A 143,514-nucleotide genomic window follows, 5' to 3' on the forward strand; every position below is an offset into this window, starting at 1 on the left:
CTGAAGCCTGCAGCGCTGATCACACTGGAGTCACTCCCTGCCGTCTTTATTTTGCTGGAGGCTTTTTTACCACCACAATAAACATGTTGACGGCGTAGCTGCTGCTGGAGGGAAGTTCCAAGTGTAATTATGTTAAAAGCCCAGTGACTCAGCGGGGTTACAGTGAGCTGGAGGCAGCTGCTTTTAGCCTAATGAGAAATTATATTCCTACAATGCTAATGGACTACACTGCTGAGGTCAGGCAAGCTCAGATAACATTGTTGTAAAGTCAGGGTGTGGGCAGGAAAGCAATAACACATAACTGATAAAACAAAAATTAACCAACATTAAAAAAATCATCTAACCACAGCTCTGAAAGTCTAAAACAGTTTAAGAGACAAGCTCTTTTGATAAACACATTAATTTATTCAGCACCAATATGTACACATTCATAGCACATTATTACATAACAGTAGTATGTTACAGCACAGTGCAGCTCTGCACATTTTTATTCAATTAGATATATGCAAATCACATATATAATATATATAATATAATAATCAACCCTCCCCTTACCCCCATAGGGAGCGCAAGCACTCTAAGCCCCGCCCACGCAATGAGATCTCACCAATACAGCAGAAGCGTTTCCGCACACTGAGCCTGTGAGCGCGAGTCTGTGCGGGAAAGATTCCGCGAGACTGGTGAGCAGAGGGCGCGCGGGCGAGAGAGAGAGAGAGATGGAGGGAGTGAAGGATGGAGGGACGGAGGGATGGACAGGGTCGCAGGATGGAGGTGATGTGTTTACTTGGTGAGACCCTTCACAATCTGGAGCTCCTCCACAGGCTTCCACTCCTGCTTTATGGTGATGAGCTGAAGAGAGACAGAGATAGAGAGAGAGTGGATTAGAGTGCGGGGTGGGGGGGTCTCTGACAGTGCTGAGTGGTCACCATGGCTACACACTTTTTTTAGGATGTCGACATTTTCCGAGTTTTTCATCGCAACGCAGAACATTTTCCCGGTATGAAGCACAAAGAGGATTATAAAGATCATCTCTGCCTCATCTCTAAAAAATTGAGGCCTTATTCCTACCTCATCACTGCCTTATCTCTGGAAATTTGCTGCCTCGTTACTACCTCACCACTGCCTCATCTCTGGATAATTGCTGCCTCATTACTACCTCATCACTGCCTCACTTCTGGAAAATTGCTGCCTTATTACTACCTCATCACTGCCTCATCTCTGGATAATCGCTGCCTCGTTACTACCTCATCACTGCCTCACTTCTGGAAAATCGCTGCCTCATTATTACCTCATCACTGCCTCACTTCCGGAAAATCGCTGCCTCATTATTACCTCATCACTGCCTCACTTCTGAAAAATCACTGCCTCATTACTGCCTGACTTGTGGAAAATTGCTGCCTCATTAATACCTCATCACTGCCTTATCTCTGGAAAATCCCTGCTACACTGCTACCTCATATCTGTCTCATCTACCACATCGCTGCCTCATTGCTGCCTCATTACTATATCGCTGCTGCCTCATCGCTACCTTATCTGCCTCATTACTAGCTCAATGTTACCTAATTACTGCCTCCTTAATATCTCATTGCTGCCTCATTACTACCTCATTAACACTTCATTGCTCATTCCTCATTGCTACTTGATTGCTACTTCATCGCTACCTCAGTGCTGCCTCATTACTGCTACTTTACTACCTCTTAACTGCCAAATTTCGATTTCATTGCTGCCTCATTACTATTTTATTACTGTCTTCGCATTAGTACCTCATCTTTACCTTAACAAAGCCTCAACACTACCTCATTTTCAACACTACCTCATTGCTGCCTCATTACTACCTCATCACTGCCTCACCTGTGCTTCATTACTACCTCTGCCTCATTCTTACCTAATTACTGTCTCATCACTACCTCATTAACACTTTGCTGCTGCCTCATCAATACCTCAACACTACGTCATTGTTGTTAAGACCTCATTGCCACCTGATCGCTACTTCATTGCTACCTCAGCGCTGCCTCATCACTACCTTGTTGCTGTGCCACTGCTGCCTCAGTACTGCTGACTGAATAAACTCAAGTAAGTCACACCAGCACAAACTCAGATAGTGATCTGAAGTACACTGGAATCTAAACAAGTAGAGCAGGAAAAGATATATAAAAAAGTTGAAGTTATGTTACTGTGCTGTATTTATTCTCGCCCCCACACTCTACACCTCAGCTATATCCGTCACTGCTCTACCTCCTCTGGTCTTAGCGCTAAAGTGGGACCTTCCTGCGCTCACTTCCGTCTTACAGTGTCTGCTGCGTGCTGCACGTTCTCTATGGCTCCTCACAGCTGATGTAAATTGACCTTGAGAATGACAGAGGCACTGCACATACACAATACATTATTATTGTTATGATATTTTTGAACTCCAAATTTTTACCTTCTGTGGCTTTGATGGGTCCAGTGTTTCCCACGGCTCAGGATTATTGGTTTTGTTTAGACTACAAAAAAAATAAAGCCACATTTGAAATATGAACCGACTGCATTAATAAATTATTAATAAACAAGCTCACAGCTGCTGCTGAAATGCGAGCGTCAGTCAGGTAGAGGAGGAAAGCATGTTGGACATGTGGAACCTGTTGATAATGTGCTTACATGACATCAGGCTTGGTGAGTAAGAAGTAAATGCTGGCAGATGTGGCTCCGGTGGCAGCAAAAGCCATGAAGCCAATCAGAGGAATGAGCTGGAGGGGAAACAAACACACAATTTAAGCTTAAAATACTGCAAATAGCTGAATAATTTAGAACAGGCAGTGGAGACTAACCTCTTTCCTTTTCCTCAGCATTTGCAGAAAGCCTCCCGTCACCATTTTCACGGCTTATTTTAGTCTAATAATGAGATGAAAATAATAATAACAAGGTAATTAAGGATGTAATACAGTGTACTTTTGCTTTTTTAATAATATTCTTAATATACAGTTGTATACTCACTCATAATTAAAGAAGAAAGTCATACAGATTGAGCTAATTAAGAGAATTTAAATATAATAATCTTAATTATAATAATTCATAATTATACAGAATACTCTTTTATAATTACGTATAATTAAGAAAGTAATACAGTGTGAGTTAATCAGCAATCTTAATGGTAATACTTCCTAATCATAATTATCTATAATTAAGAATGTATTGCAGTCTAAATATACACTGCAATTAGTTATAAATAATAAGGAATTTTAATTACACAATTACTCATAATTAAGAATGTAATACAGTGTAAGCAAAAATCAGTGCTCTGCACTGCAATACGCATTGCTATTCATTATAATTAGCTATAATTATGCCAGTAATAGTGTAATCATTCTGTTAGAATGCTGATTAATGATTGGTCTTACCTCACTGTGAAGTTGTCTGATGGCTTGCCGGCTCACTTTGCTCAGCATCCCGCCACCACCAGCTTTATAGCACAGGTGGGACGAGCACCAAGGCACGTACACACTGTGTATCAACATCTATCAGGAAGAACTGCTTTACCATGGCAACCACAATCCTCAGCAGTTTGTGGCACCCCCTGGTGGCTGATTTACCACAAGGTCGCTCCTGTAAGGACAGACTGTGGAGGCAGAGTGAAGAACATGACCCCAGAATAACGTCCCGCGTGCAGCAGACAGCAGAAACAAAGCCGGTATTTATAGCTCTCAGATAAAGCTTTTCTGGAGAGACCTGGGGGGGGCTGGGGAGGGGGGTTAGTGGGCATGCCACACACGACCAGTCTGAGGCAGGACACAGAGCATAACAACATACGTGACCTAAAACACACATAACTTTTGGGCACACGTTTAAGGAGCCTATATAAACACATTTTACATGCTGTACTGATTAATAAACTCTGTTCATCTTTATGTATTTATATAATATGACCACAAGCTGGCCCCATTAGCATCAACAACAAAAATACTAATAATTAAGCACAATTCTAACCACCTGAATTCTTTTCAGTATATAATATTAACTATTTAGTATGTACTATGAAGTGTTCAGTATGAATTGTTCAGCATCTACTACCAATTATTCAGTGTCTACTGAATTATTTACTGTTTACTATAAATTATTTACTGTATACTATAAATTTGTCAGTATCTACTATGAATTATTCCACATCTACTATAAATTTTCAGTATCTACTATGAATTATTCAGCATCTACTATGAATTTTTCAGTATCTACTATAAATTATTTAGTATCTACTATGAATTATTCAACATCTACTATGAATTATTCCACATCTACTATGAATTATTCAGCATCTACTACAAATTAATAAGTGTGTACTATGAATTATTCAGCATCTGTTTTATATGATTCACTATTCTCTATTAAACTAACAAAATGAATTCCTTCTAAATGTTGTATTGTATTGTGTATGACTCATACAGAGAGGTGTTGGTGGTATGTATGTTCCCTAAACTACGGAACTGTCACACATACCTTAGCAGGCAGGCACCGGCACGCACTGACCAGCACGTCAGCATGTTTACAGGCATTCAGAGTTTGTGGTAAGGATTGTTTTGAAGTAGATGTAGATGGGGGGCAGACGAAGGCAGTTTGTGGTGCATAACAGACATTCTCTTCCTAAAGTTTCACTTTCATTCACTGTACATCACAGCAAAAACAAAAATTATACAAGAACATTTGGAAAAGGGTTTTAATGAACAGCTTCAATGGGTGACGTTAAATATTATACAGGCGTAGCACATGTTGGCATATTACAAAATTATAATGTTCATTTAGAATGCAGCGATGCTATTGCACTCAGCTAACTGCATGGCACTAACTGCAGTTGAGTGTTGAGCTGAAGAGCTGCTGGTACTGTAGGAGCTGGTGGGCAGTGAGAGAGGGGCTAACACGCTGCAGGGCTTTCAGGAAGTGCTTGTGCTGAACTGTGGAAACACTCATCCCCTCCTCATGAAGAGCCAACAGAGCCGCCTGCAGATGACAAGAACACAAACTCTGTTACAGTACAACTCCAATCCTGCACTTAAAACATCAGATGTGAATGTGATTTATTTTCACTGAACTATCGCTTCAAGATGGAATTCTGCCACTTTTTCTGAATTTCTGATTCAGTGTGTGAGATGTAAACAGAGTGATTGAGAGAGGTTTGGTGTGAAATGGTTCAAATTTCTTTACAGTGGTGTTGATAGGAACCAGGGGTCACCATGATTACAGCACAAATATATACATTTTATTATTTCCTATCCAAAACCACCAGTGAACCTACACGTGTCTTCTGAGCTTTATATGGAATGTTGATGATGGAAAAATAGTGGAAAATCTAAGTAAGTTATCTTTGGGGACTATTTTGCCTCACAACGCCCTGCATGAATCCCTCCACCATGAATGGATTTTAAGTTCTCAAAACTATCATAAAACTGTCTCATCAGGCAGTGAATTCATAACCATTTCATGTAATAACTTTCTGTGAGGGCGCTTTTAGAGGTGGACGTCTGGTTCCTATCACCGCCACTAATATGAATAAATCTGACTTGGTAAGTTTCTCTAGAGCGGGGCATTTCACACCAAACCACTCTGAATGACTGTTCACATCTTAACCGTTTAATTACACAGAAATTTTGAAAAATTGGTGGAGCTTCCCAAAGAAGAAACTCATAACAGTAAACCAATGAATTGTAAAAATGCTCTGACCTCTTTGCAGAGGCTTTCCAGGTCAGCTCCAGAGAATAGGTGTGTTTGGGTTGCCAGATCCTTCAGATTGACATCAGAGTCCAGAGGCATTTTTTCTGTGTGGAGGTGCAGGATGGCCAGCCGAGCCTGAAAACAAGAGAGGGTAGAAGGTTAAGACGGGCTAAAAAATGGAGGTGGGAGGCGCTAAAGTTTACCAGTAAGTCAGGTGGGATTGAGAGGAGCTAGTTTACCTGTGAGTCAGGTGGAAGTGGGAGGAGCTAAAAGTTTTTCTGTGAGTCAGGGGGGATGAAGGTGAGCTGAAAGTTTACCTATGTTTCAGGTGGAAGTGAGAGGAGCTAGACGTTTTCCTTTGTATCAGGTGGAATTAGGAGGAACTAGACGTTCACCTGCGTGTCAGGTGGAAGTAAGAGAAGCTGAAAGTTTACCTGTGTGTCAGGTGGAAGTGGGAGGAGCTAAAAGTTTTCCTGAGTCAGGTGGGATGGAGGTGAGCTAAAAGTTTACCTGTGTTTCTGGTGGAAGTAGGAGGTGCTACATGTTCACCTGTGTTTCAGGTGCTAATAGAAGCAGCTAGATATTTACCTGTGGGTCAGGTGGGGGTACGTATATGATGTGGTCCAGTCGGCCTGGGCGGAGCAAAGCACTGTCCAGTGCATCCGGTCTGTTAGTGGCAGCTACTATCATCACATCTTTATTACACACTTCCTGCAGCTCCATCTGCAAATGCACACACAATATTAAAATATTAAAACAAATATTATACAACATCAAGCAAACAGTCTTTAATTCTTAAGGATAAAGAGAGGTTGGTAAATGGCCATGTAAAAGTTAATTACGACACAGCCACAAGAATTTCATAAGGAGACTTGCGTAAAAAATAGAGCACAAGAAAAATGCAGGATATGAGCTCTTTAATTTTTATGTACCTGTTTTTGACACTTAACTCTCTCTTTGGGTTTACATAACATATAACCTGTGTGTATTAACACGGAAAATCTGATCACTGAGATTAAATATTTACAAATTAGATTTAATAAGCTTGTCAACTTGCAACACAAAATAGAATTACTCTGGCGCCATCTACTGTCTGAATACAGAATAGACGTTCCACAGGATAGGAGTGTGATTTTCCTTTTTCTTTTAAAGCTTTAAATGCATGACCTGAGCAACAAGAATCAAAATCACTCAAATTAAATGACTCAAAATCATTCAAATAAAAAGGTTTTATTCTGTGATCCCTGACTAATTGAAATGGCTACTATTCTGTGTTGCCACGGCTGAGATCCCCGGCACCCCTTCTGTTCTGACTATTATGGGATATATTCCCTATTCTACTTCTAGGTCTGGCTTGATTTGATGATTTTATCCTTTTATATTTCTATCTTGGCACTGTTTTAGATACTGTTTATTGTCTTATTGTAATTTATTTATGTTATCGACTTTGTTTGGACTTGTCTGGGTTGCTGTGCAGCACTATGGCCATCGCTTGTTGCTTTTTAATGTGCTTTATAAATAAACTTGTGTATTATAGTCTGTTATTATGACTGTGTGGATCATATGAACATTATAGAGCACTTTTTAAATGAAACAGTAGAAGCCATATCGCCCCCTACACTTCCTGTAGTGTATTACAGTCTGTCAGAATGACTGGATCATATGAATATTATAAAGCACTTTTGATTTTGATAAATCTGACCTGTTTCTCCCGGAGTGTTTCCTGTTCCTCTCCTTCAGTCTGCATGGTCTTTGCAGAACCACGTCTCTCAGTGGTCCTGAAGCCCACCCCGTCCAGCTCATTCAGCAGCACCGACAGAACCTGTGCCTGCACTCCACTGCGGCAAGCACCGTCACCACGACTACCAACCATACTGTCAATCTCATCCAGGAACACAATGGAGGGAGAGCAAGCACGAGCCTGACGGAAGAGCTGAGAGAGAGAGAGAGAGAAAGAGAGAGAGAGAGAGAGAGAAAGAGAGAGAGAGAGAGAGAGAGAGTTACAATAAAGGGGAGGAACTGAAGTGTGGACACCCAAACAGACCCTTAGCATTTGAAGGTTAAAGTGTGTCTGTGTGTGAGTGTGCTACCTGTGCTAGAGTTCTCTCTGAGTCTCCTACGTATGGAGAGTAAAGCTGAGCTCCGCTGAGTGTGAGGAAGCTGCAGTGTGATGCTGAAGCAGCTGCTTTAACCAGGGTGGTCTTAGCACAGCCGGGGGGGCCGTACAATAACACACCCCGTGGCCCACGCACACCCATCCGCACCAGCGCCTCGGGGAACTTCATCGGCCACTCGATACTCTACAAACAGAAACATTAGCTTCAGGTTTTGTTTACAGTTAAGGAACAAAATGGCAAAGTTCCAGCAGACCACAAGCTCTGACTGATTTAACCTGGTTTAGAGAGAGAGAGAAATTAAAGAGACAGATCAGTAAACAAACTGCAGCAGCAGAGTGCTGGTGGTAATAAAAATAAAAAATAAAAATAATAACATTTTTTGCAGAACTCGCACTCTAAACAGAACCAAACTCTCAGCCTGAGAGCAGGTGTGTCTCTCTGTACCTGTTTCAGTTTGAGTTTGACATCTTCAAGCCCTCCAATTCGCTCCCAGCTCACAGGCTGAAAGTCGGACACACCCACACTGCTGCGCAGGCAGGAGGGCGGGACTAATCGCAACGCCCTGAGAAAATGCTCTGTCCCCACTGTCCCGCCCTCGCTGTCCATCTCCTCGGCTCCGCCCTGTGAAAGCAAAGAGGAAATAATCATTAAATTTGGCTACAAATGCATTCATTGGAAATTTGGAAGTCGGTCGCATGAACTGGCCACTAGGAGGCTCCAAATCCTCACTTTTACAAAAAGATAAAACACCCGGCAACACTTTCCGTATCCTCCATTCTTGCATTACAAACTTGCAGACTTGCGCCATCTGCTGGTTTTAATTCGCCATTCATTTCACTTTATGGAAATTTTTGATAACGGATTAAAAATCACTGAAATTTTGTGATTGTAGCTACAAACACAACATAACGAAACTACTGAGTAATATAACTGCAAAGACTAAATATAATTAAACTATAAAACCAATGGCTCGTTGACATTATGGCCCATTACGAATCATTTTGATCATTGATTTAGCATCAATTATGTATATTTATATACAAAGCATGTTATGCTGCACAATCTATAACGTGCATAACCTCCAGTTCAGGGCAGCAGGGGCGACCTGACCACTTTCCTTTACTATTTGCTGATGTAGACTGGTTAACCAATGAAGGCATCTGAGACAATCTGTGAACTTTAATCATGTAATTTAAATTGTGGACGTGAATAATAAATGTAAATGGTTGTGTGTGTTACCTGTGCAGTGTGCAGTATGGCCTGCAGTGCTGCCTCCCTACAGAGCGCGCTCAGATCGGCTCCAACGTACCCGGTGGTCATCTCAGCGAGGGTCCGCAGATCCACTGAGGAGGACAGCGGCACGCTGCGGCTCACAGACTGCAGAATCCGGAACCTCTGCTGCAGCGTGGGAACACCCACCACCACCTTCACACACAAACATACATGCAGGCTTAAAGGGGAACTCCAACAGTTTTTCTAAATTTCTGCATAATTAAATAGTTGAGATGTAAACAGAGTCGTTCAGAGTCGTTCAGAGTGGTTTGGTGTGAAACGCTCCTAAAGAAATTTACTGAGTCAGAACTGTTCACAGTGGTGGTGATACGAACCAGACGTCCACCTCTAAAAGCTCCCTCCCTGAAAGTTATTACATGAAATGGTTATGAATACACTGCCTGATGTCTGAGACACTGTTTTATGATAGTTTTGAGAACTTAAAATCCATTCATGGTGGAGGGATACATGCAGGGCACTGTGAGGTGAAAATAGTTCCCAAAGAAAATTTCAGATTTTCCACTCATTATTTTTTCCGTTTTTCCCATCATCAACATTCCATATCAAACCCAGAAGACACGTGTAGGTTCACTGGTGGTTTTCGATAGTAAATAAAATGTCTATATTTGTGTTGTAGCCATGGCGACCCCTGGTTCCGATCACCTCCACTGTATCTGAACCATTTCACACCAAACCACTCTGAATCACTCTGATTACTTCTCAGACACTGAATAGTGGAGAATCCTAATTCCTGTTTTACAACAGTGGTGTTTCTTGAGATCAACTTTCCTGTAGTGTTTAGTTCCTCCCCTGCTTACCCAACACTAATGTATATGATCCAGCCAATCACTGACTTCTGATGAAGTTAATGAGCTGGAGCAGGCGCGTCAGACTGTGGTTGGGACTAGACTCTGCATCTTAACGATGGAATTATGTAAAAGATTTTGAAAGATGGGTGGAATTCCCCTTTCAACTAAGCTAGAAGCAGAACTGTTCCTATTAAATCATTTTATGATTTTCCTATTTATGTTTATTCCTAGTTTAAAGGATAAAATGATATTATAGCTGAGAAATCTATAATATTATGAAATGTGCTGCTAAAAAAAAGTACTGAACAAATTTCAAGGCAGATATCTTGATCATAAACTATTTGTAGTGTTTGGTTCAAATAAATAGTCTTTTTTTTTCTGGGCTGAACAAGTTAATTTGAGCACAGTACTATATTATAGCCATGCAAAAGTTTAAACACCCTCTGGTCAGATTTCATGCTATTGTTGATTTTAATGCACAATTTCTATTTATTTGTGAGTTTAACATATTGGGAAAAAAAACAAAACAACAACAAAAAAAAAAAACATAAAATGTTCCATGACTTTTGCACAGGCCACATTTTATTGGTTCCAGTGTGTTAAATTTAGCAAATAAACAGTAATTGTGTATTTAAATATGCAGAGTGTGTTAACTTATTCACACTTAGAAAATCAACAACATGGAATCTGACCAGAAGTGCCCCAACTTTTTCATACACCTGCATGCATGCACAGGTGTATGAAAAAGGTAAGTTAGTTTGTGTAATTTCTGACTCCACCTCTCTGTCGAAGCGTCCGGGTCTCCGGAGCGCCGGGTCCAGCATGTCTGGCTGATTCGTCGCTGCGATGATGATGAAACTTTCATCGCTGTCGATTCCGTCCATGAGCGTGAGGAGCTGGGCGACGATCCGGTTTTCTGGAGCACTGCCAGATGCGCTCCGCCTGGGACAGAGGGCATCAATCTCATCAATAAACAAAACACAAGGACCCTCCAGTGCTGCTTCTCGCGCCTGGGCGAATGCCCTACGGAGGTTCTCCTCGCTCTCTCCAGGTCGAGATCCCACGACCACTGGGCCGTTTATGGTCACCAACGCTGCCCCAACTGCCTGCACCACATTTCGGACCAGCTGGGTCTTCCCCACCCCTGGTGGCCCCACCAACAGCGCCCCCCGTGGGCAGGGCAGACCCAGCCTCTTCAGACTGCCTGGATAGCGCAGAGGAACCATGAGCATCTCCTTGAGTGAGGCAAACACCTCCTCAACTCCTCCCAAGGGCACAGCTGGAGACCTTGTAGCAGCCTGTTGGTACTTCTGGACCGTCTGAACCGAGCCTAAGTCCAGTCGTGTCTCGGCCATGACCAAACCAGCTTTGTGTGATCCTGAGTTCACGTTCTCCACCTCTAAAAACTGAACCAGAGTCCCAGCTCCTGCTACATTCACCAAGTGCTTCTCATGCACATACAGGCCTGTTAGCAGCTCCTTCGCTAGCTCCTGTATAAACTGGATGGCCGTTGTCATCTTCTGTTGAGAACTTTGCACCAGAACCTTCACGCGCAGGCGCTTCAGACGTGGACAGGTTAGTGGCTTTAGCTGGGCGCGCTGAAGGTGGAGCTTGACTGGATTCATATTCAATTCAACATGGGTGTTTTTACCTTCATTAGGCTGAGGAAACATCTGGAGGCAGAGGTTTGGTGTAGCACAGGTGGTTTGAAACTGCAGGTAGTCGTCAGCGAGGTCACTCCGAGGCCAGGCAGTGCAAAGGCAGGCCCCCTGCGGCAGCAGGATGAGGAGCGGAGAGCCGAGCTTCAGCCCGAGTTCCTCCATCACTGCAAGACCCATACGACACCTTTGAATGCCGGCATCCACCGGGTCCGGAGGCAGCACGGTCAGATCCGTGTCCTCCGCAGGCACCATCTCCACAAACCTAGCAGGTCACAACAGCATCCAAGGAACCTGGATCATCACATGAACACAGATCAGTTTGTATTATTTATCACATCACTTACATTCTGGATTGGTCAAAGGTCAACAGCGTGGTGATTTTTCGTGCTAGACGGGCCTTCCAGAACCAAAGGCGGGCTCCCCTGTCCTACACCTACTGTTATTTGCCATCATCAGCATTAATAAATAGTATTTTTCTGTTATTAGAAATAGTGTATTCAGTTTAGAACGCTACACATTAGTGCTGCAGAGTGCAATATACTTAAAGGGGAAATCCACCATTCGCAAAAATTTCTGCATAGTTATTATTTCAGATTTTCCACTATTTTGCCATCATCAACATTCCATATAAAACTCAGAAGACACGTGTAGGTTCACTGCTGGTTTTGGATAGTAAATAAAATTTCTATATTTGTCTTTGTCTTGTGGTACTCCACGCATGCGCGTCATTTTGTATTGGATTACTTGTAGTGCGCATGTAAACGAAGATTTTCCATCAAATTTTTGAATAGAGTGTTCATATAAACACCTCAGTGGCTATGTTTACATGCAAAGATTTTTGCCAATCCGATTGAATACAATCGGATTACAGATTCAGACTGAGGTGTTTATATGCTCACTCTATTCAACAATTTGATGGAAAATCTTCGTTTACATGCTCACTAAAAGTAATCCGACGCAAAATGACGCGCATGCGTGGAGTAGCGCTTAGAGTAAACGTTACCATGACAGCGAACATCACGTGAGGTCCAGTCCGCGTGAGATGAGTTTCCAGTTGGCACGCTTGTGTTATTAACTGCTTTAACATGTCAGACTCAGAAAAACGTGCTTCACGTGTACTTATAAAGGAAGCGGCGAGAGGAAGACGTCGTGTTCTGAGACTCATAAGTTGGACGTCCGTCCCACCGCCGTCTTTTAAAGATCAGAGCATAAACTTCGTCTCCTCTGCAGACCCGTTTCTGCTCCGCCATGCTGAACGTTATAAACTTTCGCCATGACGCGACGCACATGCGCAGAACATACTTACACATTCCGATTGGAATGTAATCGGATTCAGGTGTTTACATGGCTATTATTCTTCTATTTAACGGATTATTTGGAGGTTTACCCACCTCGTTCAATCGGATAGAAATTGTATTCTGAATGGCCTCAATCGGACTAGACTATTCCGATTGAGGTGTTTACATGGACGTAATATATTCCGATTGAGCTATTAGTCGGATTATTAACGGATTATCAGGCTGCATGTAAACGTGGCTAGTCTGAATCTGTAATCAGATTGTATTCAGTCAGATTAGCAAAAATCTTTGCATGTAAACATAGCCATTGTTTAAGACAATAGCCACGTTTACATGCAACCTGATAATCCGTTAATAATCCGACTAATAGCTCAATCAGAATAGAACACGTCCATGTAAACACCTCAATCGGAATAGTCTAGTCCGATTGAGGCCATTCGGAAAACAATTTCTATCCGATTGAACGAGGTGGGTAAACCTCTAAATAATCCGTTAAATAGACGAATAATAGCCATGTAAACGCCTGAATCCGATTACATTCCAATCGGAGCGTGTAAGTATGTTCTGCGCATGTGCGTCGCGTCATGGCGAAAGTTTATACCGTTCAGCATGGCAGGAGCAGAAACTGGTCTGCAGAGGAGACGAAGTTTATGCTCTGATCTTTAACGGACTTCCAGCTTATGAGTCTCAGAACACGACATGTTCCTCTCGCCGCTTGCTTTATAAGGACATGTGAAGGACGTTTTCCTGAGTCTGACATCATTTTAAAGCAGTTAATAACACAAGCGTGCCAACTGGAAACTCATCTCACGCGGACTGGACCTCACGTGATGTTCGCTGTCATGGTAACGTTTACTCTAAGCGCTACTCCACGCATGCGCGTCATTTTGCATCGGATTACTTGTAGTGAGCATGTGAACGAAGATTTTCCATCAAATTGTTGACTAGAGAGTGCATATAAACACCTCAGTCTGAATCTGTAATGGGATTGTATTCAATCGGATTGGCAAAAATCTTTGCATGTAAACAGCCAATGTTAGACAGAATTCTGCATACTTGAATTAATGCTACACTCTTTAAAAAGGTGTTTCTTCAAGGTTTCTTTAGTAAAGGGAATGGTTCTATATAGGACCATGAACATGCAAATAAACCTCTGCTTGCTTAAATGTTTTTTACAGATCGATACAGCACCAAAAAGGGTTCTGCACCAGCTCATCCAGCTTTTCATCTGTTCATATTCATATCTCTCTCACCATCAGCTCATCCAGCTGTTCATCTCTTCATATTCATATATATATATATATCTCACCATCAGCTCATCCAGCTGTTCATCCCTTCATATTCATATATCTCTCTCTCACCATCAGCTCATCCAGCTTTTCATCTCTTCATCTTCATATTCATCTCTCTCTCGGCGCAGTGTTTATCCTGCTGTGGAGGAAAGCATGTGGCCACGCTTTCTTATTTTGCGTTTCCTACAGCGAGGAAAACACACTACTGCCCTCCAGTGGACTGGAGCGCAGAGGGGAATAACACTAACGGGGAATTCCGCCGATTTTTCATAATTTCCCCATAATTCAGTGTCTGAGAAGTAATCAGAGTGATTCAGAGTGGTTTGGTGCGAAATGTCTTTACAGCGGTGGTGATAGGAACCAGGGGTCGCCATGACTACAACATAAATACAGACATTTTATTTACTATCCAAACCACCAGTGAACCTACACGTGTCTTCTGAGTTTTATATGGAATGTTGATGATGGGAAAATAGTGGAAAATCTGAAAAGTTTTCTTTGGGGACTATTTTGCCTCACAGCGCCCTGCATGTTATGTATCTCTCCACCATGAATGGATTTTAAGTTCTTAAAACTATCATAGAACAGTGTCTCAGGCATCATGCAGTGAATTCATAACCATTTCATGTAAAAACTTTCTGTGAGGGAGCCTTTAGAGGTGGACGTCTGGTTCCTATCACCACCACTGTGAACAACTGTGACTCGGTAAGTTTCTCTAGAACGGAGCGTTTCACACCAAACCACTCTGAACGACTCTGTTTACATCTTAACCATTTAATTATTCAGGAATTTAGAAAAAATTGTGGAGTTCCCTTTTAACATGAATTAGTGATATTATTTTTTGCTATGTTTAATTGTATTTTAATTTAATTACTCATTAAATAACACACTTTCTAATATTTTTAATGAGAAGAAAATCAGAAAAAAGTACATTTGGCATGTCCTATATGTATAAAAACAGCACTACAGAAAACAGTAAAAACTAACGTGTAATGTGTAGACTTCTAGACTCCGTACTGCAGATTTAATAACTGTCTTCCTGCTTTCCTCTGAGCTGTCAGGTCACTCTGCCCTAAAAGCTGTAAAAGTCTGAGCTGAAAGGGCAGCTGATAAAGATGTTTGTTTAAAACTTTCTCAGTTTTTACGTAATCACATGATCTACTATTTATAGCAGAGATAAGGCGCCGTATCGAGCTGTGGAGAAGGAGAACGGCAAGGACGGCGTTTTCATTTCACACCCGTATTCTGTCAAACAAATCCCACCCATTTCTGTAATCCTATTGGGCGAACTGAGTATGAACTACGATCCAATCGGGGCTCTGTAGGAATAGAGGTGTGTTTTTGCCAGAATACGGGTGGGAAATATCAAGGAGCCCATTTATGGAGGGCTTGAGCAGAGAGAGAGAGAGACCCTAAAGAGAGAATACCAAAAGAGAAAGTGGTGGAGTTAAACTGCTGTAGGTTGAATGGGCGGGGCTAAACTGCTGTAGGTTGAATGGGTGGAGCTAAACTGCTGTATGCTGAATGGGTGGGGCTAAACCACTGTAGGCTAAATGAGTGGGGCTAAACTGCGGTAGGCTGAATGGGCGGGGCTAAACTGCTGTAGGCTGAATGGGCGGGCTAAACTGCTGTAGGCTGAATGGGCGGGCTAAACTGCTGTAGGCTAAATTGAGTGGGGCTAAACTGCTGTAGGCTGAATGGGCGGGGCTAAACTGCTGTAGGCTGAATGGGCGGGCTAAACTGCTGTAGGCTGAATGGGCTAAGAGGCTAAGCGGGAGTGTATATAACTGCAGGATTTAGTGACATCATAAAAACAAATTCAAAATAAGCTGTTTTTTTTCTATTCAGTGTCTATATATGGACTGTATGGACTGGGAAGTGAATAGTATATTCAAAAAATGTAAACATACCACATCACACTATTATTTAAAGGAAACTTGGGTTTCCATGATATTGGCCTGTTAAAGCACAGAGACATGTGTGCAAACAAGCCTGTGAGTGTGTATATAGACTGAAAGTGTGTGTGAGAGGGAGAGAGAGAGAGACGGAGAGTTTCTTGGCACTGTGCTCCACTTCTTCGTCACGCTGTGAGTTCTCGCGTTGCAGTGTGTGTATATCTGTGTGCCAGCTGTGTCCTGTTCTCCCTCTAATGTCACGGGGGCCTTTGCCGGGCCTGCAGGCTGAGACGGGTTCTGAGAAAGAGAAGGAGATATAGGCAGGAAGGATAAGAGAAGGGGAGACAGAGAGAAAGAGAGACATATAAAGAGAGCTGTAGAAAGAGAGTTTCTCAGTCTGAGGAAGATGACCACAGGTGTCTGAGTGACAGACGCTCCGTTTGTTTTCTGCCTACTGGACGCAGGCCGGCGTGGACTGGACAGCGAGCGCGTGAGGCATGTCCGTGCTGCTTCGCCGTGTGCCCTTGCTGCAGCAGGAGGCCCTGTGGAAAATCAAACACTTCCACACCGTTCCTGCACTGTGGAACCAGCAGGCCCCCAAAGGTACGACTACGCTAGTGCACTCATGTCACGCTTGTGAGTCTGACTCAGTTCAGGTCACTCTGAAGCTGCTGAAGGTTCTGCTCTCCACAGTCACACGTTGTCCTCACTTCTTTAGCGATTATCTTCTAGATAAAAGTTCTACCTTCTGCTCTCAGGCTCTGTAAAGCTATCAGTGGCTGTAAAAGAGAGGTCAGATAAAGGTGAAATCCACCCTGACTGCTGTAGCCATGAATTCCCCCTTCAGACCCTCCACTCTGAGTTGTCTGTGGCTGTGATTGAGTGTCTGTGCTGCAGTGTCTCTTTCCGAATCCCTGTGGTTTTAGAGTATTATTATTTCGGATTGTTCTGGCTGTGGGTCGGAGCAGGCCAGGCCTCGCTGGATTTCTGCCAGCCAGCTGCTAATAATGTCTCGCTGTCAGTGGAGGACGCCATGCCAGTTATGGGGAGACACGTGAAAGCTGAGCCACGAGGCAGAGCAGTGCCAGTGAGGGCACTGAATACTCCTTACTGTCTCAGTACACCTTACTGCCTCTATTATTGACTCAATACTTCTTACTGCCTTTATTACTGACTCAATACTCCTTATTGCCTCTATTACTGACTCTGTACTCTTCACTGCCTCTATTACTGACTCTGTACTCCTTACTGCCATTTGTACTATCTGAGTACTCCTTATTGCTTCTATTACTGACCCAGTACTTCTCACTGCCTCTATTACTGACTCAGTACTCCTTACTGCCTCTATTACTGACTCAGTACTCCTAACTGTCTCTCTTACTGAGTCAATACACCTTACTGCCTCTATTACTGACTCACTACTCCTGACTGCCTCTATTACTGACTCAGTACTCCTCACAGCCTCTATTACTGACCCAGTACTCCTTAATACCTCAATTAAATGACTGAGTACTCCTTACAGTCTCTATTATTGACTCAGTACTCCTCACTGCCTCTATTACTCACTTGGTACTCCTGACTGCCTCTATTATCTATTCAATGCCCCTTACAGCCTCTATTACTCACTCAGTACTCTTCACTGCCTCTATTACTGACTCAATACTCCTTACTGCCATTCATACTAACTGAGTACTCCTTACTGCCTCTATTAATGACTCAGTACTCCTTACTGTCTCTATTACTGAGTCAATATGCCTTACTGCCTCTATTACTCACTTGGTACTCCTGACTGCCTCTATTACTGTCATACTGGCTCTATTACAAACTCATTACTCTTTACTGCCATTGACAATAACTGAATACTCTTTATTGCCTCTATTACTTAGGCAATGTGCCTTGCTGCCTCTATTACTCACTTGGTACTCCTGACTGCCTTTATTACTGACTCAAAACCCTTTGCTGCCTCTTTTACTGACTTAATACTCCTTACTGTCTCTATTACTGAGTCAATATGCCTTACTGCCTCTATTACCAAATTGGTACTCCTTACTGTCTCTATTACTGAGTCAATATACCTTACTGCCTCTATTACTGACTCAGTACTCCTTACTGTCTCTATTACTGAGTCAGAATGTCTTACTCCCTCTATTATTGACTCAATACTGCCTCTGTTACTTAGTCAGTACCCCTTACTGGCTTTATTATTGACTCAATATTTCTTACTGTCTCCATTACTGGGTCAGTACACATCACTGCCTCTATTATTGATTAATACTTCCTACTGCCTCTATTACTGATGCAGTGCTCCTTACTGTTTTCATTACTGAGTCAGTAACCCTTACTGCCTCTTTTGAGTAAACTCTCCTTACTGCCTCTATTACTGAGTCTGTGCCCCTTACTGCCTCTATTATTGACTCAATATTCCTTACTGCTTCTATAACTGACTCAATACTCATTACTGTCTCTATTATTGACTCAGTACTGCTTACTGTTTCTATTACTGAGTCAGTACTCCTTACTGCCTCTTTTATTGACTCAACTCCTAACTGCCTCTATTACTGACTCAAAACTCCTTACTGTCTCTATTACTAAGTCAGTACCCCTTACTGCCTTTATTACTGATTGAAAATTCCTTACCGCATCATTTACTGACTCAGTACTCCTTACTGCCATTCGTACTGACTGAGTACTCCCTACTGCTTCTATTACTGACTCATTACTCCTTACTGCCTCTATTATTTACTCAATATTTCTTACTGCCTCTATAACTGACTCAATACTCCTTACTGCCTCTATTATTGACTCAATGCTCCTTACTGTCTCTATTCCTGAGTCAGTATCCCTCATTGCCTTTATTACTGACTCGGTACTCCCGACTGCCTCTATTACAAACTTCAGCACACTGAATAATGGAGGTACAGAGCAGCATACTGAAAGCTAGGAGAGAGAGTAGCACAATGAACCATAGAAGAAGAGAGCAGCATACTGAAAGATAGAGGGAGAGAGAGCAGCACAATGAACCATAGAAGAGAGCAGCATACTGATAGATAGAGGGAGAGAGAGCAGCACAATGAACCATAGAAGAAGAGAGCAGCATACTGAAAGATAGAGGGAGAGAGAGCAGCACAATGAACCATAGAAGAAGAGAGCAGCATACTGATAGATAGAGGGAGAGAGAGCAGCACAATGAACCATAGAAGAGAGCAGCATACTGAAAGATAGAGGGAGAGAGCAGCACAATGAACCATAGAAACAGCAGCACAATGAACCACAGAGGGGGAGGAAACACCCAGAAAGCATAACACTGAATAATAGAGGGAAAGCAAGAGCATTACACTGAATAATAGAGGGAGAACGAAAGTATCACACCTAACAATAGAGGAAGAGGAAACACCCAGAGAGTATCACACTGAACAACAGAGGGACAGAGGGAGAAGGAGAGCATGATATGAATCATAAAATGATAAAGGGAAAGCAAACAACCAGAGAGCATCACACTGAATGATAGAGGCATAACGAGAGAAGGAGAGTGTAACACTGAGCAATAGAGGAAGTGGAAACACCCACAGAGCATCATACTGAATGACAGAGGGAGAAGGAGAGCATCATACTGAGCGATAGAGGGATAGAGAAGGAGAGCATCAGACTACACAAGAGAGGGAGAGCAAACATCCAGAGATCATCATATTGAACGACAATGCTTTGTGAGTAATATTAGAGCAAAAATCTGAACCACATGGGGGTCCCTGAGGGCCAGTTTGAGAACCAGTGCCATAAATAACTTGGTATAAATGTGTTTGTCAGTAATGTTTGTGTTTTGTAGGAGTGCGCTATAAGGATGTCCTGGTGGGCGTTCCTAGGGAGATTGTGCAGAATGAGCGGCGCGTGGCGGTCTCCCCGGCAGGTGTGGAGGCTCTGGTGAAGCAGGGTTTTTGCGTGCAGGTGGAAGCTGGAGCTGGAGGAGAAGCAAAGTTCTCAGATGATCAGTACAAAGCTGCTGGAGCCGCCATTACTGACACTAAGGGGGCTTTTGGGTCAGACCTGGTGCTCAAGGTGAGAAATGTGCACCTGTATATCCAGGTGCAGCTCACACAGACGTCACATAACTACAGAATTTACACATTAGTAATAGATGCTGAATAATTCATGTTGCGTATAATAATTGATGGGGTTAGTGTGCATTGATTAAGTGATGACTAATCTGTGCAGGTGCGCGGGCCTGTGTTTAATGAAGCGTTAGGTATCCATGAGGCAGAGCTGCTGAAGGATCGCTCCACGCTGGTCAGCTTTATTTACCCAGCGCAGAACCCAGAGCTGATGAAGAAACTTTCTCAGAGACAGAGCACTGTGCTGGCCATGGACCAGGTGCCCCGGGTTACCATCGCTCAGGGATACGACGCCCTCAGCTCCATGGCCAACATTGCCGGGTACGACGCACCAACTTTTTACAAACATTTTTTAAAAGCACTAGTGGAGCTGGTCTGTTCTGGGGTGGGGCTGAGATGTTAGAGGCTGAATGGGAGGGGCTAAACTGCTGTAGGCAGAATGGGTGGGGCTAAACTGCTGTAGGCTGAATGGGTCTGGCTAAACTGCTGTAGGCTGAATGGGTGGGGCTAAACTGCTGTAGGCTGAATGGGTGGGGCTAAACTGCGGTAGGCTGAATGGGTCTGGCTAAACTGCTGTAGGCTGAATGGGTGGGGCTGAGATGCTACTGGCAGAATGGGCAGGGCTAAATGGGTGGATATATGTAAATACACTTGGCATCAAAAAATAATGAATTTTTTTAAGAATGATTTTTTTGCAGCTTTGTTTCTTTGTTTCAGACGAGATGTGTGATTTTAATGCAGTATGAATCAGCTGTATGTAGACTTTTTACAGTCCAAGAGTAATAGGTTTTATCCTAATGCTGATTAAGGTGAGTTAATGTGGGTGAATCGCCACTTAAAAGGGAATTCCACTGATTTTTCATTATTTCAAACTTTAAATTTTGCAGAAACAGAGTGATTCACAGTGGTTTGGAGTGAAATGGTTCAGATTTCTTTACAGTGGTGGTGATAGGAAGCAGGGGTCACCATGACTACAACACAAATATAGACGTTTTTTTACTATTCAAAACCATCAGTGAACCTACACGAGTCTTCTGAGTTTTATACGGAATGTTGATGATGGGAAAATAGTAAAACATCTGAAATATTAAGTTTTCTTTGGGGACTATTTTGCCTCATAGCACCCTGCATGTATCCCTCCACCATGGATGGAGTTTAAGTTCAACAGTGTCTCAGTCATCAGGCAGTGAATTCATAACCATTTCATGTAATAACTTTCTGAGAGAGCTTTTAGAGGTGGACATCTGGTTCCCATCACCACCACTATGAACAATTCTGACTTGGTAAGTTTCTCTAGAACTGAGAGTTTCACACCAAACCACTCTGAATTACTCTGTTTACATTTTCACCATTTAATCATGCCAACATTTTGAAAAATCAGTGAAATTACTCTTTAATCAGTATCTGTATCTACTGCACTGCTGCAGCCCATGAGTATTTCAGATTTAAGATTTAATACAAACTCAGTGAGTCTAATGGTCATTTAAACTGCTGCAGCTGAGGAGAAACAGGCCTGATATTCATGTAGGTTTTAGAAATACTATCGTGATTCACATATTTATAATGATGTGTTCAAATGAACAAATTCGTTTGTGAACAAATTTGTTTGTATTGAGAAGTGATGGGTTAAATCAGCCACAACTTCCTTATTACTCAACCGATTTTCACCAAATTTCTTTTGTTATAATCCTCAGATATAGATTAATCTAGGTTGCTCGGACTACTCTTGGTAGCTTTTATTTCTTTAATAACTGTGCAAATTATCCGTCTGGACCAGCAGGAAAGTATTCAGTCTGCACCTGACGTTAAAAACCAAGTTTAGCGCGAGAAACATAATCTCACACACATCGGCAAATTCATCGTGGGAATCACTTCTAATCTTAATACACATACAAAATAAAATAAACCCCCCAAAATAGAGTAAGAAGGATAAAGCTAAAATTGGCTTCCTATTCGCCAGCTTCTTTCTGTTGCCTGTAGCTGCACCATTTAAGGTGGAACAGGAAAATTCGAACAAGATGCTGCCTGATGCATCATTTAAGGTGGAAATTCAAACAAGAAGCTGGCAAATCAGAAGCTAACTCTAGCTTTAGCTTCGTGTAAGGTGCTAACTTAATGTTAATCTATTATGAATATCTACAGGGATTAAGGAATGCTATAATTTACCTATAGCTACAAAACATTAACCATCAATGTAAATAAATAACTACAACACAAAGTTAAGATCCCCTGAATAGACTACTAAATGAAATAAGCTTAATATAAAACCAGAGAAAAAATAATCACATCAACAGGTTCTGTGTGCCTCATTAACCACACGGCCATATCTACACATAAACATTACACAATACGCATCACACAAACGTGAGCGTGGATCGCTGCGTTCCCTCTATTATATAATCCTATCCCCCTTTCTGAGTGCAATATTCTTGAAATAGATTCTGGCAAAAATTATACTTTCTTAAACTGTCACTCTAATGGTACTGAATGCAGTTCAGGAGCGATGTTGACCGCCCTAAAATGGCGGCGTCGTTGACGTGCCTGACTGGACCCAACGCGGCATCTAGGCATGCATATCTATGATTGTGACCATCAGCTAGCCAGGCTAACAAGCTAATGAGTTGACCTAGCTTAGTTTCATACTAAGGTAACAATAGGTTAACATTAGTGGTAATAAATATTGAAGGACAATATGTTGAAGGAAATAAGCACCAGAAAGTCAGTGTAATAAGTCATGTAGCTCTGAGTTATCTGACGTAACCCAAAGTTAGCAGGTTAGCTTGGTTTAGTTAGCCAACCTAAACATGCTGATAAACTCTTGTAAAAGTAGAAGAGAATAAATAACATAGCTACTCCTAATTTCAGCCATCTCTGCATTGTGTATTTTACTCTCTCTCTTTGTCAGCTAACTGCTGTGAGGAAATTCAAAAATAGTAAGCTCCAGCCTTAGTAGGCCATTTAAACTTTATTACCGCAAAAAATCACATATGAAAACCACATTTAATCATTAACAATGTTGTTATTCTGTGTGTAAAAAAACTACAGGAACACAACTAGATTTCTATTTCACAACGCATATTTGTCTCGGTGTGAAGTCTTAGCGGTTAGCTTTCTTCGATCTGAGGTGAAAAGTTAGCTGCAAAAGTTAGCCAAGGTCACTAGAGTTAGGCAAACAGAGTAAGTGTGCCCCCCAGAGGACAAACTTAATTTTACTGTAAACACAATCAGCTATTTTAAGCAGATAGATGAATTACGGAAAACTTGAAGTGACCGACGGTGGCCGATATTGAGGAAGCCCTAGCGGTATTAGCAACAAAGTAAACAAAAATGTCATTATTGAATCAGAAATATTTTCAAACAAACAAAGTCTTGGTCATTGATCTACGCACATATCTCTCCTGGAAAACATTAATTTGGGTGACCAAAGTGCTTTCATGCCTTCATTTATTTACTGTTAGCCTAGATTACTAATTTTACTGACCTGAGTTTCTCCATCTCTGGAGTGAATAAAAACCCAGCGATCAAAATGGATGGCAACAAATGTTCACTGCTCCTAAAAAGGTAAAAGTTCCTAGCTCCTGAAAGAATGGTGATTGATTATACTGTATGTAACATGACTGCCACTGTGAATGTGCACTTTTTAAAAAATGACACCCATAAAGATGGGGGTTATTTCTCGAGGTGCAGATATTAGAAAGAATGAACCACACAGACTCACAGACAGAGCTGTAATAGACTGTGTTCTTGTGTGTGTGTGCAGGTATAAGGCTGTGGTTCTCGCTGCAAACCACTTTGGACGGTTTTTCACTGGCCAGATTACAGCTGCAGGGAAAGTGCCTCCAGCAAAGGTACAACACATAAAACACACGTGTGTACTTACCCAAACACATACCGTACACAGACCTGTGAGGAGCGTATGGCCGTATTAGGTACTCTGGGTCTAAGCTCTGTTTCTCTATTACATAAATGAACAGTGTTTTTTAAAACCCCTGCTATGACGTACTAATGAATACAAAGATGCACCAATACCTATATGTTTTGTATTATGTATATTTTCCCCTGCAATCACTGCGTTCTCTGAATTACAAGGTCATTTTGCAGTGAAAATATGAATAACACTGTATACATGCTACAAGCAAGCTCTTGAACGCTGAAATGGCGTTGCATGAAAGTAAGTCTATTTAACTTCAACATTATTAAAGTTAGGAAAGTTGTTAATCTTCTATAAAGTTACCATACAAGTGTTGCATGTTTAAGTCACAACACGATTATACTCATAGTACTCACCAACAGAGATGAGTTACGCAATAAATAAAGCAGGTAATGTGCATTCCATATACATGCACTTCTCTGAATGCTCAGTAACACACTTATGATGTCAGTACATCAGCATTTGTCTCTTTGTTGGGTCCCAAATTCCTACAGGCTGATGAAAATGTTAAAACTGTGTGGTTGTGGGCAAGGTGCGAAGGTCCAGGACCCCCTAATTAACCTGTTGAACTCCCTGAATGTCTCAAAATCAAAATTCTGGAGGGTCCCTGAAAATATTATGACATTCTGCGGTCATTGTTTATCTCTTAACTAACTAGAGCTGTAGCACTGCTTTGCAGGGTGGCGCTGTAGCAAACTGGTTCACCCAGTTGGTCCTTCATAGTCTAGAATCTGTAACTCTGGCCGGATTCCTCTGAAAAACGTTACAATGTGCTGCAGCATATCTGTAAATCTGAAAACTCGCCCAGTTTTCCTAGAGTTTGGTGTAAAGAGTGACTGTTTCTCATTTTTCACACGGAAAACTGAAGAGGAGATGAGTAAGATCTCAGTTAATGTGAGGATGAGCGCATCACCAAACTCAAATAGAGACTTTACAGAAGAACAACTGTTAAACCAAACATTTTGTTGCCATTACAGCATCAGTACCGCTATGGTGAGTGAGTTAGCAGCCAGACAATATTGAACCCCCAAATACCAGGGGTGGATTTCACACACTGCTTGTGGGGGCTTAGCGCTCCACGAGAGAAAATGCTTTTCCACTAAAAATGCAGCTTTAATGAAAGAAAAAAAATGCTAAAGCTAACCTTTTGGTTTTTGGGATTAAAGTTACACACAGACACACACACTGCACACGCAGGTTACCACTTTTCCATCCTTGAAATCTTGGACAGCCTGGAATTTGACTAGTTAAAACCTAGAAAATAAGAAAATTGCTCAAATGTTCTACCAGACCAATCCCAGGCCTTGTGTCCTCACCACAAGTGGCTTTATCTTTGGCGCGTTTATGCATTAATCTCTTTGTATGATGTGTTTATTGTGTGTGGGTCTGTGTAGGTGCTGGTGATTGGCGGTGGTGTAGCTGGTCTGGCAGCGGCAGGAGCGGCTAAGTCTATGGGAGCCATCGTGAGGGGCTTCGACACCAGGTAAGACTGACAAGAGTTTAGAACCCCATCTACACAATCCTTCTGGTCCAGATTCTCTAAATACTTTGGGCTTGTTGCTCACAGTGTATTTACATGCTGACTAGAACAAAGATGGACTGAGTGCTGAGTTCTGCCTCTCATAAGCGTCTGCTGTTAGACCTGCAGCTCTGGAGCAGTTTAAGTCTTTTGGAGCGGAGCCGCTGGAGGTGGACGTGAAGGAGTCCGGAGAGGGAGTCGGCGGCTACGCTAAAGAGATGTCTAAAGAGTTCATAGAGGCAGAAATGGAGCTTTTTGCCAAGCAGTGCAAAGATGTGGACATCCTCATCAGCACAGCGCTCATTCCTGGTTAACACACACACACACACATAGTCACAGATACATACAAATATAAGCAATCTTCGGGAAAGAAACAGTTTAGCGAGGAATCTTATAATTTTTAAATCTATTTTACATTTTTATTATTATTATTATTATTATTATTATTTATTTATAGATTTCGTAAAGATGGACATTGTGGTTGAGCAGTATCTACACCGACCAGCCCCTTCATTAAGCCCAACTCCTTGTTTCTAAACTCACTGTCCATTTTATCAGCTCCACTGACCATATAGTTTCACTTTGTAGTTCTACGGTTACAGACTGTAGTCCATCTGTTTCTTTGCATACTTTGTTATCCTGTTCTTCAATGGTCAGAACCCCCACAGAGCAGGTATTATTTCTGTGGGAGGTCATTCTCAGCACTGCAGTCTCACTGACTTGGTGGTGGCGTGTTAGTGTGTGTTGTACTGGTGAGAGAGGATCAGACACAGCAATGCCGCTGTCCACTCACTGTCCACTCTATTAGACACTCCTTACTCGTTGGTCCACCTTGTAGATGTAAAGTCAGAGATGAGAGCTCATCTGCTGCTGCACAGTTTGTGTTGGTCATCCTCTAGTCCTTCATCAGTGGTCACAGGACGCTGCGCACAGGACGCTGTTGGCTGGATATTTTTGGTTCTCAGTCCAGCAGCGACACTGATGTGTTTAAAAGCTCCACTCGCACGTCCACCTCCACGTCAATGTCACTGCAGTGGTGAGAATGACCCACCACTCAAATAATATCTGCTCCGTGGGGGTCCCGTGGGAGTCCTGACCATTGAAGAACAGGTTGACAAATCTCCAAATATTTCCGCAGTATGAGGGTTTATGTATATAAAATGCATCAACTCCCCACCTGTACGCCAAAGGGCTAGGTAAGAGTGCTGATGTGTGTGTGTTTGTGTATGTGTTTGTGTGTGTGTGTGTGTGTGTGTTTTAGGTAAGAAAGCGCCGGTGCTGATCAGCAGGCAGATGGTGGAGAGTATGAAGGATGGATCAGTGGTGGTGGATTTAGCAGCTGAAGCTGGAGGAAACATTGAGACCACAAAACCTGGAGAACTGTATGTTCACAAGGTCAGAAAACACACACACCTACAAACAAACATCTGTTTCTACACAAGTGTCAAACATGGCAGCTATTCAAATGACTTTACCACTTTTGAGCATTTTATTTATTGAGTTTGTTGAATTTTATTGAATATTTGTTGCCTAGATAGTGAGTGTGCAACATGTACACGCATATGCACATACAACTCCTCCAGGTTAAAGAGGAGAGGGACAGTCCGGCTTGCTATCAGCACACAATTCAAAAGCCAGCATCTGTGATGGTAAGGGGTGGGGCATTAGCACACATGGCATGGGTGACCTGCACATCTGTGAAGGCACCATTAATGCTGAACAATATATATACAGATTTTGGAGTAACATATGCTGCCATCCAGATGACGTCTTTTTCAGGGAAGGCCTTGATTATTTCAGCAAGACAATGCCAAACCACATTCTGCACATATTACAGCAGCATGGCTCTGTAGTAATAGAGTCCAGGTGATAAACTGGCCTGCCTGCAGTCCAGACCTGTCACCCACTGAAAACATTTGGCACATTATGAAGCGAAAAATACAACAAAATAGACCTTGAAATGTTGAGCAGCTGAAATTCTGTATCAGGTAAGAAAAGGAAAACATTTCACTTTCAAAACTACAGCGCTCAGTCACCTCAGTTCCCAAATACTGACTGTGGTCTTAAATGGGTAAACATGACCCCGTCTCAACTTTTTTGGAACATGTTGCTGAAATGAAATTCAAAATAGGCATATATTCTTCAAAAAACAATAAAATTTCACAATTTCAACATTTCATATATTGTCTTTGTACTATTTTCAATTAAAAATAGGGTTTAAATGATTTGATCATCATTGCATTCTGTTTTATTTACAACCCCTTTTCCAAGAAAGTTGGGACACTGTGCAAAATGTAAATAAATTACACAATTTGACCGCTTTAGGTAAGAGTTGCATGCAGTTAACTGCAATATGATAAAAAAAGACTGATTAATTTCTTAGGTACAATTATTTATGTGGCAGTTACAGACCTGAGTCTGACCCAAGCCTGATGTTTTATGTGAAAAAGATGCCTGGACCGGCATGAAACCCGATTATTTATTTTTATTCTGTGTTTATAAATGTGTTGTGTATCTCTCTCTCTCTCTCTCTTTCTCTTTCTCTCCCCCCCCCCTCCAGGGAGTGACCCATATTGGTTACACTGACCTGCCGAGCCGGATGGCCACTCAGGCCAGCTCTCTGTACTCCAACAACGTTCTGAAGCTGCTGAAGGCCATCAGCCCTGATAAAGAGTACTTCCACTTCCAGCCCACAGACCAGTTCGACTATGGCACGCTGGAGCACGTGATCCGAGGAACTGTGGTCATGCAGGTCAGTACAGACTCGTACACACTTCTCTCTCTGACCTGCTCACTCTCACTGTTTCTAACCCGGAGTGACTGTATTTAACCCTATGGAATCGAGCGTCTTAACAGCGACCTGCAAATGGCTCCTTTAACTCATTTAAATCTGCCATCAGAGGAGATATAGCGCATACACGCTCACAGTGGTCATGATGATGCAGAATCAGGGTTTTCTGTATTCTACCATGTTTCCTATCATTGTATAAAAGATGCACGGGACTTATTTATTGTTGGATGCACTGGGATTTATCGGTCAGAGCACAGTTCAGATCAGTAAGAGCTCCTGTTTTGTTTAAGCGAAGTAACAATAAAACATGACTGACGTGTGACTTATATTCCTGTTTGTGCATCAAAGTAAAATTCTACCTATTTTCTGCTTTGTTAGATTATGTTAAAGATCTAACAAAGAAGAACAGATTAGTCAACAGAAATATAACAGAAAAAACACATATATTTTTGCAATGTATGAAAATGATCAAAAATGTATTTGTTAAATATATGGATGGAGCTCCATCCACATCCACTCCTCCACAGCCCAATGCTGGGGGGCTTTATGCCCGTCTAGCCCACGCTTGGCATTGGACATGGAGTCCTTAGGCTCATGTGTGGCTGATCCAGAGTGTCCCATTCTATTGGCCAGTATTTTTCTAGGGCGGTAGTACAAGCTTTATGTGTGCAATTGAATACTTCTATGGTTTTAATTTAATTTTGATGGCAACTTTAGTAAAAACCTGACTTGGCTGTTTTGATACGGTAATGTTCTGTTTGATTTGATCTCACGCAGACACGCACAGTAAAGTGATATTTCATTACCTGTCTGCAGGACGGCAAGAATCTGTTCCCCTCCCCCCTGCCGAAGACCACCCCTCCCGCAGCACCGGCCAAACAGAAAACAGTAGCAGAGCTAGAGGCGGAGAAAAAGGCGGAGATTTCACCCTTCAGGAGAACCATGACCTCAGCTGGGGTTTACACAGCAGGTATCACACCTGCACACACACCAGCACAGAACAGGTGATGCTGGGCTGAATATCTACATCAGTATGTTGGTTGTGGCATTACATAGTTACACCAATTTTTAGTTTTAGTGATACTGATAGATAACAAAACCTTAGTTACTGCAGTGTATGTCCTTTGCTTGGTACTTCAGATGCTTTCCCTTTCTGTAAATGAACTTTCTGTCTGGTTAACATCTACCATTACTGTGTAAAGTTCTCTTTTTAGTGTTTTAGTTTAAAGTTTAAGGTGTAAACAGTCATTCACAGTGGTTTGGTGTGAAATGCTGCTTTCTAGAGAAACTTACCTAGTCAGAATTGTTCACAACATCCACCATGCTTTGTTAATCTTTGTTAACTATTTTAATCCATTTGTGGTGGAGGGGTACATGCAGGACATTGTGAGGCAAAAGAAAACTTATTATTTCAGATTTTCACATCTTCAACATTCCATATAAACCTCAGACACGTGTAGGTTCACAGGTGGTTTTGGACAGTAAATAAAATATTTGTGTTGTAGTCATGGCGACCCCTGGTTCCTATCACCACCACTGTAAAGACATCTGAACCGTTTCACACCAAACCACTCTGAATCACTCTGTTTACATCTCACACACTCAATTTTGCAGAAATAATGAAAAATCGGTGGAGTTCCGAAAAAACAGAACAGGCCAACCTACATAAACACTGTCATATTTGTAAGACATTCTTTTAGTATAGAGCAGCAGCCATTAGGACGCATGGGCTCATTAATATTATTAATGCCAACTTAGATATTATGCAATATTTATTTGGAAAAGGTCATGATATTAAGTTTGGTCAGTATCTCCCAGCACTGAGGAATAAGTCTGTGTTTAGACTGCCAGCCCAATCTGATTTTTGTCATATCCAGATTGTATCCAGATTGATTTTTGATAGTCTGGACAGCAAAAAAAAGCACATCTAATTTTTGTTAATCAGATCCAAATCACATTTGGAAGTGGTTTGAAATGCGACTCCAAACATTTTTACAGATGCGTCTCATTCTGGACACTTAAATCTGATTTCAAAGGCTGTGTTTAGACTGCAGACAAATTTAATTTGTTTCTCAAATCGGATCTTTTGAGACGACTTTCTGCTATGTTATGTTATCTGCAGATAATCAGATCAGATTTGTGTGTCCAGACATCACTAGTCTATATGCATGGGTTGCCGTGGTAACGACGTAGTCATCAGTAACTACGTAGCTATGCTGGTGATGTGGATTTCAAACACAGATGCTGGAGAGATGGAGGAGCATCATCTTATCCCCAAACTCTTCAGAGTTCTCTTCATAATCATGAATCTTTGGAGCTCTTCTTGAGTCCCAGCCCTTCATCATGTGAGTGACGCAAAAGACACTTTGAAATCCGAACTGAGCGTCCAAAGGGTCCAGACTGAGACACATCTGTAAAAATCTGATTGGAGTCACATTTCAAACCACCTCCAAATGTGGTTTGAATCCAATGTGGAAAAGTCAGATTACAAGTTTTTTGAGTTTTTTTTTTTTGCTGTCCAGACTATCAAAAATCAATCTGCATACAATCTGGATATGACAGAAATCAGATTGGGGCTGGCAGTCTGAACAAGACCAAAGTGTCTTCTGCGTCACTCACGACTCGACAAACAGAGATGATGTCACATCCAAAGTAATGATGTGCTTGGATTCAAGAAGAGCAATTCAAGAATCAAAGATTCATGATTATGAAGAGAATTCTATAGAATTTGGAGGGCGACATGATGCTCTTCCATCTCTCCTGCATTGCGTTTGAAATCCGTTACGTAGTTACTGACACCTACATCGTTACCACAGATATAGACTGATGATGTCTGGACGCACAAATCAGATCTGGCCACTTGCAAATAACAGAGCGGACAGTCAACTCAAAAGATCTGATGTGAGAAACAAATCCAATTTGTCTGCAGTCTGAACAGCCAAACAGACTATGAATTAAAGGTGTGTGTTTGAACATTCAAAGTTCAGCAAGTGGCCTTTCTCACAGAGTAAATGAATCAGTGAAGCAGTGTGAGGAACTGTGAGTGTGTTTATACCTGTGTGTGTGTGTGTGTGTGTGTGTGTGTGCAGGTGTGTCTACAGTGTTGGGTTTGGGGATCGCCTCCCCCAACGCTGCCTTTACACAGATGGTGACGACCTTTGGCCTGGCCGGCATTGTGGGATATCACACTGTGTGGGGGGTCACTCCCGCCCTGCACTCTCCACTAATGTCCGTCACCAACGCCATCTCAGGTCAGCCTCTCTCTCTTTCTCGTACGATTAATGTGAACAGATTCCCCCAACAGCCAAATTCTCCCAAACTGAGAGCATGTAAAAAATACAGCAAATATAGAAAGAAAAATGATGAACAGAAATTTATGAGTGTAGCAAAGATTTTTGTTAACTGAGTTCAAGGCGTGAGTAAAAATTAGTGCATTTACATCAACAAAAACTACTACACTGATCTGCATTGCGAGAATCTTGGCTCTTTATCTTCGTATCCCAAACGTGCAGTAGAAACCTGGGTGTGATCTTAGACTCTGAGCTCTGTTTAATCTGCATGTAAAGACAGTCACCAAAGCAGCTTTTTATCATGTGAGAAACAAGTTCAGCCTTTTCTCTCTCAGAGCGACGCAGAGAAACTTGCTGCTGCGCTTGTTCAGCCGAGTTGATCACTGTAATGATCTTCTGAGTGGAGAAAGCAATCCATCCTCTACAACTCATACAGAACGCAGCAGTGTGGATCCTCACAAAACCAACACAGACAGCTCATATTACCCCGTTTACACACTGCACTGACTGCCTGGATCTTTTAGAGAGATTTTAAATGCCTTCCGTAAAATACAGAAAATGTGAAGAGACTCTTTCTGTTATTCTGCTTCTAAACTGTGGAGCTCAGTTCACCTTTTATTAGACAGTCAAGCTGAGAGCTCACTTTTAATAAACATCTGAAAACACAGCTCTTTAACTCAGCGCTTCATTAAACTCTACAGCTCTTTGGTGTTTATCTCTTTAATCTGATCATAAGATTTTAAATGAATACTCAGTTTCTGTCTGTCTGTAAAGCACTTCGACCTGCCACCAATATTGAAAGAGTGCTCTATTATTATTATTATTATTATTATTAATATGTGATTTTGGTAATGAAGATGTTCTGATGGTGGTGATGGTGATGATGATGACGTGATGATCATGATGGTTTGTGTGTTTGTGTATGTAGGTCTAACAGCAGTAGGTGGGTTGGTGTTGATGGGTGGGGGTCTCACTCCCTCCACTCTTCCGGAGTCTCTCGCTCTTTTGGCTGCATTCGTTTCTTCCATCAACATTGCAGGTGTGTATAAAACACATGCACCGTAGGGAGGCACACACACTGTAAGGCCCAATAGCTTTTCTTATTTTTACCCCTACCCCTTGTTTTCCGGTGTCACCTTGCTCCTTGGAACTGAGTTACAAAGGGAAGAGGTTGAAATCTTCCCCTATGTAATGGGACAACCCTTCCAGATCCCGACGCGTCATCAGTAGTCATTGATGGCTTTTATGTAAAAATGGGTTTTGCTGTAGTCTTGTTGTTAGCTTAGCTACATGACATGCTAACTAGCATGTAAAACATTAGCGACTTTGGATTCTGTTAACGTTTGATGAACCCGTTTGTGATGCACACGTAACGTGTTTACTTTATTGATTTGTGTGTTGATTTCTCATAACACTCTGTTTGGAGTGTGTCTTTGAAAAACCTCTGTTTGGAGGGCAATGTACACAACACTTCACTCTACCCCTCTATCACAACTTGAATTGGGACACCATAGCCCTAGAACTAAACGCGCAAAACGGAGGCGGTAGGGCTGAGTAGTAGGGGCGAGGGGTGAAATGCGATTAGACCCAAGTGCTCCATATTCTGCAGCAAAATCAGTCTTAGTGTGTTCCGCCAGGTGATTACTGATCAGTGTGTGCTACAGGTGGATGATGATGTTATGTGTGTGTTTCAGGTGGTTTCCTCATAACCCAGCGGATGTTGGACATGTTTAAGAGGGCAACGGACCCTCCAGAGTACAACTACCTCTATGCCATTCCTGGGGTTGTGTTCGTGGGGGGATACGGGGCATCCCTGACCAGCGGCTACAGCATTGAACAGGTGTGTTTGTGGGTTTTCAAGTTTGTTATGGTATTACTGCTTTTGTCAAATGCATTTTTAGTAGGGAATTTTGGAGTTACTAAAACCTTCTGGTAAGAAAAAGATAAAAAAAATTTCAGTTTCAGAGAAAAAGGGCAAAGATTTTGACCGAAAAAATAAAGATTAAATTGGCCTACAGTTAGGCATCAAAATTTAGGACTTTTCAGATTTGTTTTGATTTTGAAATTGATTTGATAAAATAAGATAAAATGAGAAATGCTGGTGGATCAACAGTCAAAATATTGAGTGTGTGGAACTATTTCATGGCTTCTACAAAGAATATTGGACAAAAGATTTAAAGTCTCTGTTCAAGTGGAGCATGAAAATGCTCAAGAACTCAAGAAGTGCAGCACTAGAGATTTGATACGAACTAGAAAACACAATCTCCCGTTCAATAATGCACAACATGGCAAAACAACAGAAGCAGAAAGGACAGTCCCTGCAGGCAGCGCAATTCGTACATTCAGTTTATGAAATGATATAAACGACAGCCAGAGGGAAAAGAACACCTACATAAGCTTGTCGTGACAACTGACCTAACCCTACATAAATATTAATAAAAACTTATGTCGTTATGGTTAGGTTACATTTGCCGATTTTGATCAGTTTGATTAGTTAGCTAAAGTAGCCTTTAAGACAGATGTGGCTTTTTGGAATAATCATTTGTTAAAGATTAATAAACATTTATGTAGGGTTATGTCAATTTTTTCATGACAAGCTGTAAGTGTCATGTATCCTTTAGATCAGTGAAGTGTTTCTCTGCTTTTTTTTATTGTTAGCCTGTTTTAGTTTTTGGCACAGTGTGAATTTTGGTTTCTGTTTTGGCCAAGAGTTTTCATTTTTCTGTGTCACAAATTTTTAGTGTCTGGAGTGTTTGTGAACCTCCCTGGGGCAGTAACTCATGTGTGTGTGTGTGTGTGTGTAGATGATGTATCTGGGCTCCGGGCTCTGCTGTGTGGGTGCTTTGGCTGGTCTCTCTGCGCAGGGCACCAGTCGCCTTGGAAATGCTCTTGGCATGATCGGTGTGGCCGGTGGCATCGCTGCCACGCTGGGTGCCCTTAAACCTTCCACTGAGCTCTTGACACAGATGTCCCTCGCTATGGGAACAGGAGGAGTTCTGGGTAATACTTAGCATTCTGGATAATCTGCAGTTCTGGGGTCGTATTACAGAAATTTCTTATCTGAAATCTGATGTGATTTTAGTCTCCATGACGACTTCAGTATGAACTGAATTTAGGACAGTAGCTATTACAGAATAACAGTTCCTACCTTCATAATCTCATCATTAACTCCAGATAAGAAAACAGTATTACACAAACATCCTAACTAGACTAAATCTCCTAAATACTGTCCTAACTTTAGGATGAACCCCAACAGTGTCCTAACTTCAGTTCAAGCATCCGTTTCTATCGTTTTTAGGCAGCTTTGTCAGGCAGCATAGTTCACTACCAACATAATGATGCTACATTTATTCATACTGTAAAACGCTGATTTCACTGTGAGATTTTTCTTTTCTAACTCTGCGTTTTTAAAATCTCAGACGCTGCAGACTCGATCTCCTCCATCCCCTCTCATTACCTTTGTGTGTTAATGTTGATAATGAAATATTACAGTGATGGTGGTGAATAATGAGGAGACAGAACTGAACGGGTGTCTGTTTATTAGGAGGAATAACGTTTGCGTGCTCGGCTAAAGTGTTTGGGAAATGGAGACTGAAACTGGGGAGTGACGACGCTCTGATAAACAGCAGGGGGCGCTCTCACAGTATTCACAATTTACACTTTATCACACTTTAGTTTGGCCTTTCTTACGTCAGTAACAGTAGCTTTCTGGCTAACTAACATGATTATTTATTACATGTTTACATTTCAGCTGTGTGTGGATCGTCGGTTGCTGGGTAACAGACATGACAGCTGACTGTCAGCTTTGATTGAATAGTTTAAGATTTCCATACTGGATGCTGTATAATAAGATAAAATTACAACAAATAGATAGGACGTCTGTGTAATACAGCTGCTGGAGCTCAGCACAATTCTGTGGTTCCCTAATTGAACACACCTGAATCAATTCATCAGCTCATTATTATCAGTTCTAAAGCATAAAGCATCCTAAATGCTAAATCCTGCTGTTAGCAGGAAAACTATCTCGAAATGTATTAGTATTATGCACTAAAATAATACTATTTCAGACAAAAATGGATACATAAAACTAAAACAAATACAGTATTTTATATTTATAACTTGGAAATAGGTCTATAAACAATTTCTTTAGCACTTATAACCCTGGGTCTGAATGATTTTTATATGTACAGTCACAAAGGTTTGAACACCCCAAATTAAATTGCATGTTTTATGGAGTATATATATCTCCTATAACCTTTATCCCCTTAATGTACTGGGGCTATGATATCTGTTTGGTATTCTCATATGATATCTGTATCAGTGTGACTCCAGGTTGTCTGTCTGTGTTATTGCATGAGCACTGAATAAAGATAAACTTTAACATGAGGCATGAATTTATTAAAAATCTACTTAGTTGTAGCATTTGTATTCAGTGAATAGAGTGACCTCTGTTTGGTGCTTTCAGCTCAGATTTAGGTGTACATGAGAATTCAAAACTATCAGGAGGTTCAGGTGTCTCTAGGTGTCTCCTTATAGAGACAGGATAGCTCCCAGTTTGGGAGGACGCTGACCGGTCAGTTTGACCCAGTGAAGAAAATTGGATTGACGAAAGCACTCAAACAGGCATAACCCAAAGTAATGATGTCATCTGATAGCACTAATGGTGTACTGTTACCAGTGTGTTATGTAAGCCGGTGAACCTTATAAAGATTGACATTGGAAAGACCTCCACAGAGAACATGCCTAAATATAAATGTTTCTGCCAATTTCAACAAATAGTTTCTGTTTGTTGGCTGAGTTTAACATATTGAAAAAAAAACAAGCATGAAATACAAAATGTGCTATAACTATGCCTTTTTAAATTAATTTATTTCCCAAATATGTTAAATTCAGCAAATAAGCAGTAATTACAATGTGCATTAAAATGTGCAGAAGTGGACTTTGACCGGGGTGCCAAAACTTTTGCACACAACTGTACATAAAAAAAAAAACTATATATGAAAGTGACAGCACTTCAGTAACAACAAAAGTACTACTTAAGCTTCGTTGTTAATGTCAGAGCTAGGCTTTGCACACAAAAAAGAAAAGATCATTAAGGTTTATGAAGCAGAGACAAAGGCCTGGGCATTCCAGATTAGAAAAGGAAGTAGTTTATATGACCTAGCAATACATAACGTATTGTCAGCTGCAGAGCTGCTGTTTATCGTGGCGTGCCTGTAAAGGCTGAAGATGCATGGCATGTTTTGGATTTTGTAACCACTATAGAATCAAAGTCTGCTGTCGTTTACAGGGTAAATGTCTCTGATGACTTGTTAATTCCCCCTTTGAGTTTCCAGCCTTACTGTGTAATAACACACAGCGGAGCTAGCCTGGAATCTCGCCTATTCCACTAATTCAAAACACACACGTTCCTCTGGAATCAGACTCAGAAATGATTTGTTTGTCATCCATTACAGCCTTGTGTTCTTGCTCAATAACACACACATCATGCATTTTACAGTTTCCCCCTCTTACCCCAAATTAAAGCAATCAGCAGAGACATGTTTGTCTGAAGTTTACTTCTTTAGTTTAAGCACTCCAGCTACAACGCTAACGAAGCTAACATGTATGTAATAGAAGCTTAAACCCCACCAATTAGCATGGTGCTAACTGCATGCCCAAAAAATCAACACACTTGGTTCAGACCATGTTGTTCAGTATCTCTAATAGACTTGATTAAGTGGTTTCTGGCATTGTATTACTTACAGTTATCTATAAACATGGACTAAAGTACATTATATGGACAAAATTATTGGGACACCTCTTAATCATTGAATTCAGGGGTTTGTCTCATTGCTACAGGTGTATAAAATCAAGCACGTAGCCATGCAGTCTGCCTTTACACACTTTGTGAAAGAATGGGTCGTTCTAAAGAGCTCACTGAATTCCAGCGTGCTGCTGTAATAGATGCTACCGCTGCAACAAGTCAGTTCACAAAATTTTTTCTTTTCTAGATATTCCACGATCAACTGTGAGTGGTGTTATTGAAAAGTGGAAATGTTTAGGAAGCACAGTAACTCAGCCACAAAGTGTCAGACCACGTAAAGTTACAGAGTGGAGTCCCCGAGTGCTGAAACACATAGTGCATAAAAGACATCAACACTCTTCTGACTCAATAACTGTAGAGTTCAAACCTCCTCTGGCTTTAAAATCAGCACAAAAACTGTGCTGGGAGCTTCCATGGCTGAGAAGCTGCAAGCAAACCTTACATCACCAAGCACAATGCCAAGCGTGGGATGGAGTGGTGTAAAGTGGCCGCCACTGGACTCTGAAGTAGTAGAAACGTGTTCTCTGGAGTGACAAACCACACTTCTCTGTCTGTCAGTCTGTTGGACAAGTCTGGGTTTGGTGAATGCCAGAAGAACGTCACCTGCCTGACTGCAATGTACAGTTTGGTGGAGGAGGGATAATGCTATGGGGTTGTTTTTCAGTGGTTGGATTAGGCCCTTAGTTCCAGTGAAGGGAAATCTTGGACAATTGTACGCTTACAGCTTTGTGGAAACAGTTTGGAGAAGAACTTTTCTGTTCCAGCATAACTGAGCCCCAGTACACAAAGCAAGGTCCATGACTGGGTGAGTTTGGTGTGGAAGAACTTGACTGGCCCTCACAGAGCCCTGACCTCAACCCCATCGAACATCTTTGGGATGAACTAAAACGGAGATTGTGAGCCAGCCCCTCTCGTCCCCTAGTGTCCCACAGAAACAAGAATTCCCACCGAAACACTCCAAAATCTTGTAGAAGCCTCCCAGATGCGTGGAAGCAGTTATAGCTGCAAAGGGGGACCAACTCCATATTAATACCTATGGATTTAGAATGGGACGCGACAAAAGCTCCTGTAGGTGTAATGTGTAATACATTAGCATAGGTAAACACAGTAGCAGCACGTGGTGAGTGTGTGATAATTTAGGCATACAGCTTTCACTATGCTAACTGTCCATGCTAATAAGTGTCCATTGCTTGATAGCTACATTAGCCATGTAGCTCCAGTGCTAAAACTAAAGCAGCGAACTTCAGACACCAAACATACCTTAGCTGGTTTAGGGGAAAAGTGTGAAAATTTAGATTTTTTGCTTTAAATACATCCTTCAAATGATGCGGCTAACAGAACTCCTACCCCTCAGGTCTGACCATCGCTAAGCGGATTGAAATCTCAGACCTGCCTCAGCTCGTGGCTGCGTTCCACAGCCTGGTGGGTCTGGCTGCTGTGCTCACCTGCATTGCAGAGTTTATGATCGAACACCCTCACCTGGACGTTCACCCGGCTGCTAACGTGGTGAAGACCGTGGCCTACCTGGGCACCTACATCGGCGGAGTCACCTTCACCGGCTCGCTTGTCGCCTACGGGAAGTTGCAAGGTGAGATTCCCAAATGCTAGCATACTAATTTATTTCTGCTCTGTTTTCTTTGATATTGCTTAAAAAAGATGGTCCTTTGAAGGTTCTTTAGTAAAGAGAATGGTTCTATTAGAGTTCTATATACATCCATTTGCATGCTTAGATGTTTCTTTACATGGTGAAATGGTTCTTCAGATTGAAGATGAATGTATTGTATATGGTTCTATATAGCACCAAAAAGGGTTCTGCTTTTGTAACAAGCTTGACGTAACTATGGCAAAACCCTTTTTAGTGCTATATAGAACCAACACATTCTCCATCAATCTGAACCATTTCACCATTTAAACATGTACTGGTGCAATATAGAACTCATAGGTCTAAGCAGAACTATTCTGTTTCTTAAAGAACCCTTAAAGAACCATTGTTTTACATGCAAGGCAAGAAATGTATTTGGGGCTGCAACAACTAATCAGCATCATCGATAATGTCGATAATAAAAAATAGTTAGCTACAAATCTTGTTGTTTATTAGTTTGCTTCATGATGTTTGAGCTCCCCATTTACATAACTCAAATTAAAGAGGGACAATAGGCTACAGGTGGCAACAACATCAACCCAAGAAGTCAGAAATATGTCAACACTTCCACAAACTGTTTTGCGCAATGATTTTAGATTACAACACACTGGACAGAAGCTTATAGTGTATCTGCTTTACTAAACACGGTCTGCTTTTCAGCTGCTTCTGTTTTAATTTGGCTAATAAAACAATAAATGTTAATGGCTGAGGAGATGAGTTACATTTTGAAAAAGTTTGTTTAAAACACATGGCTGAAATACGCATTTCCTCTAATATGGTTACATTTTTTTACTCTGGTCCACCCAAAAACTTTTTTTTACATGCACTTTTTTTGAGGTTCAGGACTCTTGTGTGTAATATAATGCTATCACATTGATTAAAATAGAAAGTTCTGTTGCTATACTTAGTAAAAGTGCTTTTATTGTTGTTTTTTATTTTATAAATTAAAAAAAGAGAAAGGAGGTGTTTTAAAGAGCTCTGTGCTAAAGGAGAAATGCTGGTATTTTTTAAATAAAAGGTTTATATCATGTTAAATCTTAAGTATCTGATTGATCAAAATGATCGTAATTGTAATTTACTGATTTAATCAATTATGGAAATGATCAGTAGTTGCAATAATAAAAAGCAATTAAAAAAGCAATATCTACATATAAAACAACAGTTTTGTCAACTAGTCATTGCAGCCCTGGAACGTAGTTAAAAACAATACATACGAGGGGACGAGAGCTTCAGGAGAATCAAATGTCAGTAAAACGAACCTTTCTGTGTATCGTCGTAACATGCAGCCCTTCAGTATTAAAGTTAAGACCACAGCCTCCTGTAGAGTAATGCGTTTTCTCAGATGTCAGGTCATGCAAGAGATCTCTGCTGTCTGTTTTTATAAAAAGCAGAGTGTCTGTGTGTCCTCATTCTGTCTCTGCTGCTTTTAATCACCACGGTTTACTGATATACTCCAGCCTCTCTCTCTCTCTACTCCAAACCACCCCTCTCTCTCTCTCTGAGAGGGGTTCTAAACAAAGTTATTGACGATGTTGGCCTACAGATGGAGCCATTGTGAGATTAAAGTCCTGGCCTCTCAGAATTTTCAGTAATTCCAGGGTCTCTGGAGTGGACGATAGGAGGCCAGCGTCCACAGAGAGCCTCAGTTTTATACATCCAGAAAGAGAAGAAAGAGCCAAAAGTGATCTTATCTGTTTCTGATTGTTTATGGGAGGAGAACGACTGTCCTACAGTACTGCAGCCAGCAGTCTGATGAAGAAGAGAGACTGGAGCCGGCATTCGGCTCCTCACACGCTGATAATTAACTGCAGATTTCCGAATTCTTTACAGTTGTCTCCTCTTATGAAGAGTTTCCTAATGAAACCCCTCTGGGCTTCACAGATAGAACAGCAATGGGCAGATCCCTGATAAACAACTGCACTCGTATCTGATTGTGCTGTAGCAGAGAAAGCACTAAACCAGGTTCAGCTACACTGTTTGGTTTAGCTCCAGGTAGAGGTCTGTGTTGGACTCTATTTTCAGTCCCACCCCCGCCCATTCCCGCAAGATTGTCTCGCTCCCGCCTGTGCGGTTCCGTCAAGGTGAACTGACATCCAATATCTGACACAGTCTATTCATAAACACATTATTCCCTGCTGAAATAACATGGCAGTCATGGTCATCAGGTTCACTGTGAGTAACTTCACCAAATGCCATTTATGCCCAGTAAATACAAAGCAGGAATTAAATCAGAGAGCAGTTATTTTTGGTGTTTTGCTGGGCAGCTGTGGCCGTCGGACTGAAGACTCTGCCCTCTCTGTAAGCTACAAGAATCTGCGTGTTGCTCAGGTGATCAGCTATATAGCCCTTAGAATGACTTCATTCATTTTAACTGTTTTACTGTCATCATTTTAGATTGTTTATGTATGATTTACTGATCATTGTATTTTTTTCAGGCTGTTCATTAATTTGCAGAATTTGTCCCGCTCCCACCTACAGTGGGCCGGTTACCCACCCGCTTTCGCATGGAACACTGAAACTTAGTTCTGTGCTGCAAGATGTTGTGCACATGTTAAGATCAAAATGGATCCGGTCAATCTGAAGAGTAGAGGGTCCTAATTTTAGAGTAATTGCCGGTGTTCATGTCTGCAGCCGTCACTTTGCCAAGAGCGCTGTTTATAAGACTCGTCAGGTTGATTCAGGCTCAGAGATGGTGCTCTTTTCTTTGGAATAATTTTCAAAAGCTCAAGATTCAAGAATCTGTTTATTTAGGAGGGTCCACACAGCTAAGAGCAGATGTTTTGAGGAGGAGAAAGAAGTCGGCATCTCATTCAAATTTCCTTTCCACCTTGAACAATCCAGCTGTCACCTTAAATGATGACTGAATATTTAACTGAAATACACTTAAAGGTGCAGTGTGTAAGATTTTGGGGGCTCTATTAGCAGAAATGGAAGATGGCATACAAAAACATGTGTTCGTTAGTGTATAATCATCTGTAACCATTGTGTTTTCATTATCTTAGAATGAGCCCTTCATATCTACATAGGGAGCGGCTCCACTTCCAGCAGAGGACACCATGTTGCACCACCATGTTTCTACAGTAGCCCAGAATGGACAAACCAAACACTGGCTCTAGAGGGAGCTTTTTGCAGTTTTACACTGAACCAGCAGCTTGAATATGGTGGTGCTGTAGCTCCAGTTGGAAGACACAGAAAGAAGAAGAATCAGTGGTTGCTGTCGGTGCTGTTGACCAATTTGTGCTGTGCGAAGTTTGAAAACCCAAATTCTGACAAATGGAGGATCAGATTTATCGGTTAACACAAGAAAAAATGAGAGAGGGTGAATCCTCACCGTCACAGAAGAAAAAACATGAAATAAAATGAAAAAATTGAGTCAAATCGGGACAGGTGACCACGGAAAACCTGACGGCCAGCGTAGGTTCTACTACATGCTTGGAAAGGGAGGGGTGAGGGAGGGGGATTCAGCTGGTTGCAATCTGCAACGTCACCACTAGATGGCACTAAATCTTACACACTGCACATTTAAGTATGTAACAAGCATTTTAAAGGTTTAAATTTACCCAGTATTGCTGTAGTCTTACACTAAAGAATTTGCTGCAGCAACAGCCGTATTAGGGACATGAATGATAATTAGGACTACTGTGTATGTATGTGTGTACGGCATAGGTTGTCGTCTTTGGAAGAAGTGATGATAGTTGCTTCAGAATAACAGGACTTTGTCTTATCTCATTTTTTTGCACCTTTCCTAGAGTGAAATACACTAGGATGCTTATCAGTTTCCCAGTTAAATCCCCAGCTGCTCTTCTGTGTGGTGTTAATATGTGCTGATTCATGTCTGTGTGCAGGTATTCTGAACTCCGCTCCTCTGCTGCTTCCTGGACGCCACATGTTGAACGCGTCTCTGTTAGCTGCCTCTGTTGGGGGGATGGTTCCCTTCATGCTGAGTGACGGCTACGGCACCGGCCTGGGCTGCCTGCTTGCTGTCTCGGGCCTGTCGGGGGTCATGGTGAGTAGGACTGCAATCAATCTATGGATGCACCAATATGGTAACTAGAAGCCAATGCCAATATCTGATATTCCTCATGCATCTTCCAAAGCCAATATATACATTTATAAAATAGAAAGTAGAAACTCATATTTGAGATAATATTTACAATATATAAATTACATACATAGTTAGGTATAAGCCCATAATTAACACCTGCTATTTTATGATTATCCTATTTATGATACATTACATAAAAATATATATACTTAATTTTTTTAATATATATATATATATATATATATATATATATATATATATATATATATATATATATATAGGCCCATAATTTGCAGCCGATATGGGAATTATGGGCCTATGCCATTATTCAGTATTCTTATGCCTACATATCTTCCAATGCCAAAATATACATTTATAAAATAGAAAGTAGAAACTGAGCTATAATCTGCCTGGATTTGCGTTACAGACAATAATATAATATAATATATAATTTATTTATATTTGATTACAAATACTGTAAAATGATGATAATGCTAATATTTTAGCAACTTTTTAGTGACTCACCTTCACCTAAACATTCTGTACCTCTACCTGGCCTTGCATTACAGAAAAATATAACATTTATTTCTGTAGGATTATAAAAGCAGTAAAATTTATAAAATGCAGATAATTTACTGTTTCTAACACCTCTCACTTTGGAGCTTTAGCATTTTATTTCAGACTAAAAGAATCCAAAGAGAGAAGAACAGAGCCCAACAAACTTTGATTCTTATTCGCCAGCTTCTCATCCAGATTTTCTGTTCCACCATAAATGGTACAGCTGTTACATTCTGGTGGAGCTGAACATGAACTGAACATTTGAATGAGAAGACAATTTTAGCATCTTATTTCCTATGCTGATTGACACTTAGCCCTCTGGATTTGTGCATATCTTCTTAAACTCTCCTTTAAAGGCTCATCATATAACATGATCCTCATATGTTTCATATCAAAATACTTCGTTATCTTCATCACTACTTTCCAAAACCGCTGCAGCAACTTCAGCAGCTGTCTCTCTTCACGCCATTTCACATGTGTCTCCCATGTGGACTGAATGAAGAATGAAGGGTTTCCGACGTGATGGTCAGTCCTTAGTGATTTCCTGAATGTGCATTGGTCAGTTTCACACAGAATGTAGACGGACACACGAATCCACCAGTTCCACACGGTGAAAGGCAGATGACGTGTATCACAGCCCCTCTTCATAGCCTCATAACTCTGGATGTGAGTCACGTATGATCTCGTGATAAGATGGAATGGAAGGGACGACTCTACAGATTCAGTAAATGTTTGAACTGGATTTCTGTGCTGGATCAGCACAGAGACACAGAAACAGATACAAAAGATTTGACGCGTGGGTGAATTCATGGACTCCAGAGGGTTAATGGAATAAGAAGTTCTTCTACAGTCACTCACTAATGAATTAATTAACACACCTTCTTGCACTGATGATATATAATGCATATGGAACATTCATGTGACTTCACTTCCTGAGAAGGTATAAAAAAAGCATACAAATGTGCATGTGTGTGCAGGGTGTAACTCTGACTGCAGCTATAGGGGGCGCTGATATGCCGGTGGTCATCACAGTGCTGAACAGTTACTCTGGCTGGGCACTGTGCGCTGAGGGCTTCCTGCTGGACAACAACCTGATGACCATAGTGGGCGCTCTGATCGGCTCATCTGGTGCCATCCTCTCCTACATCATGTGTGTGGTGCGTAAGCCGGCAGTAGAGAGTAGAGGTGGGCAATATGGCAAAAATCTAATCACGAAAAAAGAACCCACATTTAAAAAAAATACTATCAAACATTGATTTTTATTCAGTATTTGACACAAAATCCAGTTAAATGTGACTAATTTTGCTCTCTTTATAATGAAACATGCAGTTGGTCAGTGTCTACAAGCACTGACGATATACATGATGTGTTCAGAAAGGCATATTGTATTGGACATATTGTGGGCTAATTTATCATGATAATTGTCATATTGCCTAGCCCTAGTTGTGATGTCACAGCAGTTGGGTGTTTTGGTTATTTCTGATCGTTCTAACTCATCTACAGGCAATTCATGAGCTCTGTGTAATCAGCTTAAATTTTCCCACTTAAAATTTGCTATTACAATGTTATTAATAATGCAGGCTATAATTAAAATGGCAGCTCTTTCAAATTGATATTTCCATATAAAAACAATTTATCTCAGTCCTGTTTCCGTGGCAGGCTATGAACCGCTCTCTGCCTAACGTCATTCTGGGTGGATACGGAACTACATCCACACTGGGCGGAAAACCCATGGAGATCGTGGGCACACACACCGAGGTCAATGTGGAGCAGACCATCGAGTTGATCAAGGAGGCCAATAGCATCATCATCACGCCTGGTACCACACACACACAAACACACACACACACACATAAATACATATATGCGGTAAGGGTTGCACAGACTCGTCGACTTTACTGCTTGGCAATGATGTGATTATGACACTAACAACATGGATGCCTCAGAGAAGACAGCAGGCGAAGAGTCTGGGTATTTCAGGGTCTCTGGTTACCTGAAGGCTAGCAATGTGATTCAGGGCTCGTTGGAAAGATCGCATAATAATAATAATAATAATAATAATAATAATAATAATAATAATAATTATTATTATTATTATTATTATATCTGTAAATAATGTAAATTGTTATAATTACTGTAGTAGTAGTAGTAGTGTTATAATTATTATTGTTTTTATTATTATTAAACAGTGATCGCGCTTCATGCTTTGTATTTTTGAGCAGCGTCTTCTACAGCACAGTCCTTTTTGTGGATAAACGTTTATTGTGAAGCAGGTCTGTGGATCAAATGATGGACAGTCCAGTAGCAGAACACAGGGCTATGACGTGATCTAAAACGGCTCAGGTGTGGCTTTATTTTTGGACTAAAATCAGCCCAAAATGAACGAAAGTGAACAGAAAGCTTCTCTCAAACGGTCCTCTTGTGCCCGAGCAGCTCAACGTCTGGTGACGCACTGTGTAAGGTAAAATCTGGGGGATATAATCTGACAGCTGTTAGAGACGAGTGTCTGCTCTGCAGCTCATAACCAGCAGAGGGCACTGTTTCCTCACATTTGATGCACATATACTACATTATTTGAGAAGAATCAGATGCAGATGAAGAGAGAGGGTCAGAAAGAGAGAGAGAGAGTTCCTCTTTACACTTCAGTATCAGTATCATATATTTTCCTGTGCTGAGCTGGTGTGCCTGGCGTCATAGAAGCTGTTCCACTGGATAAAGTTTGCTAACATCACTCTATGAAATAAGGTCTTTAACACAACAGTGTGTTAAATAAGCTGGTGAGAGTTAAACAGAACCTAATAAAATAACCTGGACCTGATGACACTGCACTCTTAAAAAAGAAGGTTTTTCAAGGGTTCCTTAGTAAAGACACTCATTATCAATTGCTTCATCAGTTGAAAGAGAATTCAAATAGAACTCAGTCTAAACTTGGTGAAGGACGTGTCTTCTGAGGATGTGAGTGAACTATCTACTACTCTCATCATATCTTCATCAGTATAATGTTGATTTTGAGATCATTTGAGGCCTAAATATGAAGACGGACCTTCTTTTTGAGGCTGTGTGTGTGACGTTGACCCCTTAACAGGCCCAAAGTTTTATTACACACTAATATAGCCTAAGAATAGCTCAGTTTGCATTGAAGTCCTTGTAGTTACTGAATAATAAGCCTCAGTATGTAATAAGCCTGAGATTTTAAGGGGTTAATATGTAAAGATGTATGACATGGTCTGAAAGGCTCCCACCAAATCTGTCCCACAACTCCGACTTTTAAATGATGGCTTTATAGGGCGACTCGCAGCAGCGCACGCTCACCATATTTTAGTGTGTTGTTTTTTTCTCATATTTTAGTGTGTTGTTTTTGACTCAGTAACACTACTTCTTTTAGTTTTAACAAAAATTTACGGTGCTGCTTTAAGGTGGAAATTCAAATATGAAATTTCAGCCTCGTGGTGAATATTGCACTTGTTTTAACTGCAAAACAGACATTTGATGACGGTGCTGTAAAAATTTACAACAGGACACGAATCCGTTCACATGAAAAGTGACCAGCAGTGTAGAGTCCAGTCTGCATTTAGACTCTCCACGTCTGGTCTCGAGTCAAAGTCCGAGTCATTGGTGTTGGAGTCTGTTGGTGTTGGTGTTTGTCGAGTCTCAAGTCATTAAATTTGTGACTCGAGTCGGACTTGAGTCAGTCATAAGACTTGAGTCCACACCTCTGAAGACTCATTAGCTTAGTGGCCTGAGTGGCCAGAGTACATGTTGATGTCTGTCCGCTCTTGAGGACATTTTTTTGGAAAAAAAAAATCAAGAGAAAGCAAACATTTGAAGGCCAGCGTACAGACGGACAGAGAAAGGGAGAACAAGCGAGAACAGAAAGGGACTGAGAAACAAAGAGAGAGACAGAGAGAGAGAGAGAGAGAGAGAGAGAGAGAGAGAGAGATTGATTCATTTCCCTATAGGTCAGTCTGTGAGGCGTGACAGTCTCTGAGGGATTCACTTCATGTCTGTATTCCCTCACACACATACCACAGGTCAGGGGTGTGTGTGTGTGCGTGTGTGTGTGTGTGTGTGTTGCTCTCACTCTCACGCACCCCCTCCAAACCTCTCCCTCGCCCTCCCCGCCTGCTGCGCTGGATTGCACAAGCAGTTCGGGAAACACCGCAATCTGACTCCAATCAAACGGAGTTCCCCTCAGCTCCACACAGACCTGTTTCCAGGCTCGAGCTGGAACTTTAAATCCAAACAGACGTGACCTCCATGCATCCTGTGATAGGACACACACTCCACGATTTCTCAGCTTTAACTCATTATCACACACACACACACAGCTGCATGTGTGATCATACATGCAAACTGGTTGCCTTTTGGACAACATCGCCGTGTTTTGAATGATAAACATGCACATGAATGGAGCAGATTTGATGTGTTTTTAGGATATTTTGGGGGGGGAGTGGGGTAGGGAGGGCTGAGAATCCCCCCTCTGCCTCAAAAACAGCACAGCAGCTCAGCTCACTCAACCAAGCCACAGTTACAGTATTTCATTTTATTGGCCAGGCAGAACTGAGATATCATGACTAGGGACTAATTTTGTTAGTTGAGTACCTGTAAAAGTTCACGAACTGATGTCTGATTAACCGCAAGGAGAGAACAACAATGCAAAGAAGAGAACCAAACAAAATAACGCAGGGCTGTAGGCTTGCCTTTTTAGGTGAAAACACACAGACGAACATGTTTTATTATCAAACAGTGAGAAACAGGTATGTTTTTCCTTTGCTGCTGCACACCATTTAAAGCAACACTATGTAGGATTTGGGGATTTTGCCCTCTCTGGTGGAAATGTGTAATTGCACAGGTTTACGTTTTTAGGTGAAAACACACAGACAGGCATGTTTTATTATCAAAAACAGTGGAGAGAAAACGGTAGGTTTTCAGGTTGGCTGAGTATGGCAGGCTGCCCCTTCAGATGAGCTAATGAGCTAACAGGTCTAACTTGTATGGCGTTGGATGCTGATAAGGAATCATTGTTTTCTGCTCAGTGGACAATGTGACAACATGTTAGCATGTCACAGAATATATTTTCACTGGTAACATCAGCTAGAATAGTTAGCCTAGGTTTTTTAGTAAAGACAATAGTTGTATATTTCTATTGAATGCTCATATTGAACGGTTCTCATGAACACTCACAGAACCATATGCATGATTAAATGATTCTTTGCATAGTGAAACGGTTCTTCAGATTGACGTAGAATGTGTTGTACATTGTTGTATAGAACCTTTTTTTTTTAAAGGGTTCTAAATGGCAGCAAAAAGGGTTCTGCTATAAGCTTGACATCATAACAATACCAGAACCCTTTTTGCTGCTATATAGAACCATATACCACACATTCTCCATCAATCTGAAAAACTATTTCACCATGCAAAGAACCATGTAAGTATGGTACTTTGAGTGTTCTTTGTTCTACATAGAACTATTGTCTTTACTAAAGAACCATTTATATATCCCCACACACCTATTCTCTAATCTAGGCATGTCAAACTGGGGACCCTTTGGGCTACAGTGTTGCAGAGATCAGTGTTTACACCAATAAACGTTTGTTTATATAATTATAAATGCAGGAAAACACGAAATGTAAATAAAGGTTTACATCAAAGTGCTTACTTTTTTTCATAATATATATAACACAAGTTTCCTCCAAGTCCTGTGAAGCTCCACCTCATCTTTTCAAACTACTGCTAATGCAGCGTCACAAAGCATTAGTATAAAATATTGATGTTGGTCCATTTTCAGCTTCAGTGTCATCAAGTGCATTGACTGATCATGGCAGCCCTACAGATTAGATGGATGGAAGGATGGATGGATGGATAGATGGATAGAAAGAAAGAAAGGAATGAAGAACTTTATTGATCCCAAAAGGCAATTGCAGTATTTCAGTAGCAAGATGTACAATTTCACATAACCTTACATATACTATGCAGAAAATAAAAAATAGAAATAAAAATGGACATAAGTTAAGTATAAGAGTAGAAATAAAGTATATCTATTTGCATATTTACATAGCATATAAGACAGAATTGTTGTATTTACATGATAGCAGGCACTGAGTGGTATGAAGTAAACTAAAAGCACGATGAGTATAGACATAACTAGGAGTTGCAGCAATATTACAATGTAAAGTGCATTATAATGCACCAGAATGCACCAGAACTCCATGTTAAAATCACTGAAATGTTCTCCTAGCTTTCCTTTTTCGCTGCTCATGAGCTTTTGTGTGTGTTGTGTTTCTCTCAGGTTGGGGTCTGTGTGCAGCCAAAGCTCAGTATCCAATCGCTGACATGGTGAAGATGCTGAGAGAGCAGGGCAAGACGGTCAGGTAAACAAACCCAGTCCTGCTTTGAGAATATCATATTGTTCTAGAAATATATATATATACACACACACACACACACACACACACACACACACACACACACACACACACGTATCTGTCTGTCTGTCTCTTTTTCTCTCCCTGAGAGGGCGGGAGGTCCAGTGGAGAGTGTCCAAAAGTCCGTCTCTGCTGCTGACCTTTTAATGCTGGTTCTGTGTAAAGAGAACTTCCAGGAATAATCTCTGTGTACATTTGCTCCGTTATTTTAGCTAAAAGACATGAGCACTGCTGAGCTCCAGACTAATTATATTAGAAAATGGACAAAACACATCTGGGGCTGATATGCACAGTGAAAAACAGAGCCGAGTCTGAAGGACAATGAGAACCAGGCACTACGGGGGCTCGGCTGAGAGAGACAGAGAGAAAGATAGAGAGGAGGAAGCAGCAGAGGACGCAGGTCAGCAGCAGCCTTACTCAGACACACAGCAGAACAGCCTGACCTGTTCACTGGTTCACTGTATTACAGCACAGGTCAGGACGGGGGGGTCAGGAGGTCAGGATATAAATAGGCTATCTATTTACCTATGTATCTATTTGTCTTTCTGTCTATCTAGCTCTATATCTGTCTTATTGTCTAACTGTCTGTACATCAATCAATCAATCAATCAATCAATCAATTAGTCATCTGTCTATCTATCTATCTATCTATCTATCTATCTATGTATCTATCCATCTATCCATCTATCTATCTCTGTCTCTTTAGCTATCCAGCTCTATATCTGCCTTCTATCTATCTGTCTGTCTATCTAGCTCTATATCTGTCTGTCTGTCTAGCTAGCTCTATATCTGTCTCTCTATGTCCATCTGTCTGTCCGTCAATCAATCAATCTGTCTCTATCTATCTATCTATCTATCTATCTATCTATCTGTCTGTCTGTCTGTCTGTCTGTCTAGCTATCTATCTCTGTATCCGTCTCTCTGTCTGTCTATGTCCATCTGTCTGTCCGTCAATCTATCAATCAATCCGTCGGTCTCTATCTATCTATCTATCTATCTATCTGTCTAGCTCAATATCTGTCTGACCGTCTGTCTATGTCCATCTGTCTGTCCGTCAGTCAATCAATCTGTTGGTCGGTGCCTATCTATCTATCTATGTATCTACCTGTCTATCTGTCTGCCTATCTTTCTATCTCTTTATCTGTCTGTCTGTCTGTCTATTCCTGACACAAAAAATAATAACCAGCTGAATTGATTTCTAACTCCGGTGTTCAGGTTCGGTATCCACCCTGTGGCTGGACGTATGCCCGGTCAGCTGAACGTGCTGCTGGCTGAAGCTGGAGTTCCGTATGATGTGGTTCTGGAGATGGACGAGATTAACGAGGATTTCCCTGGTGAGCTTCACCCACAACCAAACAGCGCTGAGTCTTGCACTGCACATGACCTTGAGAACACCTCGCTTTTTAAAATGTTCGGAATGTTTAAAGTCGTCAATAACTAACCATATCAAAGCCTTAAAGGAGGCGTACGCTATACATTTTTTCCCTCACTGTGATGTCAGCACTCAAACCTTTCAGGTGTTTCAACCACCTTTAGGCCGAAAGAGCTTTTAACAATCTGTCTATCCATCTGTCTGTCTATCTATCTGTCTGTCTGTCTGTTTGTCTGTTTGTCTGTCTGTCAGTCAGTCACTCTATCACTTTTTTGACACTTTACATTTTAAAATGTTTTGAGTCTTTAAATAAGCCTGCTAAGGCTTTGACACGGTTATTGATTGATAATTTTAAAGGACACGTATGCTATACAGTTTCTTCCTTGTTGTGATGTCAGCATTTCAGCAGGACACTCTGATGATCATGAAGCTGAATGTTGTGGCTGCTTTATGATAAACTGAACCTGCACCGGGATTTTTTTTCTTACTTCACTGAAAAGTAACAGCGAGAAACAAACATTCTGAAATATTTTTGTGGTGTAAGATGCAAATATCAGAATCACTGACTCACTTTCTGCCACCAACCGCAGCAGAGGAACAAATTATTTAAACAAGAGAACCGGCTGATTCATTTAGTCCCTGCAGACGGGAGTCAGACGCTGATACTGTGAAAAACACAACAGTTACATCCAAACACTATGGAGTGTGTGTGTGTGTAGTGTGTGTTGGGAGCGTGCGGGTAAACCCAGCGCTCTGATCTCAGCTCTGCAAGAATTCAGTCTCATTATGTAACTGAATACAGATGTGCCGTGTTTGAATGTGCTGGAGTGTGAATCAGTCCTGTGTTCGCTCAATCAGCCGGCACGTGTCTGCAGTGTGAGGTTTATTTGTTTGGTCTCAGCTTTTCTTATATTTCCCCCATAAAGAAATCTGAGATATGACATATTAGCATTATTGAGCTTCACTTATGTCCAACTATGTCCATATGACATATATGCCAACTTATGGGATACATATTTCAGCCATATATCAATTTGTATAATCATATATGTGTAATACATATATTATGCATATATGTCCAATATTTGATACTTACATATATGTACACTATGTATTATACTATACTATATATATATATATATATATATATATATATGACCATATATTTTGAAATATATTTTTAACCCTTTACAATTTATGTGCATATATGGCCATATATCAGATTTCCATATGGGACTACTTTACTTTAATCTCTTTTTGCAGCACCACCTAGTGGCTGTTCTACCAGAATGGAAATCAACTCAAATCTATTTAATAATATAATCAAATAAAATACTGGTCCCCGTAACTCTGTTATCAGATGAACTAGGACTCTGTCGTCTCTCTGTGTGTGAAACGTTGTTGAGCTGCTAGAAAGCGATGAGGAGTGAAAGGGGAGGGGTGTGAAAAACTATTCACACCCCTCCACACAGACGGCCGTGCTGGGACAGACAACTGTAGTTCATTCATTTAGAACAGAGCTTATTTACATTGTTGGTACACAAATTCAAACAAACATTATAAGTGGATGTTAAAAGGGGAAAATTTGAAACAGAAATTAGTGTGATATGGACTCTTAATGTAATAAGAATAGGAAATAACATTATCCCTGATACAAGGTTTTGTTATTCATCACCATTACTGTAATATTATATCATCAACAGTAACACACGAAGGTAATCAGAGGGACGGTGGAGATCGAGTCTGCAGTGTCTGAGATTTTAAAAACGCAGAGTTAGAAAAGAAAAATATCTCACAGTGAAAGCAGTGTTTTACAGTATGAATAAATGTAGAGTCATTATGTTAGTAGTGAACAATACTGCCTGACAAAGCTGCCTAAAAACGATAGAAACGGACCTTAAACAGAAGTTAGGACACTATTGGGGTTTATCCTAAAGTTAGGACAGTATTTAGGAGATTTAGTCTAGTTAGGATGTTTGTGTAATACTGTTTTCTTACCTGGAGTTAATGATAAGTTTATGAAGTTACTATGATAGCTACTGTCCTAAATTCAGTCCGTATTGAAGTAGTCATGGAGACTAACCACATCAGATTTCAGAGATAAGAAGTTTCTGTAATATGACTTCTGAAGAATAAGATCTGAGTTTGTGTTTGTCTCATACAGAGACTGACCTGACCCTCGTGATTGGAGCCAATGACACAGTAAACTCAGCAGCACAGGAGGATCCAAACTCCATCATCGCGGGCATGCCTGTGCTGGAGGTGTGGAAGTCCAAACAGGTTAGAGATCTCTGCACTACACTCTCACAGAAACCGGGACCACACAAACACTGTCGCTGGATCACACAAAGGGTCCGGCTTCATTACCTTTAGTTAGGAAACATAAGACTACCAGATTCTGTTGCCGTTATTGTAAGTTGCATGTCCTCTAAGTTTATTTATTTATTTTTAATGTCATAAAATAAACGCAGGAAAAGGTACATGTATGTTTCTTTCCCTCAGAAGGTGAATGTAGTCTATTTTTATACTCTTTTAACTACATGAACCTGCCGAGCCCAGTACCAGGCCCAAAAAAAAGGAAATAAGACAAAGTACAGGCCACAAGGCCAAAGAGAAATGCATGAATGTCAGTAGATTACTGTGGAAAGACAATAAGCTGCAGCCTGTCCAGTACAGCAACAGCAAACCGATATGTAATATCAGTGTCTAAACTTAATATTTGCCACTAATAATCGTTTAGGATATACTGTTAATTATTCAGCAGCAACCATTGTCATTAAGTAGTATCACCAATGAATTATTCTGTATCTACTATAATTTATTCCATATCCACTGCGAATTATTTAGTAACTACTATGAAATATTCAGTATCTACTATTAATTATTCAGTAACTATGAATGATTCAGTATCTACTATGAATTATTCAGTAACTACTATGAATTATTCAACAGCTACTATGAATTGAGTATCTATTATGAATTATTTAGTATCTGTTCTGAAACTAGTGTGTAAGTTCAGTATTTATAAGACTGGGGAAGTTAAAACGCTCCGCTCTTTTTCTCTCATTGGTGCAGGTGATCGTGATGAAGCGAACTCTGGGTGTCGGCTATGCAGCGGTGGATAACCCTATTTTCTACAAACCGAACACCTCCATGCTGCTGGGAGACGCCAAGAAGACCTGTGACAGCTTACAGGCCAAAATCAGAGAGGCCTACTACTGAGCCCCGGCACAACCGCTTCAATTTCAGAATTAAGAGCTACAGAATTAAGAGGAAATGTATTTATTTGGAAAATAATCATGTTGTTTTATTCACAATAAAAGTGCCTTAAAAATGAAACGAATCACTTCCCGATCAATCAGTCTCAACAATGATCTGACAGCAGCATTGATACTGTTTTAATTGCATGCAATGCTTTGTAAATAAAAAAAATCTTTAAATATTACTGCTGTGTTTGTATTTGAGTCTGGAAAGTACAGCATGCTGGATGCAGGTTGTGTCTCCTGTTAAAGAAGTTCTCTGTTGCACAGCAACAAATGCACAGCATTCAGAGAGCAGGTGTAGCAGTCGCAGCCACAGAGAGAGAAACTCCTGCTCAATCTTAATAATTCCAGTGCAGGTCCTGTGCTCTGAAGGCGGGTAATAGATTCAGTGATCACTCTGTCCTCTTCATGACTTGCCAGCGTCCCGCTTGGCCTTGCTGATCAGCTTGTGCAGGAAAGAATAGAAGAAGAGAAGATTATCATACTCCCCTCTATACTCTCTCAGCAAACAGTGGATGTGGAAGTCCTTCAGGAAGTAATAGATGGCCTCGATGGTGGCCAGATACGTGTCCGGAGAGCCTCTCTGGTGGCGCCAAAAACACGTTTTCCTCGATTTTAACTCCACCTGTGGTAAAGCTGCAGAGAGAGGAGGAGCAAATAAGAGTGTGAAGAGAGTGATCCCACAAATCATGTTTGTTAGTAAATTTTAAAGTGATAGTTCCTCCAATTCTAAGTCTAAATCACAAGTTATGTCCCAATTCAGGGGTTGCATGCTTCGGAGGCGGCATCTGAAGGCTGACTGCATCACAGTGCCGTGACTAGGTTGTCTCGTTTTGAAGTTTCCTTCATACGCGACCAAGAAATGTGTCCTCCTTTTTCATGGCAACGAAGGATCCAACAGGTGGATCCTTCGCCAGCCAACATATCTCGAGGTTCATTGCGTGCCAGATTTGAGAACATGGTGGCGTCAGCAGAGGAGGGAATGGCGGCTGAGGAGACACTTTAAATGTAAGAACTGGGTTTAAACTGAGTCGAATAGTTAACGATACAAATGTTAAAAAAAAACATTGTGGTCTGAAGCACGAGGTACACTAACGTTTCGTTTTGTTTTAGGGAGCAAGGAGCAGACAGAGAAGCATCTCCAGCTCTAATAAATAAAAAAATAAAAAATTAAAAGTTTTTGGCTCCATCTTTGAAGAGCTTTAAAAGACCTTGACAGGAGCAACGTTTCCTGATGCACTGGTAAGGGCAGGAACAGAGGTGCTGTGACTCAAACAAGAAATCCGCCATAGAGCAGACCGTCTCATTTCGGTTCAGCCTTTACGGGTCTACGCTGCCTTTGAATGACGCTTTAAATGGACACTTCAAAGGACATCTTTAAATGTCCCCAGTATGTAGGTCTTTTAAACCAACCTATGTGCTTGATCCAGACACCAGACATCTTTTCTTTGCTAAAAGTTTATTCATTATTTAGGATCAGACTCTGAGCTTCTGATTTAAGTGTTTTTATTGGTTATACTGCAGCTGAAACACAGCTCATGTGTTGGGTGACAGTGGACCAATCACAGTCAGGGGGAGGTTTCAGAACAAATGACAAGATGATTAGGAGTTATGTTTTGTAAGGTCTACACACCGCACCGTACAAAAAGCCAAAAATACAATATTTTGCTATGAAACGTTGTTTTCATTTCAAGTATACTGCAGCTTTACTAAAATACAGACCAAATCCAGGCCTTGAGCTAGGCTACTGTAGACATGTTTACATGGTTAAGATGCAAACAGAGTCGCTCAGAGTGGTTTGGTGTGAAACGTACCGTTCTAGAGAAACTTGCCGAGTCAGAATTGTTCATAGTGGTGGTGATATGAACCAGATGTCCACCTCTAAAAGCTCCCTCACAGAAAGCTATTACGTGAAATGGTTATGAATATACTGCCTGAGACACTGTTTTATGATAGTTTAGAACTTAAAATCCATCATAGTGGAGGGATACATGCAGGGTGCTGGGAGGCAAAATAGTCCCCAAAGAAAACTGATTATTTCAGATTTTCCGCTATTTTCCCATCATCAACATTCCATATAAAACTCAGAAGGCATTTGTAGGTTCACTGGTGGTTTTGGATAGTAAATAAAATGTCTATATTTGTGTTGTAGTCATGGTGACCCCTGGTTCCTATCACCACCACTGTAGAGAAATCTGAACCATTTCACACCAAACCACTCTGAATCACTCTGTTTACATCTCACACACTCAATTATGGGGGAATTCTGAAAGGTAATTGAAATTCCCCTTAACAGCAGAGGAGTATGTGAAGGTGAGTGTGGTCGAGTGCAGTGATACCCTGTAAACGTTCATCCGTGATGATCCTGGTGGTCTGGTTCCAGGTGCTGTCGATAAAGATGACCCTCTGGACTGGACAGGTGTGTTTCTGTGAGTCGTCTGTGTGCTCTGGAGTGCAGGTGTGTGAGCTCTCTCTCTGTTCCTCCACTTTGAGTTTCTTTACACGTCTCTCCTCCGCTGGACTCTCTGCTCCTCTTTTCCCTTCAGTTTTGCAGAAATAGGTCTGCAGTTCCTCCACCGTCATCGCATCCGGGCCTGGAAACACCAGCACCACCTGCAGGCATGGCACACATTCAACCTACAACCTGTAACCTAGCTGGTTAAGCGTCCCTTGCTTTAAAGGGCTCTTTAAATAAAAGAGTTTTATGTAGTTTATAAACACTTTTTGTATAGCAGTTTAGCCCCGCCCATTCAGCCTACAGCAGTTTAGCCCCACCCCTTCAGTATACAGCATCTTAGCCGCCACCCCTTCAGCCTACAGCAGTTTAGCTCCGCCCCTTCGCCCTACAGCAGTTTAGCCCCGCTCATTCAGCCTACAGCAGCTTAGCCCCGCCCATTCAGCCTACAGCAGTTTAGCCTTGCCCATTCATGCTGAAGTTCAGCCTAACTTGCTTTTTGAAGGCACAGTGCAGGGCAGCCATTCAGAATAAAGTTCATTCACTGCATGGTAGGACTCAACTCGGCTTGCTTTTGGTACCAGCTACCAGCAGTTTTTCTCCGTCACCTTCTGGCATTGGCTCAGCTCGCCTGGAACCTCGACCAAAGTGATACCAAAAATAACACCAGGTACCAGATTTGCCTGGAGATTCAAAAAAGGCAAGTAGAGTCGAGTCGAGCCGGTACCATGCAGTGGAAAAGTGGCTTTACATATATAAATCTTAAAGGCACAGTAACAAAAACAGCCTGTTTAATTCTAAGGGATAAATAGAGGTTGGAACATGACAGCTTAAAATTAATTGTGACTCTTTGTGCTTCATAAAACCACACAAAGGTTATACACAATGTAATTGCATTTAAATAATTATGAAATGTAAATGGAACATGCAGCAAACAGAGACTCTTAAGAGTTAAAAAAAAAAACTGTCATACGTTCTGCGTCTGTCCGTCGAGCTCTGGGATGCAGGGGTAGGTGTATATGGAGACGTCGTCCGGCGCGATGAGTTTGGCGTGAACCGCAGTGCTCTTTCCGTCCGTCTCGTTCGGGTGCTTAATGATGTCAATCTTCACAGGCAGCTGAAAGCACAACAGAAATAAAACTCCATATTTAAATAACATGAACATCATTTTATAGTTAAATTGCTGCATGTTGAACCCCCTGCCTTACAGAGTCCACATTTTCCTCCCTTTTTTTTTTTTTAAATAAAAGAGTTTAGTGTAGCAAGTAAACACTGTTAAAAGTTTCAAAACATTTGCTAACCAGTACATAAATTCCACGTATGAAAAACAAGCTTCAAAAACAGCCCATTTTGAAATCAGGCCATTTACATATTTGTGCCTATTCACCCTACAGCAGTTTAGCCCCACTCATTGTGTGCAAATTGTTTAATAACCAAACTCGAATTATCTGATGTTTAGTGTGTAAAGAAAATGTCTTTAATAAACAACCTGAACACACTGACTACTGACCTCTAAAGAATCACTGTAGGCTTTCAGATACATTCAGTTTAGCCTGTGTTAAAGGGGCATTTGGGCCTAAGACTTGCATTCCATATGTTATTTCTTCTGTTGTGTAATATTCTGTGGTGCTGCACTGCCTCATCAGTTCATCAGAATTCGTGATTTTGTATCTCTTCTTGTGTTTTCATCCATCCATGTTCTCTTGCTACCATACCCAGCATGCTCTGCGCAAATATGCAGCCCCTAATGTAGAGGCTAAGGGGCGACTTTGGTTATTAAATAAAAGGTCTATATTTGTGTTGAAATCATGGTTTCTGATTCCTATCACTACCACTGTAAAGAATTCTGAACCATTTCACACCAAACCACTCTGTTAACAAATTTTGAAAAATCAGTGGAATTCCCCTTTAAATTAAAGCCATACTGAGACCACAGAATGGCAGGTTAGATAATATGTGGCTTAAAATGTGAACGGAGAAAGGCAGCCAGTCTTCTGGATAAACCTCAGCTAACGCTACAGCCTCGTCTTCTTCATCTCTTACCTTTCAGCTCAAACACAGAGAGTTTGTAAAGAGGTAGTGAACTGATACTTAACCTGATAAATTGTGCTTTACTTTTTAAAACTTTACAGGAGTTGAGAATAAAAATGAACTTCACGGTCATCTGCGCTCTGCTATGTGACGCATTTTCAAACATTTCATTTCAAACAGACGGTCCACAAAAATCCACCCCAAAGCAGTTTTCAAATGTTCCTCCCACCTTCAAGATACATCATCAGAAGGGGACCCTAGTCTTTAAACCAGAAAATCACACTCTAGATTTACTGCATGAGTAGACTAGACAGGTTTACAGCAGATGCAGAAATAGTTCACTTCTTAAATTTTGGCCAGAGTGCCCCTTTACACCGTTATTTAATAGATAACTCTGTTAACGGCTGACCTTCACGGTGGGGATGTGTTCTGGATTCACTCCCACCAGACAGCAGCAGGTATAGCAGTAGAACATCCTGGAGCCGCTGCAGCTGGGGCATTTCATCCTGCCGGCTAACTGAGCACTCTCCAGCGGCACGTGAGGAGCCAGAATGAGATCCTGCAGTGGTGGCTCGGGAGGTCCGGAGTCCGACGTCTGCCCATCCTGCTGTGAGGAGGGGGTGTGGGCCATGGGTCCGAGCAGGAGGCCTTAAAACCCTTCAAAAGAAAAGGATCAGAGTGGATTAAAAGGCTGGTACTTTCATTCAGCAATATCTGATAACACGCTCACATAAAACCATTTAGATCTATTCAAGCTTGAAAGGGGAGTTCCACCGATTTTTTAAAATTTCCACATAATTCAGTCATTCAAATGTACGTTATCCAGTGTGAACAGATGTGAAGGTGGCTTTTAGAGGTGGACGTCTGGTTCCTGGCACCACCACTGTGAACAATTCTGACTCGGTAAGTTTCTCTAGAACGGAGCGTTTCACACCAAACCACTCTGAATGAGTCTGTTTACATCTTAAACATTTAATCATGCAGGAATTTTGAAAAGCCGGTGGAATCCCCCCTTTAAATATCTGTATTACCGTATATTGATATAAAATTATTTAAAGCCATATGAGTGCTAGTTACACTTCTTAACAGTACTATCGTTATTACAGCATAAATCATATCTAAACACAGTCTACAGTACAGCGCTAACAGAATGCGCTTATGGAAACAGATCTGTGAACAGTTTGTTGCACTCAACATATTTATTATTTACTGTTTACTGTTTATCCGTCAGACTGATAAAGAAGCACGAGGCTGAAATCAGCTTCTTATTCGCCAGCTTTTTGTTCGAATTTTCCCGTTCCACCTTAAATGGTTCGCAATGACAATCTGGCACACCAGGCGTTAATAATAACAACTGCTACACCATTTAAGGTGGAACGGGAAAATTGATTCGAAAAAGAAGCTAACGCTTTATTACTAACAACTAAACACAGGCAGACTCTCTTACCTTCCTTTACTCACACAAACCACACTAATGCAACATTAGCAAGGCTATTTTAGAACCTAGAGTGATTCTTTTTATTTTTATGAATATTCTTTAATAATTTAAACTCAGCGGAAAGCGAGGGCACGCTGCTGGAGTACACACGCCGGAAAGACTTCTATTTTGGCCGGAAACGGTCACGGGCTTGTGTGCTGTTGCTAAGCAATCGAGAAACGGCCAGTAAACATGGAAACAGAGAAAGAGAAAAAATCTGAAAAAGACATTTTTAAACCTGTAAACTCACTGGAGGAGTTTATGCAGCATCAGGGGCTGGTGAGAAAAAAATTAACTTTTTGTCTACATAACCTCTTTCATAAGTTACAGTTCATACGTTTTACAGCAGCTAACAACTGTTAAAAACTGAAAGAAATTTAGGCTCACAACTAAAACACCAAGAAATACCTTTATTTGGACCTGTATAACACTCTTTACAGTCTGAGAGCAAATTAAAGCAAGATGAAAATATATTAAATAAATAAACAAATAAATAAAGGAATAAAAATAAATAAATAAAGCAAAATAAATAAATAAAGCTAAATATATAATAAAAGCTAAATATATAATAAAAACGTAAAGAACGAAGTAAAAAGAATTATAAATTTAAGTAAACTAAATATATTAAAAGGTTGAAATAAAACAGCTAAAATAGTTTAATTCATTAAGTTAAACATAACAGCACAATAAATTTAGAAATGTAGAAATGTGGCTATGACCGCATATCTAAAGCATCTTAAGCATTTACTTAAAGATACTGAAAATTAACCTTGGAGTCTAAAACTCAGTTTATAAATATGATTTTTTTTCACTTTCCACCAGTATTTAAGGCCAAAATTCACTTAAGTGGCCACTGCACTGCAAAAAAGTGGTAGTGAATTTATCTTAAATCTGCTCGACATCTGTATTATTTCTCATGCTGACTGGAAGCTTATAATAAGATTATTTAACTGAATTCGAACTTGTTTTAAGTAATTTTTCAAGTAAAATTATCCCACTATATTGGCAGATAAACTTGTTTCAAACTTCTTAAGCTGCCTAAGGTAACAGTGTGTTTTTATAAAGAAATCTGTTTTGTGTGTGTGTTGCAGGCAGACTGGCCTTTGACATCAGAGGAACATATGGAGAGTTCTGCTGAGTTTTTCTCTTTCACCGACTCTGAGCAGGTTTATGAGTATTTGAAGGAGCAGGTTCCTTTTCCCAAACACATCCCTGAGTCACTGCTAGAGGACTCTGAGAAGTTGTGGGCCAAGGTGAAAGGTCATGAAGCCACACTGTCCCATGCACAGAGCAGAACTCCAGCAAAGGAGCAGTGCACATCTGAAAGCTGACTGATTTCTGGCTGAAGCTTATCAGACTATGAATTTTACAGTCACATATGATTACTGCTGTCGTGTCGAATATTTTCGTGTCGAAGTGTTGAATATTTTGCTCATTAGCCACGCTCACACAGTTCTCAGATCGGTCCGATCAGCGGTTTTTAATCCGTGTTTTATCATATTTATATCTTAGATTTTTCAGTCAAGCTTTGTTGGAGGTTAAACGTAACACTCAAGTTTAGTGTCATACAAACATTTTTAATATTTCACTGTGTTCTCTGTGACTTTATTGTCTTAATTAGTTGGATCAGACCCCCAACCAGCCCCACATCACCTCCGTAATTTTACTGCATGTCACTTTGATAGCATACTGAACAAATCCGTTCTCAACTGTAGCTCAATCCAGCACCTCTCGGCCAGTGCACTGGCAGGGGACTTCACGCTGGAGCTCCAATTCAGCTGGATCTGGCAGGACAGTGCAGCGCTAAGGCCCAGATTAGCGAAGCGCTGCCATGTTTTGACAGCTCTGGAGATGGAGGTTTGGTCTGGGGATTTGGTTACTATGCATACTAGAATAATAAGATGATCTAAGTGATGATGAATTGATGATATGCAGTGACATAAAGGTTACAGCTGAGTGTGATCTGGGCAGAGACCAACAGCAGTGTTAGCAAAGCCAGAACACTCGAGATAGAGCCTGAGTCACATTAACTAATAGTTCAGTACAGTTTAAACTTAATTAGGGCTATTATGGTTAATTAACTTAGCTTTATTCTGTTTAAAGCAATACATTAATTAAAATGTACCTTCTTGATGAATCAGCATTAATGAGCATGTACATACACTCAGAAAGATGGTTCCAGGGTTCTTTTGTAAAGGAAATGGTTCAGTTTGCATGCTTAAAGGATTCTTAGCATGGCAAAATCGTTCTTCAGATTGACAGAGAATGTGTAGGACATGGTTCTATAAAGAAACATACACTTTTGGTGCTTAACAGAACCATATACATCATATTCTCTATCAATCTGAAGAACCATTTTACCATGCAAAGAAATATTTAAGCATGAAATGGATCTATATAAAACTTGTGGTTAATTTTTTACTAAAGAACCCTTGAGGAAATGTCTAATTGTTTTCTTAAATTATCTTAAGTACCCTCTTTAAAAAGATGGTTCTTCAAGGGTTTTTAGCAATGGCAATGGTTCTATGTAGAACCATAAACACCCAAAGAACCATTTGCATGCTTAAATGGTTCTCTGCATGGTGAAATCGTTCTACAGATTGATGGCGAATGTGTTGTATGTGGTTCTTATTAGAACCTTTTTGAAAATCGTTCTATGTTGAACCAAAAAGTGTTCTTCTATCGATACCCTATTGTAAACTTGAATCTTAATCACAGCAGAACACTTTTTGGTGTTACATAGAACCATTTTCAAAGCATACAACACAAGCTTCATGAATGTGAAGAACCATTTCCCCATGCAAAGAACAATTTAGGCATGTATAATAGTTCTATATGGAACTCATGGTTCTAAACAGAACCATTCCATTTACTAAAGAACCCTAAAAGAAGTGTCTTTTATAAGTGTGTTCTGCTCTCTATGTTAGTAAGGCAGAGATAGATGGACACAAATTTATATGCATTTGTAACGCGTTGTATTATATATATTTTAGAATGTTTGAAAGGTTCTACATGGTTCTGCATGGTTTATTTTTCATCAGTCTGTTTTTATTGTTAGTTCTTTATGAATGCATCATAAAGCCTAGTGATCATTCAGTTATTAAAGGTCTCTCCAAAATATTTCCTTTAGCAGATACTTACACAACAAGTCAAGAGGTTTTAATTGTCATTCCATCTATGTACAAGTACGCAGTGGAGTGAAACACAGTTCAATCTGAGTTCAGTTACAAAACCAGCTTCACACAGACTCAGTCTGAACCTCCCATAAACATTTGCTCATAAATCATCCATCTGACATTTTATTTATGAATGTATTTTTAATGGTCACTGGCGTATTGTTGCAGTGGTGCTATTATTGCTCCATTTTTCCCCCTCTAGACACTCCATGTGCAGAAAAAGCACAAAGAATAATAAAAGAGCAACGTTATTGTTACTGTGATGTAGTAATATTTGATATCCTGATACTTAAAGGGCTCATATCCAACATTTTTCTTGTATTTTATTTTTTCCTATTTGTGTGGTTTTAAATATCATAAGCAGTCATTTTTAAAACCTTTCTTCAGCCTCACTTTATCCATTAGAATTAAACAGCCTGTTATTGTTACTGTGCCTTTAAGACTTATATATGTAAATAAGCTGTGTTCTGATTGGCTGCCCTGAATTGCATCGCATTAAAAAAGCTAGTTATTGTGAGTTAATAAAGGTGAAGCAGTGTTTAATCAATATCAGTGTTTTTTACACCACTGCAGCTTAATGTGCTGCACCACAGTAATATGTGGCCTCAATATATTAACTTATGGTCTCAGTATATGAATTTGTGCTTTCAGTATATTGATTTGTGCTTTCAGTATATTAATTTGTGGCCTCAGTATAACAATTTGTTGTCTTAATATATTAACGTATGGTCTCAACATATTAATCTGTGGTCTGAATATGTTAATTTATGGCCTTAACATAGTAACGTGTGGTTTCAATATAGTAATTTGTGGCCTCAATATTATAAATTTCTCGGCTTGATAATTTGTGGTCTCAGTATAATAAATTGTGGCCTCAAGATATTAATTTGCGGCCTCAATATATTAATTTGTGGTCTCAATATAGTACATTGTGGCCTCAATGTAGAAATTTGTGACCTTAACATATTAATTTATGGCCTTGATCCATTAAATTGGGGTCAAAATATAGTAATTTGTAGCCTCAATATAGTAATTTCTGGTCTCAATGTATTCATTTATGGCCTTAATATATTAATCTGTGGTCTCAATATATTAATTTGTGGTCTGCATGAAGTAAGTACATTGTGGCCTTACTGTGGTAATTTGTGGCCTTAGTGTAGTAATGTGTTTCCGCACCTTATTAAAAATTATCCTCACGTCACCTCAGGGGCTCTGTACTAACACGCAGGTCAAAAGATGTGAGTGTCCAAACTGAGCGTGTCAGACTGCTCTGCGAGCTGTGAGCTCAGTTTACAGTGGTGCAGTAAATCAGCGCTGTCAGTGCAGTTGAGCCGCTTTTGTGTGCAGGTCTGTGCTCAGTAACACATGGAGGACGCTGCATCTCCGGCTGGAAGCTTTACGCATGTCAGAAACGGGAGATGATTTGATGCTATTCTGCGTTCAGGTCAGAGTTCTGTGTTAGAGCAGCAGTAAAAGTGCCTCACGCAACACTGCTGTCCGCCTCACACTTCCTCATCATGGCAATTTTTCATCTGCTGCAGAAACATGGGAAATTGGGCTGTTTCCCATCCCTCCCAGTGCCATGCTGTAAAGGGACAGCTCAGCAAAAAATTAAAAGTACACATCGGTTCCCTTCCTTAATATAAATGTAGTCACTCAGCCAAGATATTTTTAGTGTCTGAAGTTTGCTTGTATAGTTTTGGCACTTATGCTACGAGGCTAATGTGGCTGACAACCCTGCAAGAAAACCCAGCACAGACCAGCACAGCTGCTCACAAGTAAACCCAGCATACAAAGTGTTTTGGATGCTGATACACTCTCAGAGGATTCTTCATAGGTTCTTTAGTGAAGAACTATTTGCATGCTTAAAGGTTCCTTGCATGGTGAAATGGTTTTTCAGATTGATGGAAGATGTGTTGTATATATTTTGATACCTTCTTAAACTCTCCTTTAAAGGCTCTTCATATAACATGATCCTCATATGTTTCATATCAAAATGCTCCGTTATCTTCATCACTACTTTCCAAAACCGCTACAGCAACTTCAGCAGCTGTAAACTCTCTGCACACCATTTCAAATGTGTCTCCGATGTGGAATGAATGAACACTGAAGGGTTTCCGGTGTGATGGGTCAGTCCTTAGTGATTTCCTGAGTCTCCATTGGTCAGTTTCACACAGAATGTAGACGGACACACGAATCCCCCAGTTCCCCACATTGAGGCAGATGACGTGTATCTCGGCCCCTCTTCATAGGCTCATAACTCCGGATGTGAGTCATGTACAATGGAATGGAAAGCTGGATTGCAGTTCATGCTGAAACACATTACAAACACTAAAATATATTGCCAAAGTAACCAAATCTATTGTAAAATACGTTTGTCTTAAAATGTATAGGGAAATATTACACATAGAAATGTACCATACAAAATTAATGTGTTTATCAAATCCATTTGAAAATGTATGAAATCAGCCAAAATCTTGTCTAATGCACTTTACTGTTTGATAGCTTTAGAAATAAATTTGTATTCCAGCATCTTAATTTTAAATATCAGCAAACATGACAAAAGCAAATGTTGTAGGTATTGACGCTCTTTAAAAATGTGGTTATGATCACAGAGGTCAGAATTGTTTAGTTACATCTGTAACCTTTATTACAACTACACACAACTGAACACATATAATAACAAATACTAATCAATGCATTTTAAAATATATATTTAACAAATATATTTTTGGTCATTTTCATACATTGCAAAAATATATTTGATAAATACATTTTGAATTTATACATGCTAGGGGTTAAACCTAGCATAACACGAGAAATCACATTTAAGCAGTACTGAGGTACATCGTTGAAGGGATGTGAGGGGAAGTGTGTCCTAATTCTGCTCACAACCCTCCAACTCTTCAACAACGTCATAAAAGTTTACACCTCACGGAGGACCTTAGGGCTTAGGGCAAGAATAGGAAGAGGTCACAAGATTGAGAGCCCTGAAGACTCAGACCACCTGCATTAGCTTCTTTCCTCAGACCACCATCCTACTAAACAAGCAGCCTCCTCACATCCCTCTGCTTTAAACTGCTGCACACACACTTTATTACACTCACTATAATGTACATAACCACTGTATACACTGTAATCATTCTAAATAAGAGCCTCTCACACTCTCCTCTACTGTAGTCAGTACACATGTGCACTTTAACTTGTTGCAATATACATATTTATGCATATGTTTACATTTAAATTTGCTGCTCAGTTCTTTTAACTGTGCATACTATATGTGGGTCATTGACATGCCATGCATTTTTCTGTCCATTATTTTCCCAAAAATGCTTTAAAAATACACAATATATATCAAATTATTCAACAATACCTCTTTTATATGAAATCATTTTAGTGTATTCATATAAAATTCATCTGAAAATCTAAAAATGTCAGGTGGTGCAAGTGTCCAATCATATATGTTGATTAAGTTAACTTTAAAATAAAAACCATGTTGCAAATAAGGCAACTTTAAACGTGCTCAACTCACTGAAAAACGTTTATCTGCAACTTCTTACTTCCTCAAATGTCACAACCAAAAACAAAGGACTTTTATTTTGATGTGCTCAATGGGGCCAGAGTATTGCATCATAAAGAAGACCCTAAGTGATGCTCATAGTGCAATGCCAAGGTCACAGATTTAGTAAAAGTGTGATGTTTGAGTTGGTTAGAACGGTTCAGTTTACCATGTGAGGTGGTCTGACCTCAGGAGAACTATGAACATGTGGAATTATTATAATAATGTTTATTTATTTGAAAAAATTAAGTATAAACTCACAAAGGTTTTTACGGGTGTCTAAACAGATGCTTGTTTAAATTGAAATTAGTCCAAAAATCAGGCGGCTCAACCAGTCAGTCAGATGGAGCAACCAGACCAGCACAGTTTAACAACTAAACAGACAATTAAAAGATTTGATGACACTCACTATATTTAGATAGAGATACATGCAAATACATATGCATGTATAAAAATGCACATCATGTCCTTTTTGATAAGACCTAAAACTTTTTTGTCATTGACCCAAATATGTACCTCAGTACTTCAGTACTGGACTGCATCTGTATCTCCCATTACACATCTTTTAACTTGCAGATTGTTTGTGTACTGTCTATTTTCTATATAGTTTTTACATAGTTTCTATATAGAACATTTCTCTATTCAATATGTTTTTTTCTACATTTACAAATGAAAAAAGTTTGCACAGCACTTCGACAGTTTAATAATTGCATCAAATTCAAAATGGGCATTTATTAAAATTTCAAAACACTAAAGTTTCAATATTTTGTATGTTTTCTTTGTACACTCTTAAAATGATGGTCCTTCAAGGGTTCTTCAGTAAAGAAAATAGTTATATAGCACAACTGTTACGATGTCAAGCCTGTAACAATAGTAGAACACTTTACTGGTGTTATACAAAACCATTTTCAAAAAGATTGTATATAGAACCATATAAAACACATTTTCCATCCATCTAAAGAACCATTTCATGATGCAGTGAACCCTCTAGTCATGCAAAGGGTTCGTTGAGTGTTCATGGTTCTATATACAACAATTTTCTTTACTAAAGAACCCCTGAAGAACCATCTTTTTTAAGTGTGTACCAATTGTAGGGTTTAAATGATTAGCATTCCGTTTATAATTTACATTTTGCACAGTGTGCCAACTTTTTTGGAAGCCTGGTTGTATTTCCTAGACTCACAGATGCACAGATTTTTTTTTTTAAATTTAATTTTATGTTGACAGTTGCAGCAAGAGAAACTCCTTGTACACATGGAACCTGGCGAATAAAGATTCTGATTCTGGTTCTGATTCAGTGTTAGAAATCACATAATCAGTTTTATTAGAGATTACAGCTCAGCATGGTTTGTGAATATTTAGTCATGCTGTTAGCACCATACTAATAGGTGGGGTGTAAGCTTCCATTGCGTTAGCCTCCCAGTTCCAGTGTAAAACTATAGAAGCACCAAATGTGTTTTGGCTGATCCACATTTAAGATAAGAAGGAAAACTTGTTGATTTCTGTCACTTTAATCTGTGTATTTGTGATATTATTTCTGCAGGGAGGCAGTTTTTCACACACAGCATCGTGTTTAGGGACCCTTCTGGTGCACAAATGTAAGGTAACATGGAGTGGACAGAGTTTGATCTGATGTAGAGAACAGAAACGGCCATGTTTCAGACTGTAGGACAGCTGTTTCGAGTTAAAGTATTAGAGGTATCCTAATATAATCTGCAGCTTCACTTTCAGGCTGCACTTTTTAATTTTCTTTATTGCCAGAATTTTTGGCCTGTTCATCTCCATTACAGGCCAAAATTATAAAAGCAACAAATATCAGTTTCAGAAAATATTTTACAGTTAAGTCAGTCTGCCAACAGCCAACACAACAACACACCATATTTACTGACGTTCAGTTTCAGCACAGCAGTTTGTTCCAGAATTTTCCGCTGGTTTGCAGGGATGCTTCTGCTCTTCACACGCAGATTAGGGGTCGGATAATTGGGCACGGTTGCTGACGAAGTTTAGTCAAACCATTTTGCTCTGTGTTAATAAACATATTACTGTGTTATATTTTCGTGTTTATGTTTTGTGTTCATGTTTCTGTGTCTGTGAGCCTCTTGGGAGTTGCAGACTGTATTGTTTTGTTGTGCAGCTGCGAGAAGAGGATGAGAAAGTCCTGTTGAGTAAGACTGCCGATAATGTCTGTCCACAGCAATGGCCGTCCAAGGACAAATGGCTTGAGGTATGTGACCTTCACTTACCGTGTAGTGGGGGATCCGTCTTTTCTGAATCTTTTGTGTCTCCTGTAACTGATCAACCTTTTTAAGATCACTGAACTAGTATCGCCACACTCCCGTCAAAGAATTCACTTTTGTTTTTTAATCCGTCATTTTTATGCATCAAATTGTCCAGCAAAGCGGTGATGCAGTACCTCGTATCTCCAAAATTTTAACTTTACAGGAGAAGGAAAAAACCTATTTTACTTTTAATGTAAGTCAATGGAACCAGATTTTTTTCCAAGTAATTTTGGGCCATTCATTGTGAAATTTACACACAGTGTAAAGGGAGACAGGCATTTTCAATTTATGACAAAAACTGAAAAACAGTGGAGATACAAGGTTTTGCTTGATACACTATGTGATATACATGCTTATATATATGGGTAAGATAGTCTGCTATTTGATATTATAGCAATTGACTCCATTTAGTATGATGTGAAAAATGCGCCATTCTCTAGGTTAGGTAAACTTTTTTAAATTATCATTTTATAGTGTTTAATATTGGCTTGTAATCAAATTTGATTGATCTCGCTAATGATTTGGGTTCTAGTTACTTTAATCCTCATATTATGTACAATGGTGAACACTCTGAACTGATATCTTTTGTTTATGGAGTGCTTATGTGAATAACTCACTTAACCTGTTCATTGTCGCCCCTACTTTAGGCTGAAGCAGCATACCCAAGCTAAAGGGGGCACTGTTCCCACAGACTTTGGTCTACAGTCATGAACTTAGTCTCATTTGAAAGGAAACACTCTCAGGTAGTCAGAATGACTCCATGATGTACTGATACAGAGTAACAAAGTCTAGAATGGAGGAATTTGTTTCCTCCTGACTCAAAGACTCATGCAGTATGTGGTTTAGCATTGTCTTGCTGAAGTATGCAAGGCTTTCCCTGAAAGAGATGTTGTCTGGATGGGAGCATATGTTGTTCTAAAACCTCTATCTACAGTTCAGCATTGATAGTGCCTATCCAGATGTGTTTTCATGCCATAGGCACTAATGCAACCCCATGCCATCAGAGATGCAGGCATTAGAACTGTGCAATGATAACAAGCTGGATGGTCCCTCTCCTCTTGAGTCCGCAGAACACGGTGTCCGTGGTTTCCAAGAAGAATTTCAAATTTTGATTTATCTGACCAGAGAACAGTTTTCCATTTTGGCTTAGTCCATTTAAAATGAGCTTTGGCCCAGAGAAGATGGCGGCGTTTCTGGATCGTGTTGACATATGGCTTCATTTTTGCATGATACAGCTTTAACTTGCATTGGTGGATTGCATGGCAAACTGTGTTCACAGACAATGATTTCTGGAAGTGTTCCTGAGCCTATACAGCATCAGAATGGGTTCTGTATAGAACCCTTAATAAAAAATTCTCTACAGAACCATATACAACACAGTCTCCATCAATCTGAAGAACAATTTCACCATGCTGAGAACCATTTAAGCATGCAAATGGTTCTTTGAGGGTTATAGAACCATTCCCTTTAATAAAGAACCTTTGAAGAACCTTCTTTTTCAAGAGTGTAGGTGCAACATACACTGTGCACAAACTGAGAATGTGTTTTAGCACTAAAAAAGGTTCTACTAATGAGCCCATGTCAAGCTTGTGACAGTTGCAGAACCCTTTTTGGTGCTCTATAGAACCCTTTATAAAAAATTCTATACAGAACCATATACAACACATTTTCCATCAACTTTAAGAACAATTTCACCATGCAAAGAACCCTTTAATCATGCACATGGTTCTTTGAGTGTTCATGGTTGTATATAGAACCCTTATCTTCAATAAAGAACCCTAGAAGAACCTTCTTTTTTAAGAGTGTTGGTATAACATACACTGTGAATATCTTCTATATGGCACTTAAAAAGGTTCTGCTGTTGAGATGATCTCAAGCTTGTGCCAGTAGCAGAACCTATTTTGGTGCTGAACCCTTTATAAAAATTCAGTACAGAAACAGAAACAACACATTCATTATCAATCTGAAGAACTGTTTTACCATGCAGAGAATGATTTAAGCATTCAATTAGTTCTTTAAGTATTCATGGTTCTATATAGAACAATTGCCTTTAATAAAGAACCCTCAATCTTTTTTAGAAGTGTAGGTACAACATGCACTATGCACAAACATGCATGTAAGCATGTATTTATATTTAGGTGTCATGAAATCATGCAGTCATGAAATCAGGCTTTTTTCAGCTACAATGACACTTTGTAGTTTATGCTTCCATACCATAATGCTGTTATTCCATAATATTCATTTGCTTTCATAATAAATGGATGTTTTTCCTACTTTCCGATAAGTTTACTGAGTAAAAAGTAGTGAACTTATTGGAACGTAGGCTGAGGTTTTGCATTCCAGGAGAGAACAAACACAACACAAATCAGTCTTTTGGCTACATATTCTCATGCCGGAATGTCCTTTGTTTAACTCAGCGTTCTTGGAGCATTTTTCAGTTTGATGTTTGTCTTAAATATTTGTTTGAGTTTTGTTTTTTGTTTTTTTACCCGGATTCATTCAAATCAAACCCAAACTGTGGTTCCCTGAAACACGATGCTCATTGGCACCAGGTAACTCTGTCAGCGCACCCCATGACTCCGTTTGTGTTTTGGGCTCAAATGTACTGGCCGCATGCTATGTGGTGGAGCCTCGCAACTGCAGGCCACACAAACAAATAAACAACACACGCTCTGAGGAAGCGAGAATGGAGGGAGAAGGTAAGAGAGAGAGTGAGAGAGATGGAGTGAGGTCCTTTTAAACCACACTCATGATGATGAGGGCTGATGTAAATGGCAAATTGCAGGCAGACTGAGAGCAACTTCTTTTTATTCTGCATTTTACTTGTATTTTATATTTTTTCCCTTTCCCCCATGTGGTTTTATGCAGTTTGTTTTAAATGTTCATTTTCCAGTCTCTCGTTGTCCCTTAAAACAGCCTGTTTCTGTTACAATGCCTTTAAAACTGATATATGTAAATGACCCCTGTATTGTGCCTTGTTCAAAAATCAGTTCAGGCTGAAATGTGGAACAAACTGTTAAGCCGGGGCTGAGAGCCTCAGGGCCGTGGGAAAAAATAAACTTCAGCCGCTCCTTTTGGATGCGGGGATCCTTTGGAAGCTGCAATGATCCATTTGCTTCCCGACAGCCAGGAACAGCACAGCATTTAATCGTTTTCCCACAACTTCTATTTCAGTAACTTTGTCAGCCTGCAGGAACTACTGTCGGCTGAATGGGTGGGGCTAAACAGCTGTAGGCTGAATGGGTGGGGCTTGACTGCTGTGGGCTGAATGGGAGGAGCTAAAGTGCAGTAGGCTGAATGGGTGAGACTCAACTGCTGTAGGCTGATTGGCAGGACTTCATTCTGTAGGCTGAATGGGTGGAACTAAACTGCTGTAGGCTGAATGGAAGGAGCTAAACTGCTGTAGGCTGAATGGAAGGAGCTAAACTGCTGCAGGCTGAATGGAAGGTGCTAAACTGCTGTAGGCTGAATAGGTGGGGCTAAACTGCTGTAGGCTGAATAGAAGGTGCTAAACTGCTGTAGGCTGAATAGGTGGGGCTAAACTGCTGTAGGCTGAATAGGTGGGGCTAAACTGCTGTAGCTGAATGGGAGGAGCTAATCTGCTGTAGGCTGAATAGAAGGTGCTAAACTGCTGTAGGCTGAATAGAAGGTGCTAAACTGCTGTAGGCTGAATAGGTGGGGCTAAACTGCTGTAGCTGAATGGGAGGAGCTAATCTGCTGTAGGCTGAATAGAAGGAGCTAAACTGCTGTAGGCTGAATAGAAGGAGCTAAACTGCTGTAGGCTGAATGGGAGGAGCTAAACTGCTGTAGCTGAATAGAAGGAGCTAAACTGCTGTAGGCTGAATAGAAGGAGCTAAACTGCTGTAGGCTGAATAGGTGAGGCTAAACTGCTGTAGGCTGAATGGGTGGTGCTTCATTCTGTAGGCTGAAATGGAGGGGCTAAATTGCTGTAGGCAGAATGGGTGGAGTTAAACTGCTGTAGGATGAATAGGTGGGGCTAAACTGCTGTAAGCTGAATGGATGCGTATATATGAATGTATTCATGGTTGTGATGTCACAATCACAATGAATTCTAAACAAACAGTTTTGCAGCTTATTTGCAGCTTATGCTGTCAAAAGGGCCTTTGGTGGAGTGAATGATAGGCTACACTCTGAAACTTCATTTGAAACATTTGATTTTCCATGAAACAGGGCCTTTAAAATGGTGGCTTCACTGATGATTAGGTGTGGTGCTGAACACAATAAGCAGCCCTGAAGCAGCGCTGATGTTTGTGAAGCTGTATTCTGTTTTATTTCGGTCGATTCTCTCAGCTCGGATCCCCCACCCTGGCCACGCAGCCTTGAGTGAAAATGTGTTTACATTGGAAACATGTTACAAATTATCTGCTAAGACCAACTTTGCGTGACTTGGCAGGAGGCTTCACCTTGCTAAGGCTTTGTTTGGGTCCGAGTTATTCTGAGCTCCCTCTGCCCCCCCCTCACCCCCCTCTCTTTTTCTTCCCTTTTCACTGTCTCTGCACCTCTCAGGGCCAGATGTGAACCCAAACAGAAGGTAAAGATCATCTTTCAACATGTGTGTGGCAAACTGCCTGCACGCACACACAGCAACTTTTCAGCTCCATTCCATTATATTTATATCAACTCCAAAATAGAAACTTTACAGGAGAATGTAATGTAAGTTAATAAAAAGAGAGTTTATTCAAGGTGATTTTGGAATATTTCTATTGGTCCATTCACACAATACAATGTAAAGGAAAGCTGTTGTGTTCAAATTATGTGTAAAAATTAAAATGGACCAAAATATATATATATATATATATATATATATATATATATATATATATATATTGCTGCTGCATTTTTCAGTTTTTGACATAATTTGAAAATACCTGTTACCCTTTACAACAGCCCAAAATGACTTGGAAAAAATATATACCTGTGTCTTTCAGGTGGTTGTTAGGAGGCCCATTTTCTCTGTAGCTTCTAAACAATTTTCACATCTTCATCTATCTATATGTGTGTCTATCTATCTATCTATCTATCTATCTATCTATCTATCTATCTATAAGTGTGTGTATGTGTGTCTAATCTGCTCAGAAATATCTTTTGAAAAATTAATAACTTGAACCTAATGGCAAGTTTCACTGTAAATTAAATAAATGAAGGTTGGCCTCTGACTTTTGCACAATAATTTATATGCATGGACACAAAATGCACATTTAAATTTAATTTAGCTTAATTTTTGTATTTAATTTTATTTTTACTTAATGTTATTTATACAGTAGATTTTGCAGTGTATATTGTCACGCACACCCTGCTTTGTTCCTACATCACATTACAAACAGAGTCAGGCCTAGGACTGAATTAATAGATAAAAATTGTGTGCAGGATTAGTGCAGATGATTAAAATCTCCTCAGGGCTAGAGTTACCCTGCCTGCATGTTAGGAGCTAAATGAAACCCAGCGCAAGGCATCCCATACAGTTCCAGTTATCAGTAAAGGAAATGAGATTATTGTAGTTTGTGTCTGAGCCTCTGGCTACACGTGTGTGATTGTGCAGTAACACGGCTGATCTTATCTGTTTTAATAGGATGATGTCAGATTAAATCCTGGGGTTCTCCTGGCTGAGGTCTCGAGAGAAGGGCGGTGGGTCCATTACAGTTTCACAGTCAAAGGGGCTAAAAGAGGATAATCTTAACTTAAATAATAAAGAATGTGTCATGTAGAGCTGTAGTTTCTTTTAACCTAATAATGTCCATATCTTAAACGTTAGATTTCCTTTTGTCTGTATGTTCTCTGAGCACAAATTATAGTTTATAATGAGTGACTTTTTAAAGTTTATTATGTGAAATTTACTTTTTTGGTCACCTGGGACTAATTATGATAGAGACTTCAAATTTGGTTGTAAAAATGTATGGAACTTAATTGTAATAAGAATTCACCTGGGTTCTGTTACATGTTCTAATACTTAGCTACTATCTTAAAAAAGATGGGTCTTCAAAGGCTCTTTAGTAAAGATAATGGTGTCTATGTAGAACCATGAACACTCAAAGAACCACAGAGATCACGATGATCTCCATGGACAGTCCACACCGCATCCACACTTCAGACAGACTCACTCTGATCTTACTGTAACTTCAATCTAACAAATGTATACCTGCACATATAGATTGACATCTTGTACATCTTCTATCCATATGTTGTATAACCTGAAATATACATACCAATATCCCCCGTGTACACTGCATCTCATTTATCGACCTCAGACTCACATATTGCATATATGGAAATGTGTACATCTGTACATATCATAGCTTTTATTTCATAACTTATATTACTGTACACAACCGGAATGGTGCAACACATATATAATATGATATAATATATATATAATATGGTGAAATTGTTCTTGGTGAAATAGTTCTTCAGATTGATGGAGAATTTGTTCTATATGGTTCTATATAGTGCCAAGCTTGCTATATAGAACCATACACAATACAAGCTTGACATTGTCACAATAGCAGAACTCTTTTTGGTGTTATATAGAACCATATACAGCACGTTATCCATTAATCTGAAGAACCATTTCACCATGCAGAGAACCATTTAATCATGCAAAGCATTCTCGAAATGTTCATGGTTCTATCTAGAACCTCTGTCTTTACTAAAGAAACCTTGAAGAACCATGTTTTTTAAGAATGTTTCAATGTGCATATCTGAATTGTTAGATGTTCTTTGAGCACGATCTGAACTTTCCTTCCTCCAAACCGATCAAACAGTTTGACAAATAAGTAACTTTTCAAAGTTTATCTTATGATGTTTATTATTTTTGCGTGCATGGAACTATTAGTAACTTCAAATTTGACTGTAAAAAGAATGTGCACTTAAAAGAAATGGTAACTTGGCAAATGAAATTATTTGAAATCTAGTCAATATATGTAATATTTCACATTTTGACATTATTGTAAGCTTATTATGAGGTTGTTTAACTTATTTCTAGACATTTTTACTTGTTTTAAGTGATTATAGTAAGTAAAATGATCTCATTATAGTGGCAGATTATGTTACATGTTTGCTTGGAACATTTATCTGCCAATATAGTGAGATCATTTTAATAATAAAAATAACAATAATAATAAATATAATAATACATTTATTTATATAGCACTTTTCATGCTGGTGACAACTTAAAGTGCTTTACAAGAAGAAACTGTGAGTATTGAATTAAAATCATATGATCAGGTTAAAGAGATAAACACCAAAGAGCCATAGAGTTTAATGAAGCGCTGAGTTAAAGAGCTGTGTTTTCAGATGTTTATTACAAGTGAGCTCTCAGCTTGACTGTCTAATAAAAGGTGAACTGAGCTCCACAGTTTAGAAGCAGAATAACAGAAAGAATCTCTCCACATTTTCTGTATGTTACAGAAGATGTTTGCAGAAGGCCAGTATCTGCAGATCTAAGATCATAAACAGACATTCAGGAGATTTAAGGTCATTTAGAGCTTTAAAAAACAGCTCTCTCTGTTGGTGTTGTGATGATCCACGCTGCTGCGTTCTGTATGAGTTGTGCAGGATGCACTGTTTTCTCCAGTAAGAAGATCATTACAGTGATCAACTCTGCTGAACAAATGCAGCAGCACGTTTCTCTGTGTTACTCTGAAAGAGAAAAGACTGTACTTTAGTGATGTTTCTCACATGATAAAAAAGCTGCTTTAGTGACTGTGTTTACATGCAGATTAAACAGAACTCAGAGTCTAAGATCACACCCAGGTTTCTACTGCAGGTTTGGGATATGAAGATAAAAAGCCGAGATTCTCATAAAGCTGATTTCTCTTTTAGTTTTAGTACCAACGATCAGTATTTTACTTACTATAATCACTAAAGCAACTCGAAATATGTTAAAAAATCTTATAATAAGCTACCAATAATGTCAAAATGAGAATTATTAGATATATTGACTAGATTCCAAATAATTTTACTTTCATGATACCATTTTATGCAGTGTGGAAATTAAATATAATCAAAAAATCAATTTGATACTGTTAGCTATAATTGTGCAGAAGTTCATATTAGACTATTTAGGGCATGTTCTGAGGCACTGCATATGAATAGGTTACAGTATAATTTGAATAATGGAGATTGCATCGCTAGTTTGAACAGCGGGGACCATAACACATCAACTTTCATGCATATATGCATATTAAACAGATAATAAAAATAGACACTACAGCATTACCATCACACAGTGATTTAGGATTAGAGACGGTGTGATGCAGAGTGATTCTCAAAACACTTGGTGTAAAATATTTGTGTATTTATTTGTGTTTTTGACTTTTAATACATAAAATATAAACACTTCATCTCTTATATTCTGTTAATGTCGTCGCAGATAGCAGCAGAAGAAACACACTCCTCTCGCATCTCCTCTCACCGTGTTTGCAGTCTAGTGGTTAAAGCTTCTGATTGATCAGATGGTGGGTGAGTGCTTGGCCTCACTGAGCCGGCGGTCTTAAAGAGATAGTTTGATGAAAAAATCAACTTTGTTCAATCTCCCCGCTTAGTCCGAATAATCAGCCAAGACATGCTTCTTTATCTTTAGTACACTCGTAAAAAAGATGGTTCTTCAAGGGTTCTTTAGTAAATGGTAAATGGGCAATGGTTCTATTTAGAACCATATGTTCTATATAGAACCAGGTTCTCTGCATGGTGAAAACGTTCTTCAGATCGAAGGGGAACGTGTTGTATATGGTTCTATATAGAACCTTTATAAAAAGGGTTCTATATAGCACCAGAAAGTGCACTGAGGCAATAGCAGAACCCTTTTTTTTGGGAAAATAGTGGACTTGCATGTCATGGCTCAAGTAAGAAGCATAGCTAAAAACAGTATTTTGTGTGTGCTGTCATTTCTTTTTCACCAAACTATCACCTTTAACCTGCAATACTACACCCACCTGTCCGGATTTTACACACAGATCATAAATAACATTTAATAATAAAGAGGAACAGCTGTTTACAGACAGGAGAGCTTTAAGGCACACAGTGAAATGGAAATGTAGTGAAATGGGATCATGAAAATGTTGTTATGACCGTGGCCTGGTGCACATTACTGATTTGTTTTGTAGTGAAATGCCAGTAAGTGGGTGAATGGAATGTGTCATGCTAACAGAAACACAAGGTTAGCTGTAGGAAACACTAATGAACCCATGTATTCAGGAAATCATATCATAAATCATAAAGAATCAAATCATAAAGAAATTTGAGAAAGCATGCATTATTTTAAAGTGTCCATCCTGCCTGTCTGCTTTAGTGTGTGGGGCGTCACAATTAAAGCACTTGTGTTCCACACTTTTTTGTGTTTTTTTCCCAGAAGTCTAAGTGTGCTGTTTCTCTTCTTTTCTGTTCCAAAACAGTTGTATTTCATTTTTACATGAACAATTTCCAGCCTCTCTTTATCCCTTAGAATTAAACAGGCTGCTTTTGATACTGTGTCTTTAAGACTGATATATGTAAATGAGCTCTGTTCTGGTTTGCTGTCCTGGGTGGAGCTAAACTGCTATAGGCTGCATGGGAGGAGCTAAACTGCTGTAGGCTGAATGGGTGGGGCTAAACAGCTGTAGGCTGAATGGGTGGGGCTAAACTGCTGTAGGCTGAATGGGCAGAGCTAAACTGTTGTAGCCTGAATGGGCAGAGCTAAACTGTTGTAGGCTGAATGGGTGGGGCTAAACTGCTGTAAGCTGAATGAGAGGAGCTAAACTGCTGTAGGCAGAATGGGCAGAGCTAAACTGCTGTAGGCAGAATGGGTGGGGCTAAACTGCTGTAAGCTGAATGAGAGGAGCTAAACTGCTGTAGGCAGAATGGGCAGAGCTAAACTGCTGTAGGCTGAATGAAAGGAGCTAAACTGCTGTAGCCTGAATGGTTGGGCCTAAACTGCTGTAGACTGAATGGGAGGAGCTAAACTGCTGTAGCCTGAATGGGTGGGGCTAAACTTCTGTAGGCTGAATGGGTGGGGCTAAACTGCTGTAGCCTAAATGGATGGGGCTAAACTGCTGTTGTGTGAATGGGTGGAGCTAAACTGCTGTAGGCTGAAAGGGCGGGTCTATAGTGCTGTATGCTGAATGGGAGGAGCTAAACTGGGTGGGTGGGGCTAAACTGCTAACATTGTTTTGACCATTGTTTTGAATTCTTTGATGTCACAACCACGATGAATGCAAAACGAGCTGTTTTTGCACCTTAGTGTCCATATATGGACATATATATATATATATATATATATATATAAGTATAACAGGACATTTTAAAATGTTAAAAGTGTTTCCAAACTATGTCAACAGAGCCAGACAAAGTCGTTTTTCATGATATGGGCCCTTTAAATGAGAGGACTGTGCTCAAGAATACACTGTGGGCCATATTAGTGGTTTTCCAATTATGAAATTGTGAAATTATGGTTTGCATCATGAAATGAGACACTGGTTACAGTTCAAAGCAGTCTTTGCTTTTATGATTCGGAATGGAGTTTTAATGCGCTGTGGGTTACTGTGATTCCTTTGTTTATTCTGCTGACCTTATAATAACATTTGTGGCTAAAGCTCTGCTTAAGAATGACATAAAACCATCTCCTGCTTTGGAAGATCTCAGGCACTGACGTTGCTGCTGTCCTAATGGCTGCTTTACTGCTGATAGTAAAGTCACGATTGTGTTCCCTTGATGCCCTGACGTAAGTTTGTCCTCTGTTTAATGAGATACAGTAGAATCTTGCTTACGCAAACATTTCACCCTCTTGTTACGAGTCCTCAAACTCCCATTCGGCTTTTTACATCCATAGTCTTTTTCTCAGAGTCATTGCTGTTGACCAGTAGAGATCTTTAGTAGAGTAATTGTTAGTGATGGAAGTGCTTTCGCATTTCAGTCCAGCTCCCTGCAGGTAAGAGCATCAGTAAAAGTCCACAAAAGGAGCAAAACATCGCAAAAAACACAAAAATCAAGCAATAGTGCAGCACATTCAGAACATACTGCACTCAATCCAGGTGAGCAGAGTCGGTGCTGCAAAGGAGGAGCAGCGGCCCCTGTTGAAACTGTGTTTAAAGTTTTTGGACGGATTGTGGAGTAAGTTTGAGGTGTGTCTGTGTGTCAGGCTGACGTCTTGTCGTCCTCTTTGCACTTGCGTGGGATGAAGTGCGAAGCGATGATCTCTTTGCGTGTTTTTTTGCCCTTCAGTGGCCGGCCCTTCTGCGACAGAGAGATAAACATCTCCTTCCCGGTTTTAGTCCATTTATCAGACAAGTAGGCCGTGTAGAAGTTTTCTAAAAACACCTCCTTAAAGTTGCAGCTGTCGCTGTAGTCTTTCTGCAGATGAGAAGAGAGATTAAAACTCTGCTTAAGTCTCTGCTTCTACATCAGCTTAATTAGTTAATTGTTCAGATGATTCAGCTAACTTGTAAGGCTCGTAATCGCTTGATGTCATAGTAGACACTAAATAATTCATAGTAGCTACACAATAGCAGTGACTTATTCAGTAATTCAGTAGTTAGTCTTTCAGTCCACATCGGAGACACATGTGAAATGGTGTGCAGAGAGTTTACAGCTGCTGAAGTTGCTGCAGTGGTTTTGGAAAGTAGTGACGAAGATAACGGAGCATTGTGGTATGAAACATATGAGTATCATGTTATATGAAGAGTTTTTAGGGAGAGTTTAAGAAGATATGCACAAATCGATAGAATGACCACAGAGGGGTAAAGAGAAAGCTTATTAACTATCTCTGAAACCATAAATAATATGTAATAAGAGATGAATGTGAATTGTGTGTGTGTGTGTGTGTGTGTGTGTGTGTGTGATCAGATTACCTTTCCCTGTAGAACTCCACTACGGTTCATACAAATATAATACTGACTCTTCACCCCTTTAATGGCCAGAATGCCTCCCTCTGACACTGTCCGAATCTCCAGAATACCTGCACACACACACACACACATACAGCAGAGGGTTTAACACAGGTGGAGAGAGGGAGAGTGTGTGTATAACATGTATACTATTCATACAATATATATACAAATACATAAACTCATATTTTTGTATGACGGGGTTTCCAAAGTCCAGCCCCAGGGCCAAATGCGGCCCATGAACAGATTTTATTAATTACAATAAATGAAACGTTGTGCATCTTTTATACAGTGATAGGAAACAGGGTCATTTTGAAATGAATATGATTTGTGAATCATATTTCGGCCCTCAGGTATTTTGACAATAGCACTCTTTGAAAAATTTGGACGCCCCTGTTGTATGAGTATATTGCTACTACTTTAAGGCACTGAAAAGCTGGAGAAAACAATTCTAATTTGATTGTAAATAAAATATGAAAATTACATGTAATCAGTTCTATGGTGTTTTCCTTGATCATACCAAATTTAGGTTGTTGGAGATGAATGCCAAGGAACTGTGGGCAGTTCCACACTTTCATTCCTCACACCCATAACTCAAGCATTTTCTATTAGCCAGTTGCATTATAAATAAGACTGTTTGCTCTTTAATAGGCCAAACTGGCATTTTAATAATGCCAATGAAAAATCTGTTTAAATAACACGAATGAGTGCATTCATCTGCCTCACATTATTTACATTATACAACACAGATGTGCCGAGATAAAGTAATAAATTATCAGATTACAGATTGTTCAGAGCTGAAATTGTGTGATTCTGATCTGGGCTGATTCTGATTGTGCACTTATTATAGAATCAAGATATTTTCATACACATAAAAACCAAACTTAAACCTCAGAATCAAAAAACATATCAAACAGTATATGGATTGTCACAGCCTTGTGTGTGTTTGTGTTTACCAGGTTTATGGTAAGTTGTGGGGACCAAAGCTGTTTTTACACTCACATTGTGGGGACCTTTCTTCCAAACACAAGCTGGTCCCCACAACGTTAATCATTCAATTTTAAGGTGAAGACCTGTTTTAGCATTTGGCTAGTAGTATTTAGGTTTAAGGTTTGTCTCCAGGAATGAATGAAAGTCTATGTAATGTCTCCACAATCACAGAAACAAATGTCTGTGTCTGTGTTGTGTATGTGTGTGCATGAGAGTGCAGGGTGAAGGTAAACTATGTGATAGAGAAAATTGCTCCCCAATGTGTCTCTGTGTGTGTGTGTGTGTGTGTGGAAGGTGAGGGTGGGCTGTGTGACTGAGAGGCAGCTATTCTGCAGTGTGTGTGTGAGTGTGTGTGTGTGTGTGTGTGTGTGTGTGAGTGCAGGGTGATGGTAAACTATGTGATAGAGAAAATTGCTCCCCAATGTGTGTGTGTGTGTGTGTGTGTGTGTGTGTGGAAGGTGAGGGTGGGCTGTGTGATTGAGAGGCAGCTATTCTGCAGTGTGTGTGTGAGTGTGTGTCTGTGTGTGTGTAGGGTGACGGTAAACTATGTGATAGAGAAAATTGCTCCCCAATGTATGTGTGTGTGTGTGTGTGGAGTGTGAGGGTGGGCTGTGTGATTGAGAGGGAGCTACTCCGCAGTGTGTGTTTGTGTGTGTGTTGGGTGGTTTGGGTGGTCATTACTGACTCCACAGTGTGGTCACATCTGTGAGTGAGATTAAAGCTGAGCCTGAGGGTCCGGGGGGCTGTCAGAGCTGCTTTGCACGCTACACTGCAGCCAATAAAACCACAGCATCACTACAACACACACAACTCCCAGCACACACACCTTCCCCTTATCATCACATACATGAGAAACAAATCTGGGGTAGAGGATGTACAGTACAACTGAACAAAACTGTGTTTTGTTAATTATGTTAAACCACATAATCAAGACTATTAGAGAATAAAGGTGGACGGATGCATTTAAATTTTTTGGCACAATTTAAAAGCTTATTTAGAGTAGTTTGGTGTGAAACACTCCGTTCTAGATAAACTTGTTCACAGTGTTTGTGACTGGAACAAGACGTCCACCTCTAAAAGCTCCCTCACAGAAAGTTATTACATGAAATGGTTATGAATTCACTGCCAGATGTCTGAGACACTGTTTTATGATAGTTCTGAGAACTTAAAATCCATTCATGGTGGAGGGATTCATGCAGGGCGTTGTGAGGCAAAATAGTCCCCAAAGATAACTTACTTAGATTTTCCACTATTTTTCCATCATCAACATTCCATATAAAACTCAGACACGTGTAGGTTCACTGGTGGTTTTGGATAGGAAATAATAAAATGTATATATTAGTGCTGTAGTCATGGCGACCCCTGGTTCCTATCACCACCACTGTAGAGAAATCTGAATCATTTCACACCAAACCACTCTGAATCACTCGGTTTACATCTCACACACTCAGTTATGCGGGAATTCTAAAAATTGGTGGGATTTTTCTTTTACACCCTTTAACAATTCGCTTGGTTTGAGGCAAGTGAGTGATGATTAAGGTATGCAGTTAACACCATGCTAATTGGTGTTAGCATATTCTTCCATTGCTTGTTAACTACAATAGCCTCATAGCTCCAGTGCTAAAGCTAAAGAAGCAAATGTCAGACACCAAACATGTTTTGGCTGATGGCCTACATTTGTCATAAGGTGGGAAAACTGGGAATGAGATGTTTTGTCAAACTACGGCTTGTAACATGAAGTACATTACAATGTTATCATTAAGGCAGAGTTCTAGAAGTGACAGCAACATTTTGTACAGAGTTGTGACTTGCAGAAAAACTTGTGCTGTCTAAGTGCAGCGAGCTGGATTTGAATAATAGAGTTTGGAGAGTCTCTCAGCGTGTTTAGATCAGAGATAGCGTGTGTTTAATTCTCTTGTGGAGAACTGTGCACACACTCGCTCTGAACTGGATCCCCACCAATTCATAACCTGACCTTTACAGAACATCACGTGAGAGGTTGCTTGAAATTATAATGCTAACTGGTATCATGGTGAATATTAGAAATGAAAATGCTCTGGATAAGATTAGATTGCACTGAATGTTTTTATCAGTATGTGTGTATATAATACAGTTGTGATAGAGAGAGAGAGAGAGAGAGAGAGAGAGACAGACTCTTTAGCTCTTGCATGTCATAAGTTTCTCCCATAAATGGCTGACTCTGGCTGGAGTGTTGATGGATGCTTTAGTTCTGACTCTCACTGAGCTTTTATGCATCTGTCTGTCTTTCTGTCTGTTGTTGAAGCAGCAAAGTAATCTCTGGATGCTTGTTCTTAAGTGAATTTTGGCTGTAAATTAATATTTGCTCATCCTTCAGTGAGCTGTGTAAACTCTCTTTGTGCAAAGTGGACAGCAAATTGAGTTTTAGTCCTCAAGTTCAAGTATCGTCATTGTGCAGCTGTAAATTTAGCCCTTTAGAAATTACTTCACAGAGATATTTGAGATGTTTTTTTTACAAGTGGCCATTGATCCATAAGTGCAGATGTCAGCGTTTGCTTGACAGCATTGACTATGGAAAAAAACACCTTTACTTTAAAAAACAAATGCCAGCTGTCCAAAAGTATTCAGACAGTCCTTGTAATACGAGTTCAGTACTGCACAGCTTGTTTCTCCATAGAAAAGTACAGTCTTACAGTCTAAGATCCACACAGCCATTCCGACAGACTGTAATACACTACAGGAAGTGTAGGGGGCGATATGACTCCTACTGTTTCATTTAAAAATGTTCTGTTGTTCTTTATACCTGTAGATATATGCCATTTTTAATTCTAAGGCTAAAGAGCTTCAGTTTTAAATGTTAAATGACTATTCCTGTGATGAATTATTAGGATTAAAATTTAGTATTGATAAAAAATATTGCAAATTTTGTGATTTTAATATTGAAATAACAGAACATATTTTCTTTAGCTGTATTCAGTCTCTTTAGCTGTATTCAGTCTTCAGGAAAGATCTCCAAAACTGGTCCTCTTCAAAGAATGTTGACTTAGAAACTTTGGATTTTTATTTGATCAAATTTTGTATTAGTGAAACTGAATGTTGAGATGCGTTTTGGATAATAATATCATCATTTTAGCAAAATATTTTCCATACAAATGTAGAATATTAAAAAAACTTGCACTGTTTTTGTTTTTTTAAAAAGGAACTTGGTCTTTAATATTATTGAAAAGTTAAAATAGCTGCAAGCTTCTTTCAGTTTCGGGAAATATGACCTATTATGAACTGTATATATCGCCACAACATCTGCTTTTCTTTTTTTGTATGTAATTATTAATTTTGTTTAATTTTGGAATCTCCTTGTCTTGCACTTCTACTGCTGAATTAATGTGCTTAGTTTGTCTTCTACAATCATGTGATATAATTGCTGTTCTTGAGGGTACAGCTTGGATTAAACAGAAAAACAATGTTTAAAACAGTAGAAATTGTTGCACAGAGAAAATTAAAAGAGAAACTGAAGAGGGCAGGATAGAGCAATTATTTGAATAATCAAATAATAATTGATTGATTAATTGATAATAATATAACTTAGTTGAGTTAAAGCCCTAGTGTTAAGTATCTTTTCTGTTTGAGTGTAGGATCTGACAGCAGTAGCAGAAACAGTTACTTGAAAACAATGAATAAAAGAGTTTTCTTATGATAGAACTGATATGTTGTAAATCAGTCTGTTCAGGTAAAAGTTCACGGCAGTGTTTGATCAGCGTCTGAACTTCTTCTCCCCACAGAAAAATCTGATACTTCTCTCTCAGGCCGCCTCTTTTCTTCCTGAGTGCTCATGCTGTACTTTAGCCCTTCTGTCCTGCTGGTTCAAACATTACGACCAGCGTCATTAAACTCACTAATGTGTTTTCAAACCTTTTAAAAGGTTACAGCAGTTTGGTTTAGGTTAGTGACTCAGCACTCCGGCCACTTTTCCACAACACAGACCGTTTGGATTGTCCGTATTTACGCAGATAAATTAGATTTGTTCACTTATAAATTCAGTTGTTGAAAGGCAGGGAAATGGTTTGTGGGAAATGGCTGCCAATTAAACAACTAAATGAAGTAAAGACCATCCAAATGAGTCAGTGCAGCTGGTTTACTTTACAATCCATTTCAGTAAACTCAGGAGTTGCGTTATAAGGCTAGACACTGTTTACGCGAAATGTGACGTATTCAGTCATTTTTCAGCCTTCGGTCTTGTGTATGATGTTTGAATTGTATTCGCATATTTGTTCTAGATCCGGCTGTGCATTACCGCGATTTTTTTTCCATGGTTAAAGGGTGTTGTTAGGCACAAAGTTCACCTCCTTGTATCTACACTCACTGTCCACTTTATCAGCTCCACTGACCATATAGTTTCACTTTGTAGTTCTACAGTTACAGACTGTAGTCCATCTGTTTCTCTGTATACTTTGTTACCCTGTTCTTCAATGGTCAGGACCCGCACAGGACCCCCCACAGAGCAGGTATTATTTGGGTGGTGGGTCATTCTCAGCACTGCAATGACACTTACATGGTGGTGGTGTGTTAGTGTGTGTTGCGCTGGTGTGAGTGGACCAGACAAAGCAGAACTGCTGTAGTTTTTAAACACCTCAGTGTCACTGCTGGACTGAGAACCAAAAACATCCAACCAACAGCGTCCTGTGGGCAGCGTCCTGTGACCACTGATGAAGGACTAGAGGATGACCAACACAAACTGTGCAGCAGCAGATGAGCTATCGTCTCTGACTTTGCATCTACATGGTAGACCAACAAGGTAGGAGTGTCTAATAGAGTGGACAGTGAGTGGACACAGTGTTTAAAACTCCACCAGCGCTGCTGTGTCTGATCCACTCACACCAGTGCAACACACACTAACACACCACCATCACTGCAGTGCTGAGAATGACCCACCACCCAAATAATACTTGCTGATAAAATAGACAGTGAGTGCAGAAACAAGGAGGTGCAACAACAGCCTTTAACAGTGGAAAAAAAATCACTGTAATGCACAGACGCATCTAGGACATATATATGGATACAATAAACGAGATTTTAATGTTATGGCTGATCAGTGTATAATATGATAAATAATTTAAGATAAAGATAATAATATCAGTTAACAGTTATGCTGCCAAAAAGTAACGTTTGTTAACAATACACTGTTGCTTCCAAGGGACACAACAGTCAGAGATTATTCTGTAAGTAAATCAACACTAATAGCAAAAGCTCTCATTTTTTAAGTTGTTGCAACAGTAGGCCAATATTATAATGGTTTTTATGTATTGTAATCACTTGCTGAAACTGGATAACTTAATAACTCAGCTGGTTTGATTTGAGAAGAGCACCATGTGGTTCATGAACACAGAACACACTGTGGAAGGTGAGAGATGTGTGTGTTTTGCTGGCTCTGCTCGGTTTGGCCTTAAGGAAGTAATTGCGCTGCAGTGAGTGACTAGATAAACATATTAAACACTTTAACAGATTAAACCCCCGCTACAGGCAACTACATTTTTAATAAATCTGTCAGCATTAAAGGCATGTGGAGTACTTAACTGTCTGACAATACTTGTTGTGTCAGCTGGAAATAATAGTGAAATAGCTGATGTATAATTTGCATAGGGACATTAGTTTCTGATGGAGAAAGCAGCAAGATTAAAGACACTTTAGTGCACTTTGTTACTCCTCCAAACGCAGCGTGGTGCAGAGCCAGTGTTTGCCAGAGTCTGCAGTGGAAACAGAGACGAGAGCTGAGCAACAGCGAATGTCACTGTCATGATGAAAAATATATACTGTAGGTTGAGAGTTGCAACCCAAATGTTAATAAGAGTCATTTTGTCCTTTCAACAAAAATCAAACCACCTTGGCAACCACAACATTTTATGCCCATTTTACCATCTTGGCTGTAAACATGTCTCAGTATGTGCTAATGTCCTAGTATAGGCTAAAAATAACTCAGCTACAGCTACTTTTCTTGCATCTCTGGCAGGAAATTCTTCCACAAAAGTAGAACAGTTTCTTGTACTATGTCTCTCAATGTTTGACTTTTTATTCTCCAGCTTCTTGTTTGAATTTTTTGTTCCACCTTAAATGGTGCATGAGGCAGCAGAATGTAACTGCTGCACCATTTAAAGTGGAATGGGAAAAGAGGCTAGCAAATGCGAAGCTGACTTTTTAGTGTTTGACAGTTTCTTGCTGCAGATTAAACGTATTAGGAAATCAACTGGAGTGATTATGAATGTAAATAAGTCCATTTGTCTCCAAATGATCGATGTTCGTCTTTAATCTTTCTCTTTGCCTTTTTGTTAGCTACTAGCTAGGCGAAAACGTTGTCTGTGTTGCTATGGTGACCGGCGGTCTGTGCTGATATTCAGGGTTAAAGGGTGAATTAGCAGTTCTACATTAAGACATTGGGGCTGCAACAGGGCAGTAAAAGATCCGCATACAACTCCGGAGCCATGTTGCTGACCCCTGCTGTAGGTGATATTTTTGCTTAAAGCGGGTTTACGTAGATCAAAAAACAAGACACTGAATGAAGGTTCTGAGATGCTCCCTTTGTGCTTCTGCTTATAAACTACACACTTTGAAAAGAGGTCTTTAGTGAAGAAAACGGTTCTATATAGAACCATGAACAATCAAGGAATCATTTGCATGATTAATTGGTTCTTTCCAGGGTGAAATGATCGAGAATGTGCTGTATATGGTTCTTAATAGAACCTTATTGAAAAGCATTTGATATAGTACCAAAAAAGGTTCTTCTGTTGTCACAAGTCATAACATCATAACAATAGACGAACCTTTTGTGGTGCTATATAGAACCATATACAGCACTGAAGAATGATTTACACTGAAAAAACGGTGTCTTGTCAAGTGAAATGATCTTAAATATAATCGATTCTGAGATGGTTGTGCACTTATTAAGTTTCTTACAGCAAGCAAAACTATCTTATATGCATACATATATATTTTTTTTTTCAAATATGAGGCATTGTGGGTGTCTCTTTGTTTATCAGTTCATTCTCAATGCTGTACAGATTTATCAATTATCATGAAATCACTTACAGCTCCGTTTATCATCCAAAACATCTTCATTTTTACAGCTTCTTGCAAACTGACTGAAACTTGAAAGGAATTAGTTTTAGTCTAGAATCATTTTATACACACATCTTCAAAGAAATTGGTTTATATGAATGAAATCAGTGACCCCAAACTTTTGAGCGGTAGTGTACCTTTGTTTTGTAGAGAGGTACTTCTACTGCAGTAACAATTGTTTTAACAAATTCTCTGTTTCTATAACTATTTCTCTCTCTTTGTGATGATCCAGCACAGAAATCCAGTTCAAACATTTCCTGAATCTGTAGAGTCGCCCTTTCCATTCCACCTTATCATGAGATCGTATGTGACTCACATCTGGAGTTATGAGGCTATGAAGAGGGGCTGAGATACCCATCATCTGCCTCTCACCGTGTGGAACTAGTGGATTCGTGAGTCCGTCTACAGTCTGTGTGAAACCAATGGACACTTGGGAAATCACTAAGGACTGACCATCACGCCAGAAACCCTTCATTCTTCATTCAGTCCACATCGGAGACACATTTGAAATGGTGTGCAGAGAGTTTACAGCTGCTGAAGTTGCTGCAGTGGTTTTGGAAAGTAGTGATGAAGATAACAGAGCATTTTGATATGAAACATATGAGTGTCATGTTATATGAGGAGCCTTTACAGGAGCATTTAAGAAGATTGGGCTGGGTTGCTGTGTTTGTATAGCTAACGTTAGCTAAAATGTGGAGAGAGGCACTCTTGCATTTGAGAGTTCTTACGAGGCTGACAAATTTTCTCCACTAACATCTCCATCTTCGATGAGGGAAGGTCTTTCTGATCAGGCAGTGCGTCTTGAGCCTTAACATTATGAACCATTGACTCAAGCTGCCGAAGAGTTAACGTAGTGTCCGAAAATGATTAGCAGACGAATGGTAGAACATTCCCTAAAACCGTGATAGGTAGCTTCTAATCATCTTAAATGCAATGAGACGATATGTGTGGAAAAACATCAAAAGCGGTGCAAGAAAAGTGTCATAATGTTCTGCCAATGCACTAGTGTCTCCAATAGCCTTGGTCATTTGTCCCCATATGTCAAGACTTCTGTGAGAAATCTTGGTGTTATCTTTGACTTGGACTTCAGATTTGATAAACAAATCAACTCTGTAGTAAAGAGTAGCTTCTTCTAGCTCAGAAACATTGCAAAGCTTAAGCCTTTTCTCAGTTTTTCTGACCTGGAGAAAGTTATTCATGCATTCATCTCCTCTAGAATTGACTACTGTAATTCTTTATATATTGGGATTAACCAGTCTCTATTGCAACGCTTACAGTTAGTCCAAAATGCAGCAGCTAGGTTACTGACTAGTACCAAGAAAAGACACCATATCACTCCAGTCCTCGCTTCACTTCAGTGGCTACCTGTCCAGTTCAGGAGTACAGTTTAAAGTGCTTTTATTTGTTTTATTTTAAAGCACTTAATGGTCAGGCTCCCTCGTATGTCGGCAGTATGCTCACTCCCTCTACCATACAGCTTTGAGATCATCCTCGCAGAACCTGCTGGCTGTTCCTATATGGGCTCATTATGTAATAAAAGTGTAAAAACTTTATTTTTTTTAACTTTATTTTAATAGTGATTCATTTTATGTAACTCATCTTATTATTTTTGTTCTATTTTCCTACTTGTTGTGCTGTTTATGTGTTTGCTGATTTGATGTGCAGCACTTTGGTCATCGCAAGTTGTTTTAAGAGTGCTTTATTAATAAAACTCACTTACTTACTCGTTACTATGCAGCACTGGTTGTTGTTGTTACAGACTCTCTGTAATTGCTCTAAATCTCAGCATTCTAGAAGTATTGGCGATCCCCATCGTACAGTCAGAAAAGATTATTTTGATGGAAATGATTACAATAACACACTCTTGTGCAGCCCAACTGTGGTTTGAGTTAATAAACTGCCAACATGGTTGTAAATATGAACAATAACAGAGTAATAAGGAAGAATGGGAACAATTCTAATTAGCTGATCCTCATTAATACATCTTGTCAGTTTACTGACTGCTTTTAAATCGCTCTCTCTCTCGTGTGTGTGTGTGTGTGTGTGTGTGTGTGTGTGTGTGTGTGTTTGCAGTGACCTCCTCGGGCCGGTTGAACCCCTCAACCGTTAAATGTGACTGGATGATTTATTAGATATGTGCGTGCACTGGGCTGGTTGGCCTAAATGTTCCTGTGTGTGTGCATATGTGTGTGTGCGTGTGTTCTCTGTGGGCAGTCAGCAGGCACATCTGGGTGTATCAATTTTTCTGCTTTTCAACGCCAATCATTACGCAATCATCTTTTCCCTCTTGTCTAAAGACACTCGCTGCCTGTCACGCTAGGAAACACACACACACACACACACACACACGCACACACACACACACACACACACACACACACACAAAGTACAACACAGTGCATACAGTTAATAGATAGTAAAGAACCTCTGTGTTTGTGTACGTTTAGCGTACGCAGTACGATTATAGCTAGAGTAGTGGATTTTGTGCAAACCAGGAAGTGTAAGCTGGTTTTTGAAAAATCCAACCGAAAAAATTCCACCCCACTTTCCGCCCTCCTTCCAAAGCCCCCCTGAAAACACATGAACACACTGACTATCACACAGAGAGTGCTGGAGCCAATAAAGCCAATATAGATTAACTTAAGACAAATACCATCAAACAACACTCACCCAAAACTACAATGCAGACGTCACTGAACAAACACGCACACATTACATACAAGATAAACACAGCTAGCGCACACCTACAGCTTAGCTAACATTACTAGGCTAAAATTGACTTCCTGTTCGCTAGCTTCTTGTCTGAGTTTCCACCTTAAATAGTGCAGCAGTTTCATTCTGGTGCCTCAGACGTTACAATAATAACTGCTGACCCATTTAAGGTGGAGCAGGAAAATTCAAACAATAAGCTGCCAAATATTTCAGTTTAGTGCTAACATTAGCATTGGACTATCATGAGTAACTAGATACATTACATTGCATATATTACGCAATCATCCTCACACAACGCAGTGCATACAGTCAATAGACAGTAAAGAACTTTTGTGTTTGTGTATGTTTAGGGTACACAGTGCAATTAAGCATGAGATTTTAGATCATCACTCTATCTCACTATCTCACTTAACAGCACTATCTTGGTCTATTTCACCATCTCATATTACATCACTATCTCAGGGATGCATCACTGTCTCTGCTGTAAACTGAAATAACAGCCGTCTTACTTGTTTATTGTATGTCACGCTGTACAAGATATTATAAATATATTAATAAATGTAGTAATAAATATAGTTGCATCACTATCTCACTGTGTCTCACTTTGCAGCACATCTCTCATCCTCTCTTACTACACATTTATTTATCTCTCAAGATGCTTTGCATTTGAATATAATAATAACCGTAGTCATAAATATAGCTACATCTTTATCTCACTTTATTTTTGTGTTATACACTACCGCTCAAAAGTTTGGGGTCACCTGTCATAATAATAACTGTTATTTAGTAATAAACTCATACAGTGTAGACTGAAATGCTAGACAGAAAAATACATTATTTACAGTTTACACAGTTTACAGTATTTTTGGAACAGCATAAAGTTATAGTGTGAAGTAATAAGCTTCTTATTTTCTGCTTTTTTGAAGTATGTTGTCACAAACACACTCTCTAAATCTGTTTAATTGGTGAGACTTGGTTATGGGTTTTCAAATATGAGTCATTGTGGGTGTCATTTTGTTTATCAGTTGATTCTCAATACTGTATTTTTCAATCATCACGAAATCACTTACAGCTCTTTTTATCATCCAGAACATCTACATTTTTTACAGCTTCATACAAACTGACTGAAACTCGTAAGGAATTAGTTTCATTGTAGAATCATTTTATAAACAAATCTTTATAGAAACTGGTTTATATGAATGAAATCAGTGAACCCCAAAATGTTCGCTGGTAGTGTATTTATGATTATATTTATGTTTATAGCATCTTGAGAAATAAATAAAATATCTGCCAAATTCTATGGTAGGCTATAAAATTAGTTATGCTGACATGTGCTGCAAATCAGAAATTATTTGCTTTAGGAAGTCTCATTCTCTTTATAATACACACACAAACACACACACACACACACACTCACATACACAGTGTTTCTTTACTGTGTGTTGACTGTTTGCTCTGTGTTATGCTTGCGGTGCAGGTCGTATCTCCTGTTCCAGAGCTGGGCTGTCAGGTGTGTGTGTGTGTGTGTGTGTGTGTGTGTGTGTGTGGGGCTGCAGCGTGTTAGTCGCTCTCTGTCTCTCTCTCTCTGACAGATGTGGAAAACACAGGCCATTTGTTTCCATCATTAAGATTCTTTCTCTCGCGGCTGTTGAGAAACGTTTATCCAAGCGCAGCACCTGTTTCGCTTTAGCGTTGTCATTTCGCCCTCCACACGCAGACCCGTGACCCTCTTGCCGTTTCTCCGAAAGCGGCGCACTAACACGGCCGACACACTAACCCAGCTGAAGACGGATCTCCTGATGAGCTCCGACAATCTGGAGATGAAGCTGTGCGGATCGGATCTTTGCAAGCAGGCAACAACAAATCCAAACAAATCCTTATGATCCCTGAACACAGTGCTGGAACCACAGAGTTGTAATAATAATAATTATAATAATAATTTGAAGAACCTTCAACCCTGGACCTTCACTTCAGTTTCTGGTCCTGGATTTTGTAATCGCTGGTAGTTAACCCCTTAAAGAGCCAGGGCCCACCAGCAGGCCCTTCTATAAATTCTATAACTTAAGAATAACTCAGCTAGTTTACAAGTTTCCGTAGTTGCTGAATAATACGCCTCAGTATGTAATAAGCCTGAGATTACAAGGAGTTAAAGGTGCAGTGAATAAGATTTTAGAGGAACTATTAGTATAAGCTAATCAGCTAGCCATGCAAACTTTGCAATGAAAACTGTTTCTTGAGAATATAACATACGTAAAAGTTGTGAATCATATCTTTGGTTGTTAGCTTTGGTGTATCACCTTTACTTTTGTTCTTGTTAGCTGTGAAGCTTTAAGCATGCTAACTAGAAAACTAGCAGAGGAAAGTGATGAAGTTCACTAGTCTTGTATAACAAACTAAGCAGTTTGCACCTTAAAGCACAGCAAATCGAATGCTATGGCTTTGAAATGATAAGCATTTTAAAGTAGTTTGTAACTTTGACATTTTTAGAGGTTAAAAAGGGAAATGTGTCAGATGGGAATGATTTCTGGGCCAGCTCTGCTGCTGTAGTCGACACGATTGGTCCCTCGTTTGGTCACTTTATCCCTCATCCGTCAAATGTCTTGTCTAATAAAATTCACTTGGGCTAATACAGTAATGGAAAGGCCAAATGGTGACACCAAGTGGACAAAGGCATGTTAAAACCAGGATTAAAGTGGGTGGAAATTAGCATGTAATTAACACTCTGCTAAATGGTGGGGTATAATCTTCCATTGTTAGCTACAATAGCTACATTAGCTTCAGTGCTAAACTGCAGACACCCAACATGCTTTGATTGTTTAACCAAATTTGTGGTAACTGGGGAAACTGGGGGAACGCTTACTTTAAGTCTTAAGGCCTACACTAGATGACTTTAAAATAACAGATTCCGAAAAGAGCGAGCATCACACACTTATCATCCATCTTGAAAAATAAATTCCTGTTATTTTTTTGTGAGAATGTGCACACTAGACGACAAGAGTGCAGCACATAACAAGTTACGGCTACGAAAAGCACCCAAACTCCCAGGTCGTTCAAGAGATAAAAACTAGCTAAACTAGACCAGAGCTGTTTGTGCTTTTATGTGTGCACAAGAAGTGCAGTGAACACAAACTGAGGATGAACCTGAGGTTTAAACTCAGATCTCACAGTCAGAGCTGGAGAATATTGTACTATGAACTGTCTGGTGAGTTGAAACGGTTAAGAGAGACTATTAACGCTGAACTCAACAAGCAGCTTGAGTTCACATTTTTTTCTCTGTCCAAGCTCTCTGATTGGCTGTTGCTTGAATCACTTGTTCAGTGACATCACTGACCGTCTCACTGAACATGAACATTTTGAGTCGTAAAAGTCAAACGTGTGAAAATGTCATCTGATCTCCTGACCTGCAAAACTCGTCTAGATTGCAAATGTGTTAAACAGGACAAATCAGAGTTTAAAGTGTGTAGTACAGTCTCAGCTCTGAGTGTGTAGTCTCAGCTGTGAGGCTCTGCGTGTGTGCGGTGCTCACTGTAGCAGTTGTTGGGGTCCTGCGTGCCGTTGATGTTGCCGTACTCGTCTATAGTGAGGAACCACTGCGTGCGGCTGTAGAGCCGGCGGGTCCGCACATCGCCCCCCTCCATGTAGTCGTAGTTGCGCGTGTAGCGCTCGTGCTTGGAGCAGTTGCACAGAGCCGAGTGGTCAGCTAAAGTCACGTCCAGCCCACAAATCCACAGCAGCACTCTGATGCAGAGTCCCAACAGCAGCAGGTCTGGCCTTTTCCTGCCCACAATCCATCTGTGCATCATAAGGCACTGCTAGGGGGAGCCACGGGCACCATACTGAGAGACAGGAAGTCCTAAAGCTGCCTGGGGGTCCAGACACGCTCCGGGGGTCCAAATACGCTCTGACGAGCTCTGTAAATCCTCACGCAGGGCGTCGGCCTTGATCTTCGACCTCCACGTTAAACAGTGTGGTCAGAAGTATTCAGGGACTTTGGGGCTACAGGTGAAGACAGACATTTAAATTAGAATTCACACTTAATTTAGCAGTCACATCTCATATCTAGATAACAGCCTGATGATCTGTTAATAATCTAATAGCTCGATCGGAATAGAATACCTCCATGTATACACCTCAGTCGGAATAGGCTAGTCCAATCAAGGCTGTTCTGAATACAGATTCTGTCTGATTGAATGAGGTGGGTAATCCTGTAAATAATCCGTTAAAAAGATATAATACGTGTGTAAATGCCTGCATCTGATTACATTCCCAGTCAAAAAGTTTGAGTACATTCTGTTATGACACGCGTAAAACTCTTCAGCAGGATGGACCGTAAAGCTCACAATAACAAGATGACCTGACGAGAATATGAGCACATCAACGAGATGAACTACAGAACAAATTAAACACAGAAACTGAAAACTCAGCAACTCACTGCTGCTCATCTCACTCACTGACTGGATTCACATGATGCTGGTTGCCATGCTAATGTCTACACTAATTGGTTCTTTACACATGCACATAATTTTGGATCTGATTACTTGTAGTGTGAATCTCTGCATGTAAACTTTATTGGCCACACCGTTGAAATGGTGCTTAGATAAAAGAATGTTTCAGAAAAGGGGTGCTGTGAGATGGATATCACTGCTGTCTGAACATTCTTCTTCATTTTTTAACATAATTTGAAAATGCCTGCTGCCCTTTACACTGTCTGTAAATTTTATGAAGAACAGACCAAAATGACTTGGAAAAATGTCTGGTTCCAGTGACATACATTAGAAGTAATGTATATTATTTCACTCTCTTGTGAAGTCATTCCTTTTTTCCGACAGCAGTGATATATAAATTTGTTATTTCACAAGTCAGCTTCATCTAATATATCTAATATTTATCTAATATCTTTATAACATATTAAATGTTATTGTGTCTTATTCACTAATAAGGTCCACCAATAAGGTCAAACATTTTACACACTTAAAAAGATAATTCTTCAAGCGTTCTTTAGTAAAGAAAATAGTTTTATATACCAAAAAAGGGTTCTTCTACTGTTACAACCTTGACATTGTAAGAATGGCAGAACCCTTTTTGGTGCTATATAGAACCACTGTCTTTACTAAAGAATGTTTGAAGAACCATCTTTTTTAAGAGTGTAGTTCCAGCTTGACAATACAAATGCATGGTGATTTGTCGAGCTAATGATTAGGCATGTAACGATGCTGAAACCAAGAACGAAACCGCGATACAAACGTCCACGGTCTTGTGTCGCGGCTCCGCAAGACAGAACTGCAGTACTTCCCCTCAACCCCAACCCACTGCCACAGCTGCTATTGCAGCCTGTTGAGCTGTCATTACATCATTAACAAAACAAAACTCATTTTTCATTTCACAATTAACCCAATATAACACATAAATCACAAAATTTGTGCTCTATTTACATTTAGCGCAAGCTGCACTGCAAAAAATGCCATCTTGCCAACAGAGATTATCTTAAATCTACTCGATACATCTAATATTCCTCATATTGATATTATTGTAAGCTTGTAATGAGACTATTAAACTTTCTAGACATTTTTACTGGGTTTGAGTGATTTTAGTAAGTAAAATGATCTCATTATATGTCAGATCATTTTAAGAAATGTTCTTGAAACAAGCCATATTATCTGCCAATATAGTGATATCATTTTACTCGATAACATTACTCAAAACAAGTAAAAACACCTATAAATAAGTTAAATAATCTTATAATACTCATACAAGTATCTCAAAATGAGAAATATTAGATTAAATATTAGAAATAGATTTAAGATGTTGTCCCTTGGTTGCCTTGGTCTTAATAGAATTTGTATTTATTTATTTATTTAGTTAGTTAGTTAGTTATGTTTACATAGTTATTTAGGTGAAGTTCAGTTAATCTCCTGTGTTCCAAATTGTTGGTGATTTAATAAAACTTTTTTCTTATTCACTCCCCTCCCACCCACACCAAAAACACAAAACAGAAGAAACCGAGGTCTGAACTGAACCGCGAATTTAGAGAATCACCTCTACTAATGATGCTAATTAAAATTAATTTAATTGATTAGCCGGATATTTGAGCTGAAAAAAGTTATCATTAAGATCTGACAGCAGAAAAAATGTACTTCAAATGAGTACAAAATGTCTGAAATTACATTTAATAATCTTGTAATATCATTAAAGCATCTGACAGTGAAAGGCAATAGAGTTATTTCACCTGCTTAGGTTTCATTTCCAGCCTGAGAGCTTCAGCCTCAGAGTCAACTGAGGACACATTAAATCACAACACTCTCGCTATTCCTCTCACCCCATCTCTTATTCTCTTTATATCTCTCTTTCTCCTTCAATCTCTCTGTCTCCCCTCTCTTTCCCTCTTTTTTCTTCTCCTCTCTTTCACCCCTCTCCCATCTCCTTCCATCTGTTTCTCTTTTCCTCTCCTTTCTCTCTCTGTCTCTTTCTGTCTCTCTACTTCTTTTTCTCATCCCTCTTTTCTCCTTTCTCTCTGTCCTCTCTCTCTCCACACAGAACACACAGAAACACAGGCATTAGTAAACGCACTCAGAGTAACTCACTTGTGCTCCGCGGCTGTAAATGACGGTGTTCCTCCTCCATGTGAATTACAAGTGTCTGTGAGTTGCATGTGCAGGTTGCTCCGTGTGAGTGCGCGAGTGTAAGTGTGTGAATGCGCGAGTGTGTGCTGCAGACTGTTCACTCTGTGCATCTTCTCTGTCTGAGAGCGCTGAGACAAACTCTGATAAACACACTGCTGCTGACCTCACACTGCTGCAATTACACTCCAACCAGTCAGAGCAGAGAGAGAGAGAGCAAGAGAGAGAGAGAGAGAGAGAGAGAGAGAGAGAGAGAGAAAACAGAGAGACAGAGAGAGAAAGGGAGAGCGAGAGCACAGATAGAGAACACTGAGGAAGGGAGAGAACAGAGAGGGAGATAAACGGGGAGAACAGAGAGAGGGAGAAAACAAAGAGATAGAGAGCACAGAGAAAGAACAAAGAAGAGAGAATAGAGAGATAGAGAATATAGAGAGCAAGAGAACAGAGAGAAAGAACAGAGAAAGGTTGAGAACATCGAGAACATCGAAAGGTAGAGAGAACAAAGAGAGATATATATATAGAGAGAGAACAGAGAGCGATAGAGAACATAGAGAGAGAAGACAGAGAGAAAGAAACGGAGCAGAGAAAAAGGAGAGAGAATAGGTGAGAGAGGGAAAGAGGATGAGAAAAGGGGGAGAAGGTGAAAAGGGAGAGACAGATGGGCAGAGAGAAAGAAAAGAGAAAGGGGAAAGATGGACAGATGGAGAGAGAAAGCAAGAGAGGAGAGATGAAGGAGGGAAAAAGGGTAAAGAGGAGAGGAGACAGGGAGAGAAAGTGGGCAGGACAGAGAAAGGGGTGCAGTAGATGTAGATAGCGATGGGAAAATGAGAGAAAGAGAGAAAAGGAGAGAAATTTTAAGATTTTAAGCACAGTGACAGTGATGAGGGTTCTGATGTAGATGGTGAACCATAGGCAGACGGAGCTCCTTTACCTTCACCTTATTACACAGACCTGATTATGTGGTTTCTGTTAATTAATTCAAATTAATCAGGTTTACTAGAGATACTGAACATCTCCACACAGTGTGAGACATGCACCTGATGATTTAGACATGCAGTCAGCACTAGGTCAGGGGTCACAACCCAAATGTTAAGACAAGCCATTTTGCCCTTTCAATAAAAATCAAACTACCTTGGGAGCCACAACACTTTATGTCTCTTTACCATCTTGGCTGTAAATCTGTCTCAGTATGTTAATGTGCTAGTGTATGCTAAAAAATATAAACAAAAACGCAGACTAACTTTGCTCTGCTTTATGCTTTTAGCTCAACTATGGCCGCTTTTCTCGCATCTCCGGCAGGAAACTTTTCCTCAAAAGTAGAACAGTTTCTCGTAAAATGTCTCTCAGCGTTCAACTTTTTATGAGGCTGAAGTCAGCTTCTCAATTGCCAGCTTCTTGTTTTAATTTTCCCGTTCCACCTTAAATGCTGCCTGAGGCGCCAGAATGTAACTGCTGCATCATTTAAGGTGGAACGAGAAAATTCGAAAAAGAAGCTGGCAAATGAGAAGCTGACTTCAGCTTCACAACTTTTTAATGTTTGTCAGTTTCTTGTTGCAGATTAAACATATCAGGAGTGACTATAAACGCAAATAAGTCCCTTTGTCCCCAAATTATCCATGTTCCTCTTAAATCTTTCTCTTTGGCATTTCATTAGCTACTAGCTTGGAGAGATTTTTTGTTGCTTTTGTTGTCTGTGTTGCTATGGTGACCAGCAGTCTGTGCTGATCTTCAGGGTTAAAGAGTGAATTAGCAGTTCTACATTAACTCCAGCATTTAAGACCATTTATTGTTAAACTGTGTTGAACGATCAGCAGAGCTTTATTTTACTGTAAAGGAGGATTATTTTATTTTTACCTAAATACATACATAAGGAGCATTTGCGCAAAGTCATAGTTTATAAATGCTTAAACATTTTCAATATAAAAGAATGCATTCATTTCCTGAACAAAGAACAGCATAAAACATTTTAACACCGCTGTTACATTTTTAAGAGCTTTTGAACTCTTAAAGTTATGGGAGTTTAAAACGGGGCCTCATGTACGTTCATGACATCTGTGAGCATGAACAGACAATGTATGCAGTTTGTCTCACAAGTTATTGTTTTGGACAAGTAAACACTTGAATATCAATCTAATTAATGCATTAGACATTTTTTATTACTACTCTTTAACAATTTAACGAATTGTTATGAACACTTACTGACCCAAACAGCTCTGAGCAATTCAGCAATAAATGAAGCCTCGTGCATCTTTTACACAGTGATAAGAAAACACAGTAGCTCACCTCACCGAAAACATCATTGCCAAATTCCAAGAAGAGGTTGCTTGCTTTGATTTATTGCTCTTTATTGAATGGTTCTGTTTTATATACCTACAGGTCCATTCATCATAAAATGTACATATAGTGTAAACAGCAGCTGGAGTTTTCAAATGGTGTTAAAAATAATTATGTTATGAAGTTTTTAAGCGTGGTGTTAATTTTTCAGCTTTTTTTCTTAATCATAAGATTTAGATAATAGGGAAAGTCGCCCTGCAGCTCCTTCAGCATCTGTGTGAGTGTGAACATCAAAGCCTGTCTGTGTTCTGGCTGCAGTGTGTGTGTGTGTGTGTGTACGTGTGTGTGTGTGCGTGCAGTAAATCTAGCGTGGTGATGTGCAGTCAGAGTTAAGCAGAAGGCTCTGCATTGGTACGTTCTAATCTCTAATCTCAGGGTCCGGCTTTCCTTCACTTTTCGTGTTTGTATTTAGCTGCACAATTTACAGTTGGACACACCTGGGTCCTGCACTTCAAACACGGCGGGTGGAGCCGGACCGTCCAGAGAACTCTCTCATTCTCAAACAACCTCCGAAACACCAACTCAGTACAGCGACAGTTCAGCAAACTAATGTGTGTTCAGAAAAAAAAAACAAGTACAAATTTTTCCCCCCTCAACCCAAACATATTTGATCAGCAAATCTTCTTAATGTTCTTAGAAAGTTTCTCCTTTTCAGTCTTGGTTCCTCTCAGTGGTTCCTCCTAATGTTCTTAGACAGTTTCTCCTTTTGAGCCTTCGTTCCTCTCAGTGGTTCCTCCTCATGTTCTTAGAGAGCTTCTCCTCCTGAGTCTTGGTTCTCTCAGTGGTTCTTCCTCATGTTCCTAGAGAGTTTCTCCTTTTGAGTCCTGGTTCCACTCAGTGGTTCCTCCTCATGTTCTTAGAGAGCTTCTCCTTTTGGGTCTTTGTTCCTCTCAGTGGTTCCTACTCATGTTCTTAGAGAGTTTCTCCTCTTGAGTCTTCGCTCCTCTCAGTGGTTCCTCCGCATGTTTTTATACTGTCAGTGGATGCCTCAGAAAGCTCTATGCTAATAAAAATGAACTGAATTGAATGAACACACTTGAAGAAACACACTGTCCCACACTCACCTCTGTGTGACCCTAGTTACCTGCTGAATGCCGAATGACCCCTGCTGTGACCCCATACACTGTAAAACACTTCCTACACCAGATGCTTACAGTCACACAGGCAGTTACACTTTACAGGTTAAATGACTGTGTAGAACAGATCAAAGAGAGAGAGAGAGAGAAAGTATGCACCAAGGTCTCTTTCCCCTTTTGTTGTGGGGGCTAGTCCCTATGTAGAGCTAGCTATTAGCACTCCACCAAATGTGAGGCAAGCTGTGGACAAATACAACCCAAATAAAGTGCTAAACTTGTAGACAGTTGTTTTCTCATTCCTCCCTTCCTTCATAGTAGCAGGAATGCTACAGTATTTTACCTAATTATATTTAAGTGAATATACAATTTATGGTAACTGGGGTAAGTTCAGCCATAGGCTCAGCTTGGCCCAAGACTAGTGGCACAATTTAGCCCACATGCCCCAATTTGAGAAAAAGCTCTGGTTAGCTCACTACTCTCCTCATATGCTCATCTCTGTCAGAATCAATCTGTGATCACATGCTTATTTCTGTGTATGTTGCTTAAATACAGAGAGCAGCTCATTTTACCCCCTGGCCTGTTGTGCCGCCTTCTCCCGTACATGAGATTAGGAGGAGATCACATTTAGAGTATTTCTTTCCTCTGAGAAACATTGTGCTGTACCCTCGAGGTGGGCCACTAACTTGAAAGACTAACTTGATTTGGGCTATTATCATGCTACACCGCTAACTTAGCTAGCTAGCACAGCTAAAACATTTGAAGCATGTGAACTTGAAGTGAAAACTCCACTTGTTCTATCCTAACAGTATGACCTTTACAACACCACATACAAAATTGATGTCATTTGAAATTAATAACTGGCTCTAAATCATCTTCGCAACATTGCCAAAATAAGAAATGCCTTATCGCTGCATGATGCAGAAACATTAGTACATGCCTTTATTACTTCAAGGCTAGACTATTGTAACGCACTACTGTCAGGATGCACCAGCAGGAATTTAAGTAAACTTCAACTAGTTCAAAATGCTGCAGCCAGGGTTCTCACTAAAACCAGAAAATTTGATCATATCAGTCCAGTTCTATCATCACTTCACTGGCTGCCTGTTAAATTCCGTATCGATTACAAAATTCTTTTATTGACGTATAAAGCCCTATGTGGGCTCGCTCCTGAGTACCTGCAAGACCTTATTTCCCATTATGAGCCACCACGATTACTCAGATCACAGAGTGCTGGCTTTTTAACAGTTCCCAAAATTCAGAAGGTTTCAGCTGGGGGAAGAGCCTTTTTTTATAAAGCCCCCAAACTCTGGAATGATCTTCCAGAAAATGTTCGGGACTCAGACTCAGTCGCAATCTTCAAATCTAGGCTGAAAACTCACTTGTTTAGTTTAGCTTTTGGTAGTTAATGTTCCCCCTTAGATAAAGGCAGCAGATCCAGGGGTCCATGGACGCAGGGAATTATAGTAAACTGAGACGCTGGTGCTGTTGTCCCGCCGCTCGCACGCGATCACTCAGGTTTGTGGACGGTGGAGTGGAGGGATGCCAGATTGTTTCAGGGTGCTCCCGTGTCTGTGTGCCCTTTTGGTTCTCTCCTTTTAGTTAAGCTGTTATAGTCAGATTTACCGGAGTCATTAGCCACACTCTGGAAATGTTCACATTCTCTGTTTTACATACACTCAAACAAAATAAAACTAATTCCATCTCCCTTCCTTTTTCCGAGTAAACGACTGCCCACCTGCCGGACAGACACTGATGGATGATTGTCTGTGGAGCTCTCCTGCTATCCGCTTCAGACCAGTTGCCCACGCCCCAGTCGCCGCCACTTGCCCAGCTACCGCCACTTGACTTGGACTAGCTGCACACTCCCACTCTACACTGAAGTTTTTCATGGACTCCTAACTACTACTACTACTACTACTACTACTACTATTAATATTAGGAGTATAATAATTTTGTAGGTAGTTTGACCAGAGGAGGATGGGTCCCCCCATGTGAGCCTTGGTTCCTCCCAAGGTTTCTTCCTCAGCTCTGAGAGAGTTTTTCCTTGCCACTGTCGCCCCTGGCTTGCTCACTTGGAGGATTTACATTTCATGTTAAAACTTTGTCTTTAATGGATTTCTGTGAAGCTGCTTTGTGACAACATCAGTTGTAAAAAGCGCTATACAAATAAATTTGATTTGATTTGATTTGATCTAAATGTAGGTATTGTGATATAAACTGAGTCTGTTCTACAGTTTCTTATTAGGTTGAATGAATAACTGGCTCTAAATGTAGGTATTGTGATATAAACTGAGTCTGTTCTACAGTTTCTCATTAGGTTGAATGAATAACTGACTCTAAATGTAGGTATTGTGATATAAACTGAGTCTGTTCTACAGTTTCTCATTAGGCTGAATAAATAACTGACTCTAAATGTAGGTATTGTGATATAAACTGAGTCTGTTCTACAGTTTCTCATTAGGTTGAATGAATAACTTGCTCTAAATGTAGGTATTGTGATATAAACTGAGTCTGTTCTACAGTTTCTCATTAGGTTGAATGAATAACTTGCTCTAAATGTAGGTATTGTGATATAAACTGAGTCTGTTCTACAGTTTCTCATTAGGTTGAATGAATAACTGACTCTAAATGTAGGTATTGTGATATAAACTGGGTCTGTTCTACAGTTTCTCATTAGGCTGAATGAATAACTGACTCTGAATGTAGGTATTGTGATATAAACTGAGTCTGTTCTACATTTTCTCATTAGGTTGAATGAATAACTGGCTCTAAATGTAGGTATTGTGATATAAACTGAGTCTGTTCTACAGATTCTCATTAGGCTGAATGAATAACTGACTCTAAATGTAGGTATTGTGATATAAACTGAGTCTGTTTTACAGTTCTACCAATGTTGCTCATTTTAACTTTTAGTAAAAATATCAGAAGTAGTACTTGGTGTAGATCAGATCATTAGCATGACCTGCTGTTGTTGTTTCTGCAGTAGTAGCGGTGGTGCAAGTGTGTGTGTGTTTCAGTGGAGAGAATGTGTGTTATTAACAAGGTCAGTGCGCCGTGCCCGCAGACTCGGGCTATTCTTAGTCGGAGTGTTTGGGTTCGGCTTTTGCTTTCTAAATTCCATGATAATTGGTGAGCACTGGGGACGGGGTCAGTAAACATGCGTCCACTCTATAAATAACCAGTGCTACAGTGTAGGCTATGACACACATGAAGACATAGTTAAATGGCTAAAATGCCAGCGTAAACCGTAATTCTGCACAGCAGTGTGGGTTACAAGCGGTTGAATGTGTGTAGCTGGATTCATATTCAAACAGCAGCGCAGAGGAAGCCAGATCACAGCTAATTGGCAGATCATTGGAGTTTTGCTTGGAGACTTCAATGGAATGAAACAACCAGGGGCTGTGTATTTTTTCTTAACTTCATTCCTAAGAAAAAAGTCATGAAAAATTGTTATTCTTCAAATAACTTTTTAAGAATTCTTAAGACCTTCTTTAAGAGTTTTTCTTAACTCTTTTCTTAAGAATAAGTGAACACACGTTATTCTTGAAAACATTATGTTCTTAAATGTTTTCTTAACCTTACCCCAGACTCACACTCATCTCAGGCTGTAAGAGTTGATAATATTTGGTCTAAATTTTTTTAGATTTGACCCTAAATCTATTATCAAGCTCGGACGTTGCCACTGCTACATTTTTTTTTTTAAGAATTGTATTCAAGAATAAGTGGGCCTCATTCACCAACTGTTCTTAAGCAGAAATTTCTTCTTTAAATCCTCTCACACAGTTTTGACGAAGATTCTGACAATTGGGTCATTCTACAGAAACGTCCATTTTGTGCCATAGCGTTTGCAGCGTATATTACACTTGAAAAACATGTGAGGGTTACAATTTATTTATATTTTAAAATAAAACAATAAGTTATTTCAACAATTACACCTTGAGCCATCAATTTAGCAGTATTGGTTTTTAAATCAATTATAGAGAATTCCAAGCACCACAGAAGTGCTCGTTCTCACAGTCGTGTGTAAAGGGTGAGCGCTATATTTTAAAGTAAAAACCACGTTTTTCTGCAATTTTAACTACAATAATCTATACATGTAAATATATGACTATAAAATATATGATTTACATGACATAAAGAAAACAAATGGCAAATAAATATCATAAAACATATAATGAAAGTTGTCCCCAGGAGTCGTGTCACTGGTGTTACTGCACAACAAAAAATCTCTTATTTTGAAATAAAAGTCACACTGATGACATCACGACTTCCTTTTACCTGTTTTCTGAGGATCTATGAAGAAAAGCACATGGTGAGTCCACTGTGTCTTTCAGTTATCAGAGATTTTCTCATTTAGCTCATAATTTCATATGAAGCTTCTAGCTGAAGTCACTGGTGTGACCGACTTTATTCTGAGGTAATTGTGAAAAAATAGATACAAATGGATTGAATTACGTATTTTAGTGGATATTCCATGATTGACAACATGTGGTTTGATGCTCCGTAGCAGCCATTTTGTAAAATGCATTTTTCATTAAATATGTCACTGATGTTACTGTCACTGGTGTTACCTTTCTTATGTGTAACACCAATGAGGATTTGTAACACCAGTGACTCCTATGAACAGATAGAAAAGTGGAATGTTTTTGCAGAATGATCCATTCACCAATGTGTTTTTACTTGGGATGGGTTCTCAGGTGAGAACAGAATCTACACACATTCAAGAGCACAAAGGTGAGAACAGTTTTGTGCTTAAAGAACACATCATGAATCTGACGTAGACATTTTCTTAGGACCTTTCTCAAGAACAGATTTAAGAACAAACTAAGGAAGATATCAGAGAATGAGGACCATTTTTAAAATGTATTTTCTGTAAATATAAAGGCACCATTTGAGGTTGACATAACTGCAGTTTCTTTCTGCTTGAAGTTTTTTAAATCTTGAATCTCCTGCAGCTTGCAGAGGTGTCAGATTTGATTCAATAAATGTGATGTTTAATAGAAAGTGGTGAAGGCACTTGAAGTGGTTGGCTAGTTTATGGTTTGGACAGCAAGTACACCAGCAGCTAATTCAGCCTATGTGTTAGTAAGTTGTTAAAATGTAATAAAACCTCAACTGATTAACTGTTATGCAGGCTGGCTTACATTCTTGCTTTGAGACCCTTTTAATTGCTTAATATGTGTTTGAATTAAATAATGCTGGTCAGGGAAATGTCGTGAGAAGGTTCAGCTCAAAACCCCGACAGTGAGAGCACGTTTGCAGAAATGGTGAAGCAATGCAGTACTGGTGTCCTCAATATACACACACAGCCCTTTCTGGGCAGATCAGTGTGTTTATAATCATCTGATACTGTTTCTTAGAGATGAAGATGCCTTTCAATCAGCCCAGCTGCTCTAGACATGCACTGACCACCGCACTGACCACTACACTCCCAGACAACTGGCATGTTTCTGTTTTTCTCTAAAACAAAAGCCAAACCAAAACAGTGATGAGGAATTTACTACCTTGCAGTTGGTGTCCTTTTAGCTTTTTATTATTTCCTTTCGTGTAACTTTCACTCTGTCTTCTTTAAAATGTTAGAGTTAATCTAAACTATACATTGTAGAGGAAACAGTTGTTTATGGTAACATAATTCGCAGGTTTGTCGTTAGTTTTCTCTGCTATGCGGATGACACGCAGCTCTACTATCTGCTAAACCAAATGAGGCTCTAAATCTAAATAAACTTGAAGAATGTGTTAAAAATATCAAAAGCTGGATGACCAACAATTTCCTTCTTCTTAATCCTAACAAAACTGTGGTCCTACTACTTGGACCCAAAGCAGAGAGATCTCAACTATCCAAATTTGTACTAAATTTAGATGGCTATACGGTCATTCCAAGCACTACTGTAAAAAATCTAGGCGTTGTCTTCGATTCCAGTCTCTCTTTTGATACACATGTTTGCAACATCATTAGAACCGCATTCTTTCACTTGCATAACATGGCTAAATTATGTAATATCCTAGCCCTAAACGATGCAAAAAAGCTGGTGCATGCCTTTATAACCTCAAGGCTGGACTACTGTAACACCATTTTAGCTGGATGCTCCAACACACTACTAAATAAGCTCCAACTGTTCCAGAATGCAGCTGCTAGAGTCCTTACAAGGACCAAAAAAATGGACCATACATCCCGAATCCTGTCGTCATTACACTGGCTAGCTGTTAAATTTGGTGTAGAGTATAAGATCCTTCTCTTAACATATAAATCATTAAATGGCCTGGCCCTGCAGTATCTTAGTGAATTAATTCAGTCATACGAACCCACATGTACACTCCGCTCACAAAATAATGGCTTGCTGACAGTTCCTATAATTAGAAAAACCACAGCAGGTGGTCAAGCTTTTTCCTACATAGCCCCGAAATTGTGGACTCCCGACCTCTGTTCAGGACTCAGACACACTCTCTACATTTAAAACTAGACTTAAAACGTATCTGTTTGCACAAGCATTTTGCTATTATCAGTTGTTGCACAATTACTCACTAATATCTCTCCATAAATGGACCTGTCCTGTTAATCAATTTCTCACTCTAGTCGCCACATGAGAGGTCACCAGGAGAAACATCTGAGCAGCAGGAGAGACATCAGCAAAGTCCATCTCATCTCACTGCTGTCTAGGAGAAACTACAGGGTTTTTCTTGTTTTATGTTCATTTTGCTATTATTTATGGAAAGCAAGTGGAATTGCCTCTGTGTATGAAATATACTATATATATTTTACATCATAAAAAGATGTTTTTTCAAGGATTCTTTACTAAAGAAAATAATGGTATACAGAACCACGAACATTCAAAGAACACTTTGCATGATAACTTGATTCTTTGCATGGTGAAATGTTCTTCAGATTGATGGAGAATGTGTTGTATATTATTCTATATAGCACCAACAAGGGTTCTCCTATTGTTTCGAGCTTGACATAACACAACCCCATTTCCAAAAAAGTTGGGAAAATGGAAATTTAAAAAAAAAAAATGCAATGATTTGTGCAAATCATTAAACGCTGTATTTCATTAAAAATAGTACAAAGACAACATATCAAAGTTTGAAACTGAGAATTTTTTTTGTTTATTGAAAAATATTTGGCCATTTTGAATTTGATGCCAACAACACATTCCAAAAAAGTTGGGACAGGGGCAACAAAAGGCAGGTAAAGTTGTATAATGCTAAAAAAAACACACCTGGTGGTTGATTGGCAGGGCTGGGACAGCTACTGAAAAAATTGTAGTTAGCTACTTTGTAGCTACTTTCCCAACATTTGTAGCTAGATACAATTTAGCTACTTTTCCAGAAACTTCTCCACCAAACAAGGCCAACTGAAAGAGTGAACATTTAATCATGTACCAGAAAGAAACATACAATTGAAAAGCTGCAAATATACGAAAAGATCACCAAAAAGTAAGTTTAAGTGTAACCAGCAATCAAACTTACACAACCAAAGGTGTGATATTATCCAATAAAACTAAAGACTAAAGGCAAAGCCAATCATTCCAGGTTTTTCCTTACAAAAATCAACAAAAATACCAAATACAAACCAAACAATTTGTGCAAAGAATTGTAAACTGTCGAAATAAAACTGCTCCAATTTAGACATTTCAGCAAGATTTGTACAGACATGACATTCAGAGTTGTTGGTTAAACTTCAGCAACATTTTAGCCTCAAAATTCTCATCAGTGACCCCTTCTTCACTTCTGCAGAGCTGCGGCGGCTCCACAGCAGAACTAGATTTTTAGGTAAAATAACATAATCCTGCTTTGCGGTAAAATCGTTATAACACACAGTTCTAACACAGTTTTCACAATAAATGGTCTTAAATGCTGGAGTTAATGTAGAACTGCTAATTCACCAACCTTTAATGCTGAAGACTGATGCACAGATTGCTGGACACACAGCAACGCAGATAATGAAAAGGCAAAGAGAAAAATTTAAGATGAACATCGCATGACCGTATATAAACAGGATCTAGAAATGCTGCCACCTTCTCTGGGCCTGAGCTCATTTAAAATGGACTGAGGCTAAGTGGAAAAGTGTCCTGTGATCCAACAAATCAACATTTGAAATTTTAGTTGGAAATCATGGACACTGTGTCCTCTGGGCACCACTCAGCTTGTTATCAGTGCACAGTTCAAAAGCCAGCATTCATGATGGTATAGGGGTGAATTAGTGCACATGGCATGGGTGACCTGCACATCTGTGAAGGCACCATTAATGCTGAACGATATATACATGTTTTGCCAACATATGCTGCCATCCGGACGACATCTTTTTCATGGAAGGCCTTGCTTATTTCAGCAAGACAATGCCAAACCGCATTCTGCATGTATTACAACAGGATTGCTCCATATTAAATGAGTCTGGGTGCTAAACTGGCTTGCCTGCAGTCCAGACCTGTCACACACTGATAATATTTGAAGCATTATCAAATGAAACTGTTGAGCAGCTGAAATCCTATATTAAGTAAGAATGGGAAAACATTTTACTTTGAAAACTACAGCAGTCGGTCTCCTCAGTTCCCAAAGACTTACAGACTGTTGATAAAAAAAGAGGTCATGAAACACATGACCTCGTCCCAACTTTTTTGGAATGTGTTGTTGGCATCAAATTTAAAATGGACATATATTTAAAAAAAAAAAAAAAGTCTCAGTTTCAACATTTGATATGTTGTCTTTGTAGTGTTTTCTTTTAAAAATATGGTTTACATGATTTTCATATCATTGCATTGTATTTTTATTTACATTCTGCACAGCGTCCCAATTTTTTTTGGAAATGGGGTTGTAGAAGAACCCTTTTTGGTGCTATATAGAATAATATACAAAAAATTCTCAATCAATCTGAAGAACATTTCACCATGCAAAGAACCATCTTAGTATGTAAAAGTTCTTGCAGTGTTCAGATCCTTTGAAGAACCATCTTTGTAAGTATGTACATGAAAAAATGCCTTGCTTATAGTTTAGTACCATAGCAACTCCAACTCTCCCTCTCTCTGAGGCAGTGATATCTAAACACACATTATTAGTTATGCCTGTGATCCACACACACACACACACACACACACACACACACACACACACACACACACACTATCAGCTCTCTCTCTCTCTCTCTGAAAGCTCTATATGGGGTGCTGTGAAGCCTGTGAACACTGAGGCCCTCTGATGTCCCTCCAGATGCTCTGACAGGAGTTTAAACTGCAGCCCTAGGAATAGCTCCCTGGATGTGTATGTGTGTCTGGATCATGTAGATCTGGCTCTGGCTCTGGTTCTGGACTGTGTAGTACTTGTTGAGCAGTGGAGATTAAGAGTGTAATGATTTCAGTATAGTATGTAAAAACAGTAACAGTAAATGTGATTGTGTATAAACAGTGAGTGTAAATGTAAAACTAAATGACCGATTCACCCCTCAGTCTGTTCAGAGCGTCTATCATTTACCGTCTTTCATGGAAACCACTAGACAGCCTATCAGAGTAAGGCTGGTGGAGAAGGGGCGGAGATAATTTAGTTTTTATTATCAAGAGGTTGTGATTTTGGAGTTTATTTTGTTATTGTAAGTAGAATCAAATTTTGTCTTGGGAATTGTAAAACATATGATACTTAAAAGTATTTCAAAGCTAGTATTGATATATTTAAGTGTTAGGGTTAGGGTTAGTGGTTCAGTCTGGATTGTGTAGGTCTATCTGGGTGGTTCAGTCTGGATTTTGTTGGTCTAGCTGAGTGGTTCAGTCTGGATGGTGCAGGTCTAGCTGAGTGGTTCAGTCTGGATTGTGTTGATCTAGCTGAGTGGTTCAGTCTGGATTGTGTTGATCTAGCTGATTGGTTCAGTCTGGATTGTGTTGATCTAGCTGAGTGGTTAAATCTGAATGATGTTAAAATAGCTGAATGGTTAAATCTGAATGATGTTAATCTCTATCTGAGTAATTCAGTCTGGATTATGTAGGTCTAGCGGAGTGGTTCAGTCTGGATTGTGTTGATCTGGCTGAGTGGTTCAGTCTGGATTGTGTTGATCTAGCTGAGTGGTTAAATCTGAATGATGTTAAACTAGCTGAGTGGTTAAATCTGAATGATGTTAATCTATTTGAGTAATTCAGTCTGGATTATGTAGGTCTAGCGGAGTGGTTCAGTCTGGATTGTGTAGGTCTACCTGAGTGGTTCAGTCTGGATTGTGTAGATTGGGTGGAGTGGTTCAGTCTGGATTGTGTAGATTGGGCGGAGTGGTTCAGTCTGGATTGTGTAGGTCTACCTGAGTGGTTCAGTCTGGATTGTGTAGATTGGGCGGAGTGGTTCAGTCTCGAGTGTGTTGGTATAGCTGAGTGGTTCAGTCTGGATTGTGTAGGTCTTACTGAGTGTTTCAGTCTGGATTATGTAGATCTAGCTGAGTGGTCCATTCTGGATTGTGTTAATCTGGCTAAGTAGTTCAGTCTGGATTGTCTAGGTCTAGCTGAGTGGTCCAGTCTGGATTATGTAGGTCTAGCTGAGTGGTCCATTCTGGATTGTGTTAATCTGGCTAAGTAGGTCAGTCTGGATTGTCTAGGTCTAGCTGAGTGGTTCAGTCTGGATTGTGTAAATTTAGCCAAGTCATAGATTTGTCTGGATTGTGTTGCTGAAAGAGACACCAACTCTAAACCTTCTCAGACAGACAAGTTCACACATAGAGAGAGAGAGAGAACATGTGTTTCTGTTGGTGTAAATCTGCTGTTCTATTGCATCTCCCTCCTTCCTCCTCTTCCTTCTCTTCTTTCTCCTCCTCTTCCCATCAACATTTCTTCACCTCTGATTTCACACTCATCACCAGACAGCCAGCAGGAAGGGAGCAAAACCTTCATGAAGAAAGATACTCTCCGACTCGCAGAAAAGCAGAGCAATCTGGAAGCTGTAAATCAGAGACGCAGTGTGTATTTAGGAATTTAAAGAGATAGTTAGACACAGAAATCAGAAAAACACTTTATTCACCTGCATCCAACTACTATGCCCATATCATCTGATTGGTTGAACAGTGTTCTGCTTGTGTTTTTATGTCTGATAACAGAATGCTTTTCCACTGAGTAACAACTATGGTCACTTTACTCACTCTCCCTCATGTGCTGGAATGCTTAAAGCAGCACCATGTACATTTTTTGTCAAAACTGAAAGAAGTAGCCTTACTGAGTCAGGAAAAAAACACATTAAAATATCCCAAACTTTAATATCCAAATGGCTATCCAAACTCACAGTCGATAAACACAAGCAGAGGTTGAAAACCAGAGAATCAGAACAGGACAAAAGGGCAAGACTAGAATCATGATCACAAACAGAGAACGGGTCATACACAGAGTAGCAGAAAGTAGGACAGAGGAAACGTTCGGTACTCACATGGGAGTGACAATACTTTGCTATAAACTAAGCTAAAGCAAACAAGAAAACAAAGAACAGGTGGAAGTGATTAGTAATCCAGTGATGTTGAACAGGGATAGGTGGATCTGTGTGAGTCTTGGGTCATGGTTGCAGCGAGGGGTTCTGGGAAACATAGTCCTGAGCAGCAGGGTTGGCTGTAGGTTTAGCCAGGTCTGAGGGAGGCGTGACATGAGTGAGCGCTGCTATGAATCAACTTGTAAAGCCTGAAATAATCATTCAGAAATCAGAATTGCCAGGATGGATTTCGCAGGAGTTCTTTAAACCACGTCATACATCTTTACATATTAATGTCACACACACAGGCCCAAAAAGATGATCCGGCTCAATGTTTAGGTCTCAAATAATCTCTAAATCAACATTATTATCCTCAGAAAACACGTCCTTCACCAAGTTTTCTGTGAATTCTCTATGAATTCTCTTTCAATGCATCCACTTGTTGGGGTCCGAAGCACAACTGACGATAGAAATGATGTCCCTCTGCAAGTTGCGTGCAATTACACATTTTCACCTGAGATGTCTCCAAATCCCCAAATCCTACATAGTGCGGCTTTTAACAGATGATGTGATGTTTAGATGCACATGCATGTATCAGAATTAGAGACAGCATATCAACATTGATGGGTTTGGGTATGTAACTGTGTAGTTCTTTCTGTGGTTAAGTAGTTTTAGCATCATAGACTATCATAAGCGAAGTGCTTAAGATTAAAGCCCCCTTAAAGACCCGGGCTTATTACATACTGAGGCTTATTATTTAGTAAAGGACTACAATGCAAACTGGCTGAGCTATTCTTAGGTTATAAAGGTGTGTTGTAAAACTTTGGACCTGTCGCTGAGTCCTGGCTATTTGAAGGGTTAAAAACAGCTCATTTTAAAGCTTTCAGAATCAGTATCGGAAAAGCAACCATCTCTAATCAGAATTAGTGTTGGTTTAGATGCAGAACAAATATCATTTGTGATACAAAGAAAATAGAACATATGTAACAATCAAAAAACATAAAAAAACATGTACAATGTGCAAACAGTTGGTCGGTATCTTCTGTGGCAAAGGGCTGAGCTGAGGGTTTAGGTTTCTTTGTTCAGTGTTATGTGGGATTTTAGGCTGCAGGAACATGTGTCTGAGGGCTCAGAGACCAAAGCCATGCTGGAGCCCTCATAATACACCATAACATCCACATCTGGAGGAATATTTCTCTCCCTCTCTCTCTCAGTCCGTCTCTCTGATGCTGTAATGCAAGGATTTCAGTAGAGTTTAGTTTGCTTTGTTTATAATGGACTATCTGGGCTGTATAGCCAAACAAATCCTCCAGACATTGCAAGTGTCATTGCCGAAGCAATTAATCATTGCTGATTTGAATCAGTTTTTTAATCCTCAGTGCTGTGTCTGTGTATGTTTGAAGCAATATGACAGAGGTAGTTATATGACAGTTTATCAGTTTTAACTAGACTGGCCTCATTCTGCTACACCAGTACTGCTGTGTCCTCTGAGCTGTTAGGTGAATTCCTGAGAAATGTGAGACGGGGAGTCACTAGCTGGAATTTGGAGCTGTGGAGAAATGAAGGAGCTGTTGGACATTCATGCTGATGATGTGGCATCCTGTGTAGCAGCAATTAACGTCAAATTTGAACGTGTGTGTTCTGATAAAATGCCATTGGAGGGACGTACGCTTGAATGACGCCAAGTGTGGATGTTGAAGCAGCTGGTAAAGTCCTGGGTTTTGAGTTTGAAAACAAAAAACTAACACACACATGCAGTCCAGTATGCTGGGTTCCCACAGCTGCCCAGACAACAAGAATGTTTAGAATTCTAAATGGACTTTCTGGAGTTTGTGTTATCAACAGAATTACGCTTGATTCCATCAAAACAAGTGATGTTTTAAGTGATGCTAAACTGTCCTTCTCTCCTGAGACTATGCTGCGCTGACCCTGACTCTTTGTCGCCAGTTTACAGATGCAGTGAGAGATCGCCATTCCGGAAGCTTCTGCTAATTACATAATTAGTGCCTTGTGGGTGGTTAAGCTGTAGTGACCGATTTCCGGGGTATTTGTTTGCGACTGATGCAGCTGCATAACATCTGATTTTAGATATCAGTTTGTTGCATTATATACTAGGGATGTGTTTTGATACTTGAGTGTCTTTAACAATTACTGAGCATATACTCCGTTAACCACGGGGAAGAACAAACATCATAGTAGTGAGCTTAGCGATAAAGCTGTGCTGCCTCTGACCTTTCAATCCTGTGCTTTACAATGCATCATTGGTTCTGTGAGGGTCCTGACCACTAAGAGTGGCTAACCAAGTATGCAGAGAAAGAACTGGGCTATGACTTGTAATTGCACAACTACAAAGTGCACCTAATAAGTAAGTGTAGCAGATAAAGTGGACACTGAGTGTGAATACCTGTTCACTATCAATTTGTGATTTTAGTTTTTAAGTGAAAGAAGAATGCTCAAAAGAACTGCTTAAAGGGATTTTACACCACCTACACCTATACTCCTCTCCCACTACTGCACACACAGACAAGCACAAAGATCATCAGCTTTGCATAGCTTCATAAACACACACATACAGAACAGCAGATCTCTCCTGTTGCATTTAGACACCTCTAGGGAGCAGCTAGACACCTCCAGAGGACAGTTACACACTTCAGGGAGCAGTAAGACACACCAGAGGGCAGTTCGATAACTCTAGAGAGCAGTTAAACACCTCCTGAGGGCAGTTAGACAACTCCAGAGAACAGTTAGACACCTCCTGAGGTCAGTTAGACACCTTCAGAGGCCAGTTAGACATCTTCAAGGAGCAGTTAGACACCCCTAGAGGTCAGTTAGATGCCTCCAGAGTGCAGTTAGACATCTTCAGGGAGCAGTTAGACACCCCAGAGGGCAGTTAGACATCTCCAGAGGGCAGTTAGACAACTCCAGGTAGCAGTCAGACACCTCCAGGTAGCAGTTAGACCCCCAGAGAGCAGAGGGCAGTTGATGAAACAATGGCAACTTAGTGCGTACCATCCTGATAACCAGGGTTACTAATTTTGTATTGCTTGGGGTTGTTAATATTTCAATAAAAATATTGTTGAGTATCGGCATTGATAAAATTCTAACTATACCCATCCCTAGTTCCAACAGAACCCAGTGAGATCCACCTAAAACCAGACAGAAAAAAGGAACCCAGCCTGATAGCAGATTGAAGAGGAGTCTGAAGAGTTTCCTTCAGACACAGAGCTGAAGAACAGGCCTGCACTCAGGAACTCAGGACCGTAGTTATGTAAACTTTGTGAGATTATCAGCTTCTAAGTAGTGATATCAAACTCAGACAGACCTAAACACACATCAGACTAGAGAGTGTGTGTGTGTGTGTGTGTGTGTGTGTGTGTGTGTTGGGTAAAAATGATGTATAATGCTTGTGTTATCTGGTTTCCATGGTGATTAGAACCACGACACAGATGGAGGAGAGCATAGAGAAAGCGGAGCAGTGTGTTTTCTCTCTGTCCACTTCACTGAGAAGCACAGCTGATTCTGTAGATAGTGTGTGGTATGAGTGCTGCATTGTTGATATTCAGTTTTTAATATAGATTTATCTAGAACAGGGCCAAGGCTTGTTCCCCTTCTCAAAAGCAAAATAAAATACTGACTGAGTTTTAGTGTTTTCTTTCAGCTGTAGCAGTGAAGATGTGAAGATGAACTAGACTCCACTATATTTCTTTTTTTTCTACAGCAAACGGCTTCAGGCAGAAAGATGCTAGCTGAAGGGTTAGTGTTACTGCTAATAAGTGCTGATTAGTTAGCATTACTGCTACTGAGTGCTAATTGGTTAACATTACTGCTACTGGGTGCTGATTGGTTAGCATTACTGCTACTGAGTGCTGATGGGTTAGCACTACTGTTAATAAATCACCAGCTGGCTAACGTGGAGCAGGTTCTGTGACACATTTACAGCATGCCAGCAACGTCTGTGACATAAACGCAAACCAAAACTTTTATATGTGAAGTCTATTTGACAGACCTCATTTAAACTCTCTTTGCGCTTATAGTAGGCTAGCAGGCCACAGTCGCTAATTAGCTAGCCTACCACTAGCAGTTTAAGGAGCACCAACTTCATATGAGTAGCAAACTTTAAAGCTACCTGGCTAGTTATTTTAGCGATCTGCCAAACAGCATCATTCTTTTAATTTCATGGCAATTTTTGAAGAAGTACTTTGGATGACATCCACCTTTCACTGCTCAATCAAAAACGCGACTGTGTATCTTAGCATCGCAGTTATGCCGTGACGTTTTGATTTCCATTTTCTGGCATAGCTAGCTAGTTGCTTGTGATCTGGAAATAGCCATGTAAAGTTTCTTACATAATGTGCCAGCTGATGTTAGCTGTTTGTACCAAGCTGATCATGTAAGAATTACTTCGTTGACAGTTTATTGCCTGTATTAGCTTTTTAAAGATGAGTGCCAAATTAATTAGTGATGCAAAAAGCTGCTTTATGTTAGCCGGGTAATCTAGTTTGGGATAATAGCTACTGTTAGCAATAGCTTCTAGCCAGCATAGCTAGTGAGTCCATCAAGTTCATGCTACATATAAAAGTTCTTCTTTCTGTTGAAATGTTACAGAAGTCGCTGGCATGTTGTACAAAGACAAAGAGACTGCTTGATGTGAGCAGCTGCAGCAGACTGCATTAAGAACTAGGCTATCCCACACATTTTATCTCTGTTTTAAGTTAAATCAGTGCTCCCATCCACTTCTTATTCTAAACACTTAGTTTGTCATGACAGTGTTTGAGCATTATAGTTCACTACTATAACATTTTGTCATCACTTCTGCAGTAATTATATTGAGCAGACGTGAGTTTTACCTTGCTAACGCTTAAACTGGAAGTAATCACGACTCTTCTTGAAAAGGGCCCATTACTACTACTGTGCACTGATTGGTTAGCATTACTGCTACTGAGTGCTGATTGGTTAGCATTACTGCTACTGAGTGCTGATCAGGTGATGGAACTGAACAAATCCATGTAATTGCTGGGGTGCAGCAAGAGGTCAGGAACCAAAAGTGTGTTCTTCTAACCAGCTCAAAAGATATTAAGTACTTTGTTGAAAGCAACTTTTTACAGAATTTATGTTTATTTGCATATATTATACATATTTCATTCTATGAAATGAAAGATAGTTATTTGGTATGTATAATAAAGCAAATTTTATTCTATGATATGTCATTTATATGTGTTGCTGTATGACTGACCAACTGGATTTCTTACTTGCGTAATAGAGTTGATGTGACACATTCCAGAACATGCAGGGACAAACCAAACAGCACAAGGAGCTACAGCCAGCACTGCTGAGAAAATGGTGAGGAATCAGGAAAAATAAACGGGTTCTGCGTGGTTCTCCTCCTGCATTTCTACGAGTGACAAACACAGACAGGCAGCTGCAATACAGAACAACACCATCACAGCAAGTAAACACCACACACACAGTGCTCTTCAGGTTCTCTGGCATTGATTCTATCTCTCACACACACAAACACACGCACACTCTCTCGGACCATATCTGCAGTTGCGTGAGACGTTTCCATTTCTCACACACTCCTGTAAATCACAGATGAACAGTAGTAACTCTGAGGAACGACGCAAAACACGGCTGCTTTCAATTTCAGGCGATCCAGTGTGCCAAAAACAGACTCACGCAGACCACCCCTCACTGCACCGAGGCTTTACTGCCCAATCACCTCGCACTACATGCACACTGAATCTGATCTCTCCTCAAAGAACTTATAATTGCCTCCATGTAGACAGAATGGGCTAACTACACTGACACTAATGTTACACATCACAGCAATAAAAGTGATCTGTGAGAAATCTTAAGCTGTGTTTTGGAGAAAGCATCCATAAGGACTGCACTGAGATGTTTCCCTCAGACTGAAAGCATCCATAAGGACTGCACTGAGATGTTTCCTTCAGACTGAAAGCATCCATAAGGACTGCACTGAGGTGTTTCCTGGGGAAAAAAGCATTCATAAGAACTGCATTGAGATGTTTCCCTCAGGCTTAGTAGTCCTCGTGGGGCTGGTCGACACACTTATGATCCGATGGATGTCACATGTGCTTCTGGACAACAGTGTTTTTACTGCTCTTAAATATTTTTATATAGTTTTTTTATGCATGGACCTGGATTCCTGTGGAATTTTCTTAAATTTAGTGTCTGTTTTTTTGTCAGTAAATTAAATGTTATTGAATAATTTGAAGTATCTGATGAATTAGGTAAATATCTGTTATGCTTTAAAAGTTCCTGCTCTTTGATATTAGAAACTTTTATATTACACATTTTTTAGAAGTTTACCATAAAGTATGTGTGTGACAATCAGACATGCAAAAACTGAACGCATATAAAAATGATATATCTTATACAATATCTCATATCTCAATGAAATAAACAATGAAATAACTACATAATGTGCTACTCATTTTGTGCAAGACTGTAGAAGGCAATATTGCCCACAGAGGCAGGAGGCCCTGCAACAACGTCCACTAAGGCAGGCAACAATTTAAGAGTGCATTCCAGAGCACTGGGCAGGGCTGCAAGGCCAGGTTGAGCTGTAGCCCCCATTTTTACCACTCCTGGTGGAGTATAGCAGGTGAAATACTGCAAATACAGCTTAATTTGCATGATAAATCCTCCACAATCACCATCTTCCCCTTTATACTCTCTTGGGGTAGCCATGAGTGAAGGAAGTAAAGGAGCTTTTCCTGCCTGAAATGTAGATAGTAGATTTTCAAGATATTTCAAGTCCTTATCCTGGCAAAAAATCCAATTTGCTTCATCCATCTTAGGCTTGGTGTTATGTAACGTAGAGGGAGAGGAAGAGGCAGTCTACTGAAAGCTATGATGAAAGAATCCACAAAATAACAAAACAAAGAATGAACTCAATAACAAAATACTACAACAGAGAGGAAACAAAAGACTAAAGAACATGAAGAGGACCAGAGAACAAACAGGAGAAAACAGGGCCTGAGAACAGGGCCATAACTAGGATAAAACTTTAGTGAGGTCTGTTTTGCAGAAATGTGATCCACATCTCATAGTGAATAAAACAACTGCTGAATATTACACCAACCATAAGCTTCTCCTTTAGTTTCTTTTTTAATGATTTGCAAATCTTATAGAACCAAATTTTGTTCACAGTATAACATAGAACACATATCAGATGTTGAAAGTGAGACATTTTACCATTTCCTGAAAAACATTAACTCGTTTAGAACTTGATGGCAGCAACGCATCTCAAAAATGTTGGGACAGGGGCAACAAAAGGCTGGTAAAGTGGTGTATTGCTAAAAAACCAGAGAGGCTGATTCTTTCAGAAGTAAGGATGAGGAGGGGTTCACCATTTTGTGAAAGACTGCATAATAAAATAGTGCAAGAATTAAAGAATAATGTTTCTCAATGTAAAATAGTAAAGAACTTTTGCTTTCTGCCTGAAGTCCAGACCTTTCACCAACAGAAAACCTTTGGCGTATCATGAAATGAAAAATCCAGCAAAGAAGACCCAGGACTGTTGAGCAGCTAGAATCCTATATCAGACAAGAATGGGACAACATTCCAATTGCCAAAACTCCAGCAATTGGTCTCCTCACTTCCCAGACGTTTACAAACTGTTGTTTACAGAAGAAGGGAGGCTACACAATGGTCGACATGGCCCTGGCCCAACTTTTTTGAGATGCGTTGCTGCCATCAAGTTCTAAATGAGTTAATGTTTTTCATGAAATGGTAAAATGTGTCACTTTTAACATCTGATATGTGTTCTATGTTCTATTGTGAATAAAATATGGGTCTATGAGATTTGCAAATCATTGCATTCTGTTTTTATTTACATTTTTTTACATTTTACAGTGTCCCAACTTTTTTGGAATTGGGGTTGTATTAATAATGTTAGCTACATGATACTGTACTATCAATATGCTGGTTAACATTGAACTTTCTCATGTTGACTGTAGTTTGTTATGTGTAGGTACCACATTACAACTTTAATTTCTCATCTAATCACTAATCTAGCCTACTATGGAGCCTGTAGCCTAAACTGAGCAGCTGAGGAGCTAGACTAAAACATGCTAATTTAGCTAACAATGTTGTGAGCACCCCAAATAAAAAATAAAAAGCTGAATTTTACAAGCATAATATGTAAATTGTGCTCATAAACGCTTACATTTTTATAATAGCAATGTTATGTGTTAGCTTATAGCATGTGTGCTGCATACCTGAACATCTGAAGAAGTCCAAGTTACTCTGAGACTCAGGGCTGTGTAGCGTCTCATACAAAGATAAACAGAGTGGGCAGTTAAGTCCAGGGCCGAACCACAGCTGTTCTGAGGTCACCTGAGAACCTCTCACTGCTCACTGTGTAGTTTCATCAATTTTTCCACACTGAATCTCATAGAACCCTTCCAAAACTTTCGAAGACCTCAATGTCCTAACACTAGTCATGAACATGACGGACGCTGGTAAAGTATGGAAGCAATTGTGCTCAGCCACGGCTGCTAAGCAGTGATTGGAGGGTTGATAAAATAAGGCAGAGCTTGGCAGACTTTGACTGGCCATAATTCAATGACACAGTACAGTTTATTAGGAGGAATAACATTACCGCGCTTGGCGGTAAGCATTTGGGAAACGGAGACTGAAACTGGGGGGTGCTCTCACAGTATTCACTACTTACAGTTTATCACACTTTAGTTTTGTTTTGACCTTTTTTACATCAGTAACGGCAGCTGTAACTCACATTTTTAACACTATGTTGTTTACGTGTTTATGTTTTTAGCTGTGTATGGTCGGTTGCTAGGAAACAGCTGACTGTCAACATTGATCGAGTAGGTTAAGATTTCCTAACTGGAGATACGATGCTGCAAGATCAGAGAAAATTGCTATATTAGGATCAGATTTGTTCCTAAAATAAGAATTTGTGAAAAATCTTGTCTTGATCTGCCAGATCTTAAATTAAGACTAAAACACATGAAGTTTCTGTAATATGGCCACTGAACACAAATGCATTCAAACTTAAAATTTAGCATGAGAGCATGCTCTGACACAGAGGTATCATTTTGCAAAGAGAAATATGTTTGTACATTAGAACATAAGAGTTAATTAAAGAAGAAATCAACAACACTGCTAAGAATGCTGGAAAGAATCTTCAGTCTGTAGGACTGATGGAAATGAACTGATCTGAAATAGATTTTTCTCAGTAACTGTGTATTAGACAAGAAATAGTAAATGTTACTAGATTTGTATTAGTAATTTTAACAAATAAAGTAAACTCGACTTTCACTTTCATTCATTCATTTATTCATTTCTCAATTTTTGTTGGCCTTAACTTTAGAGTTAAAAAGTAAAATGCCAAGTATTTTTGAAATAATTGCTTATTAAGTGCAAAATAAATTCATCCCTTGTGTGGTGTTGATGTTGTTGTTACTCAGTGGTCTGGTGGACCCACCGCATTATTGTTTTTTTTTTTTAAATCAATACAGGCATAACAATTTATGTAAAAATACCAGATGTTTAAAACATCACAAGTGGCCAGGGTAGGGTTCTCCTTTAGCAGCTGTAGCCAGTCAGCAGCCTGTCCATGCTGTCCACCCTCACACACACACACACACACACACACACACACACACATGTATACAAACTCATGCACAGACACACACACACACTAACAGCAGGCCATGTAGGAGGAGAACAGAGTGAAGGGACGCAGCATAATGTACACATTGTGTAAAGTCACCTGTTTCTGAGCCTAGTCTTTTCTTTTGGGCTTGTTTCACTAAACCTTGTTGCTTGTTTCTCATGTGAGATCTTGCAAAACTGACCCCTGTTCTTCATACTGCATATGTGGAAGTTATATACACTGCAGGTGTGTAAAAGAGAAATATGCCAATCTTCAACCTTCAACAACAGAAACTGACATTTCACCCCAAAGTGTGTGTGTGTGTGTGTGTGTGTGTGTGTGTGTGTGTGTGTGTGAGCTCACTCTGTAGTCTAGCATATGTTCTTGGGTTCCTGAGGTAACTGATGGTGTGTGTGGAGGTAGAGGTCAGGATCTGCGATATTAAACATTCCTCAGCATGCAGTCAGCAGAACACCAGCGTCATCCTCACATCAGAGCGCTTCTGCACAACTGTACACCTTTAACCTGTTGACTCTCACCCCATTTTAACCTGAAACAGCATACCCAAAGTAAAGGGGGAGCTGTTCCCCCATACTTTGTATATTTCAGCTAAACCAGAGGACAAAATTGAACTTAATAAGATAGAGGATTGTGTAAAAGACATTAAAGACTGGATGTCAAGTAACTTTCTCTTACTAAACTCGGACAAAACAGAAGTTCTTCTTCTGGGTCCAAAAGCTGCTAGGAATGATCTGCCTACGTTTACTCTTAATCTCAATAGTTTCTCAACTGCACCAGGCACATCTGTAAAAAGTCTTGGTGTCACGGTGATCCCGATCTGGCCTCGATGAGCATATTACCAATATTACCAGAAAAGCTTTCCTCCATCTGCGTAACGTCGCTAAATTAAGAAATGCACTGTCGCTACAGGATGCAGAAACATTAGTTCACGCCTTTATCACGTCCAGGTTAGATTACTGTAACGCTCTGCTTTCTGGTTGTTCCAGCCAAAACCTCAACAAGCTTCAGTTAGTCCAGAACGCTGCAGCCAGAGTTCTCAGCAAAACCAGGAAATTTGACCACAGTAGCCCAATTTTGTGTACCTTACATTGGTTGCCAGTTAAATTCTGCATTGAGTACAAAATTCTTCTGCTGACGTATAAAGCTCTGAATGGCCTTGCTCCTCAGTACCTCAGTGACCTTATTTCCTACTATCAACTGACACGCCCACTTAGATCACAAGGTGCTGCTCATTATTAGTACCCAGAATAAATAAAGTTGCGTCAGGGGGAAGAGCCTTTTCATACAAAGCCCCCCAGCTTTGGAATAACCTACCCGTCTGTGTTCGGGACTCAGACACAGCCTCCATCTTTAAGTCTAGGCTAAAAACATACCTGTTTAGTCGAGCCTTTGGTTAATTTGTTTTCCTGTTAGAATAAGGCGCAGATCTGTCCTACGGTAATCTGGGAATGTTGGTGCTGAACTAACTATCTGTCCCTCTTACCCCCCCCCCATCAGATTTTTGGGTCAGTCGGAGTTGACAGTTGGAGAGAGAGTCGAGTTGTGTGTGAGGGACGCAGACCCAGATTTACTGCCTCACGATCGCGTTTCAGGCCAGTCAGAGTTTATGAAACATTAGATTTTTTGACCCAACTCTGAGTGTAATCTAGTGTAAACTGATCAATGACTCAATCTACATGGACTCCACCAACAGCAAATGAAAACTGAGAGCACGAAAGAAGAAAATACAGCAAGTAAACAAAGAAAAATGGTAAAAAGTCTCTCATGTGTGGAGCAAAGCTTTTTAATGAGCTGAGTTTAAGGTACAATCGAGTTAATGCACATTCAAAACTAAAAAAAATAACTGATCACATTTTTAAATCCATGATCCACACTTCTTCTTTACTGCGTCAGTGCAAATGACAGAGAAAACAGCAGCAGCTCCATGTTTATTTAGGTCTCCTAGTAATGGGAAAACGTGAGAGTTTGCGGGAGCTCTCATCGGTTCCGTTCGATTCAGCAACAGCTGAAAAGTTGAGTTGTTTAGTGTGGATCCCTAATATTTCAGTCACCCAAAAAACTACAAAAAACAGTCTGATAGTGTGAGATACCCCATCGTTTATAATCTGTTAAGACTTTAATAGTTGTGTAGTGAACCCAAGGCTTAATGGGAATGTGCGGTAGCAGGGGCCGGCAACATGTGGCTCTGGAGCTGCATGGAGCTCTTTTACTGCCCTGTTGTGGCTCCACAGCACAACCACATTTTTAGGTAAAAATAAAATTTTTAACAATAAACGGTCTTAAACGCTGGAGTTATTGTACAACTGTTAATTCACCCTTTAACCCTGAATGTTGGCATGCAGACTGCTGGTCACATAGCAACACAGACAACAGTCTCGCTTAGCTAGTAGCTAATGAAATGGCAAAGAGAAAGATTTAAGACGAACATTGGTAATTTGGAGACGAATGGACTTGTTTGCATTTATAATCACTCCAGCTGGTTTCCTGATATGTTTAATCTGCAGCGAGAAACTCAAACACTAAAAAGACACAAAGCTAAAGTCAGTTTCTTGTTCAAATTCTTGTGTGCCACCTTAAACGGTGCAACAGTTACATTTGGTGCCTCAGGCGCCATTTAAGATGGAACGGGAAAATTTCAACAAGAAGCTGGCGAATGACAAACTGAATTCAGTCTCGTAAAAAGTCAGAGATGTGAGAAATGTGGCTACCTAAAGTCTGACCTAACCCTAAAAACATAATTGTTTTGTTTTGAAGATGAAAGCAGGGTCTTCTTACTCCTTCCAGATTCAGATCATCACCAGCAGGGCTGCAGCAGATCGCTGGGAAAGCTCAGATCAGCACTGTGAATGAGAAAGGTGTTATAATCAGCCTACAAACACACATACCCCACCTCCATCATCATCATCATCATCATCATCATCATCGTCTGTGATGCGGTTCAGAGTTATAGTTGGTGCTGCAGGAAGAGCGGGTCAAAGTGTTTAAGACTTGATGAAGACTTCAGAGTCAGTAAAATGTCTGGATAAAGAAGTATTTTAAAAGCTGTTTATCTTCATTGTGATCAGCTCAGAGTGTGAGCCTCAATGAGACACCTTACTGCAGATACATAATGTTCTCAGTGGGAGGACTGGAGCAGACAGCGGGTAAACACTGCGGTCAGCATCCTCACACTAGCTCCCCAATCAAACAGACCACACAGTACATAAACACAGCCTGCATGTGTGTGTGTGTGTAAGTGTGTTAAGCGCTTTGCTGGAATGACAAATAAATTGACACGCAACGCGATCACACTCCACTCAGTGGTCCAGCTCCCACTACACTAAACTCCTCCCTCTCATAATGAATCATCTATATGCAATAATATGACCCTTATAAACACTATTTTATTTATATAGCACCGTTCTCAAAGATGATAAAGTAAAAACCATAAAAATCAACAAATCAACTAAACCAATCCCAGAGAGAGAGAAAGAGAGAGAGAGATCAATTAATCTTTATTTAGACTCGGTAGTGCATTAAGAGTGACCATCATTTACAAGATAGCCGAGCAAATTACACAGAGACTGTTCAAATGAATGAAATTTACCAATCAAATCTACCAAATGAAAGTCAGCAAGACAAGAAAAAATATAAACAATAAAAAATAAATAAAAAGAAATAAAAAATAACACCTCAAATAGGAAACAGGCATAAAATATTAATAAAACATATAATAAAAACACATCAAAACTAAGTAAAAGAACAAACATAGACAATAAGCAAACAATAGAAAACTAAAATATTAGAAAAATCTAATTATTAGAAGAGTAAAAGAATTAAAATCAAATACAAATACAAATACAAAAGCAGTTGCAATAAAATGATAGAGAAGAGAATGGAGAGAGAGAGAGAGGATGAAAAAAAGAGAGAGAAAGAGAGAGAGAGAGATTGGAGGTTTCGTGAGAGAGCTGGATGGAGCAGACCTGGTTTCCACTTATTGTGGGAATTGTTAGCAGACGGTGTATCACACACACACACACACACACACACAGATGTGTGGGGCATCTGCCGTACATACACTGACGTAATGATTAGAGAGAGAGAAAGAGAGAGAGAGAGAGAGAGAGAGAGAGAGAGAGATGTGCACTGCTCTCCTTCCACAAGCCTGCTCCGTGCAGCACCTGCAGCCTTTATCTCAACACACACTGTTATGAGTTACACAGTCACGAACAGACACACACACACACAGACTAGTTTTTATACCCGTCAGAATGTGGGGTCATATATATGTCCCATATGTGAATTATATGCTATATATGTAATAAAATACTAATAATACCTATATATAATAATAATAGGCACTATTATTATTATATATAGATATTAGAATGTATATAAAATATGGCACATGGCCCATATGTGATTTATGTAAGTATCTATGTGTTATAATGATGTCTCCCATAAGTATTATATATATACAGAAGTGTCCAAACATTATAGGCACCTCAGAAAAGCAGATTTAAAAGCTGTGTGAAAAAAACTAATATTACTATACATAGAAATAATATTAATAAAATAAGTAGTAATTTGTGTTTCTAACCATTTTCAAACCTCCCCTTGACAAAGCATGGAATTAATAGTACTTATCAACCAATATCTGATATCTAATTATCTAATCAATACTACATTATGTTAAATCAGGTGCCACTGATTCAATTTAATAAATCCATATGATGGCTGGAGGAGATATCTGGAACCAATCTTTAAACTAGATAAAGGATTTCCTGTTACGTTCTGCTGTAATTATGATCATTTGCATGTATTCTGATGACATATGGTTATTTTACAAGCAAAAACACACTCACTGCCACAATAAATGGCTTTAAATAGTATGACTAAGTGCCTAAACTTTTGCACAGTACTGTGTGTGAGAATCTTTATGTAATAATACTACAAAACCTCTGAAAAAATGTTTTTACCATTTCAGTTTTAAGAAATGACAGATGGTTTACAGTACGTCATATGGAACTCCTGCTCTAAACACACTTCACTTCTTCTTTCAGTGTCTGTCAGTTTGCTCAGTGCCGTCATCACTGGGCTCAGTGTGCCGGGCTGAGAGGATGTTTGTTCTAGAATTTTTCATTTATTAAATCACCTCTGCATCTGGAGATATGGGTTTTGTATCCAGGCGCTGCACTGATTAATATCATGACACATCGATATTTATCTGGCGCTGAGAAACCTCACGGCTCCCTCTGCCAGAAGACCCTCCGAAAAAACTAAACAGTGTCCAGGGCAGTGGTGATGTGTGTGACTGAACACTGGCTTATCTGATCTGATCTAACTTTATTACAGCCGTGACCAGTAATGACCTGCAGCAGATAAGATGGATCATTAGATCATTTATGTCTTGGTTTGATAAGATCCCCACATGCACCAAATCTCACAAGTCATCATAAATGGTATCTCAGAAGTCGTTTTGTCCATCCACATATTGGACAGAAATAAGATATGAAAGCAGATTCATTCATTCTTTATTTGATATTAATGACGGCTTTAGAGGACGGCTGGTGAGTTACGTTTGTTTATTTGATTTCTGTTAATGACGTCTTTAGAGGGCGGCGGTGAGCGACATTTATTTGATGTTCGTTAAAGGGCGACTACAGAGGGCAGTGGAGAGTGACGTTTGTTTATTTGATGTTCGTAAATGATGCCTTTAGAGGGCAGCAGTGAGCGACGTTGGTTTATTTGATGTTCGTTAATGACGCCTTTAGAGGACGGCGGTGAGTGACTTTTGTTTATTTGATTTCTGTTAATGACGTCTTTCGAGGGCGGCAGTGAGCGACGTTTATTTGATGTTCGTTAAAGACGCCTTTAGAGGGTGGTAGTGAGTGACATTTATTTATTTGATTTCTGTTAATGATGCCTTTAGAGGGTGGCGGTGAGTGACATTTGTTTGATATCCGTTAATGATGACTTTAGGAGGGCAACGGTGAGTGAAGTTTGTTTGTTTGATGTTTGTTAATGACGGCTTTAGGAGGCGGCAACGAGCGACAATTATTTGATGTTCGTTACAGGGCGGCTTCAGAGGGTGGTGGAGAGTGACGTTTGTTAATTTGATGTTCATTAATGACTCCTTTAGAGGGCAGCGGTGAGTGACGTTTGTTCATTTGATGTTCGTTAATTATGCCTTTAGAGGGCGGAGGTGAGTGACGTTTGTTTATTTGATGTTTGTTAATTATGCCTTTAGAGGGCAGCGGTGAGTGACGTTTGTTTATTTGATGTTCGTTAATGACTCCTTTAGAGGGCAGCGGTGAGTGATGTTTGTTTATTTGATGTTCATTAATGACTCCTTTAGAGGGCGGCGGTGAGTGACGTTTGTTTATTTGATGTTCATTAATGACTCCTTTAGAGGGCAGCGGTGAGTGATGTTTGTTTATTTGATGTTCGTAAATGATGCCTTTAGAGGGTGGCGGTGAGCGACGTTTGTTAATTTGATGTTTGTTAATGATGACTTTAGAGGGCAGCGGTGAGTGGCGTTTGTTTATTTGATGTTCATTAATGATGCCTTTAGAGGGTGGCAGTGAGTGACGTTTGTTTATTTGATGTTCGTAAATGATGCCTTTAGAGGGCGGCGGTGAGTGACGTTTGTTTATTTGATGTTTGTTAATGACGTCTTTAGAGGACGGCAGTGAGCGACATTTGTTTATTTGGCATTCATTAATGACTCCTTTAGAGGGCAGCGGTGAGTGATGTTTGTTAATTTGATGTTCATAAATGATGCCTTTAGTGGACGGCGGTGAGCGACGTTTATTTGATGTTCGTTAAAGACGCCTTTAGAGGGCAGCAGTGAGTGACGTTTATTTGATGTTCGTTAAAGACGCCTTTAGAGGGTGGTAGTGAGCGACATTTGTTTATTTGATTTCTGTTAATGATGCCTTTAGAGGGCGGCAGTGAGTGACGTTGATTTATTTGATGTTCGTTGATGACGCCTTTAGAGGGTGGTAGTGAGCGACATTTGTTTATTTGATTTCTGTTAATGATGCCCTTAGAGGGCAGTGGTGAGTGACGTTTGTTTGATATTCATTAATGATGCCTTTAGAGGGCAGCAGTGAGTGACGTTTACTTATTTGATGTTTGTTAATGATGCCTTTAGGAGAGTAATGGTGAGTGAAGTTTGTTTGTTTGATGTTTGTTAATGATGGCTTTAGGAGGCGGCGTCGAGCGCCGTTTATGTGATGTTCGTTAAAGGGCGGCTTCAGAGGGTGGCGGAGAGTGACGTTTGTTTATTTGATGTTTGTTAATTATGCCTTTAGAGGGCAGCGGTGAGTGACATTTGTTTATCTGATGTTCGTTAATGACTCCTTTAAAGGGCAGCGATGAGTGACATTTGTTTATTTGGTGTTCATCAATGACTCCTTTAGAGGGCAGCGGTGAGTGACGTTTGTTTATTTGATGTTCGTAAATGATGCCTTTAGAGGACAGCGGTGAGTGACGTTTGTTTATTTGGTGCTCATTAATGATGCCTTTAGAGGGTAGTGGTGAGTGACGTTTGTTTATTTGGTGCTCATTAATGATGCCTTTAGAGGACAGCAGTGAGTGACGTTTGTTTATTTGGTGCTAATTAATGATGCCTTTAGAGGGCAGTGGTGAGTGACGTTTGTTTATTTGGTGTTCATTAATGATGCCTTTAGAGGGCGGTGGTGAGTGACGTTTGTTTATTTGGTGTTCATTAATGACGCCTTTAGAGGGCAGTGGTGAGTGACATTTGTTTATTTGATTTCTGTTAATCGCGCCTTTAGAGGGCGGCGCTGAGTGACATTTGTTTATTTGACGTTCGTTAATGGCGCCTTTACAGGGTGGCGGTGAACGACGTTTGTTTATTTGATGTTTGTTAATGACTCCTTTAGGGGGCAGCAGTGAGCAAAATTTGTTTATTTGATGTTCGTTAATGATGGCTTTAGAGGGCAGCAGTGAGTGACGTTTATTTATTTGAAGTTCGTTAATGACGGCTTTAGAGTGCAGCAGTGAGTGATGTTTGTTTATGTGATGTTTGTTAATGACGCCTTTAGAGGGCAGCGGTGAGTGATGTTTGTTCATTTGATGTTCGTTAATAACACCTTTAGAGGGCAGCAGTGAACGACGTTTGTTTATTAGATGTTTGTTAATGATGTCTTTAGAGGGCGGCGGTATGAGACGTTTGTTTATCAGATGTTTGTTAATGACGTCTTTAGAGGGCAGCGGTGAGCGACGTTTGTTTGTTTGTTAGTGATGGCTTTAGAGGGCGGCGGTGAGCGACATTTGTTTGTTTTATGTTCGTTAATGACGTCTTTAGAGGGCGGTAGTGAGCCATGTTTGTTTATTCGATGTTTGGTAATGACTATCTTTAGAGGGTGGCGGTGAGCGATGTTTGTTTATTTGATGTTTGTTAATGATGCCTAACTGATCTTTAATTGTTTTTGAGTTGCTTTGTGTAACTGTCAAGCTGAAGGGAAATTACGTTGCAGGCAACTCACACCAAGCAACTAATTGCATGAAAGTTTCACCAAGCAAAGTCAGTCTCATGAAAGTACTTGGCTAAAGTGTTACACACTGAGTACTGAGCACAATGACACTAATTCCTGAGAAAAACTGAGACAATCAGTCAGGAACCTGCTCTGCAGATTTAGCCGTAGGTAGAACAGCATCAGTGCTCCTTTGCCCACCTGTAGAGCCTCCTGCAGGCCTTAATGGGGTGGTGGGGGGGAAGCATGCATATATATGTGTGTGTGTGCAGGCGTATATGTGTGTGTGTGTGTGTGTGTGTGTGTGTGTGTGTGGGCAGGGCTGCCTCTTTATACTGTACACAACTCTAATTACTCTCCACATCTGCTCATGGCTCGCATGCTAAGCAGCAATTTGCTCAGTCTTGCATGTGTTTGAGCAGTTGCACTGTAGAGAGAGAGAGAGAAAGAGAGAGAGAGAGAGAGAGAGAGAGAGAGAGAGAGGACAAGCTGAGCTTAGAGGCCTCACTATGTAGAGCTGTTTTCCCTCTATTATCTGCATGTCATCAAAAACCACACAAATCAAGGCCTGATGTTATCATCCGTGTCTTTTTCTCCCTTTTACCCTATTTCACTCTCTGTCTGTCTGTCTGTCTGTCTGATTCATTCTCACCCTCTCTCTGTGGTTCAGCACTATTTACCAGACACAGGGCAGCAGAGAGTGAATGTCTGAGCTGGAAGATCATAGCACGCTTTCATAAATCTTTATAGATCACAGAAACCTCCTCGGTCCTTCAGTCCTGCTCCAAGGGCTTTTCCACAGCCGCAGTGTCAAAGTGATCTCTGACTGAATTATGTGGTTTGTGAAACTCTACGACACACTGTTATGTACAAAAATAAGAAAAAATTACATCACATATCTGAAAAACAGAACTGGCAGCCTGTATGTTCATGGTTCTTTTATTTTAGTCTCTATTTACAGATAACAGTGTATAGAACAGTATGTTGTACAGCATCAGAAACCATATTTACAAGTGTATTAGAAATGGCTTGCACTGGCTCTACCACGAGAAAAAGCACTGAACACTGGCACTGTCATAAGTGGGAGTCCAAAAGACCAGCATGTCCAAGAGTAATAGACCTAAAGGCTGGTACTACCAAAAGCAAGACCTCTAAATCCTGGCATTCCCAAAGGTAAGAGTCCTAAAGACTGGCACTACCAAGAGTAAGAGCCCTCAACACTGGCACTACTAAGAAGAGTAAGAATCCTAAAGATTGGCAATACTAAGAGTAAGAGCCCTAAACACTGGCAATACCAAGAGTAAGAGCCCTAAACACTGGCACTACCAAGAGTAAGAGCCCTAAAGACTGGCACTACCAAGAGCAAGAGCCCTAAAGACTGGCACCACTGTAAGAGCCCTAAACACTGGCACTACTGTTGGTACTCTACACTGCTCTGTGTAGTATTTTTACAGTGGTTTCTGCTGTATATTGTGTTTATAGTGTTTGTTTGCACACCTGCACCAATACAAAGTGCTTGTTGGTGTGTGTTAAGAAAGTATAGATTCTGATTCTGCTTTTCTGGCTGAAAATGCTGAGTTACTTCTCCTCCCCCGTCCTGAACACTTTCTCTGTTTGACGACTCTGGACGAAGCCTCTCCCACGTTGTTTGACAGCCGAATCCTGACTGTGCGCCAAAATAACAGTTTACGGTTTCCATGGCTAAATCAGAGCCATGTGGTGTGAGCGGTGGCGATGCTAACAGGCTTTAATGTGGGTAATAATATTTGTTTTAGTTCTTTTAGCACAGGTCTCAACCTCACACTTATTAACTCACAAGGAACAAGAGCTTCAGAGAACAAAACAACATCTAAATCAGAGCCAGGATGAAGGAAAACATGAGTTCCAGTGAGAGGGAGAGAATAGAAGAAAAGAAATGAAGAGAAGAGAAGAGAAGAGAAGAGAAGAAAAGAGAAGAAATAAAAGACAGGGGAAGAGAACAAAAGAGAAGAGAAGAAAAGAAAAGAGAAGAGAAGAGAAACAAGAAGAAGAGAAGAGAAGAAAAGAGAAGAGAAGAGAATAGAAGAGAAAGAGAATAAGAGAACAGAAGAGAGAAGATGAAAGATTGAGAAGAGGAGAGAAAAGAAGAGATGAAAGGAAAAGAGAAGTACAGAAAGTATTCAGTAATAACTCATACAGTGTAGATTGAAATGCTCCAAAACTTAAACCAACACTTTATTCACAGTTTACAGTATTTTGAGATGAGCATAAAGTTACGACAAAAAGTATGGAAGTGTTATTAAATAATAACCCGTTTATTGGAATTTGTTGTCACTGAAACACTCTGAATAGCTGTTTAATTAGTGAGATTTGGTTATAGATTTTCAAATATGAGGCATTGTGGATGTCTGTTTCTTTATCAGTTCATTCTCAATGCTGTACAGATTCATCAATTATCATGAAATCACTTACAGCTCCGTTTATCACCCAAAACATCTTCATTTTTACAGCTTCATACAAACTGACAAAAGATTTGTTTCATTGCAGAAGCATTTTACACACAAATCTTCAAAGAAATTGGTTCATATGAATGAAATCTGTGACCCCAAACATTTAAACAGTGGTGTACCTTTTGGTGAACAGCTTGGAAAATTTAAATCCCCACTGTATATGTTAATATTGTGCACAAAACAAAAGACTTGACAAGCGATTCCAAACTTGTACACACATCCATTGACCTTCTGACCCTGTGACCTCAAAAGGAGCAGGTCAGCAGAGTGCGCTGTTAGTTCTGTGACTCAGAGTGTCACCTTCAGTGAGAGAGAGAGTAAATTTTACTCACACTGTAATTCACCCAGTCAGTTAGTCCAAACCTTTAAAACACACCACCCCCAACACCCCCCCCACCACCCCCCGCCGCGCTTCAACCCACGGCCCCCCTCGCGTCTCACCACATCAATACATGCACCACACACACACAGGCTGCCTGTGTCCTGTGCGTGTGGATACACATGTGGTTGCGTGCGAGCTCCTCGGCGTGTGTGTGCGAGTGTGTGAGCGCTTGGCCTGCCGCTGCACTCCTCAGGCTGGTTCTGATGAACTAAAACAGCCCCGTGAACTCAAATTGGTGTATAAAAGGAGAAACACGCGCAGGGCCTTGTAAAGAAACGTCTAGTCACGCATGCTGCAGGTCCAGGTAGGGGGCAGCCCAGCATGCTAATCGCCCCCAGAGAGAGCCGCCACATACTTCAGAGGAGTAGATCAGCGAAAAATCTAATTTACACAGTCAATGCCCCCCCGCTTATGCCTTACCCCCCCACCCCTCCACCCCCGTTTTACCTCAAATGTAGTTGACCCAACCATGTTGTGTTTCTGATGTGTGCTGCTTTAGTTTTAGCTCTGCTGCTATGAGGCAAACGTAGCTAACAAGTAGGGGAAGCTTGTTAGCATCAACATTTAGCATGGCGCTAAATTGTGGTTTATGTTCTCAACACATTCATATTCAGGAAATGCAACTATCATTGATGAGGAACTCATTTGTTGTCAGTTGAGTTCATGTATAACTGAATGCTTTACAGTATTTAAACACTTTATTAGAAACACCTCCTTGTATCTACACTCACACTCACCCACCGACCATATAGGAGCCCTTTGTAGTTCTACAGTTACAGACTGTAGTCCATCTGTTTCTCTGCATACTTTGTTACCCTGTTCTTCAATGGTCAGAACCCCCACAGGACCCCCACCAGAGCAGGTATTATTTGGGTGGTGGGTCATTCTCAGCACTGCAGATGACACTGACGTGGTGGTGGCATGTTAGTGTGTGTTGTACTGGTGCGAGTGGATCAGACACAGCAGTGCTGCTGGAGTTTTTGTCCACTCACTGTCCACTCTATTAGACATTCCTACCTTGTTGGTCCACCTTGTAGATGTAAAGTAAGAGATGATAGCTCATCTGCTGCTGCACAGTTTGTGTTGGTCATCCTCTAGTCCTTCATCAGTGGTCAGAGGACACTGCCAACAGGACGCTGTTGGCTGGATGTTTTTGGTTCTCAGTCCAGCAGCAACAACAAGGTGTTTAAAAATTCACACTAACACTCCACCACCAAGTCAGTGTCACTGCAGTGCTGAGAATGACCCACCACCCAAAAAATACCTGCTCTGTGGGGGTCCTGAACATTGAAGAACAAGTTAACAAAGTATGCAGAGAAACAGATGGACTACAGTCTGTAACTGTAGAACTACAAAATTAAACTATATGGTCAGTGGAGCTGATAAAATGGACAAACAGTGTAGAAACAAGGTAGGTGTGCCTAATAAAATGCCCAGTGAGTGTGTATATAGATGAATTGTGTATAATGTAATATATATGAATGACATGAATGCATGAATGACTCGGTTTCTTGGCTAACCAAATTCAAATTTCCTCTAATGTGTCCCAGTTTCCTTTGGTAATGTGTAATGTCCAAGTACCATTTGCTCATCATGATGCTCCCACCTTCATACTTCGCTGTGACTATGGTGCTCTTGGTATCAGTGTATGTAGAAATGTAGAATCTATAAGTGTTAATAGTTTTTTAAACCGACACTAAATACCATTTAGACTGTGAAGTCTCTAAAAACAAAAAAGCCAAAATTGATTTGATGGAGTATGGGTTTATATATATATTGTTCTATATAGAACCTTTTTGAAAATGGCTCTATATAGCACCAAAAAGCTATTGTAACAAGCTTGAAATCGTAAAAATAGAAGAACCCTTGTTGTTGCAATATTGAACTGTATACATCATATTCTCCATTAATCTAAAGAACCTTTCACCATGCACAGATTATTTGCCTTTACTAAAGATCCCTTTGAAGAACCATCTTTTTTAAGTGTGTATCAAACTGAGGGCTGGCCTCTCCTCTGTCAGGGTTTTAGGTCTCGCCTTTGCAGGTCTTTCAAGCTGATCTTTTAAATGTCTCATCTCATCTCATCATCTAAACTGCTTATGCTCCTAGGTTGTGGGGTCATTTGAACGTCTGTAGCTTCAAATTTAAAAATGCGTTCATGCTGGCTTGCTGCTAAACGCTGTCAGGATTCTGATTGGCTGTAATTCAGTGAAATTAGTTAATTTATTCTTGTTGTGCTGCTAGTAAAGTTCCCACCGTGATGCAGGGCAGCTGTTTAGATTTTGTGATGGTCATGAGGCCCCCAGGCCCGGCGCCAGAACTAAATGATGAGTGGGGCATCCGAAAACCATGGTGGGGGGGGCATTTATGAAATCTATCTTCCCACAACATACAGCGCATCCTTGTAATGCAGCCAACGCATAGCAATGCATTCAAACCCTACTATGTTTATCAGGGGTGTAACAATAAGCAAATTTCACAATGCAATAAGTATTTTGCCGTTTTCTCATCACAATGTGATACATTCATATTACAGAATTAGACAAGAAATGCTAATATAACTCTGACAGTTATTTATTGATTTATTTGGTCATTTTCTTAGAAGGCATAACTAAATGAAAACAGTATCAACAAAAGTGCAGGATGTATATTGCATGTTGTATATTGCATGTAAGTGTTTTTGGTAACACATTCTGAATTTAAGCTTTACAAGGTCATTTACAGTTGGATTGCATGTTTGTATATAAAATGCAACTTTGATCTTCTGACAGAAATAATTCTCTAATGTGGCTCAGTCGCTCCCAGCAAAATGCAGAATGCAGGACTCTCGTACAGTAACGCTGCAGCTGCAGCTTTCTCTTCACTCTTTGCCGGCAACCATAGATATACATACCTAGATTCCGTGTTGGGTCCAGCCAGGCATGTCAATGGCGCCGCCATTTTGGGGCGGTCAACATCACTGCTAGACTGCATTCAGAACCATTGCAGAGCGGCACTGTCCGAAATTACACTATTTCAGGAATATTGCACTCAGAAAGTGGGATAGGATTATATAACGGAGGGAATGCAGCGATCCACGCTCATGTTTGTGTGATGCGTATTGTTTGTGTGTAGATATGGCCGTAGAAATGACCATGTGGTTAATAGTATATTCAGGGGATCTTAACTTGATGTAGTAGTTATTTATTTACAGTAATGATTAATGCTTTGTAGCTAGGTAAGTTATAGCATTCCTTAATCTGTGTAGATATTCATAATAGATTAATGTTAGCACCTTCTTACACAAAGCTTAAGTTAGCTTCTTATTTGCCTGCTTCTTGTTGGAATTTTCCTGTTCCACCTTAAATGGTGCATCAGCCAGCTACTTGTTTAAATTTTCCCATTCCACCTTAAATGGTGCACCTCCAGGCACCAGAAAGTGACTACTGCAACTAAGGTGGAACGTGAAAACTCGAACAAGAAACTGGCAAATAGGAAGCTAACTTTAGCTTCGTCCTTCTTACCGTGTTTTGGGGGGTTTATTTTATTTTTATGTGTATTAAGATTAGAAGTGATTGACACATTGATTTGCTGATGTGTGTGAGATTGTGTTTCTCGCGCTAAACTCGGTTTTTAACGTCAGGTGCAGACTGAATACCTTCCTGCTGGTCCAGACAGCTAATTAGATTCAGCAATCAGTTATTAAAGAAATAAAAGCTACCGAGAGCCGTCTGTCCAACCCAGATTAATCTATGTCTGATGATTATAACAGAACAAATTTGGTGAAAATCGGTTGAGTAAGGAAGTTGTGGCCGATTTAATACTGAGAACCCATCACCTGTCAATACAAGTGAATTTGTTCACAAGTGGACCTTGACCGCTCCAACATGGCGGACGCACAGATGTATCTCCTCAGGTAGAGAACAACAGACAGCGCGGCATCTAAGTATGTATATCTATGGCCGTAACTGTGTCAAGGCTGAACTCTGTGAGGTTCGGCATTCTTCCTCAGTGATTTGTATGATCTGGCCCTGACTATCTTCACTCACAACACTCGAACCTATATGTACATATAAAAACAATCATGAATAAAATATATATAAATATTAACACAAACCAATGATTTTCAGTCAGATTAGCTAAATTAGCTTGCTAGTTTATCATATTTAGCTTGCTAGGTTTGCTAAGCTAGCTTACTAGGTTAGCAAAGTTAGATCATAGGTTCCCTGATAGCAAAAGGATAGTGGGCCACTGTCGGCCCGCTGATGGCAAAGCCGGTGGTCCACTGTCATTTTGCTCAGCGTTTTTTTAGGTTTGATTAAGCAGAACAAAATTCCACTTGTCATCGCTCATTTTCCACTCACAGTTCAATTTACTTATTTTTCCCTCCGTCCTTTCTTTAGTTACACTTTGAAAATTAGTTTAGTAAATAATTTTAATCTAGCACAGTGTCAGCAACAACATTTTCTATAAAATCATTTTGTATCAGGCCTAGTCATTTTTTTTCCCTCTCAGGTGTTTGTAATATTTGTCTTAGTTTATTTTCTAAAATAAAAGTCTGTGTGGATTTAAAAATCTGTTTGAGGGGATTAAAACCTAGTTAGAGCTTGTATGCAGGACAGTAATCTGGGTGGTCTGAGGGTGGATCAGCAGTGGCAAATAGTCAGTGAGGTGCCGACCTAGCCAGTACATATATATGCTTGCTAAGCTAGGTTAGCTTATTTAGCTCACTAGTTTAGCTAAGTTAGCTTGCTAAGTTAGCTGGATTAGTTAAAGTAAGCTGAAAGTCGAAAATTATTTTTCTTGTTGTGTGTTGTGTGTGTATGTTCTTTCAAAAATCTGTCAAATTGCAGTTAGGACAGTACTAATTGCAGTTAGGACAGCACTAATTGCAGTTAGGACAGTGCTAATTGTTGATGCCTACAAGCTTGCATTACTTTGTTAGCCTCGTAGCTCCAGTGCTAAAACTAAAGAAGCAAACACGTCTCTGCTGATGGGCTAAATTTGGGCTAAAGTGGGAGGAATTTGCTGAACTGTCGCTTTAACAGTGGTGCGGCCTGCTGTGAGCAAGCGTGAGTGTTCAGTGCCAGATCAGCGCAGTAATGTTTAAGGATGTGTCAGAAACAGCATTAAACTCAGACTCTCCGTCATTAGGGCCTCTGCGTAAAACAGTTTTTGGCAAACTGAGATGAAACGGCTAATAGAGCCCTGTTTACATTTCAGAGAGAGCGAGATCAGACCGCAGCACTAAAGTTGGGTGAGAACAATAATAGACTACGCGAGGCAAGAGCGCGCTCGTGTTTACAGAGACAGAGCTGTAAATTTACAGACACTGCAGTGAGGCTCTTAGCTGCTCACAGCACTGTTAGTGCATTAATAATAATAATTAGGGCTGCTCGAGTTCAGATTCTGATCCAAAGTGACAGGAATCAGTGGAGTGGATTCCACACGGTAACCTTGATTCCAAAAGAGAAGGACATCTGGCAACAAAGAGCGCTATATTAAACATATGTGACCTTAGCTAGGACAATTGGAGAGTTAAATTATCTGACTAACAGGAACTGAACTGTCTCTGATTCTACAGCAGGCAAGTGTTTCAGCACCGCAAAGCTCACTATGAGAAAGTTTTTTGCTGGAAACTTTGAAAGGCTGTTTCCACCACTTGAAAAAAATTGTAATTATAATGAGAAAGATTTCCATAAATATGACTTACTGTCTCATAATAAAGAGAAATTTTCTCAAAATGAACAGATGCTAAGTCAAATGAGATACTAAGTCATAATGGTGAGACAGGATCTCATCTTAAATATGAGATACTTCATAACTGAGAGAGGGTATCATTATTATAAAATAGCAACATTAAGTCATAATTGAGACAGGATATGATTATTGTGAGATAGTATCTCATTATTATGACATAATAAGTCATAATTATGACTTTTTTATTATTTTGAGATAGGAAGCCATACTTATGAGATACAGAATCATCATAATGGCATGCTATGTGTTGTAAATAAGCTTCCATATTATACTTTGTTTTTCACAAAGTAAATACAGCTTCTGTAGATGTTTGTTGTGGATGTAATTTTTTTTATTATTATTATACAGATATGTAACACTTTTCAAACCTGAAATGTAGCTTTACAAAAGTACACCTTTAAACATTACAGCAGCACTTTGGATATTACCGTATTACAGTTAGACAGTAAAACTGAAATGGATTCCAAAGTTAAAAAGGTTTAAAGTTTTCTCTCTCTCCCTCTCTCTTTTTTCTCTCTCTCTTCACATTATCTCTCTCCCTTCTTTCTTTCTCTTTTCTTTCCCCATCTCCCTTCTTTCTCTCTATTCACCTTCTCTCTCTCTCTCTCTCTCTCTCTCTCTCTCTCTCTCTCTCTCTCTCTCTCTCTCTCCCCCCACACAGTCTGCACCTGCTTTACACTCTACTTGGTGCGGTTACTGAATATGGAATAACAGCGCCATCTGCTGATCAGCACATCACTACCAAACCCATTATCCAATATACTGGCTCAGTGGTGGTCAGCAGTGGTCAGTTACTATTTATTTGCTGTTTTATTTGAATTTAACAAATTAGAAAGAAAAACATTAAGTGTGTTGTCACAGGCCATGTTTTATTTTTTTTCCCAGTATGTTAAATTCAGTAAATAAACAGTAATTGTATATCAATTGTGCAGTAGTGTGTCTCTGCAGAGGTTGTGTAGCTTATTTCCACTCAGAAAATCACCAACAATATGGACTCTGACCAGGGGTGTCCCAAACCTTTGCAAACAACTGTGAGTATATCTAAAATAAATGTCTGTATAAATATTTCTAATGAGTAAGCTCAGCTTAAGGACGTTAGGTCACCCTCATTCAGTTATGCCCTCACAGCTGTGATGTCCACCGACCAATAGATGGGACACTGGACTGGTATCTAATGGTGATGAAACAGCACACAGGGCTGCAGTCGGGGCCATAGAGGAGCAGAGTAAAGCCTGAACATCGAAAAGACGAAGGAACTGGTGGTTGACTTCAGGAGATGGAAGGTGGACCTACCATCTCTGCCCATCAGTGGTGAAGAGGTGGAGAGGGCCGCCCTCTTTCAGGTTCCTAGGGACGACCATCGGCTCATCTGTTCAGCAGGAGAGCAGTACTGCTGTCTGACTGGGGAAAGCTCATCAGACCACTCTGCTTTCTCCACTAATATCTGCAGGTGACAGAACTGTGGAACAATCTGCCTGTCCATATAAGGATTTCATCCACAGGTGATGTTTTTAAGTCTAATTTAAAAACAAATCTATATTCCCAGGCTTTTCAATCCTCTTAAATGATTTCTCAGGTCTTGGCTGCACATCCACAAAATTTTAGTTACAATTATATGTGTTGCATATATATATATGGCAACAGCACAACCCTCAGTGCCACCATGCAGCCTTTAAGACAACGTATTAAACTTGCTGTGACTGCAGACTGTATAATATGCTTTCATGGAGCTGTTGTGGAAAGCGTGTTGACCCCCATATGTGTCTGGTATGATAGTACAACAGCATATCACTGGTGCCAGAACAAAACCTTGTATCTCCATTTTTGTCATTTTTCAGTTTTTGACATTACTTGAAAATGCCTTGCATTGTATGTAAATTTGATGATGAATGGACCAAAATAAACGGCCCGAAATTACTTGGAAAAATGTCTGGCTCTATTGACTTACTTTAAAAGTAAAACGTTTTTTCCTTCTCCTGTAAAGTTACCATTTTGGAGATACAAGGTTTTGTTCTGACAGCAGCGAAATGAGACAGAGCAGTGAGAGAAAATCACTGATTGTGATTTATCATCTGTTGCTTCTATATGCCAGAAGAATATAAAGAAAGCATGAAAAATGAATGCAGATTGCTCAAAGCACCTTTTTAATGTGCTCCCTCCTTGCAAAAGGTTTCAAAGCATCTTCTGTAGCAGATCTCGGTTTGGTAACAGCACAAAAAATGGTTAATGTAAAGTACAATGCAGATCACAAGGTCAGAATTGTTTAGTTACATCTGTAACTTTTATTACAACTACACACAACTGAACACATATAATAACGAACACAAATAAAGGCATTTTAAAAATATATATTTAACACATACATTTTTTGGCCATTTTCATACATTGCAAACATATATTTGATAAATGTTACTATATAGTAATATAAATATTATAAAGTACTGAAACATATGAGCCCAAGGCCTCCATGTCCAGTGCCAAGCATGGTCTAGAGGGGTATAAAGCCCCCCAGCATTGGGCTGTGAAGCAGTGGAGAACTGTGTTCTCTGGAGTGATGAAGCTCCATCCAGTACCTTTGGAATGAGTTGGTGTGATCCAGAACTGACCATCCAATATCAGACCTCACTAATGAAGGAATCAGATCTAATCTTCCAACACCTAGAACCCTTCCCAGAAGAGTAGAGGCTGTAATTGCAGCACAGATTCACTATTAACACCTTTATTTCAGAAGAAATGCTCCAGCCTTCTAGATGTGTGGTGTTTGTACTTGTCTCAGTCATGAGGTTGTGATGAACTTTATATAAACTCTCCTCAGTGTGAACAGATGATATCAGCTTCCAATTAGTCTCCACACATCACACTGTTCTCTCTCAGTGTAAACAGTCCAGGTTGAATGGACTGTT

At 39.9% G+C, this 143,514-nt stretch overlaps 5 protein-coding genes across 8 annotated transcripts; 1 reads left to right on the forward strand and 4 right to left on the reverse strand.

Annotated features, from left to right (window-relative positions):
• Positions 1–382: 382 nt before the first annotated feature.
• Positions 383–3,486, reverse strand: cunh15orf48 (chromosome unknown C15orf48 homolog). The gene is made up of 5 exons (XM_036564590.1): positions 3,378–3,486; positions 2,808–2,871; positions 2,638–2,726; positions 2,423–2,483; positions 383–849 (listed from the first exon to the last, which is right to left on the reverse strand). The coding sequence occupies exons 2-5, from the start codon at positions 2,850–2,852 to the stop codon at positions 781–783; spliced, it is 264 nt and encodes an 87-aa protein (XP_036420483.1). The 5' UTR covers positions 2,853–2,871; positions 3,378–3,486; the 3' UTR covers positions 383–780.
• Positions 3,487–4,673: 1,187 nt separating this feature from the next.
• On the reverse strand, positions 4,674–14,399 carry spata5l1 (spermatogenesis associated 5-like 1). 3 transcript variants are annotated; one of them, XM_036564588.1, is made up of 9 exons: positions 14,198–14,399; positions 10,657–11,829; positions 9,036–9,221; positions 8,241–8,417; positions 7,770–7,979; positions 7,382–7,612; positions 6,268–6,402; positions 5,689–5,814; positions 4,674–4,968 (listed from the first exon to the last, which is right to left on the reverse strand). In XM_036564588.1, the coding sequence occupies exons 2-9, from the start codon at positions 11,788–11,790 to the stop codon at positions 4,813–4,815; spliced, it is 2,355 nt and encodes a 784-aa protein (XP_036420481.1). In that variant the 5' UTR covers positions 11,791–11,829; positions 14,198–14,399; the 3' UTR covers positions 4,674–4,812. The 3 variants fall into 3 exon arrangements, with proteins under 3 accessions (XP_036420481.1, XP_036420480.1, XP_036420482.1); XM_036564587.1 differs by having other exon boundaries at positions 14,146–14,399; XM_036564589.1 differs by lacking the exon at positions 14,198–14,399 and adding an exon at positions 14,090–14,113.
• Positions 14,400–16,178: 1,779 nt separating this feature from the next.
• On the forward strand, positions 16,179–54,851 carry LOC118803987 (NAD(P) transhydrogenase, mitochondrial-like). The gene is made up of 21 exons (XM_036564568.1): positions 16,179–16,626; positions 19,847–20,076; positions 20,233–20,450; positions 23,890–23,977; positions 25,455–25,543; positions 25,701–25,888; positions 26,841–26,974; positions 28,140–28,331; positions 29,187–29,340; positions 31,460–31,621; positions 32,589–32,699; positions 33,355–33,500; positions 34,465–34,660; positions 38,821–39,054; positions 42,954–43,114; positions 44,689–44,868; positions 45,371–45,530; positions 50,001–50,082; positions 51,352–51,470; positions 53,673–53,788; positions 54,584–54,851. Exons 1-21 carry the CDS (start codon positions 16,521–16,523, stop codon positions 54,728–54,730), a joined length of 3,213 nt encoding a protein of 1,070 aa, XP_036420461.1. The 5' UTR covers positions 16,179–16,520; the 3' UTR covers positions 54,731–54,851.
• On the reverse strand, positions 54,752–60,841 carry dtwd1 (DTW domain containing 1). The gene is made up of 5 exons (XM_036564569.1): positions 60,705–60,841; positions 59,667–59,914; positions 58,200–58,343; positions 57,111–57,384; positions 54,752–55,407 (listed from the first exon to the last, which is right to left on the reverse strand). Exons 2-5 carry the CDS (start codon positions 59,886–59,888, stop codon positions 55,178–55,180), a joined length of 870 nt encoding a protein of 289 aa, XP_036420462.1. The 5' UTR covers positions 59,889–59,914; positions 60,705–60,841; the 3' UTR covers positions 54,752–55,177.
• Positions 60,842–79,878: 19,037 nt separating this feature from the next.
• Positions 79,879–99,133, reverse strand: fgf7 (fibroblast growth factor 7). 2 transcript variants are annotated; one of them, XM_036564597.1, is made up of 4 exons: positions 98,994–99,133; positions 95,939–96,408; positions 81,589–81,695; positions 79,879–81,091 (listed from the first exon to the last, which is right to left on the reverse strand). In XM_036564597.1, exons 2-4 carry the CDS (start codon positions 96,213–96,215, stop codon positions 80,876–80,878), a joined length of 600 nt encoding a protein of 199 aa, XP_036420490.1. In that variant the 5' UTR covers positions 96,216–96,408; positions 98,994–99,133; the 3' UTR covers positions 79,879–80,875. The 2 variants fall into 2 exon arrangements, with proteins under 2 accessions (XP_036420490.1, XP_036420491.1); XM_036564598.1 differs by lacking the exon at positions 98,994–99,133 and adding an exon at positions 98,639–98,727.
• Between the last annotated feature and the right edge of the window lie 44,381 nt (positions 99,134–143,514).

Source organism: Colossoma macropomum, unplaced genomic scaffold (assembly GCF_904425465.1).
Source record: "Colossoma macropomum unplaced genomic scaffold, Colossoma_macropomum, whole genome shotgun sequence".
Lineage (NCBI taxonomy): Eukaryota > Metazoa > Chordata > Actinopteri > Characiformes > Serrasalmidae > Colossoma > Colossoma macropomum.

Excerpts from the sequence above, each read along its gene's own strand:
- spata5l1 (XM_036564588.1), bottom strand. The coding sequence starts at position 11,790 with ATGGTGCCTGCGGAGGACACGGATCTGACCGTGCTGCCTCCGGACCCG. Across the intron at positions 8,418-9,035 it reads CCATACTGCACACTGCACAG|GGCGGAGCCGAGGAGATGGA; the intron begins GTAACACACACA and ends TTGCTTTCACAG. Across the intron at positions 4,969-5,688 it reads TGGAAAGCCTCTGCAAAGAG|GCGGCTCTGTTGGCTCTTCA; the intron begins GTCAGAGCATTT and ends TGTCATCTGCAG.
- fgf7 (XM_036564597.1), bottom strand. The coding sequence starts at position 96,215 with ATGATGCACAGATGGATTGTGGGCAGGAAAAGGCCAGACCTGCTGCTG. Across the intron at positions 81,696-95,938 it reads GGACCCCAACAACTGCTACA|GTATTCTGGAGATTCGGACA; the intron begins GTGAGCACCGCA and ends GTGTGTGTGCAG. Across the intron at positions 81,092-81,588 it reads GTGGAGTTCTACAGGGAAAG|AAAGACTACAGCGACAGCTG; the intron begins GTAATCTGATCA and ends TCTCATCTGCAG.
- dtwd1 (XM_036564569.1), bottom strand. The coding sequence starts at position 59,888 with ATGGCCCACACCCCCTCCTCACAGCAGGATGGGCAGACGTCGGACTCC. Across the intron at positions 57,385-58,199 it reads TCGACGGACAGACGCAGAAC|GTGGTGCTGGTGTTTCCAGG; the intron begins GTATGACAGTTT and ends CCATGCCTGCAG. Across the intron at positions 55,408-57,110 it reads CACGGATGAACGTTTACAGG|CTTTACCACAGGTGGAGTTA; the intron begins GTATCACTGCAC and ends CTCTCTCTGCAG.
- LOC118803987 (XM_036564568.1), top strand. The coding sequence starts at position 16,521 with ATGTCCGTGCTGCTTCGCCGTGTGCCCTTGCTGCAGCAGGAGGCCCTG. Across the intron at positions 28,332-29,186 it reads GAGGAACTGTGGTCATGCAG|GACGGCAAGAATCTGTTCCC; the intron begins GTCAGTACAGAC and ends ACCTGTCTGCAG. Across the intron at positions 51,471-53,672 it reads GATTAACGAGGATTTCCCTG|AGACTGACCTGACCCTCGTG; the intron begins GTGAGCTTCACC and ends TGTCTCATACAG.
- cunh15orf48 (XM_036564590.1), bottom strand. The coding sequence starts at position 2,852 with ATGGTGACGGGAGGCTTTCTGCAAATGCTGAGGAAAAGGAAAGAG. Across the intron at positions 2,727-2,807 it reads TGCTGAGGAAAAGGAAAGAG|CTCATTCCTCTGATTGGCTT; the intron begins GTTAGTCTCCAC and ends TTTCCCCTCCAG. Across the intron at positions 850-2,422 it reads ACCCATCAAAGCCACAGAAG|CTCATCACCATAAAGCAGGA; the intron begins GTAAAAATTTGG and ends GTCTCTCTTCAG.